Raw genomic sequence first — 104,145 nt, 5'->3', positions numbered from 1 at the left:
CAATGGTGTTGTGGGCACGTTGATGTTTTACAATGGTGTTGTGGGCACGTTGTTTTACAATGGTGTTGTGGGCACGTTGTTTTACAATGGTGTTGTGGGCCCGTTGATGTTCTACAATGGAGTTGTGGGCACGTTGATGTTCTACAATGGTGTTGTGGGCACGTTGATGTTTTACAATGGTGTTGTGGGCACGTTGTTTTACAATGGTGTTGTGGGCACGTTGTTCTACAATGGTGTTGTGGGCACGTTGATGTTCTACAATGGTGTTGTGGGCACGTTGTTTTACAATGGTGTTGTGGGCACGTCGATGTTTTACAATGGTGTTGTGGGCACGTTGTTTTACAATGGTGTTGTGGGCACGTTGATGTTCTACAATGGTGTTGTGGGCACGTTGTTTTACAATGGTGTTGTGGGCACGTTGATGTTCTACAATGGTGTTGTGGGCACGTTGATGTTTTACAATGGTGTTGTGGGCACGTTGTTTTACAATGGTGTTGTGGGCACGTTGTTTTACAATGGTGTTGTGGGCCCGTTGATGTTCTACAATGGAGTTGTGGGCACGTTGATGTTCTACAATGGTGTTGTGGGCACGTTGATGTTTTACAATGGTGTTGTGGGCACGTTGTTTTACAATGGTGTTGTGGGCACGTTGATGTTCTACAATGGTGTTGTGGGCACGTTGATGTTTTACAATGGTGTTGTGGGCACGTTGTTTTACAATAGTGTTGTGGGCACGTTGATGTTCTACAATGGTGTTGTGGGCACGTTGATGTTTTACAATGGTGTTGTGGGCACGTTGATGTTTTACAATGGTGTTGTGGGCATGTTGATGTTTTACAATGGTGTTGTGGGCACGTTGATGTTTTACAATGGTGTTGTGGGCACGTTGTTTTACAATAGTGTTGTGGGCACGTTGATGTTCTACAATGGTGTTGTGGGCACGTTGATGTTTTACAATGGTGTTGTGGGCACGTTGATGTTTTACAATGGTGTTGTGGGCATGTTGATGTTTTACAATGGTGTTGTGGGCACGTTGATGTTTTACAATGGTGTTGTGGGCACGTTGATGTTTTACAATGGTGTTGTGGGCACGTTGATGTTTTACAATAGTGTTGTGGGCACGTTGATGTTCTACAATAGTGTTGTGGGCACGTTGATGTTTTACAATGGTGTTGTGGGCACGTTGATGTTTTACAATGGTGTTGTGGGCACGTTGATGTTTTACAATGGTGTTGTGGGCACGTTGTTTTACAATAGTGTTGTGGGCACGTTGATGTTTTACAATGGTGTTGTGGGCACGTTGTTCTACAATGGTGTTGTGGGCACGTTGATGTTTTACAATGGTGTTGTGGGCACGTTGATGTTTTACAATAGTGTTGTGGGCATGTTGATGTTTTACAATGGTGTTGTGGGCACGTTGTTTTACAATGGTGTTGTGGGCACGTTGATGTTTTACAATGGTGTTGTGGGCACGTTGATGTTTTACAATGGTGTTGTGGGCACGTTGATGTTTTACAATGGTGTTGTGGGCACGTTGATGTTTTACAATGGTGTTGTGGGCACGTTGATGTTTTACACTGGTGTTGTGGGCACGTTGTTCTACAATGGTGTTGTGGGCACGTTGATGTTCTACAATGGTGTTGTGGGCACGTTGATGTTTTACAATGGTGTTGTGGGCACGTTGATGTTTTACAATGGTGTTGTGGGCACGTTGATGTTTTACAATGGTGTTGTGGGCACGTTGATGTTTTACAATGGTGTTGTGGGCACGTTGATGTTTTACAATGGTGTTGTGGGCACGTTGTTTTACAATAGTGTTGTGGGCACGTTGATGTTTTACAATGGTGTTGTGGGCACGTTGTTCTACAATGGTGTTGTGGGCACGTTGATGTTTTACAATGGTGTTGTGGGCACGTTGATGTTTTACAATAGTGTTGTGGGCATGTTGATGTTTTACAATGGTGTTGTGGGCACGTTGTTTTACAATGGTGTTGTGGGCACGTTGATGTTTTACAATGGTGTTGTGGGCACGTTGATGTTTTACAATGGTGTTGTGGGCACGTTGATGTTTTACAATGGTGTTGTGGGCACGTTGATGTTTTACAATGGTGTTGTGGGCACGTTGATGTTTTACAATGGTGTTGTGGGCACGTTGATGTTTTACAATAGTGTTGTGGGCACGTTGATGTTAGTGGAATATCATCGATCAGATCTTGCATAAGATACTAGACACGAGTACCTTTAAAACCTCTGTGCTCTATAGAATACTTGGAGTATACCTGGAGAGAGTTCCGGGGGTCAACGCCCCCGCTGCCCGGTCTTTGACCAGGCCTCATGGTGGATCAGGGCCTGATCAACCAGGCTGTTACTGTTGGCTGCACGTAAACCGACGTACAACCCACAGCCCGGCTGGTCAGGTACTGACTTTAGGTGCCTGTCCAGTGCCTTCTTGAAGACAGCCAGGGGTCTATCAGTAATCCCCCTTATGTATGCTGGGAGACAGTTGAACAGTCTTGGGTCCTTGACACTTACTGTGTTGTCTCTTATCGTGCTAGTGGCATTTATACGTGTACAGCTTAAGTCAAATTGAATTTTACATTTAAAACCTCCTTCTTAATAGTCCATATCTGGTTCTCAAGTAGTCTTTAGTAAGTTTATTTAGGTACAAGCACACAAATACAGTTATACAAATTATCACACATAGTAACATGTGCAATAAATCAGTTCCTTGATAATGTGAGAAATTACGAAAGCCATTGGAAGATCAATCTGTTTTCATGGTGGTTGTTTTTGAGTAGACTTCAGGATGTACATGTTTATAGAGGGGCCACAGATATATCAGATCACTTTTTAGTTGTAGCTACACTGAGAGTAAAAGGTAGATGGGATACAAGGAGAATAGAAGCATCAGGGAAGAGAGAGGTGAAGGTTTATAAACTAAAAGAGGAGGCAGTTAGGGCAAGATATAAACAGCTATTGGAGGATAGATGGGCTAATGAGAGCATAGGCAATGGGGTCGAAGAGGTATGGGGTAGGTTTAAAAATGTAGTGTTAGAGTGTTCAGCAGAAGTTTGTGGTTACAAGAAAGTGGGTGCGGGAGGGAAGAGGAGCGATTGGTGGAATGATGATGTAAAGAGAGTAGTGAGAGAGAAAAAGTTAGCATATGAGAAGTTTTTACAAAGTAGAAGTGATGCAAGGAGAGAAGAGTATATGGAGAAAAAGAGAGAGGTTAAGAGAGTGGTGAAGCAATGTGAAAAGAGAGCAAATGAGAGAGTGGGTGAGCTGTTATCAACAAATTTTGTTGAAAATAAGAAAAAGTTTTGGAGTGAGATTAACAAGTTAAGGAAGCCTAGAGAACAAATGAATTTGTCAGTTAAAAATAGGAGAGGAGAGTTATTAAATGGAGAGTTAGAGGTATTGGGAAGATGGAAGGAATATTTTGAGGAATTGTTAAATGTTGATGAAGATAGGGAAGCTGTGATTTCGTGTTTACCTGGAGTTTACCTGGAGAGAGTTCCGGGGGTCAACGCCCCCGCGGCCCGGTCTGTGACCAGGCCTCCTGGTGGATCAGAGCTTGATCAACCAGGCTTTTGCTGCTGGCTGCACGCAAACCAACGTACGAGCCACAGCTTGGCTGATCAGGAACTGACTTTAGGTGCTTGTCCAGTGCCAGCTTGAAGACTGCCAGGGGTCTGTTGGTAATCCCCCTTATGTGTGCTGGGAGGCAGTTGAACAGTCTCGGGCCCCTGACACCTTATTGTATGGTCTCTTAACGTGCTAGTGACACCCCTGCTTTTCATTGGGCAAGGAGGAATAACATCTTGTAGGAATGAGGAAGAGCCAGTTGTGAGTGTGGGGGAAGTTCGTGAGGCAGTAGGTAAAATGAAAGGGGGTAAGGCAGCCGGGATTGATGGGATAAAGATAGAAATGTTAAAAGCAGGTGGGGATATAGTTTTGGAGTGGTTGGTGCAATTAATTAATAAATGTATGGAAAAGGGTAAGGTACCCAGGGATTGGCAGAGAGCATGCATAGTTCTTTTGTATAAAAACAAAGGGGACAAAAGAGAGTGCAAAAATTATAGGGGGATAAGTCTGTTGAGTATACCTGGTAAAGTGTATGGTAGAGTCATTATTGAAAGAATTAAGAGTAAGACGGAGAATAGGATAGCAGATGAACAAGGAGGCTTTAGGAAAGGTAGGGGTGTGTGGACCAGGTGTTTACAGTGAAACATATAAGTGAACAGTATTTAGATAAGGCTAAAGAGGTTTTTGTGGCATTTATGGATTTGGAAAAGGCGTATGACAGGGTGGATAGGGGGGCAATGTGGCAGATGTTGCAGGTGTATGGTGTAGGAGGTAGGTTACTGAAAGCAGTGAAGAGTTTTTACGAGGATAGTGAGGCTCAAGTTAGAGTATGTAGGAAAGAGGGAGATTATTTCCCAGTAAAAGTAGGCCTTAGACAAGGATGTGTGATGTCACCGTGGTTGTTTAATATATTTACAGATGGGGTTGTAAGAGAAGTAAATGCGAGGGTCTTGGCAAGAGGCGTGGAGTTAAAAGATAAAGAATCACACATAAAGTGGGAGTTGTCACAGTTGCTCTTTGCTGATGACACTGCTCTTGGGAGATTCTGAAGAGAAGTTGCAGAGGTTGGTGGATGAATTTGGTAGTGTATGTAAAAGAAGAAAATTAAAAGTGAATACAGGAAAGAGTAAGGTTATGAGGATAACAAAAAGATTAGGTGATGAAAGATTGGATATCAGATTGGAGGGAGAGAGTATGGAGGAGGTGAATGTATTCAGATATTTGGGAGTGGACGTGTCAGCAGATGGGTCTATGAAAGATGAGGTGAATCATAGAATTGATGAGGGAAAAGGGTGAGTGGTGCCCTTAGGAGTCTGTGGAGACAAAGAACTTTGTCCTTGGAGGCAAAGAGGGGAATGTATGAGAGTATAGTTTTACCAACGCTCTTATATGGGTGTGAAGCATGGGTGATGAATGTTGCAGCGAGGAGAAGGCTGGAGGCAGTGGAGATGTCATGTCTGAGGGCAATGTGTGGTGTGAATATAATGCAGAGAATTCGTAGTTCGGAAGTTAGGAGGAGGTGCGGGATTACCAAAACTGTTGTCCAGAGGGCTGAGAAAGGGTTGTTGAGGTGGTTCGGACATGTAGAGAGAATGGAGCGAAACAGAATGACTTCAAGAGTGTATCAGTCTGTAGTGGAAGGAAGGCGGGGCAGGGGTCGGCCTAGGAAAGGTTGGAGGGAGGGGGTAAAGGAGGTTTTGTGTGTGAGGGGCTTGGACTTCCAGCAGGCATGCGTGAGCGTGTTTGATAGGAGTGAATGGAGACAAATGGTTTTTAATACTTGACGTGCTGTTGGAGTGTGAGCAAAGTAACATTTATGAAGGGGTTCAGGGAAACCGGCAGGCCGGACTTGAGTCCTGGAGATGGGAAGTACAGTGCCTGCACTCTGAAGGAGGGGTGTTAATGTTGCAGTTTAAAAACTGGAGTGTAAAGCACCCTTCTGGCAAGACAGTGATGGAGTGAATGATGGTGAAAGTTTTTCTTTTTCGGGCCACCCTGCCTTGGTGGGAATCGGCCAGTATGATAATAATAATAAAAATTACTTTGTATGATACTTTGTATAACTGTATGTGTACCTCTACCTAAATAAACTTATTTACTTGCTTGATATTATTATAATTATTATGATTATTATTATAGTGAGTCAAAGTTCCCGCGGTGTGACGTCATGCGCTCAACATACAACTCTGGGTAGCAGCTGGACGGTCACTACCTAGTGTTCATGTTACTAATATTTTCTCATTTAAACCACTCTAATTCCCCACTTTGATGGAACCCCAGTTTAGATATCATGTCAGTAAACGTTCTCAGTGGCGAGGTTTAACGTTTGGGTGGTGAGTTTAGGTGTAAATAATGGTGAGAGTTGAGGAAGGTGGAGGTGGGGCTGCGCGGTCCGTGTTGGAGTAAGAATGGACAACTGGCAATAGTGTTGGTGGAGGTGGTGGTGCAAAGTGTGGTGATTTACTCCTTTTTTACGTGGTGTGAGCTGGGAAAATGGCTTCCTCCGACTTCGTAACGGAGGTGGAGGTGCAGCCGGAGATCCAGGAGGTTGAAATAGAAGCCATACCGGTGGATATGCCCGTAGAATCGATAGAAACTTACGACGGGGAGCCTATCATAGCCCTCCAACAATTGCCCGAACCAGGACGGGAAGAAATTATTTTCCAAACCCAGGAGGAGGTTGTGGGGGAACAGGAAATTCCCTACGAAATCCCAGTGCCAGTGGACAATGACGTATGTGTGGAATCCTCGCCAGGACCGTCTAAAAAGCATAAAAAAGGACAGAAACGTAGACGGGAACTGGATGAGTTCACCACCATCGCCAGTGTGGGACAAAAGTGGGAGCAAAAGCAGGTGCAGATCAAGACTTTAGAGGGGGAATTCTCCGTCACCATGTGGTCTTCCGGTGTAGACGAAGGTAAGACTTAACAATCCCATCAGACACTGAGACTTGTTGAAGGAGTCAGCGGTGGCACAAGTCTCCTGTCTTAAGATTATCTTCTTTCTTGGCCGTCGGAGCCTTTGTCTTGCTGGGCAAAAGATCGATAAGGCCGTGTTGCTGGGGCAATAGTGGGCTGTTAGCCTCGAGTTTGTTATATTAGGTTGTGTTGTGGCTGGGGTTGGAGGGTTTGTTTTTGTTGTGGTGTCCGCCATGAAGGCCTGGGCGCAGCCATGTTAAATATGGCACCGAAATATGGCGGAGGACCAACAATGGCGGCCAGCCGCCATTTTCAGCCACAGGGGAGTGCTCGCTCTCGCTATTTTACACCATTTACCATGCATGCCTATACTCCTTTACCCCCGGGGTGACGTTTTCTCCCACCTGCTGGCCTATTTGTAATTTCTAGCCATTTATGGAGTTGAGAAACACGGAGGAAGACAATAGGAAGGATGATAGTGGAGGAGGAGGCAGGGAGGTCGACCTTGGATCTCGTCCAACGGTGCCACATCTATCATTATCTTCACTACATTACTTTCCCACGGTATATACATCTCTCCATGTGTATACATATATCATTACTATATACATATATTTGCATCATTAATTAAATCTTTATTTTGTGGATTACTCATCATGCATTATGATGTACAGGTAAATTTCCTCATTAATCCGTGCATTCAAAAGACCTTAAATGATTAACTCCATAACTAAGTTATATTTTTCCTTATTTATCCTCCTACCTAACCAAATTAACTCTTAAATGTTCCCAAACGAATTACTTTTATGTAATGGGTGATATTGAAAATAAATGATGAAAGTTCAGTGTTTGTTGATGTACTATTAAAAATTATCTTTTTTTAATAAATAGCTCTAACACTCAGCTACTGAGTGTTAAAGGTGGAATTTTGTTATTTTTTATTGATTCGTGTACAAAAAGATAATAGAAAATATAGAGATAATGAAATTTGTTTTCAGCGAATATTAATGAGATGGGTTCTATATTTCATTTTTTTTTTTTTTGGTATTTAAAAGTAAGTTTATGCAGGTACAATTACACAATCTTTGGTTGATTACAATTGTTTTACTTAGGATAGCACCCAAAAAAATCAATGACTTGTATCCATTAAGTTTATTTAGGTAGTTACACAAGTAGAGTTATTCCAGTTTTAGGTGATTACTATGATCATACAGAGTAACATGTATCAATTAGGTAGGATAAACCCCTTAAAATAAGTCTGTGACATTTCCATTGTTGTCCTTGTAATATTAATAGCAGCCTATCTAAAAGAGACAGTAGAAATCAGTCATGATTATAACTATAAAAATTAATAGAACTAAGTGAGTCAGCTGTGTGAAAATCAGTTGCAATAAAAAGAGGTGCAGTAAGACTAAGGTGAACTGAGTCATTTATGTGGAAATAAGCCATTTTGTCTGACTTTTTGGGGTTATCCTAGGTAATCTACACACATTGCCATGTATGATAATTTATGTAACTGTATTTTTTTGTGTACCTGTACCTAAATAAACTTGCATCAACATTAAATATAGAAAACCAGCTTAATAAGTTTTTCTAGGCACAGGTACACAAGTACTATAATCATACATAGTGTAAATTACGTAGAATAACCCATAAAAGTCTCTCTACTTTCATTCATTTGGTACTTTAAGCTCTCTTCCTGAGCAATCGATTAATTATTGCATTTTTTAGTGTTAAGATAGGCTTAAGTTTGCCCGAAGTGCTCTGCATACTAAGGGAGTTTCTGTGTGCACACCTAAATGTTACCTACCTCTGTACAAACATTATATCATGATTAAATAAAGAATCTTTAATGTTCAGACCTTGGCATTTTCATGCAATCTGTTCCACTCCTTTATTGCTGTATAATAAATGGTGTTTGAGGCCTGACCACCAACTGTAGGTACTACAAAATTGTATTGACTTTCCCCTAACACCATACTGGTTTTAGTTCCCAACCTTGATAAAATTTGCAGGTAAGATATTCTGGACACTACTTGTGAACAATATTACAGTGGAACCTTGGTTTTCGTCTTTAATTCATTCTGGAGAGTCTGATGAAAACCGAATTCGACGAAAACTGAAGCAATATTTCCCATAAGAAATAGTGCAAATCCAATTAATCCGTTTCAGACACCCAAAAATATTAACAAAAAATACATTTTATAGAGAATAACTCTAGTTTTACATACAGAAAACAATGAGAAATAAATATAAAGCACTAATGAAATGGATAAATGAACATTTAAATCACTTTTACCTTTATTGAAGACTTGCTGGTATATGGAAGACGGTGAGGAGGAGAGGTTATCTCTTCCACCATAACTACCACCCTCTACCCCCCATCTACCACCATCACTACCCCCTCTACCACCATCAGTACCACCATCACTACCCCCTCTACCACCATCCCTACCACCCTCTACCACCATCCCTACCACCCTCTACCACCATCCCTACCACCCTCTACCACCATCCCTACCACCCTCTACCACCATCACAACCACTACCACCCTCTACCACCATTGAATTCTGTCGTGTTTCTCGCTTTCTTTGGCCCCATGGTGGCTTATCTAGCAGTTGCGCTCAATAAACAATACAAAAAACAATGGATTATTACGAAATGTTTCATGTGAATGCACAAGGTAATGTTCACTTGACGAGAAACAAAGTCAAACTGACTTAGAACGCATGTGTGGGATGCTTTGTGTGCGTGCGGGCAGACTGACATGGCTGGTACGGCGGACGAAAACTGAGGTGATGAATGAAAACTGGGACAATATTTTGACAAAAAAAAAGTAATTGAAAACCGAATTCGACGAAAACCAGGGCAAATGAAAACCGAAGTTCCACTTTATATACATTTTGGTCCCTGAGTACCTGTTTAAAACTAGCTTGACCCAAACTATCTAAATATATTAGATGTTTTGTTATACTACAGGATATATATGCTGAGGGGTGTATTTCTCAGACTGTGCGTGTGTGTGTATGCGTGTGCGCGTGTGTGCGCGTGCATGCGTGTGTGTGTGTACTCGCCTATTTGTGGTTGCAGGGGTCGAGTCAGCTCCTGGCCCCGCCTCTTCACTGACAGTGTGTGTGTGTGTGTGTGTGTGTGTGTGTGTGTGTGTGTGTGTGTGTGTACTCACCTAGTTGTATTCACCTAGTTGAGGTTGCAGGGGTCGAGTCCAAGCTCCTGGCCCTGCCTCTTCACTGGTCGCCACTAGGTCACTCTCCCTAAACCATGAGCTTTATCGTACCTCTGCTTAAAGCTATGTATGGATCCTACCTCCACTACATCTCTTCCCAAACTATTCCACTTCCTGACTACTCTGTGGCTGAAGAAATACTTCCTAACATCCCTGTGATTCATCTGTGTCTTCAGCTTCCAACTGTGTCCCCTTGTTGCTGTGTCCAGTCTCTGGAACATCTTGTCTTTGTCCACCTTGTCAATTCCTCTCAGTATTTTGTAAGTCGTTATCATGTCCCCCCTCTCTCTCCTGTCCTCCAGTGTCGTCAGGTTGATTTCCCTTAACCTCTCCTTGTAGGACATACTTCTTAGCTCTGGGACTAGTCTTGTGACAAACCTTTGCACTTTTTCTAGTTTCTTTACATGCTTGGCTAGGTGTGGGTTCCAAACTGGTGCCGCATACTCCAATATGGGCCTAACGTACATGGTGTACAGGGTCCTGAACGACTCCTTATTAAGATGTCGGAATGCTGTTCTGAGGTTTGCCAGGCGCCCATATGCTGCAGCAGTTATTTGGTTGATGTGCGCTTCAGGAGATGTGCCTGGTGTTATACTCACCCCAAGATCTTTTTCCTTGAGTGAGGTTTGTAGTCTCTGGCCCCCTAGACTGTACTCCGTCTGCGGTCTCTTTGCCCTTCCCCAATCTTCATGACTTTGCACTTGGTGGGATTGAACTCCAGGAGCCAATTGCTGGACCAGGTCTGCAGCCTGTCCAGATCCCTTTGTAGTTCTGCCTGGTCTTCGATCGAGTGAATTCTTCTCAACTTCACGTCATCTGCAAACAGAGACACCTCAGAGTCTATTCCTTCCGTCATGTCGTTGTGTGTGTGTGTGTGTGTGTGTGTGTGTGTGTGTGTGTGTGTGTGTGTGTGTGTGTGTGTGTGTGTGTGTGTGTGTGTGTGTGTGTGTGTGTGTGTGTGTACACTCGCCTAATTGTACTTACCTAATTGTGGTTGCAGGGGTCGAGACTCGGCTCCTGGCCCTGCCTCTTCACTTATCACTACTAGGTCCTCTCTCTGCTTCCTGAGCTTTGTCATACCTTGTCTTAAAGCTATGTATGGTTCCTGCCTCCACTATGTCACTTGCTAGGTTTTCCACTTCCTGACTAATCTGTGACTGAAGAAATACAGTGGACCCTCGACCAACGGCTTCAGTCCGTTCCAGAGAGCTAGCCTTTAGTCAGATTAGCTGTTAGTCGAATTAGTTTTCCCCATAAGAAATAATGGAAATCCAATTAATCCGTTGCAGACAGCCAAAAGTGTTAAAAACAAAATAATTTTTTCTACATGAAATATACATTTCCCTACACAGAAAACAATGAGACATGCCCAATACATACATAAATAAATACTAAAATGACACTTACCTTTATTGAAAAGTATTGTTGAGTGATGAGACTTTTTTTCTTGAACACTGGGATTGTCACAGTGATACATGAGTAAAGGCTTCACTTGCAATCCCCACTAGCATTACAACAAAACATGAGAGTTAGCCTGTCTTTCATAGGTTTGTGTCCTGGGAGTGCCTTTTCCTCCTGAATAATGTAGGTCCTGTTTGGCATTTTCTTCCAGAACAGGACTGTTTCATCACAATTAAACACTTGTTGGGGTTGGAATTTTTCAGCTTCACCATGCCTTATCACACTGTGTATGATACTACAATTCTTAAATCTCTCAAACCAACCTTTGCTGGCCTTAAATTCACCAATATGAGCACTAGTTCCAGGCATTTTTTTCTGTTCACCTGGGTGTTAGTCGACTGGTTTGGGTTACTAGTCGACTGGTTTGGGTCGCATCCTTGGGGACAAGATTAAGAACCCTAATGGAAATAAGTTAGACAGTCCTCGATGATGCACTGACTTTCTTGGGTTATCCTGGGTGGCTAACTCTCTGGGGTTAATTGTTTCTCGGTATCCTCGATCAGCCACACCAACAACAGTCTCTCCACATCCTCAAGTAGTACAGCTGACCATGGTGCAGCAGCAGCTGAAGGTAGTGCAGCAGCAGCAGCTGACCGTGGTATGATAGTATTTCTCACCCTGTTTACCACAGGGTTAGCACTAGAAGCCTTCTTGGGGCCCATGGTGGCTTATTTAGCAGTTACAAGCACTAAATTCACTGGAATAATACAAAATATATCGCAGGTACATGTGGAATCGACCGCAACAGCTTGTAAACATTGGCACACTTAGTCTTGGAGTGGCTGGGCCCGCTCAGGCTGAGCTCCGGCCTCATGGACACGTTTAGGACGAAAGCTGTTGATGAGTTTTTCACCATGGGTAGAGTCAATATTTTTACGCCAAAGAGCGCTGTTAGATGAATTGGGCGTTAGTCGATGCCGCTGTTGGTCAGGGATCCACTGTACTTCCTAACATCCCTGGGACTTGTCTAAGTCTTCAGCTTCCAAGTGTGACCCCTTGTTTCTGTGTCCCCTCTCTGGAACAGCCTGTATCTGTCCACCTCATCTATTCCATGCAGTATCTTGTATGTCATTATCATGTCTCCCCTGACCCTTCTATCCTCCAGTGTTGTCAGTCCAATTTCCCTCAACCTTTCATCATAGGACATTCCCCTGAGCTCTGGAACTAGCCTTGTTGCAAACCTTTGTACTTTGTCTAACTTCTTGACGTGCTTGATCAGGTGTGGGTTCCAAACTGGTGCTGCATACTCCAGTTTGGGCCCGACGTACACAGTGTACAGTGTCTTGAACGATTCCTTATTAAGGTATCGGAACGCTATTCTCAGGTTTGCCAGGCGCCCATATGCTGCAGCAGTTATCTGGTTGATATGTGCCTCTGGAGATGTGCTTGGTGTTATGGTCACCCCAAGATCTTTCTCCTTGAGTGAGGTTTGCAGTCTTTGTCCACCTAGCCTATGCTCTGTCTGCGGTCTTCTTTGCCCTTCCCCAATCTTCATGACAATCTTTGGCAAAGTCATGACATAAATTTGTCAGCTAGGAAAGTACCAGTGACATAAATTTATTCCAAAATTCTAGGACCTCCAGAATGGTCTTGATTGGCCTGGTTAGACCTACACCATAAGAAACAAGGGTGCATTGTAGGTGTGCACAGTAATAATAATAATAATAATAATAATAATAATAATAATAATAATAATAATAATCTACAAGTACATGATACAGCTCATACAGACCTCGCTGACATCAGTGACATACTGTATAGATAGCCCCTTGTTATACAGAGCATTTTAGGAAAATCAGATTAATTTTGTCCCCAGGATGTGACCCACACCAGTTGGCTAACACCCAGGTGCCTATTTTACTGCTAGATGAACATTGACAGCAGGTGTCTTGAGTAAACATGCCCCAATGGTTCCACCTGTACTGGGGATCGAACCACAAACTTCAGTGTATGAGTTGAGTGCATTACCAACCGAGCACTGTACTTGCCTATTTGTAGTTGTAGGGGTCAGCTCACAGCTAGTGGCCCTGGCCAGTAAATACCATTTACATTAGTCATTGAGCAATAAATATAAGTGAAATATGATATGATAACAGATATACTGTAGTTATAAAACACATGATCTATAAAAATAATTAGGAAAAGCTGGAAAAAATCATTAAAAAAAAAACTGGCATCTTCATGTGGCAAGGACTCATGTTGCCATAACAGTGTCATGAATGCCTCATTCCAACCATAATTTCTTCATAAGAGCTAATCAGATCTCACTCATTTATTTCTTATTATATTTCTAAAATCAGGGAGAATTTTTTGGTAGGTAAAAAAATTTTTATTTATTTTTTTTTTTCAAAATTGCCAGCACTGAGAGCACATTAATTGTAGACCCTTTGGCAGGTTAAGAGTTAACAGTAGAGATGTCTTGCAGACTAGTGGCTTTTTCAACGCAATGCTTAGTACTAATAAAATAGTGTGGGGGGCTGTATCACTTGTAGCCGTTGAAAAACTACGGACTGTACACTATACCCAGACTTAATAATAATAATATAATACATGTACTATCTTTATTTCTACAAGTACATGTACAAGGTATACAGGCCTAGCTGACATCAATGACATATGTACTACTGTACTGTATTGAAAGCCGCTTGTTATGTAGAGCATTTCGGGCAAAATAAGTCAGTTTTGTTCCAGGATATGACCCACACCAGTCGACTAACTCCCAGGTACCCATTTTAAACTGATGGGTGAACAGGGACAGCAGGTGTCTTATGGAAACATGTCCCTAATGTTTTACAGCCTCACCAGAGGAGATTCGAACTCTGGACCTCAGTGTGTGAGCTGAGTGCGCTAGCAATCGATTCAATCGATTTTTTAGATGTTTTGTGCATACAGTAGTGTCAGAATTTTCAAGTAGCAATAAAATCGTGTTCTCTGAGGTTGTGTTGCAAGAGTGTCTAGAGAACTGAAAGCTCTTCCTAGGATCAAACTGGCCTGTTACCTGGCAATAGATATCTGAGAGTCAAGCAAATGTTGTGGCTTGTATCCTAGGGTGGAGGATGTTTATAGGACGTCAGTGAAAATTCAGATGACTATTCAGATGAGCTACCCCTCTGAGGTAGCTCATCTGAATAGTCATCCTTGTCTTCATCCTCATTACCTTCCATTCTTCACGTGGTATATGACACCTTTTGGTTTAGTACTTCCCTGTGACTAAAATACCATAATAATAATACTAATAATAGAAATTGGTATTGTTTGGTATTACTGTATTTTAAAAACTATTATTTTTGTGGAATAGATAGTTTTCTAGTTTGTCTTTCTGTCTTGAAGACTGACAGGTTAAATTAATACAGTTTTTGTAATTTTCAGATGATCTCAGTAATCCAGAGCCAGATCCAGACTATACAGAGTATATGGCTGGTTCTAACAAGAAGTTGGCGGGTATACCTGGAGTTGACCTCTCCGACCCTAAACAACTAGCAGAATTTGCCAAGATAAAGCCAAAGAAATCTAGCAGTGATGACATTGCTAGAACAATTGCCTGTCCACACAAGGTTTGTATAGTTTGTGTTAAATCGTAACCTTGTTCTAAATCTCAAAGATTCTGTGCTTTTTATGTATTGTAAATATACAACAACATATAACTTTTAGTAGGTTGGTAGACAGCAACCACCCAGGGAAGTACTACCGTCCTGCCAGATGACTGTGAAACAAAAACCTGTAACTGTTTTGCATGATGGTAGGATTGCTGGTTTCTTTTTCTGTCTCATAAACACGCTAAGATAACAGGGATATCTTGCTACTCCTACTTACACTTTGGTCACACTTCACAGACACGCACATGCATATATATATATACATACATCTAGGTTTTTCTCCTTTTTCTAAATAGCTCTTGTTCTTTTTTATTTCTTCTATTGTCCATGGGGAAGTGGAAAAGAATCTTTCCTCCGTAAGCCATGCGTGTCGTATGAGGCGACTAAAATGCCGGGAGCAATGGGCTAGTAACCCCTTCTCCTGTATACAATTACTAAAAAAGAGAAGAAGAAAAACTTTATAAAACTGGGTTGCTTAAATGTGCGTGGATGTAGTGCGGATGACAAGAAACAGATGATTGCTGATGTTATGAATGAAAAGAAGTTGGATGTCCTGGCCCTAAGCGAAACAAAGCTGAAGGGGGTAGGAGAGTTTCAGTGGGGGGAAATAAATGGGATTAAATCTGGAGTATCTGAGAGAGTTAGAGCAAAGGAAGGGGTAGCAGTAATGTTAAATGATCAGTTATGGAAGGAGAAAAGAGAATATGAATGTGTAAATTCAAGAATTATGTGGATTAAAGTAAAGGTTGGATGCGAGAAGTGGGTCATAATAAGCGTGTATGCACCTGGAGAAGAGAGGAATGCAGAGGAGAGAGAGAGATTTTGGGAGATGTTAAGTGAATGTATAGGAGCCTTTGAACCAAGTGAGAGAGTAATTGTGGTAGGGGACTTGAATGCTAAAGTAGGAGAAACTTTTAGAGAGGGTGTGGTAGGTAAGTTTGGGGTGCCAGGTGTAAATGATAATGGGAGCCCTTTGATTGAACTTTGTATAGAAAGGGGTTTAGTTATAGGTAATACATATTTTAAGAAAAAGAGGATAAATAAGTATACACGATATGATGTAGGGCGAAATGACAGTAGTTTGTTGGATTATGTATTGGTAGATAAAAGACTGTTGAGTAGACTTCAGGATGTACATGTTTATAGAGGGGCCACAGATATATCAGATCACTTTCTAGTTGTAGCTACACTGAGAGTAAAAGGTAGATGGGATACAAGGAGAATAGAAGCATCAGGGAAGAGAGAGGTGAAGGTTTATAAACTAAAAGAGGAGGCAGTTAGGGTAAGATATAAACAGCTATTGGAGGATAGATGGGCTAATGAGAGCATAGGCAATGGGGTCGAAGAGGTATGGGGTAGGTTTAAAAATGTAGTGTTAGAGTGTTCAGCAGAAGTTTGTGGTTACAGGAAAGTGGGTGCAGGAGGGAAGAGGAGCGATTGGTGGAATGATGATGTAAAGAGAGTAGTAAGGGAGAAAAAGTTAGCATATGAGAAGTTTTTACAAAGTAGAAGTGATGCAAGGAGGGAAGAGTATATGGAGAAAAAGAGAGAGGTTAAGAGAGTGGTGAAGCAATGTAAAAAGAGAGCAAATGAGAGAGTGGGTGAGATGTTATCAACAAATTTTGTTGAAAATAAGAAAAAGTTTTGGAGTGAGATTAACAAGTTAAGAAAGCCTAGAGAACAAATTGATTTGTCAGTTAAAAATAGGAGAGGAGAGTTATTAAATGGAGAGTTAGAGGTATTGGGAAGATGGAAGGAATATTTTGAGGAATTGTTAAATGTTGATGAAGATAGGGAAGCTGTGATTTCGTGTATAGGGCAAGGAGGAATAACATCTTGTAGGAGTGAGGAAGAGCCAGTTGTGAGTGTGGGGGAAGTTCGTGAGGCAGTAGGTAAAATGAAAGGGGGTAAGGCAGCCGGGATTGATGGGATAAAGATAGAAATGTTAAAAGCAGGTGGGGATATAGTTTTGGAGTGGTTGGTGCAATTATTTAATAAATGTATGGAAGAGGGTAAGGTACCTAGGGATTGGCAGAGAGCATGCATAGTTCCTTTGTATAAAGGCAAAGGGGATAAAAGAGAGTGCAAAAATTATAGGGGGATAAGTCTGTTGAGTGTACCTGGTAAAGTGTATGGTAGAGTTATAATTGAAAGAATTAAGAGTAAGACGGAGAATAGGATAGCAGATGAACAAGGAGGCTTTAGGAAAGGTAGGGGGTGTGTGGACCAGGTGTTTACAGTGAAACATATAAGTGAACAGTATTTAGATAAGGCTAAAGAGGTCTTTGTGGCATTTATGGATTTGGAAAAGGCGTATGACAGGGTGGATAGGGGGGCAATGTGGCAGATGTTGCAAGTGTATGGTGTAGGAGGTAGGTTACTGAAAGCAGTGAAGAGTTTTTACGAGGATAGTGAGGCTCAAGTTAGAGTATGTAGGAAAGAGGGAAATTTTTTCCCAGTAAAAGTAGGCCTTAGACAAGGATGTGTGATGTCACCGTGGTTGTTTAATATATTTATAGATGGGGTTGTAAGAGAAGTAAATGCGAGGGTCTTGGCAAGAGGCGTGGAGTTAAAAGATAAAGAATCACACACAAAGTGGGAGTTGTCACAGCTGCTCTTTGCTGATGACACTGTGCTCTTGGGAGAGTCTGAAGAGAAGTTGCAGAGATTGGTGGATGAATTTGGTAGGGTGTGCAAAAGAAGAAAATTAAAGGTGAATACAGGAAAGAGTAAGGTTATGAGGATAACAAAAAGATTAGGTGATGAAAGATTGAATATCAGATTGGAGGGAGAGAGTATGGAGGAGGTGAACGTATTCAGATATTTGGGAGTGGACGTGTCAGCGGATGGGTCTATGAAAGATGAGGTGAATCATAGAATTGATGAGGGAAAAAGAGTGAGTGGTGCACTTAGGAGTCTGTGGAGACAAAGAACTTTGTCCTTGGAGGCAAAGAGGGGAATGTATGAGAGTATAGTTTTACCAACGCTCTTATATGGGTGTGAAGCGTGGGTGATGAATGTTGCAGCGAGGAGAAGGCTGGAGGCAGTGGAGATGTCATGTCTGAGGGCAATGTGTGGTGTGAATATAATGCAGAGAATTCGTAGTTTGGAAGTTAGGAGGAGGTGCGGGATTACCAAAACTGTTGTCCAGAGGGCTGAGGAAGGGTTGTTGAGGTGGTTCGGACATGTAGAGAGAATGGAGCGAAACAGAATGACTTCAAGAGTGTATCAGTCTGTAGTGGAAGGAAGGCGGGGTAGGGGTCGGCCTAGGAAGGGTTGGAGGGAGGGGGTAAAGGAGGTTTTGTGTGCGAGGGGCTTGGACTTCCAGCAGGCATGCGTGAGCGTCTTTGATAGGAGTGAATGGAGACAAATGGTTTTTAATACTTGACGTGCTGTTGGAGTGTGAGCAAAGTAACATTTATGAAGGGATTCAGGGAAACCGGCAGGCCGGACTTGAGTTCTGGAGATGGGAAGTACAGTGCCTGCACTCTGAAGGAGGGGTGTTAATGTTGCAGTTTTAAAAACTGTAGTGTAAAGCACCCTTCTGGCAAGACAGTGATGGAGTGAATGATGGTGAAAGTTTTTCTTTTTCGGGCCACCCTGCCTTGGTGGGAATCGGCCGGTGTGATAATAAATAAAAAATATAACTTTTATGTGGTTTCTATTAGAACACTTTTTTAACTGGGGGATGCATGCACTCCCTGGGGTGAATTGAGCATTTGGTAAACAAATATTATATTAACTCCCAGAGCTGTCACTTCAAGTACACGTACTTGATACCCTTGTCATTTTCATTACTACTTACCACTCTTGTGAGCATAACCAAATACATTATAAGAACCACCTCAGCAGTCAGTATGACATGCGCCTGGCACTCAACCACTCTTTGTCTCTTCAAATTGCTCATGAGTAAAATGCAAAACTAGATGTCTCACTCAGCTGTTTATTTTTTCTGCTAAGACTAAGTAATTCCCATGTTTGTTAACTTCAGCCAAATGGAGAATTTATTTTTATTCATTTAATATGGTGTATTTTGGATGTTAATTTTTGTTTTCAATTAAAAATTTGATGAGATGGGGTGCTTGGGTTGGGATGAATTTGGTTTGAAGGTGTACAAGCTATTAAAAGATGGCTGAAGACCATTTATGTCATCTGTCCATCTGATAAAGCTACATGCTACTTTTTGCTACCAGTTGCCATGTAATATCCAGCTATGTACTTTTATCCTTATAGACTGCAACTTGTAAAGATCCCCTGCCTGTACTGACATAACACTGTAAATATTGTACTTGAAATATTCTATTTGGTATGTACGTCGATTTTTGGCTAGATCATTTTTCAGTTTGCCAGACATCCCACTAGCTGTGGCTCATCCACTGTGTAGGTAAGTGTAATGTCAGTAAAGTTCATTTGTTTATAATTTCTTATTGTAATAATGTATATAAATGTGTTTTTCTTCCACCAGGGTTGCAATAAGATGTTTCGTGACAACTCTGCCATGCGAAAACACTTACACACTCATGGCCCTAGGGTACACGTATGTGCAGAATGTGGTAAAGCTTTTGTCGAATCTTCGAAACTCAAAAGGCATCAGCTTGTTCACACTGGAGAAAAGCCTTTTCAAGTAAATACACTCATGGTAGTTTATGTGGTATATATCTCTTGAAACTTGTTTCATTGCTGAACAAGTGGGTTTAGTTTTAAATTTTCTCACTGACACAATTTTTATTTTTCAGTGTACGTTTGAGGGCTGTGGCAAGAGGTTTTCATTGGATTTCAATCTCCGAACTCATGTACGAATTCACACGGGAGATCGACCTTATGTTTGTCCATTTGATGGATGTAATAAGAAATTTGCTCAGAGTACCAACCTTAAATCACATATCCTCACTCATGCCAAAGCGAAGTAAGTTTTCCAGAGTGTTGTAAATTAAAAAATGTGAAAAGTGTAAACAATGTGTACCGTGTAATGCCAGTGAACTAGCAGATTATGCTCGAGTGTGTCTCACTTTATGCAGAAGATATGTTCCATGTCATGGAACAGTTATTCCAAATACTGTAATAAAAATCATTACCCTGTTTTGTGAAATGTACCAATTGAATATGGTGACTTTACTGTATAATACATATGGAATTACCAATAGAAATGGGAGTTTGCATAACTCAGTTGTATAATGTGAACCCAGAGGAAGCAAGGGAAGCCTGTATTGGGTGTTGGTAGCCAATGCTGTGATTAATTTTTTTGTAATCATTATCTAATGCATTTTAGTACTCCTATTTTGCATTACTTAAACTACCTTCTCAGTCTCCTCTGTGTCATTATCAAGAGAACAATGGGATTAGTATCAATATATTTGTTAATAGGACTTGAGTCCTGGAGGTGGAGAGTACATTGCCTGCACTTGGAAAGAGGGGTGGGAATGTTGTCATTTGAATTGAGATGTCTGTGCACTTTTGGCATAACAACTTTTGAATATGGTGATTGAATGTTTTTGGGTCACCCTGCCTTATCGGGAAATAGCTGTTGTGGTTAAAAAACTCTTAATTATATCATTGTACAGGTGGGCCCCACTTATATTGCAGATTAGATTCTGGGCTGCTGCTGTAAAATGAAAATCGCTGTAAAGTGAAACAGCCTTTTTTTCACTTTCATGTACCTCTCTCTCCTCCGCTCCAATGAGTACATGTTCAAGACTTGCAGGCGTTCCCAGTAGTTTAGGTGCTTTACTGGCTCAATGTAGGCCGTAAACGATCTCTGTATTTGTTCCAGCTCCGATATTTCTCCTGCCCTGAACGGGGCCGTCAACACTGAGCAATATTCTAAGTGAGGGAGCACTAGCGATTTGAAGAGTATCACCATTGGCATTGTTTCCCTTGTTTTTGAAAGTTCTCAATACCCACCCAGTCATTTTCCTGGCTGTCGTGATCTTTGTCTTGTTTAAAGACCATAACAAGACAAAGATCACGACAGCCAGGAAGATGACTGGGTGGGTATTGAGAACTTTCAAAACAAGGGAAACAATGCCGATGGTGACACTCTTCAAATCGCTAGTGCTCCCTCACTTAGAATATTGCTCAGTGCTGACAGCCCCATTCGGGGCAGGAGAAATATCGGAGCTGGAACAAATACAGAGATCGTTTACGGCTCACATTGAGCCAGTAAAGCACCTAAACTACTGGGAATGCCTGCAGGTCTTGAACATGTACTCATTGGAGTGGAGGAGAGAGAGGTACATGATAATATATACCTGGAAGGTACTTGAGGGCTTGGTCCCAAATCTGCACACTGCCATAACAACATACTGGAGTGAGAGATATGGGAGGAAGTGTAAAATATGTAAACCCAGCGAGGAGCAGGGGTGCGGTGGGGACAATAAGGGAACACTGTATCAACATCTGGGGTCCCAGACTTTTCAACATCTTACCAGAAGATATCAGAAACACTGCTGGAATAAGTGTTGAAGCCTTCAAGAGGAAACTAGACAAGTATCTTCACCAGGTGCCAGATCAACCAGGCTGTGATGGATATGTGGGGCAGCGGCCCTCCAGCAGCAACAGCCTGGTTGACCAGGCAAGCCTGGCCCGTGGCCGGGCTCAGAGAGTAGATATACTCTTGAAATTCTTCAAAGGTATATCAAAGGTACATAAAAAAGCCTGATAACATATTTACACTATCATATATTAAGTGAGCAAGGCCTAAAAAAAAAGCATATACAGCACACACATTACCTTAAAATATTTTTGTCCTTAGTTGATAGTGAGTGGTGAATATATTTATTGTAGGAAGTCTGAATAAGTGAATGGGTATAATTGAAAACTGCAGCATTAGTGGAATGCTATAAAGCATACCAGAGGTCCCCACTGTAAATCTTAGAAATCATTTAGACAGGGAATAGTTGTAATTTAGCTTGTTTTGCTTCTGACACACTAAGAGATGGACCCACACAACCTGGGAAGGCCTGGTCTGGAACAGCTCAACAGGGGTCTTGACAGAGGAAGCTGTCATCAGGTCAACTTCAGGTAGACCTGGGGACTCCATAGACTTGTCTTCCTCTCATATGTCACATTAGGAAGTTAGCAAAAAATCGCCATAGGACAGGACTAGCAGTGACTATGTGCACCCTGTGTATAGGAAGTGTCCAGGACTGCTATTTGCTAACAGTGTTATATACACTAGGTTCTCTCCTCTGAGCAATAAACATTGCTGTTTGCAAGGGGGGAAGGCAACAGTCTAGACCTTCCTTCACATCAGTGACTTACTAGAAAAGCTCCATATAAATAATGTGCCTTATTATTATTACTCTTATTCTACACAATTTATTTTTATAGTTTATAAAATATTTTCAACATAAATTGTGTACTGTGCTTTTAATTTACTGTTATTATTTTTTTATTAACACATCAGCTGTTTCCCACCAAAGCAGGATGGCCCAAAAAAAGAAAAACTTTCATCATCATTCACTCCATCACTGTCTTGCCAGAGGCATGCTTACACTACAGTTATAAAACTGCAACATTAACACCCCTCCCTCAGAGTGCTGGCACTGTACTTCCCATCTCCAAGAATCAGGTCTGGCCTGCCAGTTTCCCTGAATCCCTTCATAAATGTTACCTTCCTTACACTCCAACACGCTCACGCATGCTTGCTGGAAGTCCAAGCCCCTTGCACACAAAACCTCCTTTACCCACTCCCTCCAACTTTTCCTAGGCTGACCCCTATCCCGTCTTCCCTCCACTACAGATTTATACACTCTTGAAGTCATTCTATTTCGTTCCATCCTCTCTGTATGTCCAAACCATCTCGGTAACCCCTCCTCAGCCCTCTGGATAATAGTTTTAGTAATCCCACACTTCCTCCTAATCTCCAAACTAGATTTTATGCATTATATTCACACCACACATTGCCCTCAGACACGACATCTCCACTACCTCCAACCTTCTCCTTGTTGCAACCCTTGCAACCCATGCCTCACACCCATACAAGAGCATTGGTATAACATTCCCCTCTTTGCTTTTGTGGATAAATTTACTATTAATGTTTAATTATTACTATCATCATTATATGTATAAATTCAAATTCACTATCACAAACTATATTTTCAGGTGTATAACAACATTTGCACTCGTAACCCATCCCAAGTTTGAATACTATCTATACACCATATTATTATTAGTATTTCATTGACATTGCTGATTTTTTTTTTTGTGTGTTTATGATTACATCATTTATGATGCTTGGTGTCTTTGCTATTAATACTAAGTTCCTATATAGAATATAACTTCAAGAAAATATTTAACCTGATCTCTACTGAGTACAGTGGAACCTCAAAAATCGAACTGCTCCCAACACAACCAATTATGTAAGTGTATTTTTGTAAGTGCTTTTATAAGTGTATTTTTGAGGGTCTGAAATGGACTAATCTAATTTACATTATTCCTGATGGGAATAAATTCATTCGGTAAAGGCACTCGAACAGCCTTCTGGACCGAAGAAAGTTCGATATTTGAGGTTCCACTGTACGTTATTATCTAGACTGAATATTTTATAAACTTGAAAATTGTGTTTTGTTCAAATGCTGTGCATACTCTGGGCTTTGCAACAGTTACTGTACTCTTCAAAATCTGTTCAATATTTGTTCTACTGTAAATAATTTTTGTGTGTGAGCTTGTTAAAGTATTTCTTCACACTCGGGCCAAACACTTCATTGACCCACTCAGTGAAAATTTGCCTCGTGACCCATGCCTTATTGAGTGAGGCGAAACGAAGGGTTGTCAGTATTTGACATGCTGTTGTATTAGCAAGGTAATATCTATGAAGTGAGATAGGGAAAACTGTTATCTGGACTTGACCTCTGGACATGAGAAGTACAGTGTCTACACTTTGAAGGATGGGTAGGGATGTAATTTTTCAGAGGGCAATATATGATATCCTTACACTTCTAAAATAACAAAGAATGAGTGATGATTAATGTTGCCTTGTTTGGGTGACCCTGCATTGATGAGAAATGGCCAGTGTGTTATGAAAAATGGTTACATAGTGTGTTTCCTTTCTGCAGAAACAACATGCGAGCAGCTGCCAGTACAACCCCACAATATGAAGCCGAGTATAACTCAACCCAGCAGTACGTGCAGGTTGAGATGCCCTCACCAGACGACCAACAGTTTGTTATTTACACCAGCTAATTTCTGTGTAAAATTTATTGGTGTGCTCGAGAGACATTTAACTGGTAGTGCACAAGTGTATTTTCTATGCGAAGTGACTTTTTAAGATTCCGGTGGATTTAAACTTGTGTGAGACATTGTAAATGAACATTTTACAAATGAATGCAGTGATATGTTAACAAGTGCATTATAATGATTTTGTTTACTGTAAATTATATACATAAAACTTTAGTAAGGTAGTCCAATCAGTGTTTTGGAAACTACAGTACTAAATAAATACTGATGAATTTTTTTTGTAGTTTTAAGTTACTTTCACCAGAAAATATAAAATTATTATTCAAAAGTTACACACAATTATAGCGGAGCTGTATAAGTTTTGAAATGAAACTGAAACAGAGGAGGGGCAGAGGATCATGCTCGAGAGGGAAATGATATAGAGCAAACTTTAAGGTGTTGTCTGGGATGTCGACTAGATTCCCGAATCTACTCAGTAAGTGTGTATAGTTGTGTTACTAATGACAAATTAATATTTTTCTTTTGTGCCACTGCAATCTGTCAGCTGTTAATTTCAATTTTCACAAATTTTTATTTTTTTTTTGCTAAGCAGATTTTATATATTAATCATTTATATACAGTACACATATTTTATCATGGTGCAGCAGCAGCTGTATGGAGTGAGGCTGAGTATCTAGTGGAATGTTAGTTTTCTTTTTTTCACATATCTTTTATTGAAAGACACAAAAGAAAATCTTCTGAATGTAAAAAAAAAAAATCCATTGGAGTACTCTTATTTATCTAGATTAAAATTTTTCAGCAGAATACTGCACATGAAATGTTCAGTAGCACCAAGTTCAAATGATTATGTAAATAAAATGCCACATAAGATAAAATCTTAGACCATTTCACTAAATAAGCCTCTTCAAGACCACAACCAACATGCGATGCTTTTTTTGCTGCATTGTAAAACAGTGTTTGTAAAATACATTCTGTATGTGGTGTTGTATTTACATACAACATAGGAATTTTTATGTAGGTGAAGTATTTATTTAGATGATTTATTTATTTTTTACTATATTATGATTGTAGTTTGGAGTAGAGGTGGAGCTTTTGCACTATTAACTTTCAGGCATTTTTGTATTCTGAAAGAATATAAATTATATTTGTAACAGCTGGTTATTGATTATGGCTTGCAGCAAAGTCATTTTTTTTTTCAAGTGTACTGAAGGGGCCTCCCTCATATACAATGTTTATTTTCAGTGTTCCACATTTTTGTTGGCTTTCAATTTAGCCGTTGTCCCACCCACCGGTGACTATTGCCAGCAGGTGGAACATAATGAATGGTGGCTGAAATTGAAGCCAACAAAAACATAGAACACTGAAAAGGTGCTGTATATGTGGGTCCCTCCTGTACATAGTGAAGCTGCTAGCAGTCCTCGTAAGGTACTGCTCACTGGTTCTCTCTCTACCTCTGTTAGAGAAGCATAAACTGTTGAAAAATGTAGTACAAAAATTATTTTTTTTTAAGATATTTACATTTATATTGGGGAAGAATAAAACAGTAAAACTTTCAAATAGGTTTAGTTATCTTTCTTATTGCTAATTGGTATTAAAAACTGAAATTCAGGTGTGTTTAACCTGGGTAAAATGTGGTATAAAAAATTATTCTCTAATTTTGTTATAGTTATGTCCTTATGTCTTGAGAGTTTAAATAATGAGTGGAATTTTTCTTGAAAATATTTAGTGATGCAGGAAATAATTTATAGAGGGTAAACTTCAAGTATCTGGTGACTGGGAAAATAAGAAAAGATGCTATGTAAACAGCTCTTATTTCCATAGAAAACTAACTAGGTAACAAACATAGCAAGTTACTGAAAGCTAGGATCCCTTACACTATGTTCTGCAACACTTAACTTAGCAGCCTTGCATCCCATCCCCTTAAAAAAAATACCAGGTTTAGAAACTACAGAATGTTGTATGTTCACCACATAGGACTGTTAATTGTCCAGTATTTACTACCAAGAAGTATTGATTCGTGTACTTGCACAAGGTAAACATTCCTTGGTCTTGTCAGTTTGTTGATCTAACCTAAAATTATGTTCAGTTGAACCCTGAAATTTGTGAGTTTCCTAATTTATGGATACTTCAATTATCCATTTTACTGATGGGCCTACCATGAAAAACTTACATTAGTGCTTCTCAAACTTTCTAATATGGCAGATCATAAATTTTTCCGTTGTGCCAGCGTCCATTGTAGGTTGCCATCTTAGGTATATTAAAAATGCGATAAATTGCAAAAATATATTTTTAATAGAAAATACTAAAAGATATTACTGAAATTCAGTTATGGAAAACAAACAAATAATCTTTACTAATATTTATTAAATAAGCATATGATAGAGTGGATAGGGGAACAATGTGGCAGATGTTGCAAGTATATGGAATAGGTGGTAAGTTACTAAATGTTGTAAAGAGTTTTTATGAGGATAGTGAGGCTCAGGTTAGGGTGTGTAGAAGAGAGGGAGACTACTTCCTGGTAAAAGTAGGTCTTAGACAGGGATGTGTAATGTCATCATGGTTATTTAATATATTTATAGATGGGGTTGTAAAAGAAGTAAATGCTAGGGTGTTCAGGAGAGGGGTGGGATTAAATTATGGGGAATTAAATACAAAATGGGAATTGACACAGTTACTTTTTGCTGATGATACTGTGCTTATGGGAGATTCTAAAGAAAAATTGCAAAGGTTAGTGGATGAGTTTGGGAGTGTGTGTAAAGGTAGAAAGTTGAAAGTGAACATAGTAAAAAAGTAAGGTCATGATGAGGGTATCAAATGATTTAGATAAAGAAAAATTGGATATTAAATTGGGGAGGAGGAATGTTTTCAGATACTTGGGAGTTGACGTGTCGGCGGATGGATTTATGAAGGATGAGGTTAATCATAGAATTGATGAGGGAAAAAGGCGAGTGGTGCGTTGAGGTATATTTGGAGACAAAAAACATTATCTATGGAGGCAAAGAAGGGAATGTATGAAAGTATAGTAGTACCAACACTTATACGGGTGTGAAGCTTGGGTTGTGAATGCAGCAGCGAGGCGGCGGTTGGAGGTTGTGGAGGTGTCCTGTCTAAGGGCAATGTGTGGTGTAAATATTATGCAGAAAATTCGGAGTGTGGAAATTAGGAGGAGGTGTGGAGTTAATAAAAGTATTAGAGGGCTGAAGAGGGGTTGTTGAGGTGGTTTGGTCATTTAGAGAGAATGGATCAAAGTAGAATGACATGGAGAGCGTATAAATCTGTAGGGGAAGGAAGGCGGGGTAGGGGTCGTCCTCGAAAAGGTTGGAAGGAAGAGGTAAGGGAGGTTTTGTGGGCGAGGGGCTTGGACTTCCAGCAGGCATGCATGAGCGTGTTTGATAAGAGTGAATGGAGACAAATGGTATTTGGAACCTGACAATCTGTTGGAGTGTGAGCAGGGTAATATTTAGTGAAGGGATTCAGGGAAACCGGTTAGTTTTATATAGCCGGACTTGAGTCCTGGAAATGGGAAGTACAATGCTTGCACTTTGAAGGAGGGGTTTGGGATATTAGCAGTTTGGAGGGATATGTTGTGTATCTTTGTAGGTACATGCTTCTAAACTGTTGTATTCTGAACACCTGCAAAAACAGTGATTAAGTGTGAGTGAGGTGAAGGTGTTGAATGATGATTAAAGTATTTTCTTTTTGGGGATTTTCCTTCTTTTTGGGTCACTTTGCCTCGGTGGGAGATGGCCGACTTAAAAAAAAAAAAAATTACAGCTTACTGTTATTAGTGCAACAGGTGAGCCTGCTTCCTATTTACCAGCTTATCAAACAGTGACCCCATTGAGATAAGTGACACTAACACGCGAGATCAGATGTACATACTGTTCCTGTACTGGTCTTAATGACATTCATGGTTGAGAAAGGTACTGTATTGAGGAAAATGGGGGGGGGGGAAGCTTTCGGAGAATTTTCAGCAAGTTCAGGATATTCTGCTTTTACTTTAATCCAAAAGGAATTGTTATAATCAAAACTAAGCAAAAAAACCCAGCAGGGTAATCAAAAAGGAAGCAAGTGATGCTACAGCTTCAAAACTCCGTCTTCAATCCTTCGTCAGCAGCCAGCTCCAGTAATTTTTCTTCCACAGTAAATGGGTTTTCTATCCATCTAGTTACTTTCCATGTATCATCTACTGGAAAGTAGAACTTAGAATGCTTAGCTAAATTTGCTGGGTGTTTAGAGATGTTGCATCAAAGTCTTCTGCATTGGCAATGGTTGCTGCAGATTTGTGAAACTTATTAAAACAAACAATACATGTGACACTTCACATATATTGTTTACGGTTAAAACTTGATTTTACTGACGTACCCTAATTTAGTACCCAGTAATGTAAAATGGATTGGCAGTCACGTTAATGTACTCGTTAATTTTACGGTACATTAAGATAAGCCGTGTAAGTGTAAGCCAATTTCTAAGTGCTTCTTACATACACCAAGTCAAACACACAAACATCTTTTTATAGTTGGATAAAAGTCAAATAGATTTGGGTATCATGATTCAAAAAAGTTACATTTTTACACAATTTATCAGAATTTAAACTTATTATAATTTGAGCTGTATAACCCTTGCAGTTTAGTTTATTATTATTATGTATAATAATTATAATTTGAAATAAATAGTACATTAATTCATTGTTACAATGATTATTTTGTATTTTAATTTTAAATTAATACTTACATTCTCAGATTTGATAGCAGGCAGATGCATACATAACACAGGTCACAGGCTCATCTGGTGGAAGAATCTGTGTATACCTATCCAGAAAATTCTGCTTTCGAGGTCTGTTGGCCACATGTGACTGGAGCTTGTCCAAGTGTCTCATTTTCATGTTTATGCTGTAGTGTGACCCAAATATCTCCATGATCTTGAATTCACTTGGAAATATGTGAGCTTTGGCACTGTGACATATCAGCATTATTCTTCCAAAAATGGGCTATTTTCTTTCCTGTATACCAGTGACACTGCTAACCAGGTATTGGTGCTTTAGACAGTGGTCCATGGACCACTTTCAGAAGCTCTGGCCTAGATTATTTGAATGTTTTTTCATGATGCAAGTTTTTTATTTTACTTTTATGCACAACCCCTAAACTGAAAGCAAACCATAGCATTTTGTTCAAAATGTGGTTGCAGGGGTTGAATCACAGCTCCTTATGGCATGAAGGCACCTCCATTGAGGGGACAACAAAAAACTGCTCTTAAATCTTCAGGATTGTTTTTTTTTTTTTTTTTTTTGCATATTTTATTGGGAAGCACTAAACCCATAGAGGTTATATGACACCCGGGAGAGGAGGCAATGAGATCCGATTCAACTAACAAGAGGACAAGCCCACTGGAGCAACAGCCTTTCACTGGCATCAAGATACCTCCCTCGAGCTTATCTCTTTTTCAAAGAATTACTTTGTGCAATACTTGGTATGTACATGGAAAGATGCATTATAAAAGTATGTATGAAGAAATTTATACTTAATAGCCAGATATTAGAATAGTTTAAATTTAGCACTGTTATGACTGTAATAATAATAATAGTTTAAATAAATTTTTTTTTTTTTTTTTTTTTTTTAAACAAGTCGGCCGTCTCCCACCGAGGCAGGGTGACCCAAAAAAGAAAGAAAATCCCCAAAAAGAAAATACTTTCATCATCATTCAACACTTTCACCACACTCGCACATTATCACTGTTTTTGCAGAGGTGCTCAGAATACAACAGTCTAGAAGCATACACATATAAAGATACACAACATATCCCTCCAAACTGCCAATATCCCAAACCCCTCCTTTAAAGTGCAGGCATTGTACTTCCCATTTCCAGGACTCAAGTCCGACTATATGAAAATAACCGGTTTCCCTGAATCCCTTCACTAAATATTACCCTGCTCACACTCCAACAGATCGTCAGGTCCCAAGTACCATTCGTCTCCATTCACTCCTATCTAACACGCTCACGCACGCTTGCTGGAAGTCCAAGCCCCTTACCCACAAAACCTCCTTTACCCCCTCTCTCCAACCCTTTCGAGGACGACCCCTACCCCACCTTCCTTCCCCTATAGATTTATATGCTTTCCATGTCATTCTACTGTGATCCATTCTCTCTAAATGACCAAACCACCTCAACAACCCCTCTTCTGCCCTCTGACTAATACTTTTATTAACTCCACACCTTCTCCTAATTTCCACACTCCGAATTTTCTGCATAATATTTACACCACACATTGCCCTTAAACAGGACATCTCCGCTGCCTCCAACCGTCTCCTCGCTGCTGCATTTACCACCCAAGCTTCACACCCATATAAGAGTGTTGGTACTACTATACTTTCATACATTCCCTTCTTTGCCTCCATAGATAACGTTTTTTGACTCCACATATACCTCAACGCACCACTCACCTTTTTTCCCTCATCAATTCTATGATTAACCTCATCCTTCATAAATCCATCCGCCGACACGTCAACTCCCAAGTATCTGAAAACATTCACTTCTTCCATACTCCTCCTCCCCAATTTGATATCCAATTTTTCTTTATCTAAATCATTTGACACCCTCATCACCTTACTCTTTTCTATGTTCACTTTCAACTTTCTACCTTTACACACATTCCCAAACTCATCCACTAACCTTTGCAATTTTTCTTTAGAATCTCCCATAAGCACAGTATCATCAGCAAAAAGTAACTGTGTCAATTCCCATTTTGAATTTGATTCCCCATAATTTAATCCCACCCCTCTCCCAAACACCCTAGCATTTACTTCCTTTACAACCCCATCTATAAATATATTAAACAACCATGGTGACATTACACATCCCTGTCTAAGACCTACTTTTACCGGGAAGTAGTCTCCCTCTCTTCTACACACCCTAACCTGAGCCTCACTATCCTCATAAAAACTCTTTACAGCATTTAATAACTTACCACCTATTCCATATACTTGCAACATCTGCCACATTGCTCCTCTATCCACTCTATCATATGCCTTTTCTAAATCCATAAATGCAATAAAAACTTCCCTATCTTTATCTAAATACTGTTCACATATATGCTTCAATGTAAACACCTGATCTACACATCCCCTACCCACTCTAAAACCTCCTTGCTCATCCGCAATCCTACATTCTGTCTTACCTCTAATTCTTTCAATTATAACCCTACCGTACACTTTTCCTGGTATACTCAGTAAGCTTATTCCTCTATAATTTTTACAGTCTCTTTTGTCCCCTTTCCCTTTATATAAAGGGACTATACATGCTCTCTGCCAATCCCTAGGTACCTTCCCCTCTTTCATACATTTATTAAACAAAAGTACCAACCACTCCAACACTATATCCCCCCCTGCTTTTAACATTTCTGTCATGATCCCATCAGTTCCAGCTGCTTTACCCCCTTTCATTTTACGTAATGCCTCACGTACCTCCCCCACACTTACATTCTGCTCTTCTTCACTCCTAAAAGATGGTATACCTCCCTGACCAGTGCATGAAATTACTGCCTCTGTTTCTTCCTTAACATTTAAAAGTTCCTCAAAATATTCTCGCCATCTTCCCAATACCTCCATCTCCCCATCTACTAACTCCCCTACTCTGTTTTTAACTGACAAATCCATATTTTCCCTAGGCTTTCTTAACTTGTTTAACTCACTCCAAAATTTTTTCTTATTTTCATTAAAATTTCTTGACAGTGCCTCTCCCACTCTATCATCTGCTCTCCTTTTGCACTCTCTCACCACTCTCTTTACCTTTCTTTTACTCTCCATATACTCTGCTCTTCTTATAACACTTCTGCTTTGTAAAAACCTCTCATAAGCTACCTTTTTCTCTTTTATCACACCCTTTACTTCATCATTCCACCAATCACTCCTCTTTCCTCCTGCCCCCACCCTCCTATAACCACAAACTTCTGCCCCACATTCTAATACTGCATTTTTAAAACTATTCCAACCCTCTTCAACCCCCCCACTACTCATCTTTGCACTAGCCCACCTTTCTGCCAATAGTCGCTTATATCTCACCCGAACTTCCTCCTCCCTTAGTTTATACACTTTCACCTCCCTCTTACTTGTTGTTGCCACCTTCCTCTTTTCCCATCTACCTCTTACTCTAACTGTAGCTACAACTAAATAATGATCCGATATATCAGTTGCCCCTCTATAAACATGTACATCCTGGAGCCTACCCATCAACCTTTTATCCACCAATACATAATCTAATAAACTACTTTCATTACGTGCTACATCATACCTTGTATATTTATTTATCCTCTTTTTCATAAAATATGTATTACTTATTACCAAATTTCTTTCTACACATAGCTCAATTAAAGGCTCCCCATTTACATTTACCCCTGGCACCCCAAATTTACCTACTACTCCCTCCATAACATTTTTACCCACTTTAGCATTAAAATCCCCAACCACCATTACTCTCACACTTGATTCAAAACTCCCCACGCATTCACTCAACATTTCCCAAAATCTCTCTCTCTCCTCTACACTTCTCTCTTCTCCAGGTGCATACACGCTTATTATAACCCACTTTTCACATCCAATCTTTATTTTACTCCACATAATCCTTGAATTAATACATTTATAGTCCCTCTTTTCCTGCCATAGCTTATCCTTCAACATTATTGCTACTCCTTCTTTAGCTCTAACTCTATTTGAAACCCCTGACCTAATCCCATTTATTCCTCTCCACTGAAACTCTCCCACCCCCTTCAGCTTTGTTTCACTTAAAGCCAGGACATCCAGCTTCTTCTCATTCATAACATCCACAATCATCTCTTTCTTATCATCTGCACAACATCCACGCACATTCAGACTTCCCACTTTGACAATTTTCTTCTTCTTATTCTTTTTAGTAATCTTTACAGGAAAAGGGGTTACTAGCCCATTGTTCCCGGCATTTTAGTTGACTTTTACAACACGCATGGCTTACGGAGGAAAGATTCTTATTCCACTTCCCCATGGATATAAAAGGAAAATTAATAAGACCAAGAACTATTAAGATAAAATCAAAGAAAACTCAGATGAGTGTGTATAAATAAATGTGTACATGTATGTGTAGTGTGACCTAAGTGTAAGTAGAAGTAGCAAGACATGCCTGTAATCTTGCATATTTATGAGACAGACAAAAGACATCAGCAATCCTACCATCATGTAAAACAATCACAGGCTTCGTTTTACACTCACTTGGCAGGACGGTAGTACCTCCCTGGGTGGTTGCTGTCTACCAACCTACTACACTTAAATAAATAAATACCTTTTATAATATAGAACTTGATATTCTGCACATTAGGTACAAAAATAGCCATTCTTGACAATGTGAAAGAATGTACTATATTCCTCAACAGGGGCCCCAATCTCCTTTCTAAAAGAACAATAAGCATACATGTGAAAAGTTTAACTTATTCAGGTGAGTTTGAAGTCCTGAATGACCCATGCAGGTTTAGCTTTATAAATATACACAATAAAATGTCGTAAAAGAGAAGGAATTTAAAAATAATTCACAAAACATGCTAATTTTTATTAATATATAATTCCACCTGAAACCTACTGGTATGTCATAAAAAAAAATTTGTATTATTTTAATAAAGAGTTCATAACTCCATTAACAATCCTTAAAGAAAATCTAAGATCACTCCTGTGTGGGGTTCATCACTTGAGCAACGACCACTTGAGCTGCTCTCGGGCTGACTGCAACACCTGTGTAAGAAATACATGACAATTAAATTTTCCTTTGTATATGCATTACTTCAATGGCTTTATAAATATTTAATGTTTTCATAACTATGCTGTAATTATTCGGTAAAAAAAATCTGAAAATTGATAAGCAATGAAAACTCAAACTACCAAAACAATTGGCTAGTAAGAAAAGCTGTAAGAGCATCAGTAACTAAATTTATAGCAGAAAATTGCAAAAACAAAGCAAGCCACTAAGCATACACCAATACTGCAAACCAGACTACGTCACCTTTTAATATGCACACTGCAAAAGTGTTAATTTATCATCTTGTTGTACACAAAATAAAAGCTATCTTTAAACTGTTAGTCATTGCTGATTTCTGCAACTTTGGTACATGTACCTCTAGACTCACCTGTGAGAAACAAATCAAGCTGGTTAGATAAAAGTGAACTTATACTATGATGAGCTGAAAATGAGTACAGTGGAACCTCGATTTTTGTGATTAATCTGTTAGAAAAGTATGATGAAAACCGAATCGTAGAAAACTGAAGCAATATTTCCCATAAGAAATAATGTAAATCCAATTAATCTGTTCCAGAAGACACCCAAAAATATTAACAAAAAATACATTTTGTAGAGACTAACTATAGTTTTACATACAGAAAACAATGAGAAATGAATATAAATGATTAATAAAATGGATAAATGAACATTTAACATCACTTTTACCTTTACTGACGACTCTTGTTGGTGTATGGAAGACGGCAAGGAGGGAAGAGAGAGGAGGAGAGGTTATTGTTTGGAAGGGGAATCCCTGTCCATAAGGAATTCAGGTATCAAGGGCCTATCCAGGGTTACTTCCCTTCTTTGTCTTTTACTGGCACTAGGACCAGCTTGAGTCACTGGACCCGTCGCACAAAAAAATCTGTCCAGAGAAGTTTGTTTTTGGCGTCTCTTTAAGATTTGCCTAAAATGGGACAACACACTGTCACTGAACATGTTGCAAACATGGCTTGCAACAGTTTTGTTAGGGTGATATTTCTCCACAAAACACTGCAACTCATTCCACTTTGTACACATGTCCTTAATCACTGAAGAAGGCACATTCTCCCCTCTCTCTTTCTCCTCCTCTGAAGTAATTTCCTCAGCTGTGGTCTGTTGCTGTTCCAGTTGAAGGTCTTGCAGCTCTTCAGTGGTTAGCTCTTCCCTGTGGTCATCCACCAACTCTTCCACATCCTGGCCACTCACATCCAACCCCATGGACTTCCCCAAAGACACAGTAGATTCCACAACAGACGTAAGGCCGTCAGGGTCAGCCTCAAACCCTTCAAAATCCTTCTCAAGGACACATTCTGGCCACAGTTTTCTCCAAGCAGAGTTCATCGTCCTGGAAGTCACTCCCTACTAAGCCTTAACTATAAGGCTTATGCAATTGAGGATATTGAAGTGATTCCTCCAGGACTATCTTAGGGTCAATTCAGTGTCCGAGGTCACTTCAAAGCACCTTTGAAACAGTGCTTTGGTGTAGAGTTTTTTGAAATTTGAAATGACGTACTGGTCCATGGGCTGGACAAGAGTGGTATTAGGGGGAAAGAACTTCACTGTGGTGAAACTAAACTCCTCCAACAATTGGTCTTCCAAGTCTGGAGGATGAGCAGGAGCATTGTCCATTACCAGGAGGCACTTGAGTGGCAATTGATTTTCCAGGAGGTATTTCTTCACACTCGGGCCAAATACTTCATTGACCCACTCGATGAAAATTTGCCTCGTGACCCATGCCTTATTGTCAGCCTTCCACATCACACACAATTTACTCTTGATGACATTGTTTTTCTTGAACACTTGGGGATTTTCAGAGTGATGCACCAGTAAAGGCTTCACTTTGAAATCCCCATTAGCATTACCACAGAACAAGAGTTAGCCTATCCTTCATGGGCTTGTGTCTTGGCAATGCCTTTTCCTCCTGCGTCAAGTAGGTCCTCTTTGACATTTTCTTCCAAAAAAGGCTTGTTTCGTCACAGCTGAAGACTCACTGGGGAGGAATCCCTCAGCCTCTATGTACTCCTTGAATTCATCAACAAATTCTTCAGCCCCATGTTTGTCTGAACCTGCAGCCTCACCATGTCTTACCACACTGTGTATGCCAGTTCGCTTCTTGAATTTGTCAAACCAGCCTCTGCTGGTTTTAAATTCACTAATAGCAGCACTCATTCCAGGCATTTTCTTTGCGAGATCCGCATGCAACTGCCTTGCCTTTTCGCAAATTATCACCTCCAAAACACTATCTCCTGCTAACCGTTTTTTGTTGATCCACACCAACAACAACTTCTCAATATCTTCAACTGTTTGCGATCTCTGTTTTGTTAGCACATTTACCCCTTTCGCAACATCAGCTTCCTTGATTTCTTGTTTCTTCACCAGGATGGAATTGATCATTGATGTGGACTTCCCGTACATCCTGGCGAGATCGGCCATGCGTACGTCACTTTCGTACTTTGCTACGAGTTCGTTCTTGAATTCTATTGTTTTTCTCGCCTTCTTTATCAAAGAGCTGGCACTCGGAACTTTCTTTAGCCCCATGGTGGCTTATTTAGCAATTGCACTCAATAAACAAGCAGATGAACACTCGGGGTGATGCTCACTCAATGAGAAACAAAGGCAGGCTGAGTCACGAATGCATGGGATGCTTTGTGTGGGTGCTCGATTCCGGGAAATGAATGGCTGAGTCACACGGGAAGGTGGATGAGTTTGGTACAGACCATTTTCAACTGTACGAAAACCGAGTGGATGTACGAAAACTGGGACAAAATTTTGACGAAAAAAGTTGTTGAAAACCAAATCATACAAAAACTAGGGCATACATAAAATGAGGTTTGACTGTATTTTTTACATTAGTAAATATACTGGGCAAAAATTCAAGTACAATATGAGCTAAGTTATTAATGTTCAGCCTCTCCTCACTTAAGGACGGAGATAGGGACCTAAGACCCCGTCGGTAATGAATTCGTCACTCAACGAGGAGCATAGTATAATCATAGTAGGTTTGTGTCAACCACCTTTGATATTGTTTTAATGCCACCTTCACACCATTTATAACATTTCTGGTATATTTTTAAATGTTTATACAGCAGTGTACTGTATATTTTAATAAACAGAATTGAGGAAATCAGCTGTAATATATATTATTTAGGTATAAATACTGGTCAGAGCCCATTGTAAGTCCGAGGTGTCGGTAAACAAGTACGTCGCTAAGTGAGGAGAGGCTGTACACTACATTCACATCAAAAAAGATCCAAGTTAGATGATGCATGGTAAGACTCATTATTTGGAACCTACTGCTTATTCTAAACCCTGACATTTACACCAGTAATTCCATTGGCACTAACATTTTTTACATTAAAACTATTAGTTACTCTTGTAAATACATGTTAAATAGTATAACCCAACTATGATGACATGATCTACTGCCAAATGTTAAATCTACCCAAACCACTGGATAAATTCTGCACTTCCATGATGATCCCACTGCCTCGACTATTCCAAGATTAAACCACTAAGCATCTCCAGGTCAGTGTGCTGTACTTACTATGTAAAATGGGGACACTGAGTGGAAATGTGATGTGAGGTTTTCCCAAAACTATGCAGTATTAAAGCCTTCCACGAACATGCCTTAATTAATTACAGTGAAGGGATCTTGGTCAAAGGAACTGGAATCTTCTTTCCTTTCCTTGGATTAAATCTGACTGCCTCCCATTCCCTATTCCCAAGGTGCTATATGACTCCTACAGGTTTAGCAATCCCTCTTGAAACATAAATATTCAGTATTAGAGTACAAATTCAAAATTAGCATAAGACCTGTGATACTTAAAGTACAAGTGCAAAACTGAATGAAAACTGAGGAATAAAACCAATCACCTTAAAGATCTACCTGAGGGGACTTGTGTTGTTAAAATTTTACATAATTGCAGAACAAGAACAATGCTAACTGTACTCTTCATTATTACATAAGAGGGAGTTCTTCAACAGTAAGAGATGCCATAACAATTATATCAATCAACACTATGGTTTAAAAGAAAATTATAAAGTAAACAAGTAATTTTCAATAATGTTAAAAATAATAACACTATTGTACATCAATGGACTTTTTAAAACTGATAATAATATAGTAATACTTTTATCAGTAAAATTACCTTAGATTTAAGGAAGGCTCTAAACTCATAGGGGGGTTATATAAACATCACTTGGGGAATGGGAAGATATTGGGATTTGATTCAAGGAACAGGAGGACAAGGCCAATTCCTTGAATCAAAAATCCCTCGCCAGGATTAAGGAACCTCCTGAAGGGGGATTAACTTGCATAAGTTTAAGAGACACTCATGCAGTCAGTATACTGGTTTAGAAAGACACGTAAGCAAACACTATAACATATTTATTAGAAAACGTTTCGGTCCTGGACCGAAACGTTTTCTAATAAATATGTTATAGTGTTTGCTTACGTGTCTTTCTAAACCAACTTGTCGGTATTTATTACCAAGGTTTATACCAGTCAGTATACTGCACTGTATGGTTCAAAGTGTAAAGTTTAAAATGATGTATCTGCAGTATGTATTAAAAGTGTCACATATGAAGTACACAAGCATGTGCAACTTGTCAACAGAAAGTCTATCATAAGTCAACATATAAATTTATACCAATATGTCTGAGCTACAACTCAAAATTTTTCTGCTTTTCCAATATTTTGATATTTTTTTTATTTTTTTTTTCAACATATAGATACGTGGTTTTAGTAAAAAAATATGAGTACCACATAGTAATTTTTTTTTTTTTACAGTACAAATGTGCAAAAACTAATTAACAAAATAATATTTATGTATATACCAAAAAGCATTTAGTGAGTACAGTACAGTAAAACCTCTCATTAACAGACTAATAAGGGGAAGGGGGTGTATGGTATGGCCAATTGTCCGCAACTCCTGAATTATGAAATTATTATTTTATGAGCGTCCGGTTGTCTTTGAAGTAGTGGACAGGTTGCAATATGAGTACTGCAACCTGTAGTACTATAGTAATGTACTGGACAGTAATTTTATAGAACTCAATGTAATTTACAGTAATTTTACTTACCTTTTTGTAGTGGAGAGATGAAGTATAAATGTCTGGGCTGTTTTCATATTCTTTCTAAGATCAACTGTTGAACCTTTATGACTAGCATCTATACTAAAGAGCACAGTCTGCAAATTTGTCCTTGATTCTATGGATATGAGACACTGTTTCTTAACACCATATTCCTCACATACCCATGCCAATGAGATGTCATACTCAGCCTTCTTCAATAATTTAAATTTCTTCTTAACACTGAAACCACACATTTCTTCTTGGTGCCACTATTTGCTTTAAAAATTATTGTTAATTGCACTTTATTGAATATGTTAATAAAGTCACACAAAATGCTCTAAATCCAGGGAAAATTAGAGACTGAATAATGAGTGTATATGTGAGAACAAACAATAAACTGGCAAGGGTGACCTATGGCTCAGTAAGCAATGAAAATGAACAGGTCCTGGACATAGCTGCTTTAGCCTGTATTGGACAAACATTGAAGTTAGCAGACTTGGCCCTATACTTCAGAAGACAACTGGACACTATTGCTACTGACAAAATGCAGAATTATGGAATTTTGTCCATTTTATCCAATATAATTCATGTGTTGGTCCAGCCACTTTTTGGTCTGATATTGCCAAAATGCATTGAGAGGTTTTACTGTGACACAGTTACTATTTGCTGATGATGCTGTGCTTATGGGAGAATCTTAAGAAAAATTGCAAAGGTTAGTGGATGAATTTGGGAGTGTGTGAAGGTAGAAAGTTGAAAGTGAACACAGAAAAGAGTAAGGTGATGAGGGTATCAAATGATTTAGATAAAGAAAAATTGGATATCAAATTGGGGAGGAGGAGTATGGAAGAAGTGAATGTTTTTAGCTATTTGGGAGTTGACGTGTCAGCGGATGGATTTATGAAGGATGAGGTTAATCATAGAATTGATGAAGGAAAAAAGGTGAGTGGTGCTTTGAGGTATATGTGGAGGCAAAAAATGTTATCTATGGAGGCAAAGAAGGGAATGTATGAAAGTATAGTAGTACCAACACTCTTATTTGGGTGTGAAGCTTGGGTTGTAAATGCTGCAGCGAGGAGGCGGTTGGAGGCAGTGGAGATGTCCTGTCTAAGGGCAATGTGTGGTGTAAATATTATGCAGAAAATTCGGAGTGTGGAAATTAGGAGAAGGTGTGGAGTTAATAAAAGTATTAGTCAGAGGGCAGAAGAGGGTTTGTTGAGGTGATTTGGTCACTTAGAGAGAATGGATCAAAGTAGAATGACATGGAGAGCGTATAAATCTGTAGGGGAAGGAAGGCGGGGTAGGGGTCGTCCTCGAAAAGGTTGGAGGGAGGGGGTAAAGGAAGTGTTGTGGGCGAGGGGTTTGGACTTCCAGCGTGTGTGAGCATGTTAGATAGGAGTGAATGGAGACGAATGGTACTTGGGACCTGACGAGCTGTTGGAGAGTGAGCAGGGTAATATTTAGTGAAGGGATTCAGGGAAACCGGTTATTTTATATAACCGGACTCGAGTCCTGGAAATGGGAAGTACAATGCCTGCACTCTAAAGGAGGGGTTTGGGATATTGGCGGTTTGGAAGGGTATATTGTGTATTTTTATACGTATATACTTCTAAACTGTTGTATTCTGGGCACCTCTGCAAAAACAGTGATTATGTGTGAGTGAGGTGAAAGTGTTGAATGATGATGAAAGTGTTTTCTTTTTGGGGATTTTCTTTCTTTTTGGGTCACCCTGCCTCGGTGGGAGACGGCTGACTTGTTGAGAGAAAAAAAAAATAAGGAAAAAATGCAATCAACATATTTATCCATTTAAAATACCTCCCTATTGGTTATAAGGGGCACACTTATCATACACAAAAGAAAAGTTTATTAATTAACTTCAGTTTTTAAAAAGTTACAGTGAACAGTCTCACAGTCACAGGTAAATTTTGTCTTGGCTCACATACTGAGTGTCTATGGTTTGATCCCCTGCCGGGTGGAAACATTGGGCATGTTTCCTTATGCCTGCTGTCCCTGTTCACCTGGCAGTAAGTAGGTACCTGGGTGTTAGCTGACTGTTGTGGGTGGCATCCTGGGGTGGTGATAGTATACCTTACATAGGGCCAAGCTTTGAAATGAGCTGAAGCAAGATAAAAGCTCTTAGCCTGTTTAAAAAAAAAAAAAAAAAAAAAAAAAATGCAGGTTACTTATGTTCTGTCCCAAAGTCACAGACAACTCTTCAAGTATATAATTTGATGTATGAGATTAATGTTTGCATCAAATAATATCTATATTACAAACCCCTTTCCCCAGGTTTTGAATGATAATCTCTTGCTTGAAAAGTGAAAGGTACTATATATAAAATAAGTAGCTTTCTTCTCCATGGGGAAGTGGAACAGAATTCTTCCTCTGTAAGCCATGCGTGTCGTAAGAGGCGACTAAAATGCTGGGAGCAAGGGTCTAGTAACCCCTTTTCCTGTATATATTACTAAATTTGAAAGGAGAAACTTTAATTTTTCCTTATGGGCCACCCCCACCTTGTTGGGATACGGCTGGTACGTTGAAAGAAAGAAAGAAAGAAGTAGCTTTCTCTCTTCTTTATTAACCACAAAAAATGACGCTTCATATTTGATTCGATTTATTTTGTATTACACCATAATGTCATCCTTTCTAAGCATTTATGGGGCCTAGCATCATCAAAATGTTAGTTTTACATATTCTCCTAAAGAGGTGTATTATACCTTAGTTTTCAAATCATTATTAATCAGCTTCATTATGTGCACTGATACTGACTTGTAGATGTGAAATGGCAAATGGCACGAACTGTAAAAGAATGTGGATGGAAAAAATAACAGAACTCAAATCATAACCCGATGGTAATATGGTACTGTAATGTATAGTAGGACCAAATTCTGGATTCAAATTGCAAATTTTTTGAAGATTGAGACACTTGTGCAACATATGGGAATCTTTATTCATCATTGATGGACTGAACACATCGACTCCAGGCTGAGGGACTGATTACCTCAAACTCCTCCTCTCCTTACACCTTTCTACTTTGTATTGGACTGATGAAGCCACTGTGTGGCAAAACGTTTCCTGAATAAAGATTCCCATATGTTGCACAAGTGTCTCAATCTTCAACTTGTCGGTTTTTCAAACCAATCATTGCAAATTTTTTGGTCTAGTTTTGTTCACATTGTGCTCTTGCTGTACAATCACACTTCACAAGACACACTACATTCCACATTTTGTTTACAAAGCTTTTACATTCACTTATTATACATACTCTGGCTGTCAGTGGTAGTGCTTAAAAAACACAATGGCAAAAAATAAAATAAACCGAGTTCAGTGATATGAGGATAATCATTTTTTAACCCTTTGACTGTTTACGCCGTATAAATACGTCTTACGCGCCACTGTTTCTGACGTATATATACTCATTATTATTATAATCAAGGGGGAAGCATACTCAATAGTTGTAGCGGCTTCAAATCAAGCGGGAGAAAGCTGGTAGGCCCACATGTGAGAGAATGGGTCTGTGTGGTCAGTGTGCACCACATAAAAAAAATCCTGCAGCACACAGTGCGTAATGAGAAAAAAAAATGATCGTTTTTTTTGGATTAAAACACCAACTTTGAGGTGTATTTTCGTACAGTATTTATCGTTGCATTTGCGGTTTCATGGTCTTAGGTGATAAAATGGAAAACATATTACAGAAATAGAGATGATTTTCATTACTTTGACGATGAAAACGACCTTGAAACTGAGCTCAAAGTAGCGGAAATGTTCGATTTTTACCAATGTTCAGGAGTAAACAAATCACACCACACGTCCAATACACGTCAACTGGGGAGTCTTTCACTAGTGCACTGATATTTATACCATTTTTACAATAATGCAGTAGTCTGCATAACAGTAAATTTTGTATTTTTTTGTATGAATAAAAAATCAAAATAGAAAGCAATAATAATATAAGAGGGGCCTAGAGATGTGACTAATGAACAGAGGATGTGTTATTTTAGTGCCAAGAATGTCTACCTTGTTTATTCTGGACCCTATTTTGAAATTGGCATCTTTTTTAGTTTGCGTGAAATTGGCCAAGTTGCCAATTTCTGACCACAATATTGGGTAGTTCAAATTGGTAAATGGGCAGTTTCTTGTACTCAGCTGATAGATAAAATGGAGTTCTAAAGAAATAGCTGAGTTTGGTCAACTGGAACAACGGAATTGGCTGAAAATAGGGCTCAAAGTCGGCAAAATCGCAGATACGCATATGTCGCCGAGACCGCTAACTTCGCGGGAGCGTAATTCCGTGAGTTTTCGATCAAATTTCGAACTTTTGGTGTCATTACCATCGGGAAAAGATTCTCTATCATTTCATAAGAAAAAATTATTTTTTTTTTTTTTCAAAAATTTATCGACATAGAATGACAGTTTCAGAAAGGGGCCTGCGACAGTAAAAGGGTTAATACTCTATGTCACCTACAGAGTATCCGGATAGTTGCCAAGGATCTCACTGGATGTTGTGATAAAACTAACTGTGCATACTGTACATATATGTTAGCTGAGGTCTCAATACAACACAACTAGTTCCAGTACTGTAAGAATAGCATATGAATCTTTTGCTTCTCAATACATTATAGTTTAATACCAGGACTGAATAAAGCATGCTTTATTTTGTAAAATAAATTAATGGTATTTTATGATGCAGTCTGTTAAATTTAGAATGCAATCAATACCTTTTGAAATACAACTCCTGTATACTTAATTACAGTACAATATTACACATTTTCTTGACACTATTATTTAATGCTACACTTTCCAGTCATGAATAATATTTCATTTAAGTATGAGAGCTGTTATCATATCCATGAACTTGAAATTATTCGGCATCAGACATTACTAATATTAATTAAATACATCTGTTCAACTATGAAATAATTCCTGTCCTACTGTACTTATGATAAAATCCTTAGTACTAAGTAATCTGTAAGCCAATAATGTTAAGTTGGCCCATAATGCCTAGGCATAATATAGGCTCTCTTTGCATTGCAACCCACTATTGTAAATATAAAATCTCAATTTACTGTTTGCAAAGACAAAATAAATAAATCAATAAATATGCCAGTATTAGAATGATTTTAATAACTATTATTAACACACATTGCAATTGTGCAATTTTTTTACATTCAATATCAGAATATCAGTGGAGTGCATAGCATGAAGCATGAATTACCAGAGCTTTGGTAAGATGGGAAAGGAAGAAGGAGGGGTAAGGTTGGAAATATAGGTAAAGGGTGGGTGGGGGTAGGGGAGGTGGGACAATAAAGATAAGTGGCCTAACTGCTTTGGAGCATTTTAATACAGAGTGAGTGTGTGTGTGAGTGTGTGTGTGTGTGTGTGTGTGTGTGTGTGTGTGTGTGTGTGTGTGTGTGTGTGTGTGTGTGTGTGTGTGTGTGTGTGTGTGTGTGTGTGTGTGTGTGTGTGTACTCACCTATTTGTACTCACCTATTTGTGGTTGCAGGGGTCGAGTCACAGCTCCTGGCCCCGCCTCTTCGCTGATTGCTACTAGGTCCTCTCTCTCCCTGCCCCATGAGCTCTATCATACCTCGCCTTAAAACTATGTATGGTTCCTGCCTCCACCACATCACTTTCTAGGCTATTCCATGGCCTGACTACTCTATGACTGAAGAAATACTTCCTAACATCCCTTTGATTCATCTGAGTCTTCAACTTCCAATTGTGACCTCTTGTGTCTGTGTCCCATCTCTGGAACATCCCGTCTTTGTCCACCTCGTCTATTCCGCGCAGTATTTTATATGTCGTTATCATGTCTCCCCTGACCCTCCTGGCCTCCAGTGTCGTCAGGCCGATTTCCCTCAACCTTTCTTCATAGGACAATCCCCGTAGCTCTGGGACTAGTCTTGTTGCAAACCTTTGCACTTTCTCTAATTTCTTGACGTGCTTGACTAGGTGTGGATTCCAAACTGGTGCTGCATACTCCAGTATGGGCCTGACGTAGATGGTGTACAGAGTCTTAAACGAATCCTTACTGAGGTATCGGAACGCTATCCGTAGGTTTGCCAGGCGCCCGTATGCTGCAGCAGTTATCTGATTGATGTGCGCCTCAGGAGATATGCTCGGTGTTATACTCACCCCCAGATCTTTTTCCTTTAGTGAGGTTTGCAGTCTTTGGCCATCTAAACTATATTGTGTCTGCGGTCTTCTTTGCCCTTCCCCAATCTTCATGACTTTGCATTTGGCAGGGTTAAATTCTAGGAGCCAGTTGCTGGACCAGGCTTGTAGCCTGTCCAGATCTCTTTGTAGTCCTGCCTGATCCTCGTCCGATTCGATTCTTCTCATTAACTTCACATCGTCTGCAAACAAGGACACTTCTGAGTCTATCCCTTCCGTTATGTCGTTCACGTATACCAAGAACAGCACAGGTCCTAGGACTGACCCCTGTGGAACCCCGCTTGTCACAGGCGCCCACTCTGACACCTCGTCGCGTACCATGACTCGTTGTTTCCTCCCTGTCAGATATTCTCTGATCCATTGCAGTGCCTTTCCTGTTATGTGTGCCTGGTCCTCTAGCTTTTGCAGTAACCTCTTGTGAGGAACTGTGTCGAAAGCCTTCTTGCAGTCCAAAAATACGCAGTCGATCCACCCCTCTCTCTCTTGTCTTACTTCTGTCACCTTGTCATAAAACTCTAGTAGGTTTGTGACACAGGATTTTCCTTCCCTGAAACCGTGCTGGTTGTCAATTATACACTTGTTTCTTTCCAGGTGCCCCACCACTCTCCTCCTGATGATCTTCTCCATGACCTTGCATACTATACACGTTAGAGATACAGGTCTGTAGTTTAGTGCCTCATGTCTGTCTCCCTTTTTAAAAATTGGGACTACATTTGCCATTTTCCATACCTCAGGGAGTTGCCCAGTTTCAAATGATGTGTTGAAGATCTTTGTTAATGGCTCACACAATATCTCTGCTCCCTCTTTAAGGACCCATGGAGAGATGTTGTCTGGTCCCACCGCCTTTGAGGTGTCAAGTTCGCATAGCAGCTTCTTCACCTCCTCCTTGGTTATATGTACCTCATCCAGCACTTGCTGGTGTGCCCCCCTGTTCTGATTTCTTGGAGTCCTACTGGTTTCCACTGTAAATACCTCTTTAAATCTTGTGTTGAGCTCCTGACATACCTCTCGGTCGTTTCTTGTGAATTCCCCATCACCCTTCCTCAGTCTGATTACCTGGTCCTTGACTGTTGTTTTCCTCCTGATGTGGCTGTACAACAGCTTCGGGTCAGTCTTTACTTTTGATGCTATGTCATTTTCATATTGTCTCTGAGCCTCCCTTCTTATCTGTGCATATTCGTTTCTGGCTCTTCGGCTGATTTCTTTATTTTCCTGAGTTCTCTGTCTTCTGTACCTTTTCCATTCTCTATTACACCTAGTTTTTGCCTCCCTACACCTTTGGGTGAACCAAGGACTCGTTCTGTTCTTCCCATTATTTCTGTTTCCCTTGGGAACAAACCTCTCCTCTGCCTCCTTGCATTTTGTTGCTACATAGTCCATCATTTCTTGTACTGGTTTTCCTGTCAGTTCCCTCTCCCACTGAATGTCTTGAAGGAAGTTCCTCATGCCTGAGTAGTTCCCCCTTTTGTAGTTTGGTTTTTCCCAGCCTATTCCTGCTACTCTCTCCACTTGGAGCTCAACTATGTAGTCGAAGCACAGAACCACATGATCACTAGCTCCCAGGGGCCTTTCATACATGATACCCTCGATGTCCGAACTACTCATGGTGAATACAAGGTCCAACCTTGCTGGTTCATCCTCTCCTCTCTCTCTGGTAGTGTCTCTAACATGTTGATGCATGAGGTTCTCCAGTACCACATCCATCATCTTGGCTCTCCATGTTTCGGGACCCCCATGGGGCTCCAGGTTTTCCCAGTCAATCTCCTTGTGATTGAAATCACCCATAACTAGTAACTTTGCTCCCCCCATGTGTGCTCTCCTGGCCACCTCGGCTAGTGTGTTGATCATTGCTCTGTTGCTCTCATCGTATTCTTCTCTTGGCCTCCTGCAGTTCTGTGGTGGGTTGTACATTACTGCAATTATCACCTTATGTCCCTCAGACTGGATTGTTCCTACTAAGTAGTCCCTTTCGCCCATGCCATCCATTCCTTCCATTTTCTCAAAACCCCACTGGTTTTTAATGAGCAGTGCAACTCCTCCTCCCCCTCTCCTCCCTCTGTCTTTCCTGAAGATTTGATATCCGGATGGAAAGATTGAATCTGTTATTATTCTGGTGAGTTTTGTTTCTGTGAGTGCTATTATGTCTGGGGATGTCTCTTTGATTCTTTCGTGCCACTCCTCATACTTGTTTGTTATTCCATCTGCATTTGTATACCACACCTTCAACTTCTTTTCTAAGACTGTAGTCTGGGAAGTATATTGGGGTTGGGGAAGTGGGAGACCTGGTAAGGAACTATGGGTTGTTGCTGTGGGGGTGAAGTTTGTAATGTAGTGTGTGTGTGTGTGTGTGTGTGTGTGTGTGTGTGTGTGTGTGTGTGTGTGTGTGTGTGTGTGTGTGTGTGTGTGTGTGTGTGTGTGTGTGTGTGTGTGTGTGTGTGGAGTACATACAGACTAATGAAATTTGATGGAATTATTAGACTTAACCCACTTGAAGTGACTGCAAAGAATTATACTGAGACACCTCTGCAATATTCTGTATGTAGCTTCTCTCTCTATAACATGCCTTCAATAAAATGTCAAGAGACTCCAACTCTTGAAGGAACAATATTCATTAGTAAAAAGATATCAAAAAGGGGCCATTTACAACATTTTCTTCATTTGTTCAGTTGAATCATTGTGTGGAAACTGAAATCAAAGTACTGTACCACACTAACAGAGTGCAAAAGAAAGGGGAAAAAAGTGAAGCTGGGTACTAATGGTTGACTCTATGGGTGTGTGCTGGGCTTACATGTAAAGGACTGCTAATTCATTTTTCGAAGCTCCTTTCTGGAATATGGATATAATAAACCAGAGGTCAATAGTTACAGCTGTATATACATCACAACCTGGGCATGTCAGATTTATAAAAATAAGAATTTCTTTATTTCAATCCAGATAGAGAAAACATTTGTTACAAATTTATTTGTTTAACAGTGAAGGTAGAAATGTTAAAGATTTACCAAAGAAGGTAAATTCCTGGATTATTAGAGAGGATAAGTGACAGATTATGTAACCATAATTACTGTATATTCTAGGTAGTAGGTTGGTAGACAGCAACCATCCAGGGAGGTACTACTGTCCTGCCCAGCAAGTGTAAAACAAAAGCCTGTAATTGTTTTAGATGATGGTAGGATTGCTGGTGTCCTTTTTTTCTGTCTCATGAACATGCAAGATTTCAGGTACATCTTGCTATTTCTACTTATACTTAGGTCACACTACACATACATGTACAAGCATATATATACACACCCCTCTGGGTTTTCTTCTATTTTCTTTCTAGTTCTTGTTTGTTAGGTATTTTATACCATTTCAATGTTAGTTCTTGTTTATTTCCTCTTATCTCCATGGGGAAGTGGGACAGAATTCTTCCTCCGTAAGCCATGCGTATTGTAAGAGGCGACTAAAATGCCGGGGGCAAGGGGCTAGTAACCCCTTCTCTTGTATAAATTACTAAATTTAAAAAGAGAAACTTTCATTTTTCCTTTTGGGCCACCCTGCCTTGGTGGGATACGGCTGGTTTGTTGAAAAAAAAAAATATATATAGAGGAAGATCTGAAGGTTAGCAGGTGCTCTATGGAAACTGTGATGATACTGTAGAGGTGTGGCAGTCTTCTGAAAGTCAGACTATACACTGTACATAAGTGCAAGCTGATGTACTAAGTTGTGATACTTGTACTGCTCACTTAAGAGAAAGCACAAGTGGCAACAGGGTTCCAAGAACTGTGTAGACTATAGATGAAGAAAGGAATAACAATATAAAGTGCAGTACATAAAGATACTAAGTGAGAGGTTGGAAAATCAAGGTGGGAGTTCTCAAAAGTTGATAAGGGATTAGTATAATAAAAATGCTATAAACACAAGCAGTAAGGAAGCTGGGCAAGGAGCATGACAGAGAGAGGATTCATCAGCAGAGAAAGGTGTAAAGTAGGGAGACAATTTAAAACAGTGAGTGTGTGTGCATGAATGCATGCATGTGCTCACGAGTGTGCGTGTGCATGCATGCGTGTGCACACGAGTGTGTGCATGCTCACCTAATTGTGGTTGCAGGGGTTGAGTCAAAGCTCCTGGCCCCATGTGTGTGTGTGTGTGCGCACATATGCATGTGCACGCAGCACCCAAAGAAAGGAATGAAGTGGAAGACAACATAAAAGAGAGTGAAATTCACCAAGACACACTGTGCACCTACTCTCGCATTTCACTGAGAAGAGCATGAAACTCAACTGTGTTTATCAAATTGCTTTTTAAAACTACCTTACATAGTGTACACCACAAACACCAATTATGAAAAATCTCAACCATCAAACCCAATGAACTCGCCACTCCTTCACTTACCGCACCCGTCGTGGTCTCGAGTTTCTGCCGCACTTGCTGAACCAACAAATTAATACCACCATTAATAGGTAATCTTTTCTTGTATAACCCATCAATATATAGCAGATGGAGTAGCTTTTCAAGCATACAGTAGAAAAAATATTCTGGCAGTATTTAAGCCATTACATCAAGCCCTCCATCACTTGCAAAATTAACATTTACAAAGTGGCAAATTCCAAATCTTACCTTGATAATCTGCAAAAGGAGCCACAAACAAAATTGATATCTAATAGGGGTGCATGTATGTAATTTATATATACAATATACATATTTTTTTTTAACACAATGGCCATCTCCCACCAAGGTAGGGTGACCCAAAAAAGAAGAAATTTTTTTACCATCATTCACTCCATCACTGTCTTGCCAGAGGGGAACCAATACCATAGTTCAAAACTCCAAATATCCCCACCCCTCCTTCAGAGTGTAGGCACTGTACTTTCCACCTCCAGGACTCAAGTCCAGCTAACCGGTTTCCCTGAATCCCCTCATAAATGATACTTTGCTCACACTCCAACAGCACATCATGAAAAGCACCTGCCTCCACTCACTCCTAACATGCTCACACATGCTAGCTAGATGTCTAAGCCCTTTGCACTCAAAACCTCCTTTACCCCCCTCTCTCCAACTTTTCCTAGGACAACCCCTATTAACAACAAAATGTCTTGATAGTTTGCCTAACTTTCTACAACTCCAGCAGCACTGCAATATTTTTTTTTAACACATTGGCCTTCTCCCACCCAGGCAGAGTGACCCCCCCAAAAAAAAGAAAAAACTTTCATCATTATTCAACACTTTCACCATCACTCATACATAATCACTGTCTTTGCAGAGGCGCTCAGATACGACAGTTTAGATGTCCCTCCAAACTGCCAATATCCCAAACTCTATGTGATTCTTACACTCAGGAAACCATGACAATATGTTAAAAACTTGGTTTACACTACATGCTGTGGTTAAAGACTTGTACATGATGAAATTAAGATGACAAGATGAAATTAAGACACGTGCAACATCTGGGTATCTTTATTGTAGACGCTTCGCCATTCAGTGGCTTTAGCAATACAAATTCTAGGACATAATTTGAAGACAGCAGAACTATATATGACCTACTTCCACTGGGGAATCCCGCCTACCAGTGACTATGCCCTCGTCTACTACACGTCCCCACAACTACGGTGCTCTTGACACTAACTCCAAGGATGAGAGGCTGATTACCTCATCTTCTGTATATAGTTCTACTGTCTTCAAATTATGTTCTAGAATTCATATTGATAAAGCCACTGGATGGCGAAACATCTGCAATAAAGATACCCAGAGGTTAGAGACTTGCTGAAGCACTCTGGACATTACTTGGAGTGAACAAGGTCCCAGGACCAAAACATATCCATAATAAAATATCTTACATGATGATACACAAGTCTTGAACCACAAAATGCAACAAGTCCTAGATATAGAAGTTACACTTTCAGTTACTTAAATATTAAATAACGTCTACCTGTATGCATATTACATGCAATACCTCTGCACAACTGCAATACCTCTGCACAACTATTAATAAAATGCTAAAAGCTTAGGTGAAAGGATATCTCCTGATAGGTGCGAGTAATATAATAACAGTTCCTGGTAATGTTAGCCTCCTCCAATTATAACAACACTGCAATATGTACGTACTTGATATTAACACACAATGTAGCATGGCAAGATGCCTTTTCCTTGTAGTGTATCTTAAACATAAAATATTTACAAATGATAGGTTAGCAGAGTGAATATCTACTACTCCTTTATTGAGAAATGAAAGGGAAGAAGTAAAAACATGAATTTTAATGGAAATATGGCTACAGAGCAAATGTTATAGTTCTGCATACAAAAGCATTAGAATACTGCACATGTGAAAGGCCAATATACTCAACAGATAGATTGGATACTTAAGTTCTGAATGACCAAACACCCATTAAATGATCCAGAATAAAAATATAAATGCAGAGCATGTGGATTTTCTTTTCTTTATTCCAAGATACTTATACAAGGGCTGCTTGATAAGGTGAAGGATAAAGATGAGCTTTGTGATGAAATGGAATATAGTCGACTCTACAAAATTTGCTGGGGTTATGTTTCTAAAGGAGCCGTAAAACTAATACTCAGCATAACCAAGGACTATCCATGCATACAATTACAGTAAATGTCATCCAGTTTCACAAAAACTATGTACCTTGTGCTAATAAACTGCAGTATTATTATCATTATTTTTTTTAGCATGCTGGCCGTCTCCCACTGAGGCAGGGTGACCCAAGAAAGAAAGACTTTCACCATCATTCACACATAATCACTGTCTTTCAGAGGTGCTCAGATATGACAGTTCAGATGTCCCTCCAAAGAGCAAATATTATTATTATTATTATTAAAAGCTACAAATGCAAAATTGTATATTTGTGTGACTTCGAGAGTGTATAAATCTGTAGTGAAGGGAAGGCGGGGTAAGGGTCGGCCCAGGAAAGGTTGGAGGAAGGGGGTTAAAGGAGGTTTTTTGTGCGAGGAGCTTTGACTTCCAGCAGCCATGTGTGAACATGTTAGATAGGAGCGAATGGAGACAAATGGTTTTTAGGATGTGACGTGTTGTAGGAGTGTGAGCAAGGTAGCACTTATGAAGGGATTCAGGGAAGCCAGCAGGCGGACTTCAGTCCTGGAGACGGGAAGTACAGTGTCTGCACTCTGAAGGAGGGGTGTTAATGTTGCAGTTTTATAACTTTAGTGTAAGTGCACCTCTGGCAAGACAGTGATGGAGTGAATGACGATGAAAGTTTTCTTTTTCGGGGCACCCTGCCTTGGTGGGAGAAGGCCGATGTATCAATAAAAAAAATAAACTGCTTTTTTTTTTGTTTGTTTGTTTTGTTTCAGATATATTTCTGTTACATCCCTCTTATTAAGTTACTGATCACATGTGAATGAAATCTTATGGTTACTTTTCACCTAATAGGTCAGGAGCCAGCATGAAAAATAGGCACTATCAGAACAACACTGAATAAAACGGAAACTATTTGCACGTTGGTTACCAGTAAATATTCTGGATATAGTGGCAGTACCAAGAGGAGGGGCACTTGAGCCCTCTTATAATCTCCATCAGCCCCAAAGGATGGAGGGGTGTTAATGTTGCAGTTTAAAAACTGTAGTGTAAAGCACCCTTCTGGCAAGACAGTGATGGAGTGAATGATGGTGAAAGTTTTTCTTTTTCGGGCCACCCTGCCTTGGTGGGAATCGGCCGGTGTGATAATAATAAAAAATTATTCCATGGGGAAGTGGAACAGAATCCTCCCTCCGTAAGTGGCGACTAAAATGCCGGAAGCAAGGGGTTAGTAACCCCCCTTCTCCTATATAAATTACTAAATATAAAAGAAGAAAAACTTTTGTTTATTCTTTTTTGGATCACCCTGCCTTGGTGGGATGTGGCCAATTTATTGAAAGAAGAAGAAACAAAAATCAAATGGCAAAGCATGTGTTAAAATCCCCAGGTTGATGGTTTTATAGGTTAATTTGTACTCATTTAAGAAAAACACAGGCATAAAATGCCCATTTACCAAAATATTAACTACACTGCTGGTTATAATCTACTGCTGGAATAATTGACTATCACAAAAAAACAAAATCCTAGATTGCACTTCCATAAGTGTGACTAAAAACTTTTTAAAAAAAATACTGCTATTTTTATTGCTGCCTAAGATACACTAAATAAAACCAGGGCACTTGCTCTGCAAATGCAACAAGACAAGTGTCCCTTAGCTCCCCTTTCCCTTTTCAATGAGTCACCCTGTAAGTCCTTCTTACATAGGAATTCTGGAGTCCCCTTACCCTGTGGATGCACATAACCCAGAAATAAGGAAGTCCATGATTTTGTAGGAGCAACTGTAAATTGTACAGCACACAATACAATGATAGTTGGTAATTAATACAAAGGAAAGTATTTGTTGAAAAAACAAGAGTATGTATACATGAAAAAAAAAAGTGTGTATTCTAATAAAGATTAAACCACCAACATTATATCTGTACATAGGAAAAATGTTGCATATGTGTACTGTACCAACTATTACTATTAACCCTTAAATTGTCCAAACGTAGAGCTACGTCCACGTGCATAGCTCTTCAATTGTAGATCTACGTTTTATTTTACATACTTACAACCTTGGCACGATAAGCCTGTGTTGCCTAGACACGAGTGAATGAGTCTGTGCACTCACTGTGCGGAGTATGACAAAATTCGGGGATGCCGGGAAAAGTGTGCTCTTCATTTTAAACAAAAAACAATTTTTTTCCCCCAAAATATTCAGAGCGGTACGCACATGAACGGTGATCTACCTTTGGACAGTTTAAGGGTTAAGTACTGTAGTATTACATGAATGTACTGAGCTAAGTATCAGCATGTGTGTAATGAGCTAAGTATTAGCATGTACATAATGAACTAAGTACATATTAGCATGTATATAATGAACTAAGTACGTATTAGCATGTATATAATGAGCTAAGTATTAGCATGTATATAATGAGCAAAATATTAGCATGTACATAATGAGCTAAGTATTAACATGTATATAACAGTAACAGTAACAGCCTGGTTGATCAGGTTCTGATCCACCAGGAGGCCTGGTCACAGACCGGGCCGTGGGGGCATTGACCCCCGGAACTCTCTCCAGGTAATCCTCCAGGTAATCCAGTATTAGCATGTATATAATGGGCTAAGTATTAGCATGTATATAATGAGCTAAGTACAGTGGACCCCCGCATAACGATGGCATCACATAGCGATTTTTCCGCATACCGCTTACTTTTATCGCAAAATTTTTGCCGCGCATACCGATTAAAAACCCGCTCACCGATTTTCGTCCGAGACGCGTCCAATGTGCCCTCACATGTGCCGCCCGTCCCATTGTTTACCAACCAGCCTCCGCAGTAACATCCAAGCATACACTCGGAATATTTCGTATTATTACAGTGTTTTCGGTGCTGTTTCTGGAAAATAAGTGACCATGGGCCCCAAGAAAGCTTCTAGTGCCAACCCTGTGGTAAAAAGGGTGAGAATTAGTATGGAAATTAAGAAAGATTTTGAAGGGTTTGGGGCTAACCCTGAGAAGCCTATGCCAGTTGTGGAATCCATTGTGCCTACTTCAAAGATTAAGGAAATGTGTGCACAGTGGGTTGAACTGCAAACCTTTATAGATGAAAATCACCCTGACACAGCTGTTGCAAGCCGTGCTGGTGACTATTTCAATGACAATGTTGTGGCCCATTTTAGACAAATCGTAAAGGAACGGGAGGTACAGAGCTCTATGGACAGATTTGTTGTGCGACAGAGGTCCAGTGACTCTCAAGCTGGTCCTAGTGGCATTAAAAGAAGAAGGGAAGTAACCCCGGAAAAGGACTTGCTACCTCAAGTCGTAATGGAAGGGGATTCCCCTTCTAAACAGTAAGAAGATAATGCTCTCCCCTCCTCCCATCCCATCAATCATCACCAGATCTTCAATAAAAGTAAGTGTCATGTAATTGTGCATGCCTTTTTCAGTTTGTGTGTAATAAAATTAACATTTCATGTGGTAAAAAAAAAATTTTTTCATACTTTTGGGCGTCTTGCACGGATTAATTTTATTTCCATTATTTCTTATGGGGAAAATTCATTCGCATAACGATTATTTCGCATAACAATTATCCCTCTTGCACGGATTAAAATCGTTAACCGGGGGTCCACTGTATTAGCAAGTATAATAATGAGCTAATATTAGCATGTATGTAATGAGCTAATAATTAGCATGTATATAATGAGCTAAGTATTAACATGTATGTAATGAGCTAAGTATTAGCATGTATGTAATGAGCTAATTACTAGCGTGTATATAATATATTAACTCTTAGCAGGTGCTTTCATTTTCCACAAGACGTCCACACTAGGTAAGATGTTACATATGCTATACCAACAACTGACAGATGCCTCCATTAATCATCAATGATGTCATACTAGCTTTCAACTAAGAATTAGCTAATACACTGCTTTAATATGACATCAAATGATTACTGTGAACACTGACACAAATGAAAATTATGAAGGTGGAACTCAAGTGACCTTTTTAGAAGCGTCGAGGCTAAAGTCTTCAAGCAAACTGCTTAACTACTCAAAATAATTTCGAAAAAATTGTTAAAAAAAAAAAAAACTATGAAACAAGTATTACAAAGTGAAACCCAAAGACTGAAAAAGTAACTGTCAGAATATACAAAATACTTCTAGTTAACAAAGATGAAGTATTCACAGAAAGAAATTGCTACCAAGTATTTCTGACTGAAGTCGAGAGGAAGAAAGCTTTGGCATGATTACGATAGATAAGAAAAAGCTCCAGTAAATGTATGAAAAACACAACAATTGAACAGAGGACGAGCATAGACAAAATGAATGTCTGAACAGTACACAAAATGCAGACGCTAATTTATATATGGAAATATCGTATACAATAGAAAACAACCTTTGTTAGATTTGATAAAGTCTTTACAGATAATTTAAGTCAAATATTGTCTACTCCCCCCCCCCCCCAAAAAAAAAGAGAGAATAAAAGTACGAATACCATGGCTGGCACTGCCCATAACTAACTCATAAATTAGTGATAAACCTTTAGAAAACATTTTAGGTCTTACTGAAACATTATCAAGCTGTAAATGAAACTTCCAGCTTTCTTCTCATTTCTCTCTCATTCAAACTGATCATGCCTCAAGATGAACCAAAACATTGTCTAAAACTTTGTCTCCAATCGGTGGGTTAACTGTGAATTGTCTACTTCCTACTCTGGTTTTCTATATAGTATACAATGTAAAATATTTCCAAGTCTCTCTCCTTAAATATTATCCAAGTTCCATATTAAAAAAATACAAATTGGATTTTCAATTTGATCTGAAAACATAAAGTAATGTTAGGAGTGATCTAGCAGATTTATTACCCTGGAAATGCATCCTAACTATTTTCTGAATTACTATGTTATTAAGCTCTTCAAACATAAATGAAAAAAACACTAAACACATATCTGCCAACAACCCTTTTCTAGTGGGGAAATTAAAACATTTCTCTACAATATTGTAATTTAAGTTATTTTTTTTTTTTTTTTTTTTTTTTTAAAAAAGTCGGCCGTATCCCACCGAGGCAGGGTGACCCAAAAAAGAAAGAAAATCCCCAAAAAGAAAATACTTTCATCATCATTCAACACTTTCACCACACTCGCACATTATCACTGTTTTTGCAGAGGTGCTCAGAATACAACAGTCTAGAAGCATACACATATAAAGATACACAACATATCCCTCCAAACTGCCAATATCCCAAAACCCCTCCTTTAAAGTGCAGGCATTGTACTTCCCATTTCCAGGACTCAAGTCCGACTATATGAAAATAACCGGTTTCCCTGAATCCCTTCACTAAATATTACCCTGCTCACACTCCAACAGATCGTCAGGTCCCAAGTACCATTCGTCTCCATTCACTCCTATCTAACACGCTCACGCACGCTTGCTGGAAGTCCAAGCCCCTTACCCACAAAACCTCCTTTACCCCCTCTCTCCAACCCTTTCGAGGACGACCCCTACCCCGCCTTCCTTCCCCTATAGATTTATATGCTTTCCATGTCATTCTACTTTGATCCATTCTCTCTAAATGACCAAACCACCTCAACAACCCCTCTTCTGCCCTCTGACTAATACTTTTATTAACTCCACACCTTCTCCTAATTTCCACACTCCGAATTTTCTGCATAATATTTACACCACACATTGCCCTTAAACAGGACATCTCCACTGCCTCCAACCGTCTCCTCGCTGCTGCATTTACCACCCAAGCTTCACACCCATATAAGAGTGTTGGTACTACTATACTTTCATACATTCCCTTCTTTGCCTCCATAGATAACGTTTTTTGACTCCACATATACCTCAACGCACCACTCACCTTTTTTCCCTCAGTTATTATTTAAAATAATAAGCAAAAAAATTTCATTTTCTAAATACAGTGGAACCTCTACTTGCGAGTTTAATCCGTTCCATGACCTTGCTCGCAACTGGATTTGCTCATTTGCAGAATCAATTTTCCTCATTTAAATTAATTGAAATGCAATTAATCCGTTCCAGTGGAATTCTGTTCTTCAATAATTTCGCTAATATCAACTCTACAGCTTATTTATCTCATTTCATCTAATATGACATAATAAACAATATAAATAACATAGAAACCTGATATATACTCTAAAATGACTAAAATATGTCATTCATGTAGTGGTATGGGCGGTGTCGGCGGTGGACGAGAGCTTGTCTGGAGACCGGGCAAAGTACTTCATGAATAATTTCGCTAATATCAGATGCAGATGCAGATCAGAATGCAGATGTAATATATACAGACTTTGCAAAAGCCTTCGACAAGTGTGACCATGGCGTAATAGCGCACAAAATGCGTGCTAAAGGAATAACAGGAAAAGTCGGTCGATGGATCTATAATTTCCTCACTAACAGAACACAGAGAGTAGTCGTCAACAGAGTAAAGTCCGAGGCAGCTACGGTGAAAAGCTCTGTTCCACAAGGCACAGTACTCGCTCCCATCTTGTTCCTCATCCTCATATCCGACATAGACAAGGATGTCAGCCACAGCACCGTGTCTTCCTTTGCAGATGACACCCGAATCTGCATGACAGTGTCTTCCATTGCAGACACTGCAAAGCTCCAGGCGGACATCAACCAAATCTTTCAGTGGGCTGCAGAAAACAATATGAAGTTCAACGATGAGAAATTTCAATTACTCAGATATGGTAAACATGAGGAAATTAAATCTTCATCAGAGTACAAAACAAATTCTGGCCACAAAATAGAGCGAAACACCAACGTCAAAGACCTGGGAGTGATCATGTCGGAGGATCTCACCTTCAAGGACCATAACATTGTATCAATCGCATCTGCTAGAAAAATGACAGGATGGATAATGAGAACCTTCAAAACTAGGGAGGCCAAGCCCATGATGACACTCTTCAGGTCACTTGTTCTATCTAGGCTGGAATATTGCTGCACACTAACAGCACCTTTCAAGGCAGGTGAAATTGCCGACCTAGAAAATGTACAGAGAACTTTCACGGCGCGCATAACGGAGATAAAACACCTCAATTATTGGGAGCGCTTAAGGTTCCTAAACCTGTATACCCTGGAATGCAGGAGGGAGAGATACATGATTATATACACCTGGAAAATCCTAGAGGGACTAGTACCGAACTTGCACACGAAAATCACTCACTACGAAAGCAAAAGACTTGGCAGACGATGCACCATCCCCCCAATGAAAAGCAGGGGTGTCACTAGCACGTTAAGAGACCATACAATAAGTGTCAGGGGCCCGAGACTGTTCAACTGCCTCCCAGCACACATAAGGGGGATTACCAACAGACCCCTGGCAGTCTTCAAGCTGGCACTGGACAAGCACCTAAAGTCAGTTCCGGATCAGCAGGGCTGTGGCTCGTACGTTGGTTTGCGTGCAGCCAGCAGCAACAGCCTGGTTGATCAGGCTCTGATCCACCAGGAGGCCTGGTCACAGACCGGGCCGCGGGGGCGTTGACCCCCGGAACTCTCTCCAGGTAAACTCCAGGTATACGGCTTATTTATCTATCGCAGTTCATCTAGTATGGCATAACAAACAACATGAATAACATAGAAACAAGATATATACTCTAGAATGAATAAAATATGTCATTCATATAGTGGTATGGGCGGTGTCGGCGGTGGACGAGAGTTTGTCTGGACACCAGGCAAAATTCTTCATGAATAATTTAGCTAATATCATCTATATGGCTTATTTATATATCACAATTCATCTAATATGACATAACAGACAATATAAATAACATAGAAACACGATATATACTCTAGAATGAATAAAATATGTCATTATGTAACAGGTGGAGGCGGCCACAACCGCTCCCTCTTTGTTGTGGTAAACAATGCCATCTTGTGACGGTCTTTTGAAGCCGTCTATTATTATAATTATTATATATATAATTATTATATTATATGGTGCAATTATTTAATAAATGTATGGAAGAGGGTAAGGTACCTAGGGATTGGCAGAGAGCATGCATAGTTCCTTTGTATAAAGGCAAAGGGGATAAAAGAGAGTGCAAAAATTGTAGGGGGATAAGTCTGTTGAGTATACCTGGTAAAGTGTATGGTAGAGTTATAATTGAAAGAATTAAGAGTAAGACGGAGAATAGGATAGCAGATGAACAAGGAGGCTTTAGGAAAGGTAGGGGATGTGTGGACCAGGTGTTTACAGTGAAACATATAAGTGAACAGTATTTAGATAAGGCTAAAGAGGTTTTTGTGGCATTTATGGATTTGGAAAAGGCATATGACAGGGTGGATAGGGGGGCAATGTGGCAGATGTTGCAAGTGTATGGTGTAGGAGGTAGGTTACTGAAAGCAGTGAAGAGTTTTTACGAGGATAGTGAGGCTCAAGTTAGAGTATGTAGGAAAGAGGGAAATTTTTTCCCAGTAAAAGTAGGCCTTAGACAAGGATGTGTGATGTCACCGTGGTTGTTTAATATATTTATAGATGGGGTTGTAAGAGAAGTAAATGCGAGGGTCTTGGCAAGAGGCATGGAGTTAAAAGATAAAGAATCACACACAAAGTGGGAGTTGTCACAGCTGCTCTTTGCTGATGACACTGTGCTCTTGGGAGATTCTGAAGAGAAGTTGCAGAGATTGGTGGATGAATTTGGTAGGGTGTGCAAAAGAAGAAAATTAAAGGTGAATACAGGAAAGAGTAAGGTTATGAGGATAACAAAAAGATTAGGTGATGAAAGATTGGATATCAGATTGGAGGGAGAGAGTATGGAGGAGGTGAACGTATTCAGATATTTGGGAGTGGACGTGTCAGCGGATGGGTCTATGAAAGATGAGGTGAATCATAGAATTGATGAGGGAAAAAGAGTGAGTGGTGCACTTAGGAGTCTGTGGAGACAAAGAACTTTGTCCTTGGAGGCAAAGAGGGGAATGTATGAGAGTATAGTTTTACCAACGCTCTTATATGGGTGTGAAGCGTGGGTGATGAATGTTGCAGCGAGGAGAAGGCTGGAGGCAGTGGAGATGTCATGTCTGAGGGCAATGTGTGGTGTGAATATAATGCAGAGAATTCGTAGTTTGGAAGTTAGGAGGAGGTGCGGGATTACCAAAACTGTTGTCCAGAGGGCTGAGGAAGGGTTGTTGAGGTGGTTCGGACATGTAGAGAGAATGGAGCGAAACAGAATGACTTCAAGAGTGTATCAGCCTGTAGTGGAAGGAAGGCGGGGTAGGGGTCGGCCTAGGAAAGGTTGGAGGGAGGGGGTAAAGGAGGTTTTGTGTGCGAGGGGCTTGGACTTCCAGCAGGCATGCATGAGCATGTTTGATAGGAGTGAATGGAGACAAATGGTTTTTAATACTTGACGTGCTGTTGGAGTGTGAGCAAAGTAACATTTATGAAGGGATTCAGGGAAACCGGCAAGCCGGACTTGAGTCCTGGAGATGGGAAGTACAGTGCCTGCACTCTGAAGGAGGGGTGTTAATGTTGCAGTTTAAAAACTGTAGTGTAAAGCACCCTTCTGGCAAGACAGTGATGGAGTGAATGATGGTGAAAGTTTTTCTTTTTCGGGCCACCCTGCCTTGGTGGGAATCGGCCAGTGTGATAATAATAATAATAAAAAACGTAGTACATTATTATTATATATTTTTTTATTTTTATTCAACAAGTCGGCCGTCTCCCACCGAGGCAGGGTGACCCAAAAAAAGAAAGAAAATCCCCAAAAAGAAAATACTTTAATCATCATTCAACACTTTCACCTCACTCACACATAATCACTGTTTTTGCAGAGGTGCTCAAAACACAACAGTTTATGTACGTATAAAGATACAAAACATATCCCTCCAAACTGCTAAGATTATTATATATGTATTATTATTATACATATTATATTATTATTACTAGGTAGATGTCGTTTGAATAGGTAGATGTCGTTTGGATAAGGACCTGCCTCGTATGGGCCAGTAGGCCTTCTGCAGTGTTCCTACATTTTTATGTTCTTATGTTCTTATATTATTATTATTATTATTATTACACCTACCATCCGACTTACAACCGAGTTCGGTTCCGAGAAACCGGTCGTAAGTCGAAATGGACGTAAGTCGAACTTTACTACTGAATATCAACATCACATTTTTGTAATGACTTTATTTTATTGTTTTATTTTGGTATTTCATGTTTTACTTTACGTTTTATGCTGTTAGTACTGTATTTTATACTGTAAGGCTTAGGATAAACACTGTGTACAACACAAATAGATGTTTATTTCCCAGAAATTTGGGAAAAAAAAAAAACACGGTCGTAAGTCGAGCAGGTCGTAAGTCGGATGGTAGGTGTATATGTATTGTTATTATTCATATTATTATTATACATATTATTATTATTATTATCGTTATTATTATTATATAAATTATTTGTAATTTTTATTCACACAAAAAATATAAGAATTACTGTTATTCCTTATTGCAATAATTGTATAAATATGTCAACCCATTCACGACTGCATATTGGAATGGACAGTGACGTCATTTGTTTACACTGAAACAGCCAAGCAATGGACCATTTCTCCAAGGTTGAGCTCAATTTCAAGGGACTTTTCGTCATGAAAGCAATCAAAATCATATCTATTTCTGTAATACATGTATATCTTCCATTCTATCAAATGAGACCAAAATAACGAGAATACAACCATAAAAACCATACAAAAATACCACTAAGGGGTGGCTAATTACTGAGAACTGAGCTCCATTATTTATGCCTAGATTTCTTTCATTATTATTATTATTATTATTATTATTATATAAATAATTTGTAATTTTTATTCACACAAAAATATAAGATTTACTGTGACGTCATTTGTTTACACTGAAACAGCCAAGCAATGGACTATTTCTCCTAGGTTGAGCTCTATTTCAAGGTACTTTTCGTCATGAAAGCAATCAAAATCATATCTATTTCTGTAATACATGTATATCTTCCATTCTATCAAATGTGACCCAAAAAACGAGTATACAACCATAAAAACCATTCGAAATTACCACTAAGAGGTGTCTAATTGCTGAGAAGTGAACTCCATTATTTATGCTTAGATTTCTTTCATTTTTGGTGTACATTAAGAAGCATCTTTCCATCATACATTGCCCAAGTTTCAATAAGATAGTCCAACAAATAAATGAGATACAGTTCCCGTGATCAAGAGCAAGAGTCCCTCACCAGGGTCAAGGAACCTGCCTTGAGGTCTACTGCTTGTGGAAATTTTGCTCATGTATGGAAGCAGAAAATTGACCCATCGACTGCTCGTATTTGGAAAAACTCGCACGTGGACACGCTCACAAGTAGAGGTTCCACTGTACTGTATATACATACAATAAAGCTAGGTAGTAGGTTGGTAGACAGCAATCGCCCAGGGAGGCACTACCGTCCTGCCAAGTGAGTGTAAAACGAAAGCCTGTAATTGTTTTATATGATGGTAGGATTGCTGGTGTCTTTTGTCTGTCTCATAAACATGTAAGATTTCAGGTGTGTCTTGCTACTTCTACTTACACTTAGGTCACACTACACATACATGTACAAGCATATATATACACACTCCTCTGAGTTTTCTTCTATTTTCTTTCTAGTTCTAGTTTATTTCCCCTTATCTCCATGGGGAAGTGGAACAGAATTCTTCCTCCGTAAGCCATGCGTGTTGTAAGAGGCGACTAAAATGCCGGGAGCAAGGGGCTAGTAACCCCTTCTCCCGTATAAATTACTAAATTTAAAAAGAGAAACTTTTGTTTTTCTTTTTGGGCCACCCCGCCTCGGTGGGATACGGCCGGTGTGAAAGAAGAAGACATACAATAAAGCTAGGTAGTAGGTTGGTAGACAGCAATCGCCCAGGGAGGTACTACCGTCCTGCCAAGTGAGTGTAAAACAAAAGCCTGTCTGTCTCATAAACATGCAAGGTTTCAGGTACGTCTTGCTACTTCTACTTACACTTAGGTCACACTACACATACATGTACAAGCATATATATACACACCCCTCTGGGTTTTCTTCTATTTTCTTATTAGTTCTTGTTCTTGTTTATTTCCTCTTATCTCCATGGGGAAGTGGAACAGAATTCTTCCTCCGTAAGCTATGCGTGTTGTAAGAGGCGACTAAAATGCCAGGACCAAGGGGCTAGTAACCCCTTCTCCTGTATATATTACTAAATTTAAAAGGAGAAATTTTCATTTTTTCTTTTGGGCCACCCCACCTCAGTGGGATACGATTGGTATGTTGAAAGAAAGAAAGATGATGATAAGGATAAGTAAAGTAGCCAGTGGTGGGCACGGCTAACTGAAAATTTAGCTTCGCTAACCACTAATCCAATAACTAAAAAATTAGCCCTGCTAACACTAAACAGTTAAACGGCCAAGAAAATTAGTGGAAGCTAATGCTAAATGCTAACTTTTTCACATGAATTCAGATTTAGTTTAGTTTTTTGTCTTTTACTTCTAAGACTTTTAGAACAGACCTGGAGAGCTTCCTAATAAGATATAAGGTTTTAACGAGACAAGATTGCTCCAAAATAAGGAAAACTCTGATAAAAAAGTGAAATTTTGTTAATTTTTAGGCTAAAGGAAAGGCCAGTGTTGCAAATAGTACTCACCTTTAACAATCGAGTATAAATACCAGTGTTGTAAAGTAACAAAGTAAAACTACTTGAGTACTGTACTTCAGTAACTTGTTTTAGTATTTACTTTTTAAGAAGTACTGAAACTGCTCACTACTTTTACTTAAGTACTGAAGTCTGCTATTACTTTTACTTCAATACAATCCGATAACAATATGTTACTCGCTGCAGACTCCTCAATAACACCCTCAGGCAAAACAGAAGCATCTCCCCTGTTAACCCTTTGAGGGTTTTCGTCGTACTAGTACGTTTTACGCATAGGGGTTTTTGACGTACTAGTACGCATAAATTCTAGCGGCCTCAAATCTAGTGGGAGAAAGCTGGTAGGCCTTCATATGAAAGAATGGGTCTATGTGGTCAGTGTGCACAGTCTAAAAAAAATCCTGCAGCACACAGTGCATAATGAGAAAAAAAAAACTTTGACCATTTTTTTGGAATAAATCAGCGACTTTGCAGTGTATTTTCGTATGGTATTTATTGTTGTATTCTAGTTTTCTTGGTCTCATTTTATAGAATGGAAGACATATTACAGAAATTGAGATGATTTTGGCTGGTTTTGCAAAGAAAGGTGCCTTGAAATTGAGCTCAAAGTAGCAGAAATGTTCGATTTTTACCAAACTTCAAAAGTAAACAAATCATGCCAAGCGTGCAATACACGTCAACTGGTGAGTCTAATATTCTTTCACAAGTGCACCAATAATATTTATACCATTTTTTACACTAATGCAGTAGTCTGCATAACAGTAAATCTTATATTTTTTGTGAGAATAAAAATTCAAAATGGAAAGCAAAAGAATATAAGAGGGGCCTTGAGACGTGACTAATGACTAGAGGAAATGACATTTTAGTGCCAGGAATGTCTTTCTTGTTTATTCTGGACCCTATTCGGAAATTGGCATCTTTTGAAATTTGTGTGAAATTGGCAAAATTGCTAAATTCTGACCACTGTACTGGATAGTTGAATTTCATAAATGGGTGGTTTCTTGCACCCATTCGATAGAAAAAATGGAGTTCTAGCGAAATATTCATGTTTTTTGTCGACTAGTACAGCGAAATTGGCCGAAAATGGGGCTCAAAGAGGGCAAAATCGCCGATGCGTAAACATCGCCGAGACCGCTATCTTTGCGAGAGCATAATTTCGTAAGTTTTCTATCAAATTTCAAACTTTTGGTGTCTTTATGATCGGGAAAAGATTCTCTATCTTTTCATAAGAGAAAATAATTTTTTTTTTTTTAAATTTGGCCGACCCTGAGAACGAGTTTCGGAGAGGGCCTGTTGACCCTCAAAGGGTTAATAATGATAAGCGACTACACATCCCGGTTACAGCTTGCACTGTAAGACTATAACGATGCTGCTCAGATGCTGCTGCTGCTGCACTGACAAGTCACGTTTACACGTAGTCAGCCAATAGCATGCCTGACTGACTGTTGGAGAAATGCCCACAACAGACAGGGACAAACACGTGCGCCATTGAAAAGGCATTGCTTTCTGACTACTAGCAACCAACAACGTATGAAATTTTTTTTTAGCGGACTCAAAGTTAGCAGAACTTTATTTAGAGGAAGCTAATTGGTCCGCTAATGGTTTCCAAGGTAAGCAGAAATGCTAATCCACTAAACAAAAAGTCAGTTCTGCTAATTAGTGGTTAGCAGAACTGTGCCCACCACAGTTGAGAATTTAGAGAAATATTTCAGTAAATTTCCTCAAGAAAGCACTTCCATCCAATTTATAAATGACCTAACATTCTGGAGAGGGAACTGCAAAGATATGGTCTAGCTTGGAAAATTGCCATAATGGTCCAGAATGGGTTGAGATGACCTCAAGATTTTCACCCTAAAGTATGGATTTTTTTCTTTTTTAATTGCACAATCCATAGTACTGTGACTTTAATTAATTTTTTCTATGTAAATTATAAAATAAGCAAAAGAGCTATTTAGCTTCATACTCTAATGCCATAATAAGTTGTATTATTCAAGCATTAATATATGGTCAAACCTAAGCAATGAGAAAATTATTGATAACTACTGATGGTGGAGAAAAAAAATTAGGATAATTAGGAGCAAAATAATGTAGACAAAAGTAATGGTTGCATCATTCAGCAGTAAACCCAAGGAACCAGCCAGCCATGCTTGACTTACATGGAAGAAAGAGAGCAGAAGGAGAAGTTTTAGGGAGCACCCATTAGTAAGTGGACCAGCTAGAAAACAAGGAATTACAACAATAATTTGACAACGATAAAATGAGGATGAGAGGTTTGTTATGGTTTGTCCCTTAAGTATTGCTGCAAACAATAATTTTCTTTTTACCTTATCAGTCATTTCCCACCAAAGTAGGGTGGCTCAAAGAAGTTTACACATTCACTACCACTCATTCAATAGTTTTCTTGCCATCTCATTTCAGATGACCAAGTGAACTCATTACATAATCTACCACTCCAATAACATTATAAAGCACATATCTGTCTACCAGTTAAAAAATCTGCATTTACACTGTAAATGCAGATGACATATTTACTACAATGCACATATACTGCTACTAATGTGAAATTTCATTTCAGATGAGAACTGTTATGCATTTAAGTGAGAATGTGTGCATGTGTATGTATGTACAGTGGTCCCTCGTTTTTCGTAATTAATCCGTTCCTGGAGCCGTTACTATAAACGAAATTTACGATTTGCGAATCAATTTTCCCCATAAGAAATAATGTAAATACAATTAATCCGTTCCTGACACCCAGAAGTATTAAAACAAAAAAAAATTTTACATGAAATATACATATAGTACATAAACAATACAATGGAAAATGATGAATGAAACATTAACAGCATAACACTTACCTTTATTGGAGTTTCTTCTTAGTGTATGGGAGACTGGAGGAGGAGAGAGATTGGATTGTTTACAGTTTGGAAGGGGAAACCCCTTCCAGCAACACCTCAGGTACCAATTGCTTCTCTGGGGTTGCTTCTCTTCTCTGTTTCTTAATGCCACTAGGACCACCTTGAGAGTCACTCTAGTCCTGTCCTGCAAAGTAACTGTGGAGGGAGCTCTGTTTCTGGCGTCTCTTTAACACTTCCCTAAAATGGCCCAAGACTTTGTCACTGTACATATTTCTCACCTTCTTTACCACAGGCTTGGCACTAGGAGCTTTCTTTGGAGCCATGGTAGCTTATTTAGTAACTGCAAGCACTAAAATGAGTGGAATATTATGAAATATTTCATAGGAGCACTTGAGGGGACCTTCACTCACTGGTAAACAATGCCAGACTGGCTGGGTAGGGAGGCCGCCCTGGCTCACACCGTGCGTACGCGTCCCGGACGAACTACTATTCACGAGTCAACCTATGAAAAGCGAGTCCATGTTTATGCGAAAATACCCCTATGATTGGCGAAATTTATGATTGCTGAGAACTACGGAAAGCGAGGGACCACTGTACATGTATGTGTCCATGGAGAAGTGGAAAAGAATTCTTCCTCCATAATACATGCGTGTCACAAGAGCAAGGGAGCAAGAGCCAGTAACCCCTTCTCCTGTATAAATTACTAAATGTAAAAGGAAAAAAACTGTACCTTTTCTTTTTAGGTCACCCTGCCTCAGTGGGATACAGCTTGTGCATTGAAAAAAAGAAATGTATGTATGTATGCATGACACTTTTCACATGAATGTGATTAGGTTATACAAAATAATGCAGGTACTGTAATTTATGATACAAATAGTCACACTCCAGCTGATTGTGTTTGTATAATTTACTAAGCTCAGATAAAATCATGAGCAAAAAATGGGATGCTTACTGCATTATCTAAAAAAAAAAAAAAAAAAAAAAAAAAAATACACACAATCACCATTGCTCTTTCAATAACTGCACTGTCAGAAATGTACAGACATCACAAATCCAATGACCATCTGAACTGAGACATCCCCATCTATTTCTGACATTCAGAAAACAAATCAGGTGTATAATCTTGTAATTTAGTAGTGTAATCAATAAACCCAAAACACAGTGTAATATAATAAGTATTAGAGAAGAAAGCAATGCTATCATAAGAAGACAATACATAAAGGCATGAATACTATATAGCAACATGGCTCAAACAAAATGCAGAGAAGCACAGTGCTTTAAGAGACAAATATATATTCAGTATGTACTTATATATTATTAAACTAATGCACAAGAAAAAAAAATACAGTGACCAACATAGGATATCTGCAGGTTTCAGGCCAAAAATAATTAGTCTGTTATTTATGGCTTAATTACATATTTGTTATGTAAGTTTTATGAAAAAAAGACATTTCTAAATACAATAAATAAGCAGGAAAACTACATTATTCAATATTCTGCCCAAGATAATTTACAGCTACAAAACCTTCGAAGCCTGTTTCTTCAGCCACTTTTAAATGAAGCAATAAAGAACAACACTAAACTAGCCAACTAACCTGAGTTACTGTCTGATCGTTGAATGGACTCTCTTCCATCCTCAGAGAAACTCGTTGAGTTACTACTTGAGGATCTGTCTCCAGTGGAACACTGCATAAGGAAAAATGCAATTTATTTATGTCTAAATTACTTACATATTATGATCCATATTTTTAACATCCTGGACATGATCCAACAAAGGAAACATAGTCCCTAGCTGTCCTTCCAAAAGTACAAGAAAATCATTAATCAAATATTCCATCGAACTGCAACATCTCCACCAATCCTTAAACCAATGAATGCATGGTATCATTAATGTAAAGATGGAAAACAATGAAGCAGTTGTTGTAAGGATTCAAATATGGTACAAGGAGGCTTCATTCATATTTCAAATGCTCAAATGACACTGTCAAAACAAGAAATTACTCCATTATTAAAATAAAATAAGAAACTGTTGTACATGTCTATCATGAAGTTATGAGGTAGTATTATCGAACATTCACTAACCCTCCATCACAAATCTCATCCAATGCTAGCATGATGATATCAAGGTTGTCCAACAAAGTGCGCTTCTCCACATTTTTCCTCAGTATTGCTGACACAGCATCGTAGAGACAACTCAAAACAGATACAAGAATCAGCTGAAAAAGTAAATGTTGTTTATTATAAAGCTGAATATTCAAACAATTCTCTTAATATTCCAAGATGTACTGAAATGTTCAAGTGTTTTTAAAAGAATTTGTACAAACCTACCTCGTTCTCATGTGACAACCCCATAACATAAAAGAAGAGATCAACATTAGAACGGTAAACGCATGTTAACCGATCCAGCATAATGACCTCGGCATTGGCTCGGTGTGTCTTCTGAAACAAGTTCTTCTCAAACTTTTTTTCTTCCTTCACTGTTGGGAAAACACTTGGATCATAGTACTTGGCCAGGAGACGGTTACCATCATTGTCAAGAATGGCAATGCCTTTGATCACATATAAAGTTGGCTCCTGAAGAAAATATGGATGACATCAATGAAAGAGAAATGTGAACATACAATTTGGAAAAAATTAAAAAAAAATCAAAATTAAAAAAAAAAAAAAAAAAAAAATTCTTTTGAAACTTAAGGTTGACATAAATACATAATTTACACAAACAATCAGGCTTTTAACCTGAATAAATTCTTTGTCTTAGAATGCTCATTGTTCAAGTGGTTGTACCTTTGGCTTACATATGAAAGACTCAGGTTTGAACCAGTTGTCCCCATTCACCTAGCAGTAAATAGGTATCAACTGTTGTGGTTGTATCCTAGGGAACAGGACCAAAGGAACCTGACAGAAATAAACCGCACTTCCTGGCATTCTTGGGTTACCTCAGGTTAATAACCTTCCAGGTTAACATTCTGAGGTCGTCAAAATAATCTGAAACCTTCGTCCTTCTACATGCCACCTCACCCAGGGTTTGACCGTGGGTCCTTATGGTTGTAAGCCATCTTTGTTAACGATGTTCATACATACAACTAGCAATGTATAAACCTCAGAAAAATTTATATACACACTTTACATGCATATATTGTTAGGTAAGACACATATGCAACAGTTAGACAACTTTATTCCGAAACGTTTCGCCTACACAGTAGGCTTCTTCAGTCGAATACAGAAAGTAGGCAGGAACAGTAGAGATGTGAAGACGATGTAATCAGTCCATCACCCTTAAAGTCGTAGAATTTGAGGTTGTCAGTCCCTCGGCCTGGAGAAGTTCAGTTCCATAGTCAGGAACTATCTGAAGATCAAGCGACAGTGCGGAGACTTAAATACTGTCAGAAGGAGAGGTGCAGGGTAGTAGTAGTAGTAGTAGTAGTAGTAGTAGTAGTAGTAGTAGTAGTAGTAGTAGTGAGAGGCAACTGAGAGGTCATGTCCCTCTCAGATCCAACCCTTCTCACTTGAAAAGCTTGTCCAAGGTGTTTTCTGTACCAAGATGCCACGTGTTGCAGTGTCTGACAAGATGAACATCAAAATGGTATACAATACCGACAGGTTGTTAGGTAAGACACATATGCAACAGTTAGACAACTTTATTCCGAAACGTTTCGCCTACACAGTAGGCTTCTTCAGTCGAATACAGAAAGTAGGCAGGAACAGTAGAGATGTGAAGACGATGTAATCAGTCCATCACCCTTAAAGTCGTAGAATTTGAGGTTGTCAGTCCCTCGGCCTGGAGAAGTTCAGTTCCATAGTCAGGAACTATCTGAAGATCAAGCGACAGTGCGGAGACTTAAATACTGTCAGAAGGAGAGGTGCAGGGTAGTAGTAGTAGTAGTAGTAGTAGTAGTAGTAGTAGTAGTAGTAGTAGTAGTAGTGAGAGGCAACTGAGAGGTCATGTCCCTCTCAGATCCAACCCTTCTCACTTGAAAAGCTTGTCCAAGGTGTTTTCTGTACCAAGATGCCACGTGTTGCAGTGTCTGACAAGATGAACATCAAAATGGTATACAATACCGACAGGTTGTTAGGTAAGACACATATGCAACAGTTAGACAACTTTATTCCGAAACGTTTCGCCTACACAGTAGGCTTCTTCAGTCGAATACAGAAAGTAGGCAGGAACAGTAGAGATGTGAAGACGATGTAATCAGTCCATCACCCTTAAAGTCGTAGAATTTGAGGTTGTCAGTCCCTCGGCCTGGAGAAGTTCAGTTCCATAGTCAGGAACTATCTGAAGATCAAGCGACAGTGCGGAGACTTAAATACTGTCAGAAGGAGAGGTGCAGGGTAGTAGTAGTAGTAGTAGTAGTAGTAGTAGTAGTAGTAGTAGTAGTGAGAGGCAACTGAGAGGTCATGTCCCTCTCAGATCCAACCCTTCTCACTTGAAAAGCTTGTCCAAGGTGTTTTCTGTACCAAGATGCCACGTGTTGCAGTGTCTGACAAGATGAACATCAAAATGGTATACAATACCGACAGGTTGTTAGGTAAGACACATATGCAACAGTTAGACAACTTTATTCCGAAACGTTTCGCCTACACAGTAGGCTTCTTCAGTCGAATACAGAAAGTAGGCAGGAACAGTAGAGATGTGAAGACGATGTAATCAGTCCATCACCCTTAAAGTCGTAGAATTTGAGGTTGTCAGTCCCTCGGCCTGGAGAAGTTCAGTTCCATAGTCAGGAACTATCTGAAGATCAAGCGACAGTGCGGAGACTTAAATACTGTCAGAAGGAGAGGTGCAGGGTAGTAGTAGTAGTAGTAGTAGTAGTAGTAGTAGTAGTAGTAGTAGTAGTGAGAGGCAACTGAGAGGTCATGTCCCTCTCAGATCCAACCCTTCTCACTTGAAAAGCTTGTCCAAGGTGTTTTCTGTACCAAGATGCCACGTGTTGCAGTGTCTGACAAGATGAACATCAAAATGTTATACAATACCGACAGGTTGTTAGGTAAGACACATATGCAACAGTTAGACAACTTTATTCCGAAACGTTTCGCCTACACAGTAGGCTTCTTCAGTCGAATACAGAAAGTAGGCAGGAACAGTAGAGATGTGAAGACGATGTAATCAGTCCATCACCCTTAAAGTCGTAGAATTTGAGGTTGTCAGTCCCTCGGCCTGGAGAAGTTCAGTTCCATAGTAAGGGTGATGGACTGATTACATCGTCTTCACATCTCTACTGTTCCTGCCTACTTTCTGTATTACTGTTGCATGTGTGTCTTAACCTAAACCTTGGGTGTACACCGATTTGATGTTCATCTTGTCGTAACACTACAACGTAATATCTTGTACAAAGCAAGAACAACTTTCAAGTAGAAGGGTTGGATCTGAGGACATACCTTCTCAGGTTGCCTCTCTGCTACTGCACTACTACTGCTACCTGCACCTCGCTGCGACAGTATTTGAAGTCTCCGCCTGTCGCTACGATCAATTCCGACTTAATGGGCAGACTGCTCAGGCCGATGACTGCCTGCAAAGGTTCTGCGACTAAGAGGTGATGAACTGCCATCGTCTTCACGTCTACTGTTCTCGCTACAATGTCGAGAGCCTTGCTGTGAAGCAAAGCGTTCGAGGTGCAAGCATCTGTATTCAATATGAACCTTACCCCTTGGCAACCTGTCGTGATACCATTTGCCGACTGTGTGCTTATCGGGAACACTGGCATGCTGTGAATTACAGTTCTTTCAAGAGAAGGAGGGTTGGACTACTACTACTACTACTACTACTACCCTGCACCTCTCCTTCTGACAGTATTTAAGTCTCCGCACTGTCGCTTGATCTTCAGATAGTTCCTGACTATGGAACTGAACTTCTCCAGGCCGAGGGACTGACAACCTCAAATTCTACGACTTTAAGGGTGATGGACTGATTACATCGTCTTCACATCTCTACTGTTCCTGCCTACTTTCTGTATTCGACTGAAGAAGCCTACTGTGTAGGCGAAACGTTTCGGAATAAAGTTGTCTAACTGTTGCATATGTGTCTTACCTAACAACCTGTCGGTATTGTATACCATTTTGATGTTCATCTTGTCAGACACTGCAACACGTGGCATCTTGGTACAGAAAACACCTTGGACAAGCTTTTCAAGTGAGAAGGGTTGGATCTGAGAGGGACATGACCTCTCAGTTGCCTCTCACTACTACTACTACTACTACTACTACTACTACTACTACTACTACTACCCTGCACCTCTCCTTCTGACAGTATTTAAGTCTCCGCACTGTCGCTTGATCTTCAGATAGTTCCTGACTATGGAACTGAACTTCTCCAGGCCGAGGGACTGACAACCTCAAATTCTACGACTTTAAGGGTGATGGACTGATTACATCGTCTTCACATCTCTACTGTTCCTGCCTACTTTCTGTATTCGACTGAAGAAGCCTACTGTGTAGGCGAAACGTTTCGGAATAAAGTTGTCTAACTGTTGCATATGTGTCTTACCTAACAACCTGTCGGTATTGTATACCATTTTGATGTTCATCTTGTCAGACACTGCAACACGTGGCATCTTGGTACAGAAAACACCTTGGACAAGCTTTTCAAGTGAGAAGGGTTGGATCTGAGAGGGACATGACCTCTCAGTTGCCTCTCACTACTACCTCTCACTACTACTCACTACTACTACTACTACTACTACTACTACTACTACCCTGCACCTCTCCTTCTGACAGTATTTAAGTCTCCGCACTGTCGCTTGATCTTCAGATAGTTCCTGACTATGGAACTGAACTTCTCCAGGCCGAGGGACTGACAACCTCAAATTCTACGACTTTAAGGGTGATGGACTGATTACATCGTCTTCACATCTCTACTGTTCCTGCCTACTTTCTGTATTCGACTGAAGAAGCCTACTGTGTAGGCGAAACGTTTCGGAATAAAGTTGTCTAACTGTTGCATATGTGTCTTACCTAACAACCTGTCGGTATTGTATACCATTTTGATGTTCATCTTGTCAGACACTGCAACACGTGGCATCTTGGTACAGAAAACACCTTGGACAAGCTTTTCAAGTGAGAAGGGTTGGATCTGAGAGGGACATGACCTCTCAGTTGCCTCTCACTACTACTACTACTACTACTACTACTACTACTACTACTACTACTACTACCCTGCACCTCTCCTTCTGACAGTATTTAAGTCTCCGCACTGTCGCTTGATCTTCAGATAGTTCCTGACTATGGAACTGAACTTCTCCAGGCCGAGGGACTGACAACCTCAAATTCTACGACTTTAAGGGTGATGGACTGATTACATCGTCTTCACATCTCTACTGTTCCTGCCTACTTTCTGTATTCGACTGAAGAAGCCTACTGTGTAGGCGAAACGTTTCGGAATAAAGTTGTCTAACTGTTGCATATGTGTCTTACCTAACAACCTGTCGGTATTGTATACCATTTTGATGTTCATCTTGTCAGACACTGCAACACGTGGCATCTTGGTACAGAAAACACCTTGGACAAGCTTTTCAAGTGAGAAGGGTTGGATCTGAGAGGGACATGACCTCTCAGTTGCCTCTCACTACTGCCTACTCACTACTACTACTACTACTACTACTACTACTACTACCCTGCACCTCTCCTTCTGACAGTATTTAAGTCTCCGCACTGTCGCTTGATCTTCAGATAGTTCCTGACTATGGAACTGAACTTCTCCAGGCCGAGGGACTGACAACCTCAAATTCTACGACTTTAAGGGTGATGGACTGATTACATCGTCTTCACATCTCTACTGTTCCTGCCTACTTTCTGTATTCGACTGAAGAAGCCTACTGTGTAGGCGAAACGTTTCGGAATAAAGTTGTCTAACTGTTGCATATGTGTCTTACCTAACAACCTGTCGGTATTGTATACCATTTTGATGTTCATCTTGTCAGACACTGCAACACGTGGCATCTTGGTACAGAAAACACCTTGGACAAGCTTTTCAAGTGAGAAGGGTTGGATCTGAGAGGGACATGACCTCTCAGTTGCCTCTCACTACTACTACTACTACTACTACTACTACTACTACTACCCTGCACCTCTCCTTCTGACAGTATTTAAGTCTCCGCACTGTCGCTTGATCTTCAGATAGTTCCTGACTATGGAACTGAACTTCTCCAGGCCGAGGGACTGACAACCTCAAATTCTACGACTTTAAGGGTGATGGACTGATTACATCGTCTTCACATCTCTACTGTTCCTGCCTACTTTCTGTATTCGACTGAAGAAGCCTACTGTGTAGGCGAAACGTTTCGGAATAAAGTTGTCTAACTGTTGCATATGTGTCTTACCTAACAACCTGTCGGTATTGTATACCATTTTGATGTTCATCTTGTCAGACACTGCAACACGTGGCATCTTGGTACAGAAAACACCTTGGACAAGCTTTTCAAGTGAGAAGGGTTGGATCTGAGAGGGACATGACCTCTCAGTTGCCTCTCACTACTACTACTACTACTACTACTACTACTACTACTACCCTGCACCTCTCCTTCTGACAGTATTTAAGTCTCCGCACTGTCGCTTGATCTTCAGATAGTTCCTGACTATGGAACTGAACTTCTCCAGGCCGAGGGACTGACAACCTCAAATTCTACGACTTTAAGGGTGATGGACTGATTACATCGTCTTCACATCTCTACTGTTCCTGCCTACTTTCTGTATTCGACTGAAGAAGCCTACTGTGTAGGCGAAACGTTTCGGAATAAAGTTGTCTAACTGTTGCATATGTGTCTTACCTAACAACCTGTCGGTATTGTATACCATTTTGATGTTCAACATGCATATATTCATGAGCATACATAAATACATTGCATATATACATTATATACTTACATTGCATACATATAACACATACATAGCATACATATAACACATACATAGCATACATACAAACACACACATTATATAATACATACATTACATACACACACACATTACATGAATATATATACGCACGCATTAAATACATACATACATAAATTTCACAAAATCTCGGGGAAGTGGTACACCAGTTGCGGGGTCACACTGGTTAGCAGAATGAGAAATCATGCTTGATCCAAGGCAGTGGAGGTGAATTACAATTCCTTTTATCCAGAACACTTCACCGGCATCAAGGACCCCAATGGAAAACAAGTCACTTTGGCTTGTTTATGGATTATCCTACGTAATGTACACATGCTGCAATGTATGACAATTTATGTAACTGTATTTATGTGTACCTGTACCTGAATAAATTTACACCTCCTTGAAGGACATACAGGAAAATATAAAATTAAATTCCTTACCAGCAGACCAGACATGTTTACGTTTCAGGTGACAGCTATGTGGCTTAGAACAGTCTCGTGTAATAATGAAAATAATGCATTAGAAAAAGAATAAAACCATAATAAGATGTAGGAGTCAATATAATCTATTACTATGCTTTAATAAATTTTAAAATATTCTTGATTTTTATAGAAAAAAATTATTTTTTCGTATATCACATAAATAAAGAAATTACATAATTCGGAAATAAGTTTAACCTCCTGACACGTATCTTAGGTAATATATCTTTTAATATTAAGTGTCTCAATTCTTCAAATATTGAGTTATAATAATATTTATAATCCAGAGCAATAACATTAAAAACTAAAATTAAGAATATTTTCAAAATATCATAAACATTATTTTTTTAATCGTTCATAGTATGCATAGCATTTTTATAAATTCCTCGACTACTACATCATGAGATTTATGAATAATTAAGTTAGATGTGTTGTTATGGAAGTTATAATTAAAAGTTGAGAAGTGTGACTTGTGATGGTTGAGGTGCAGCTCCTGGTTCAGTGGTAGTTCCATTAGCTCAGGGGACTGGTAGACAGAATCCATACACAGCTTAAAGAAGAGGTATGACAAGGTTCACGTAGCCAGGAGATAATAATAACTTATTTCTACAAGTACATGATGCAGCTTAGTGGAGTAGCGGTTAGTGAAGAGGCGGGGCCAGGAGCCGAGACTCAACCCCTCCCTTCAACCCCACAGGTGAGCAAAACTGAGGGACCCAGTGGAAATATAAACATATGCAGTATAATGTGATCCTTTATTGACAACGTTTCGCCCACACAGTGAGCTTTTTCAAGTCACAAACAGATCTACCTGGGTGGAAGGTACGAGAGTATTTATAGTCAGGTTGAGAATGCTGCATCTGATGATCTACCGAGTGAGGTTAGAGTCTAAAATCTTGGGTAGCTTGGAAGAGAGAGATTGGATAAATATATGAGTAGACCTTCTGCAGTGTTCCTCCATTCCTATGTTCTTATGTGGGATAGCGATGAAGAAGTTTCTTGGCAAGTGGTTCAGCTGTTATAGAAACCGTTATTCTAGAGATAAACGATGATTCCAGGATTCTTCGGTATTGAGTGTTGTCCTCTGGCGATAAGTCTTGAGTTTCTGTAGTTGATTAAATGGTTGTGTGAATTACGGTGTTGTACACAGGTTCGATCTTGGGAGTGGAAATTAAGTCATGTAAAGCACTAAACCCATGTGGGTCATGCAGCGCAAGAGGTGATGGAGGCTCGATCCTCCGTCAGGTGAACGTGGAAACATGAGGTGTGCGTCTTCCGAACTTACCTAGCAGTAAGTAGGGTACCTGGGTGTTAGTCAACTTTTGTGGTTTGCATCCCAAGGAGGAGCTTTGCTTTTTGGCTGGTGAATGGCTCTTGATCCAGGGAATTTGAACTACCTTACCTTTCTTTGGCTTGCATCTGACTAGCTGCCAATACTCTGGCACTCCTCATTAATGTACTACTAATAACTAAGTTATACTGGGTTACTAAGTCTCTCGGGTTAATTAACAATCTCAATAAATTGTTGGTGGTTTATACAGTGGAACCTCAAATTTCGAATGTATCGCTTATCGAACTTTTCGAAAATCGAACGCTTTTTTCAAACCAACTTTGTCCCTATTATCAAACTCGCCCCTATTTTCGAACCGCCAGGTACCGGACCTGTCCGGCAGCCCGCTCTGTCTGTGTCCCCGTGCAGGCACTGTGAGCCAGTCTGGTTTTGTTGATGCTTGAGTGAACACTAACCTGATTATTTCATTGTGTTTAGTGCTTGTGGGACTGTGAAATAAGCTACCATGGGCCCAAAGAAACTTGAGCGTGGTACCCCTGTGGTAAAGAAAGTGAGAAACACCATAGATGTGAAGAAGGAAATAATACAGAAGTATGAGAATGGTGTGAGTTGTTAGGTAAGACACATATGCAACAGTTAGACAACTTTATTCCGAAACGTTTCGCCTACACAGTAGGCTTCTTCAGTCGAATACAGAAAGTAGGCAGGAACAGTAGAGATGTGAAGACGATGTAATCAGTCCATCACCCTTAAAGTCGTAGAATTGGGGTTGTCAGTCCCTCGGCCTGGAGAAGTTCAGTTCCATAGTCAAGAACTATCTGAAGATCAAGCGACAGTGCGGAGACTTAAATACTGTCGGAAGGAGAGGTGCAGGGTAGTAGTAGTGGTAGTAGTGAGAGGCAACTGAGAGGTCATGTCCCTCTCAGATCCAACCCTTCTCACTTGAAAAGCTTGTCCAAGGTGTTTTCTGTACCAAGATGCCACGTGTTGCAGTGTCTGACAAGATGAACATCAAAATGGTATACAATACCGACAGGTTGTTAGGTAAGACACATATGCAACAGTTAGACAACTTTATTCCGAAACGTTTCGCCTACACAGTAGGCTTCTTCAGTCGAATACAGAAAGTAGGCAGGAACAGTAGAGATGTGAAGACGATGTAATCAGTCCATCACCCTTAAAGTCGTAGAATTGGGGTTGTCAGTCCCTCGGCCTGGAGAAGTTCAGTTCCATAGTCAAGAACTATCTGAAGATCAAGCGACAGTGCGGAGACTTAAATACTGTCGGAAGGAGAGGTGCAGGGTAGTAGTAGTGGTAGTAGTGAGAGGCAACTGAGAGGTCATGTCCCTCTCAGATCCAACCCTTCTCACTTGAAAAGCTTGTCCAAGGTGTTTTCTGTACCAAGATGCCACGTGTTGCAGTGTCTGACAAGATGAACATCAAAATGGTATACAATACCGACAGGTTGTTAGGTAAGACACATATGCAACAGTTAGACAACTTTATTCCGAAACGTTTCGCCTACACAGTAGGCTTCTTCAGTCGAATACAGAAAGTAGGCAGGAACAGTAGAGATGTGAAGACGATGTAATCAGTCCATCACCCTTAAAGTCGTAGAATTGGGGTTGTCAGTCCCTCGGCCTGGAGAAGTTCAGTTCCATAGTCAAGAACTATCTGAAGATCAAGCGACAGTGCGGAGACTTAAATACTGTCGGAAGGAGAGGTGCAGGGTAGTAGTAGTGGTAGTAGTGAGAGGCAACTGAGAGGTCATGTCCCTCTCAGATCCAACCCTTCTCACTTGAAAAGCTTGTCCAAGGTGTTTTCTGTACCAAGATGCCACGTGTTGCAGTGTCTGACAAGATGAACATCAAAATGGTATACAATACCGACAGGTTGTTAGGTAAGACACATATGCAACAGTTAGACAACTTTATTCCAAAACGTTTCGCCTACACAGTAGGCTTCTTCAGTCGAATACAGAAAGTAGGCAGGAACAGTAGAGATGTGAAGACGATGTAATCAGTCCATCACCCTTAAAGTCGTAGAATTGGGGTTGTCAGTCCCTCGGCCTGGAGAAGTTCAGTTCCATAGTCAAGAACTATCTGAAGATCAAGCGACAGTGCGGAGACTTAAATACTGTCGGAAGGAGAGGTGCAGGGTAGTAGTAGTGGTAGTAGTGAGAGGCAACTGAGAGGTCATGTCCCTCTCAGATCCAACCCTTCTCACTTGAAAAGCTTGTCCAAGGTGTTTTCTGTTCTGTACTGAACTTCTCCAGGCCGAGGGACTGACAACCCCAATTCTACGACTTTAAGGGTGATGGACTGATTACATCGTCTTCACATCTCTACTGTTCCTGCCTACTTTCTGTATTCGACTGAAGAAGCCTACTGTGTAGGCGAAACGTTTCGGAATAAAGTTGTCTAACTGTTGCATATGTGTCTTACCTAACAACCTGTCGGTATTGTATACCATTTTGATGTTCATCTTGTCAGACACTGCAACACGTGGCATCTTGGTACAGAAAACACCTTGGACAAGCTTTTCAAGTGAGAAGGGTTGGATCTGAGAGGGACATGACCTCTCAGTTGCCTCTCACTACTACCACTACTACTACCCTGCACCTCTCCTTCCGACAGTATTTAAGTCTCCGCACTGTCGCTTGATCTTCAGATAGTTCTTGACTATGGAACTGAACTTCTCCAGGCCGAGGGACTGACAACCCCAATTCTACGACTTTAAGGGTGATGGACTGATTACATCGTCTTCACATCTCTACTGTTCCTGCCTACTTTCTGTATTCGACTGAAGAAGCCTACTGTGTAGGCGAAACGTTTCGGAATAAAGTTGTCTAACTGTTGCATATGTGTCTTACCTAACAACCTGTCGGTATTGTATACCATTTTGATGTTCATCTTGTCAGACACTGCAACACGTGGCATCTTGGTACAGAAAACACCTTGGACAAGCTTTTCAAGTGAGAAGGGTTGGATCTGAGAGGGACATGACCTCTCAGTTGCCTCTCACTACTACCACTACTACTACCCTGCACCTCTCCTTCCGACAGTATTTAAGTCTCCGCACTGTCGCTTGATCTTCAGATAGTTCTTGACTATGGAACTGAACTTCTCCAGGCCGAGGGACTGACAACCCCAATTCTACGACTTTAAGGGTGATGGACTGATTACATCGTCTTCACATCTCTACTGTTCCTGCCTACTTTCTGTATTCGACTGAAGAAGCCTACTGTGTAGGCGAAACGTTTCGGAATAAAGTTGTCTAACTGTTGCATATGTGTCTTACCTAACAACCTGTCGGTATTGTATACCATTTTGATGTTCATCTTGTCAGACACTGCAACACGTGGCATCTTGGTACAGAAAACACCTTGGACAAGCTTTTCAAGTGAGAAGGGTTGGATCTGAGAGGGACATGACCTCTCAGTTGCCTCTCACTACTACCACTACTACTACCCTGCACCTCTCCTTCCGACAGTATTTAAGTCTCCGCACTGTCGCTTGATCTTCAGATAGTTCTTGACTATGGAACTGAACTTCTCCAGGCCGAGGGACTGACAACCCCAATTCTACGACTTTAAGGGTGATGGACTGATTACATCGTCTTCACATCTCTACTGTTCCTGCCTACTTTCTGTATTCGACTGAAGAAGCCTACTGTGTAGGCGAAACGTTTCGGAATAAAGTTGTCTAACTGTTGCATATGTGTCTTACCTAACAACCTGTCGGTATTGTATACCATTTTGATGTTCATGGTGTGAGTTGTTGAGCTTGCCAGGATGTACAGAGGACTGTAGACAGTTATTTTGTGAGACAGAAACAGACGACTGTAGACAGTTATTTAGTGAGATGGGTTCAGTGACTCTCAAGCTGATAGTAGTGGCATTAAAATACAGAGAAGGGAAGTAACCCCAGAGAGGGCTATGTTACCTAAAGTCCTCATGGAGGGGTATTCTGCTTCCAAACACTAACCCCAACTCCCTCTCTCCCTATCTTCCAGATGCCATCACCAATATTCAATAAAGGTAAGTAAAAATATTATTTTATATGTTTATTTAAATTTATTAATACATAATTGAACACTATATTTGTTGTGTGTATGAAAAACTATAATTAATCTTTATAAAATGTATTTTTTTTTGTGAATATTTTTGGGATTCTGGAACGGATTAATTGTATTTCCATTATTTCTTATGGGAAATATTGTTTCGCTTTTCAGACTTTTTGAATTTAGAACTAGCTCCTGGAACGGATTTAGTTCGGTATTTGAGGTTCCACTGTATATTTTTATATAAAACATATAAATTCACAAAGCCTAAATATAACTTATAGAGACAAACTCAGGAGATTAATTGATCTGTCTCTATGTGGGTATTATTGAGCATTGACAAGTATTTGTTACACCTTAGTTATTCAGAACTTATATCAATAAAATAATGGTTTAAAACATTAATATTAAATTTAAGGGAAACTCTAAACCTGTTTGTGTTATTGAGAGCTTTTAAACACATTATAAGGTTAACCTAACATTATTAGGTACACCACAATATACATAATTTTTTTTATTAAGCCCAAGTTCAATTCTTCACATTGTGGGGCTTCTCTGATTTATCTGATCTTAAACAGAGTATAATACATACGTGTGTGTATATATATATAATATGTATATATATATATATATATATATATATATATATATATATATATATATATATACAGTGGACCCCCGCATAACGATTACCTCCGAATGCGACCAATTATGTAAGTGTATTTATGTAAGTGCGTTTGTATGTGTATGTTTCGGGGTCTGAAATGGACTAATCTACTTCACAATATTCCTTATGGGAACAAATTCGGTCAGTACTGGCACCTGAACATACTTCTGGAGTGAAAAAATATCGTTAACCGGGGGTCCACTGTAATATATATATATATATATACAGTGGACCCCCGGTTAACGATATTTTTTCACTCCAGAAGTATGTTCAGGTGCCAGTACTGACCGAATTTGTTCCCATAAGGAATATTGTGAAGTAGATTAGTCCATTTCAGACCCCCAAACATACAGGTACAAACGCACTTACATAAATACACTTACATAATTGGTCGCATTCGGAGGTAATCGTTATGCGGGGGTCCACTGTATATGTATATGTATATATATATATATATATATATATATATATATATATATATATATATATATATATATATATATATATATAAATATATATATATATATATATATATATATGCAAAACAACCACTGGGGGAGTAGAATAATAGCTCTAGGCTTTTCGTGTTGCAGTCAACACATCATCAGGAGCTTCCAGAAATGCAGAAAAGAGGAGGGGTTCTAGCAAATAACGTTCCCAGAGGCGGTCCTCTGGGAACGTTATTTGCTAGAACCCCTCCTCTTTTCTGCAATTTTGCAAGCTCCTGATGATGTGCTGATTGCAACACAAAAGGCCTAGTATTATTCTACTCCTCCCCCCCCCGGGGGTTGTTTTGCATCTTGTATAGCTTGGTTTGAGATATTTGCATTATATATATATATATATATATATATATATATATATATATATATATATATATATATATATATATATATATATATATATATATATATATATGTCGTGCCGAATAGGTAGAACTTGCGATCTTGGCTTAAATATCAATGTTCATCTTGCCATATAGGACAAGTGAAAATTTGTGTATGCAATAATTTCGCCAAAATCATTCTGAACCTAACGAAAAAAATATATTTCACTGTGTTTGTTTAGTATTAAATTATTGTAAACAAATCTAAAATATATTTAGTTGGGTTGGGCTAAAATAAATTGCGCTTGTTATAATAAGGTTAGGTAAGTTTTCTAAGTTCCTTTTGGTGCAAAATTATAAATTTTTACATCAACATTAATGAAAAAAATATATCTTTAAACGTATAAGAAAAAATTTTAGAAAGGACTTAATTTTAAATGAGTTCTTGCTAATTGACCAGTTTTACATATTTGGCACGACATATATATATATATATATATATACAGTGTAACCTCAAATATCGAACTTAATCCATTCCAGGAGCTAGTTCTAAATATGAAAAGTCTGAAAAGCGAAGCAATATTTCCCATAAGAAATACGTAATGGAAATACGTACAATTAATCCGTTCCAGAAACCCAAAAATATTCACAAAAAAATACATTTTATAGAGATTAATTATAGTTTTACATACACACAACAAATATAGTGTTCAATTATGTATTAATAAATTTAAATAAACATATAAAATAACATTTTATTTACTTTTATTGAAGACTGGTGATGGCATTTGGAAGATAGGGAGGAGAGAGGGAGTTGGGGTTAGTGTTTGGAAGGAGAATCCCCCTCCATGAGGACTTCAGGTATCAAAGCCTTCTCCGGGGTTACTTCCCTTCTCTGTCTTTTAATGCCACTAGGACCAGCTTGAGAGTCACTGGACCCCTGTCTCACAAAATAACTGTCCACAGTCCTCTGTTTCTGGTGCCTCTAAGATTTCCCTAAAATGGGACATGGTTCTGTCACTGAACTTGTTGCAAAGATGGCTTGTTTCAGCTTGCTCAGGGTGGTACTTCTCCACAAACATTTGGGCATCATTCCACTTCTGCATTATTTCCTTCTTCGCATCTATGGTGTTTCTCATTTACTTTACTACAGGGGTACCACTAGCAAGTTTCATTGCTCCCATTGTAGCTTATTTCACAGTCCCACGAGCACTAAACACAATGAAATAGTCGTAAAATGTTTGAATGAGAGCGCAGGTTAGTGTTCACTCAAGCAACAATAAAACCAGACTGGCTCACGGTGCCTGCATGGGGATGCAGACAGAGCGGGCTGCTGGACAGGTCCGGTACCCAGTGGTTCGAAAATAGGAGCGAGTTCGATAATAGGGACAAAGTTGGTTCGAAAAAGGGGTTCTATTTTCGAAGAGTTCAATAAGCGATACGTTCGAAATTTGAGGTTCCACTGTGTATATATATTGGGAGATGACTTGCTGTCAGAGTAAGAACAGGCCAACACGTTTGAAGTGATTCAGGGCAAACCAGTTATCCGGACTTGAATTCTCAAGATGGGAAGTACAATGTCTTTTTTTTTTGTTTTTTGTAATTCTGAGTTAAAAAAAATCGGGTACCTATTTTATGTACCCCTACAGGGATACCTGATGACCACCTTCCAGTATAGTATAGGCTTTATACCTAGCGAACTATTACGTATATATATTTAAGGACCTTCAATGAAATAAGTTCCTTTGTTCAAATTCATTGGGTTATCCTAGGTTTAGGTAAGGCTTGTCAGGAAACAGAGCAAGTGTTTCCTGGCACGTTAAATAACAACTGAACAAGTATATATGACCATAACGTCTATGTGCCCTCAGACACATTGTAGAAATTTAAACATCTCTTTACAAAACCACTTTCCTAAATAAAAGTTCTTATGGTATTTCTTAATTAACAGCTGTATTAAATCTTAAAAAAAATTTCACGTGACCAAAAATATCACATTTTACCTGGATGAATAAGAAAAAATTTTCTTTACACCATTTTAATACAAAATTAAAAAAGAACAGCAAAATAATAACAGATTAACAAATACACAATTTAAGATATGTACACAAGTGTACAAAGACAAACAATAACAATATGACATTATTAAAGTAAGGCATAAAGCTCACGAGGGGTCAAGGTAATTATTCAAGAAGAAAAACTCTATATAAATATTTTTGTGACGGTTGTTTAAAAGCTTAAAATCATGGTTCTATGTAGTCAAACACAACTATTAGACTGCACCGGCATGTGGGTAGGTCATGGGCGAGTAACTGGGTATTTGTGAATAGACGGGTACATAAATTGTGGGTGGGCAAGTTTGTAAATTGTGCACGGGTGAGAGTGGGCGAGGCTATGTATTTGTTTCAGTGGGTGGGATGGACATCCACTGGTGTGGGCGGCTACGCCCTCAGACTAGAGAGCAGCTTCGCCCTCAGACTAGAGAGCAGCTTCGCCCTCAGACTAGAGAGCAGCCTTGCCCTCAGACTAGAGAGCAACCCCGCCCTTAAGTTTGGCATCCCAAAACACACTGTTGTACAGGTTAAATTTACTCTGCTTACCTTGAAGAGTTTTAGAATAGTGATTTTTTCACTGTCGAAAACGTCTGTTACTGTGATCAAGAATAACCACAAAGAGCTTTAATTTGTACGATTGTCACTTTTAGTGCTGGGAACATGAAGTTATTTGTAGGCCATTTTCTCTAAATGGAAAAAAAAATATCAATTTTTTTTCCATGTAAGAGGAAATAGTTATAATATATATATATATATATATATATATATATATATATATATATATATATATATATATATATATACAGTGGACCCCCGCTTAACGATCACCTCCAAATGCGACCAATTATGTAAGTATATTTATGTGAGTGCGTTTGTGCGTGTATGTTTGGGGGTCTGAAATGGACTAATCTACTTCACAATATTCCTTATGGGAAAAAATTCGGTCAGTACTGGCACCTGAACATACTACTGGAATGAAAAAAGTTCGTTAACCGGGGGTCCACTGTATATATATATATATATATATATATATATATATATCTGTTCACATTTAAGCCGCCTTGTCAACATTTGAAAATACAAAAACAAAATTAGGGAGGCAAAACTGATAGGGAATGACTTTTTTTGTCGAGAAAATCTGGTTACAATAACATGCGTTTTGCTATTTATAAAGGATAGAGCTCTCACAATTCAACGCTGAATAGTTCCCATGAGTTTAGCGCTTTATATAAATAGTGTTAGCTACTCCATATTATTTCCTCGGTATCCTTCGCTTGCCTGTATTTCAATAGGATCAGTAATGATCACAGGGATGTTCTCGGATGGGTATCCCTTGGGTGGTCCATAATCGGCCTCAGCAGGACCGTAGGCTGGTTCAATAGGTCCATAGGCGGGTTCAGGAGACTTGTAGACGTCATGTTCTGGGTACTTAGGAGCATGGTTATACTCCCAGTAATGCTCCCCATAGCCGTCATACGTGTCCGACCATTTCACCTGCAAACGTGACAAGCTCAAGTTAAAACCTCGGACTTTCAGAAGATATTTTTTCTAATACAACCAGGATAGTTCAACATATCCAAAATGTGATTTATTTCCACTGAAGTCCTTTCACAGGATGTGACCCACAGCTAGTGGGTAAGTACCTATTTACTGTTTGCTGAGCGTGGGAAGCAACTGTAAGACACACACATACACACACATATACAAATTCATACACACACACACACACACACACACACAGGAAAAAAACAACCGTTAAGGACCAGGTAATCAGGCTAAGGAAGGAAGGAGGAGAGACAACAAGAAATGACCGTGAAGTATGTGAGGAACTCAACAAGAGATTCAAAGAAGTGTTCACAGAGGAGACAGAAGGGGCTCCAGAAAGACGGAGAGGTGGGGTACACCACCATGTGCTGGACACAGTACACACAACCGAGGAAGAAGTGAAGAGGCTTCTGAGTGAGCTAGATACCTCAAAGGCAATGGGGCCAGATAACATCTCTCCATGGGTCCTGAGAGAGGGAGCAGAGGCACTATGTGTACCCCTAACAACAATATTCAATACATCTATCGAAACAGGGAAATTGCCTGAGGCATGGAAGACAGCAAATGTGGTCCCAATCTTTAAAAAAGGAGACAGACATGAAGCACTAAACTACAGACCAGTGTCACTGACATGTATAGCATGCAAAATCATGGAAAAGATTGTCAGGAGAAGAATGGTGGAACATCTAGAAAGGAATGATCTCATCACCAGCAGCCAACATGGTTTCAGAGATGGGAAATCCTGTGTCACAAACCTACTGGAGTTCTATGACATGGTGACAGCAGTAAGACAAGAGAGAGAGGGGTGGGTGGATTGCATTTTCTTGGACTGCAAGAAGGCTTTTGACACAGTACCACACAAGAGATTAGTGCAAAAACTGGAGGACCAAGCAGGGATAACAGGGAAGGCACTGCAATGGATCAGGGAATACTTGTCAGGAAGACAGCAGCGAGTAATGGTACGTGGCGAGGTGTCAGAGTGGGCACCTGTGACCAGCGGGGTCCCACAGGGGTCAGTCCTAGGACCAGTGCTGTTTTTGGTATTTGTGAACGACATGACGGAAGGAATAAACTCCGAGGTGTCCCTGTTTGCAGATGACGTGAAGTTGATGAGAAGAGTTCATTCGATCGAAGACCAGGCAGAACTACAAAGGGATCTGGACAGGCTGCAGACCTGGTCCAGCAACTGGCTCCTGGAGTTCAATCCCACCAAGTGCAAAGTCATGAGGATTGGGGAAGGGCAAAGAAGACCGCAGACGGAGTACAGTCTAGGGGGCCAGAGACTACAAACATCACTCAAGGAAAAAGATCTTGGGGTGAGTATAACACCAGGCACATCTCCTGAAGCGCACATCAACCAAATAATTGCCGCAGCATATGGGCGCCTGGCAAACCTCAGAACAGCATTCCGACATCTTAATAAGGAATCGTTCAGGACCCTGTACACCGTGTACGTTAGGCCCATATTAGAGTATGCGGCACCAGTTTGGAACGCACACCTAGCCAAGCATGTAAAGAAACTAGAGAAAGTGCAAAGGTTTGCAGCAAGACTAGTCCCAGAGTTAAGAGGTATGTCCTATGAGGAGATAAGATAAGATAAGATAAGATTTCGTTCGGATTTTTAACCCCGGAGGGTTAGCCACCCAGGATAACCCAAGAAAGTCAGTGCGTCATCGAGGACTGTCTAACTTATTTCCATTGGGGTCCTTAATCTTGTCCCCCAGGATGCGACCCACACCAGTCGACTAACACCCAGGTACCTATTTGCTGCTAGGTGAACAGGACAACAGGTGTAAGGAAACGTGTCAAATGTTTCCACCCGCCGGGAATCGAACCCGGGCCCTCCGTGTGTGAAGTGGGAGCTTTAGCCACCAGACCACCGGGTCACCAACCAATTGTGCCACGGAGGGAAATCGACCTGACGACACTGGAGGACAGGAGAGATAGGGGGGACATGATAACGACTTACAAAATACTGAGAGGAATTGACAAGGTGGACAAAGACAGGATGTTCCAGAGACTGGACACAGCAACACGGGGACACAGTTGGAAGCTGAAGACACAGATGAATCAAAGGGATGTTAGGAAGTATTTCTTCAGCCACAGAGTAGTCAGTAAGTGGAATAGTTTGGGAAGCGATGTTGTGGAGGCAGGATCCATACATAGCTTTAAGCAGAGGTACGATAAAGCTCATGGTTCAGGGAGAGTGACCTAGTAGAGACCAGTGAAGAGGCGGGGCCAGGAGCTTGGACTCGACCCCTGCAACCTCAACTAGGTGAGTACAACTAGGTGAGTACACAAACACACACACACACACACACACATAAACACACACACACACACACACACACACACACACACACACACACACACACACACACACACACACACACACACATACACAAACTCATACACACACACTCATACACACACACACTCATACACACACACACACACACACTCATACACACACACACTCATATACACTCATACACATACACACGCACACACACACACACACACACAGGAGCTTGGACTCGTCTATAATAAATTCAAGAAATCAAGGATATACAGTAAATACCGTGAGGTGTGTATCTATTTTATGCATTAAAGTACTGTAAACTGGTGACACGAAGCCTTAACGACCTTCTTGTAGAAGACAGACTGTTGAGCCAATTAACCAAAAAATAAAAATATAGTCTTTTAATTTAGATGTGAAGGTTGCCCTTACCCTGGTGCGGAAACGATGGTCCTTGGCTTGCTCAAAGCGAGAGATGAAGTGGTGAGGGTTGCCTCTGTTCCAGCCGAACTCATACTCCTTATGCCCGGGCACGTTCACGTACTCGAAGAACCCTTCAGGTTGCTTGTACCCTCCTTGAGGATACCCCTGGGCACTGCCCATCACACACAACAGTACCGCAACAACCTGCAAATGAAGTTAGTTTAAACGTTAATAAGGTGTTAAAAATGCCACAAATTCGACATGAGTAAATATGGATGTGTTGTTTAATCAAAGAATATTTTATATATAAATGCGACAAAATATTCTCTATCAAGCTCAGTTTCTGTCATGTATTATTTGCAGGAAAAAAACATGGAGGAGTATTATAACAGCTTACCACTAAGGCTGTCTTCATGATGGTAACACAAAAGATACTCCAATATACTAAGTAGAGCAGAAGTAAACTGAAGCAACAATACTTTCTCTCTACTCCAATACAACTGAAATTTTACACTCAAGTTTCTCGCATTTATACTTGGTCTTGCGAAAGTTGCCAAGTTCCACAACGTAACGAAAATTTCTTTAACTTTTATTTTTGCAGTCCGTTTTTTATATCGTATCATCTAGATTTATAATAATTTTTATATTTATTTATTGCATTACAATGAAACCTGACACAATAAACCCCTGGAGAACACAAAGAAGGTTCAATATTCACACCAGAAAGTGTGAAAGTGTATTCTGAACTTTCTCCAGGAGGGCTATGTGGAACGGAGAGTCACGTGTTCCAATTACCTAATTATAGTTTTCTCCATAAAACTCTAAGATTATAAAGGTATCCCAGAAGTTTTATTTCTTTATAGATGAAGTTTTTGGCCTCCAGCCATGATTAAATTATAATTCCCGCCATAACTCTTGTTATTTACACCCATTCATATTTTTCAGTCCAGCTTAAATAATCTTAAAGCAATCAGCTTACGCTATTATTATTTAATAAGAGCATATTGTTTCATAAAAAATATGTATACATTCAATAAATAGGTCACTTTAGCTTGAAGTAAATAATTAGTTATAAAAATGTGTTTAATTTCAAAATTTTTGAGGCAGGCAAAACAAATATTGGAACAGAACCAGCTACTTATTTTAATCTTATATCTTGCTGCTGATTTTGAAATATGAGAGCAAAAATGGCTTTGACTTTTTTGGGATTACACGAGGTAAAACTCCAGGTTAAATCTACATAAACTGTCATTGTAGGTCTTTAATAACAATGATGTGATCATTCCAACGATTGTATTACAATAATAGTCTGTCCATAGTACCGTAGCTCGATCTCTAGCGCACTCAGTTCACACATTGAGGTCCGTGGTTCGATCCTCAGTACGGGTGGAAACATGTGGACGTGTTTCCTTAAGACACCTGCTGTCCATGTTAACCTAGCAGTAAAATAGGTACCTGGGTGTTAGTAGACTGGTGTGGGTCACATTCTGAGACAAAATTTACCTAATTTGCCCGAAATGTTCTACATAACAAGGGGCTTTCTATATAGTAGTATGTCATTGATGTCAGTTAGACCTGTATACCTTGTACATGTAATTATAGAAATAAAGATTATATATTATAATATATATATATATATATATATATATATATATATATATATATATATATATATATATATATATATATATATATATATATATATCTGTGTGTCCTGCCGAATATGTAAAACTGGTCAATTAGCAAGAACTCATTTAATATTAAGTCCTTTCTGAAATTTTCTCTTATACGTTTAAGGATACATTTTTTTCATTAATGTTAATGTAATTTTTTTTTAATTTTGCACCAAACGAATGTTAGAAAACTTACCTAACCCTATTATATCAAGAGCAATTTATTTTAACCTAACCCAACTAAATATATTTTAAATACGTTTACAATAATTTAATACTAAACAAACACAATCAAATATATTTTTTTCGTTAGGTTCAGAATGATTTTGGCGAAATTATTGCATACACAAATTTTCACTTGTCCTATATGGCAAGATGAGCGTTGCTATTTAAGCCAAGATCGCAAGTTCTGCCTATCTGACACATTATATATATATATGTATATATATATATATATATATATATATATATATATATATATATATATATATATATATATATATATATATATATATATATATATATATATATATATATATATATATATATATAATGTTATACGTTGATGAGATACAACGGGTTTAGTCAAATGGAAATTCAGCAGTCATATACCTACTGTACATCACTTGACATCAGAAATATTAAATATTTATTACCCAACATCTGCCCCTGACATTACATAAGAGGTGATGTAAGGTTGTACGTCGAGTATATATGTAGTAGTATGTAGTAGTATCTTATTACTGGCATTATGTCCACTTTCATTTTTTGGTTAGTAAAGCTTATATGTAGATTTTTGGAACGAGATTTATTATTATTATTATTATTATTATTATTATTATTATTATTATTATTATTATTATTATTATTATTATTATTATTATTATTATTATGTCATGTTTATGAAGCACTCAGATGAAAACATAGTTGAGATTACCACAGAGTTTCATAATATGCCATCTGTAAATTCTTGGCTATATTTATTCAAAGTTTATTCTCTATAAGGATTACAATGCGGGGTTTACAGATTTTGGTTATTGTGTGGTTTACATATATAAAATACTAATTACTTTAAGAACCTTGAGATATTGTATACTTTTTGAAAGCAGCTCACGGCTTATTCAGCTTTCTTTTTTTTCTCTCTCTCTGTTCACCATTTTGTAAATTTAAGCTTTCTCTCTGTTGATGCTGACGGCGACATTTTCTCGGAGTTGTGTGGATTGCTAATGTTTAAAAAAATTTGTTTGTGTTAAATCGTGTTAATTGTTGTGTACACGCTCGTGTGCACATGCTCGTGTGCGCGCTCATGTATACTCGAGTGTGTATATACACTTAATGTACACACGCTTATGGACGTATTTGCACTTTTTCTACCAACTCAAGACAAAAAACCGCATAGCCAAGAAAATAATTGCAAAACACGCACACAACTCTCTATACACGCGTATAATTGTTAATAAATACAAATGCATTTAAACACTCGGATTTACACACACACATAGAGTCATAAAGTTGTCAGGCAGTGGAATAGAATAGAAAGTGATGTAGTGGAGGTGGGAACCATACATAGTTTTAAGGCGAGGTTTGATAAAGCTCATGGAGCAGGGAGAGGGAGGACCTAGTAGCAACCAGTGAAGAGGCGGGGCCAGGAGCTAAGACTCGACTCCTGCAACCACAATTAGGTGAGTACGCACACACACACAAGTATAGAAGTATCATGCCCGAAGAGAGAGAGATTTTGAGCTGCGTATTTTCGAAGTAGTTAGCTACCAAATCATAATGGGTCTCACGACCACCATTATATTCACCAATCACTATCCTCATTATTATCGCCAACACTATCACCACAGTTACCCCCAACACCACAGTCGCTACTAGAAAAGAATTTATTCGATTTATTAATCTCGGTGAGCTAATTACCCAGGATAATCCAACAAAGCCAGGCAGTGTGGTTTATTTACGTTGGTATTCCATAACATTTGAATAACACCTATTCATTGCTAGCTAAACAGGGACGGGAATAACTATGAATCTAATGCTGCCCAGGATGCCACCCGCAATGTTAGTTAATAGGTTTTTAAATCCTATCTACTTCACGAGGGTTATTAGTGGTGCACGTAAGCTTTTTACCACCATATTAGAATACATCTTGAGATTAAACTCTCAGCATATACGAGTATACACTGAGATCAATACACTTCTCTGTGTATATATCCCATAACAGTCAACGCCCAGCAGGTACCTAGCTACCGCTAGCTAAACAGGGTCAACAGGAATAAAGAGAATCACCCATATATCTCGCTCTGCCCAGGTTGCCAACCACAACCCTTAATGGATACCCAGATAAATATTTACACTTAAGTGAACAGGTTCAGCAGGTGGAAGATTTACTCATGCTTCTCCCCTGGGACTCGAACTATGATACTTTCTCTTATAATAATAATAATAATAATAATAATAATAATAATAATAATAATAATAATAATAATAATAATTATTATTATTATTTCTACATGTACATGGTATACAGTCGTAGCTGACATCAATGACATAATACTATATAGAAAGCCCCTCGTTATGCAGAACATTTCGTACAAATTAGGTCAATTTTGTCCCCAGGATGCGACCTACACCGGTTGGCTAACACCCAGGTACCCATTTTACTGATAGGTGACCAGAGATAGCAGGTGCCTTAAGGAAACACGACCTAATGTTTTCACCCGTACCGGGGATCGAACACTGGACGTCAGTTTGTGAGCTGAGCGCACTACCAATCCAGCTACTGAACACTTTACCGCTAAATTACGAGTAACCAGCTACAGAGCCTTTAAACAATAAAATGAGTGTGGGCAAACTGTGTTTACCTATACTGTTTGTGTAATATGTAAACACATAATTACTCAACGCCGCCTCTCCCTCACCAACATCCTCATCACACCAACCTCCTCCCTCACCAAGTTTCCCATCCAGGGGCAGTACTTCTACGTCATAACTTTCTTTAAGTTTAACATTGTGCTGTGAAAGCCTGACTTACTGCTCTTTCTGCCAGAGAGAGAGAGAGAGAGAGAGAGAGAGAGAGAGAGAGAGAGAGAGAGAGAGAGAGAGAGAGAGAGAGAGAGAGAGAGAGAGAGACAGAGACAGAGAGAGAGAGAGAGAGAGAGAGAGAGAGAGAGACAGACAGACAGACAGACAGACAGACAGACAGACAGAACATATATACTAACCTTTGTCGGCACTGGCTAGATACCTGGCCGAGTGGAGAAGGTACTACTTACCTTGATGCGCTACTCCTAATTAATAAATGAAAGGCTTCCCTGTATAACACAGACATAAATTTGAAATAGTGTTGTAATGGTATTATTAGCAATTCTCCTCCATGCACGAATCGTATTTTTAACACTTCCCTTCCTCTCCGAGCTTCCCTCTCCGCATTTCTACACAAACAGTTATAACATCATAGAGATACGATAAAGCTCGTGGATCAGGATGAGAGTAAACCTAGTAGTGACCAGCGAAAAAACGGGGCCAGGAGCTGCCAGTCGAACCCTGCAACCACAAATAGGTGAGTACAGAATAACAAACCAATTAGGCTCGTGTGAAAATCACACCGTTGTCCAAATCAGTCCGGTTCCACCAAACATTTTCTCTCTCAAGACTCAGAAGCTGGTGATATCAAGAGCAATTATTGTGAAGTTTCTAGTGATCATTATATCTTGTCAGCTTTCTTAAGAGTGCTGTGTTGTGATGGAGAAGTTAGTTGCCTCTTATGTCTAGTTTTTTCATGGGAAGAGAGAAAAATAAATCCTTTATTTCTTTGTACAATAGAATGTGTAGTTTACTTGTAGAAAACAGCTACCTTGCATGAGCATTTCGGGGGGGGGGGAGTGATTTTTCAATTAAAATTAATAATGTTTTCTGCTTCGCAAAAGACTTGTGTTTTGAGAAGAGTATTTGTGATACTGGAATGAAGTCGGTGTTGTAGTATGGATATTTTATTAAGGACAAGCTCGGTTACTAGCCTTTTTTTTTTTTAAGCGTGAAGTTCTTTAATAAAATATCCAGACAGCTGTAGCGTCCACTTAATAAAATATCTATACTTCTGTATTCTTGACTGCTGGTGTACAGGTTACACTCACCTTAATAATCCCTTTGTATTAGATGGGCTTTAATAAACTCCATTAACCAATCAACCATCCATATACTATTATGGCTATACTCTCATCCAAAAAAAAAAAAAAAAAAAATACAGTAAAAAATAGAAACTGATTTCGTAGAAAATGTTGCAATATGATTCGGTTCTTCATGACCCGCTAACCAGACTGAGAGTCGAAGACCTAAATGATTTTTTTATGAGCGAGAAAGAATTTGGTAGACTCAGACCTATCTGATATTATCCTGACACCAAATGACTTCGAAAAGGCAATAAATGACATGCTAATGCACTCTGCCCCAGGCTCAGACTCATGGAACTCCTTGTTCATCAATAACTGCAAGAAACCCCTTTCATGTAGAGGAGCATGGACACAGGGGTCGTCCCACAGCTGCTAAAAACAACAGACATAGCCTCACTCCGCAAAGGGGGCAGTAAAGCAATAACAGTGAACTATAGACCGACAGCGCTAACATCCCACATAAAAATCTTGGAAAGGGTTCTAAGAAGCAAGATCGCCACTCATCTAGATACCCATCAGTTACACAACCCAGGGCAACATGGGTTTAGAGTAGGTCGCTCCTGTTGGCCCCAACTACTGGACCACTATGACAAGGTCCTGGGTGCTCTAGAAGACAAAACGCAGATGTAGTATTCACAGACTTTGCAGAAGCCTTTGACAAGTGTGACCATGATGTAATAACGCACAAAGTGCGCGATAAAGGAATAACATTAAAAGTTGGAAGATAGATCTATAATTTCCTAACAAACAGAGCACAAAGAGTAGTAGTAAACAGAGTAAAGTCTGAGGCAGCTACTGTGAAAAGCTCTGTTCCACAAGGCACAGTACTCGCTCCCATCCTGTTCCTCATCCTCATATCTGACATAGACAGAGATATAAGCCACAGCACAGTGTCTTCCTTTGAAGATGACACCCGAATTTGCGTGGCAGTGTCTTCCATTGAAGACGCTGCAAGACTCCAGGCGGACATCAACCAAATCTTTAAATGGGCCGCAGAAAACAGTATGAAGTTCAATGATGAGAAAATTCAATTACTCCGATATGGAAAACGTGAGTAAATTAAAACTATATCGGAGTATAAAACAAATTCCAACTACACAATAGAGTGAAAAACTAATGTAAAAGACCTGGGAGTGATAATGTCAAAGGATCTCACTTTCAAAGACCACAACATTGTATCAATCGTATATGCTAGAAAAATGACAGGATGCATAATGAGAACCTTCAAAACTAGGGATGCCAAACCTATGATGACACCCTTCAGGTAGCTTGTTCTGTGTAGGCTGGAATATTGCTGCACACTAACAGCACCTTTCAAGGCAGGTAAAATTGCTAACCTATAAAATGTACAGAAAACCTTCACGGCACGCATAACTGCGATAAAACACCTCAGTTACTGGGAAAGCTTGAAGGTCCTCCACCGGTACTCCCTAGAGCGCAGCCGGGAGAGATACTTGATTATATACACTTGAAAAATCCTAGAGGGATTAGTATCAAACTTGCACTCGAAAATCACTCCCTATGAAAGCAAGACTCGGCAGACGATGCAACATCCCTCCATTGAAAAGCAGGGGTACTACTAGCACGATAAGAGACAACACATTAAGTGTCAGGGGCCCAAGACTGTTCAACTGCCTCCCAACATACATACGAGGGATTACCAACAGGCCCCTTGCTGTCTTCAAGAAGGCGCTGGACAGGCACCTAAAGTCGGGTTGCATGGGGCCAACAGTAACAGCCTGGTTGATCAAGCCTTGATCCACCATGAGGCCTGGTCACAGACCGGGCCACGGAGGCGTTGACCGCTGAAACCCTCTCCACGTATGATCCAAACTTGGAGTCATTGGGACAGTTTATAATCAACCAGGCTGTGCTGCATTGTGTGTTGTCAGAATCAACAGTTAGTCTGATCAGGACATCAACTAGGAGGCCTAGGTTGGCATGGGGGGATTTTGACCCCCGATACTGGCAACAGGTAGCAATATAAATAATTTTTTCACCAATAGTTCCAGAAATTTACCAATCTATTACACATATAAGTCTGAATGGGCATAATAATAATAATAATAATAATAATAATAATACTAATAATAATAATAATAATAATAATAATAATAATAATAATAATAATAATAATAATAATAATACACAAATAAGCCATACTGCTAGGCTTACCTTGCTTATATGATACCCCTAAATATGTTTTCTTTATCTTGTAAATAACTCATTTACAATGTTAATTGCACCTTTCCCAAGACCATGACCTGGAGTGCTTGAGCTGACCTATAAGAAAATGCAACAGACCCTTAAACCTGTTTTGAAAGTAATCACAGAGAAATTTAAAGGCTTGAAGATAACTTTTTCATGTTGGTCAAATGTGGTTGAACTAGTGTAACCTAGTGACAGATAATGAATTTTATGTACAATTTAAGTAGAAGGATTCGAAAACCAGTGAGATTATTATTTTGTTAAGATTTTTTCTTCCATTAAGGTTTTAATTTATAACTTGAGAACTCTTTATCCAGCTGGTTTTAATTTTTTTAGCCATAGTGAACTGTAACTAGGGAAAAGTTCGTGCAACTGTTAGTTTTAAGTCAGGTTAGATCGGTCATGAAACAAGACAAGTGTTTCCTGACGAGAGTCTTAGTTATATGATGGCCCACAGCTGGAGCTTTTGGTCATCTGACCGAGATCTTCCACCGGCTTACCACTCGTAGGGAGCTTTCACTCCGTACGAAAGCAAAAGACTCGGCAGACAGTGAAACATCCCACCAGTGGAAAGTAGGGGTGCCATGAGTACACTTAAGATATAACATAAGTGTCAGGGGCCCAAGACTGTTCAGCTGCTTTCCAGCATATATAAGGAGGATTACGAATAGACCCCTGGCTGGAGACAGACGAATCAATCAATTCCTTTGCTAGCTTCCGCACTGGACAGACGTACCTGCTCCCGGTTGGCTGTATGCTTTGCTTGCATCTGATTGGCTGCATGCTTTGCTTGCTCCTGATTGGCTGCCTTGCGATCCACTTGCTGGAAGAAGCTTTTGGTGTGTTTGTTAAGGAAAAATAGCATTGATTTTCTTGTTTTAAGAAGACATTGCCTGATTGGTTGATTTCTGGAGACTCTTCATCTTGGCTCCAGGACTTGGTGCGTCGCTGGCTGCCTGCCCCAGGGCAGACCGTTGGCCTCTGCACTCTTGCAGCTGGGTGAAGTCTTCCCACCTCAACCTGTTGGATGTAACCTGCTGATATTATTCAAGAGCATCACGACCACACCTCTGCACTCTGTGTATGTGTAATCCTTGCATACCGACATCCTCTTACTCATGTTCGGATGTGAAGGCATCTCTGAGAATTAGACAGCTTTTCTTTAAACCAATATCTTTTTTTTGTGTGACACGGGTTTAGCTCTCTGTTGTGCCGTAATCTCCTCAGAGGCCAGTCAAGCCCTCTTCATTGAGGTGGTTAAAGATCCCCACACAGTGGATCGGCTTGACTACATCGCTCTGGAGACACCAGCACCTTTCTCTCCTCTAAAATTTTTTTTTTTTTTTCTGGATCGGCTGGACCTGCTCCTGCGTCGGTGGGAGTATTCGTCTGGTCCGGTGCCCGTGGCTGCATTCCTTGTAATTAACGCACGGGAAGCCTCATCTTGGCAGGTACACTTACAACACAAACATGACCTGTCAGAATTACGCACTTGATGCCCCTTAGACGCCACTCACGATTCAAGCAGCATATCCACCTGTGCTGTTGTCATCATGGCAACTGCACAGAGACCCAGTTTTCCGACAATGGCCTTGATGTTAAAGTACTCAAAAGCTGACAAGGATACGATTGACTATGCCTCTACCTTTTTCAACATTACCCAGGCCCGAATGATAAACATCTTCAAGACTCATACCGGATGTAAGGTTAATCTTGATCCTGTCAATTATGACCTATGTACAAGTAAGGAAGTCCGAGAAAAGCTCTTTCAGGCAGGTTTTGCTATCGATTGGGCTCCTGATCATAAGGCCAGGAGTACAGTTGTGGCAAAATTTGTTGACTCATCCCTGCTAAACGAATACACTCAGAACAAAGACGACTTGATGACAGACATTTCATCTCAAAATCAAGTCACAGTTGAGGAACTTTTCCATCCTGAACGTTCTAATATCCTTAAGATCAGATGTTCGACTCCAGATGAGGCTGATAAATTGTTCAAACATGGTGTTCGAGCTAACTACTTTCTTATTCCTACTTCATTGTTTCTACCTAACTATGTCGCTATTCATCAGTGCTACAAATGCCTTGAGTTTGGCCATTTAAAGAATACTTATGACAAGCAACAGCTGTGTTCTAAGTGTTCTTCTCCAAGCCACACATGGCAAAAATGTTCCAACCCTCCAAAATGTTTGCACTGGAGTTTACCTGGAGTTTACCTGGAGAGTTCCGGGGGTCAACGCCCCCGCGGCCCGGTCTGTGACCAGGCCTCCTGGTGGATCAGCACCTGATCAACCAGGCTGTTGCTGCTGGCTGCACGCAAACCAACGTACGAGCCACAGCCCGGCTGATCAGGAACTGACTTTAGGTGCTTGTCCAGTGCCAGCTTGAAGACTGCCAGGGGTCTGTTGGTAATCCCCCTTATGTGTGCTGGGAGGCAGTTGAACAGTCTCGGGCCCCTGACACTTATTGTATGGTCTCTTAACGTGCTAGTGACACCCCTGCTTTTCATTGGGGGGATGGTGCATCGTCTGCCAAGTCTTTTGCTTTCGTAGTGAGTGATTTTCGTGTGCAAGTTCGGTACTAGTCCCTCTAGGATTTTCCAGGTGTATATAATCATGTATCTCTCCCTCCTGCGTTCCAGGGAATACAGGTTTAGGAACCTCAAGCGCTCCCAGTAATTGAGGTGTTTTATCTCCGTTATGCGCGCCGTGAAAGTTTTCTGTACATTTTCTAGGTCGGCACTTCTCTCAGGCACATTCTGCTACTTCTTTCAACTGCCCTACTCGTAAGGAATATGTTTCTTCCTTACGGAAAGACCAACCTCTGAACCTCCCAAACCCAGTCTTGACTCCATGCTCACAAACACAGACATCATTCTCATCCACTTACCAACCAAACTCTTATGTTCCTCCTGCTACCACTTCTACAACTTATCCTTCCTATGCTGCTGCTGCACAAACAAACCTTCCCTCGGCCTCTTCATCCTCAAAACAATCTAATATCCTTGAGACCATAGTGCTCACTGCTGTATACTGTCATAAAGCATTTAAAAGCGCCAACTATCCAACAAGCCAACAACTTTGACCCCATCATTTTCCCTCCTGATTTCTTTCTTCCTAAGGATGAACTTTTTCCCAACTCCTCTCTCTCCACTCCAGAAACTCCTCTTCAATCTTCTACTCAGGCAGCCCCTTCTCCTTCCACCCATATGCCAAAATCTTTTCCTTCTAATCCTTCCACCAGTTCTGGCTCCAACACCAAACGATCTCAACCTCATTCTTCCTCTACTCGTCCTTCACGTTCTCCTACTCTCAAGTCTCGACCACAACAGTATACCAACTCTCCAGGATTCGACAAATGTCTGAACAGAGTTCAGCACTTAATGAATCAACCCTCCCCCTCGCCCTCTCCCTCTAGCCCCAACTCATCCTCTCCTCTTAACACTACATCTAGTCCCACCTCCTACTCCAGGCCCCTCTCGTCTTCCCCTTCACGTTCTCGATCCGGAAACCGTAAAACAACCGACCAAATATAGTTCAGGTGCTGGTACACACATGATGGGTTAGCACGAAAAACATAGGAAAGACTTACAATTCCGACCTTCAAGTAACCCCAACCATGGCCCTTAAGGTTATTCAATTTAACATAAGAGCTTATAACGCAAACAAATACATTCTTGCTGACCTCGTTGAATCAGAACAACCAGACGTGTTGTTATTAAACAGCACGTGTGTACATGATGATCAACGTGTCAGACACTTTGGATATACAGCCCGTCAATCTCCTGCTGAACACTGGAATGGCGTAGCTATTCTTGTTAAAAGTACAATTAAACACGAGTTCTTATCCCTTCCATTTACATATTCTCACAGCATGGCTGTGAAAATTTACACGATACACGGACCCATCATCCTGTACACGACATATACCAGACCCCATCAAAACATTAACATTCATGATTTAACCATTCTTTTTAATCATACACATCTCCCTGTATACCTACTTGCCGACCTAAATGCCAAACACACAGACTTCCATGACAACTCCACAAATTTGCGTGGAAGGCAACTTCATACCCTTGTAACACAGAAACATCTCATACACCTCGGACCTTACTTCCCAACAGTCTATACACACAATGGCCAAGGCACCCCTGATAAAATTTTTACAAACAGAGCTAGTAATCGCTTACATCACTACACAACACCAGGACCGCTCTCTGGATCTGACCACATTCCTATCATTTTCCATATTTCCTCAAATCCTATACTCATTCCAGTTCGCCCCTCTCCAGCTTATTCTCAGGCGGACTGGGATCTGTTCAAACAACGCCTAAACACTCTTGATCTCACACACAACTATGACAATAGACCAGTATCAGACATAGACACACAAATTCAACGCATTCAACAATCAATTACCCAAACTGCTACAGAGGTTGTCCCAATGACACACCACAAAGTACGTTACTCTTTTCGCCCATCAGAAAGAACTAAAAGATTACTCACATGTTACAGACACCGTTTCCTAGCAAACCAAAACAGACTCAATATCATCAGATGGGACCTCACTATTTTACGTACACATATCATCCATAGCCTAGACGATGACCACGCCCGACATTGGCAATCAGTTATAAACACTACAGATGTACAGCGTACAAGAGATCCCAAAGCATTCTGGTCATCCATTCGGAAACTTACAGGCACTCCTCGATCCACAACCTTTAGACACATAAACAGCAACAACAGACAGATCTCTGACCCTGCTGAAGCGGTACATATTTTCAAAGACATATGGGAAAACATCTTCCACCCACATCCACCAGACCAAGCTGTCATAGCACACACATTAGACATAGAGAGATGGGTATCCAACCATGAAGATTTAACCAATCCTGATCCAATCATAAACCTAAACACCCTATCTTCCACACATCCTCTAAACTCTCCTTTTACTGTAAATGATGTTCACTCCTTACTAACACACCTTCCAAAAAAAGCTCCAGGTGCTTCAGGTCTGTCACATTCAGTCCTTCGTCACCTTCCACTTTCTGTTGCTTCTGCTATCACTGACCTCTTTAATGCCTCTCTTGCATATGGCTATTTCTCCCCATTCTTTAAATCTGCAACTGCATGTCTCATACCAAAACCTGGGAAAGACTTGACTGACCCCAAGAACTATAGACCAATTAGCCTCCTTGAAATTTTGGGTAAGACCTTTGAACGACTTGTAAATATGCGACTCAGGACTCATCTAGAGACACATAACTTGCTTACTGAAAGACAATTCGGTTTCCGACAACAACGATCTACCCAAGACGTTTTGAATATAATCCTGAACTATGTACGTATCAATAAAGCCCAGAACTGTACCTCCGCCCTTGTCGCCAAAGATGTAGAGAAAGCTTTTGACACTGTTTGGCATGAAGGATTAAAATACAAACTTTGCACATCCTTTGACTTAACTATAAATATGATGAAATTATTATGTCACTTTTTAGATGGCCGAACGATGCGTATACGGTTCAGAGATCATTATTCGGACTATTTCACATTAAAAGCGGGTGTACCCCAAGGCTCTGTCCTGTCTCCCACCCTATATATACTTTACACGAATGATTTACCTGAACCTCTTTACCCAAACACACTTACCCTTTCTTACGCAGACGACATCACTCAACTCACAACACATGAAAACTTTCGTTTCCTTGCACGCAGAACACAAAGAGAGGTCGACAGGATTACCGCCTGGGAATTATTATGGCGCATCAAAACCAACCCAAATAAGCCAAAAATCTCTTACTTCCATAGAATGCGTGATGTCCCCACTCCTGTCGAACTCAAAACAAGCACCTCCCGTACCCCCATCCCACGCTCCTCGACAGTTGTCCTTGGTGTTACCCTCGACCACACACTGAACCTAAAATCTCACATTACTGCAAAGACCACACTAGCGGGAACTGCACTCTCAAGGTTATATAAGCTGCGAGGAGCCAGTCCCAAGACAAAACTACATCTTTACAAAGCACTCATTCGTCCTCTACTCTCTTACTTTCCACTCGCTCTGACGTTAATCGCCAAGACAAACGCACTAAAATTTCAACGTATCCAGAATCGTGCATTACGTTGGGTGTTGGGAGTGAGGTGGGACGAATTTGCCACCAGTGAATCTCTCCACCTCACGACAAACACACCAGCTTTGAACGTATACTGGAAGACACTTAGTGACAAACAACTTGACAGACTTGAAACATATCATGACTACTGGACTACATACTCTCAGACGTCCTTACAATGATGTAAATATTTTTCAATCGTTGAATGATCCGGCACCTCCACCACAATACACATAAATTAACTGACTTTTGCTTAAAAATTCAAATAACTTAAAAGTGCCATTGCCGTATAGCTGTGTCTGCGCGTTTTTAGGGCTGAAGTGCTTGCGATGTGCGTTTGCGTCGCCTTTGCGGCAACGTGTCCCTGAACCATATCCAGTCATTGCAAGTTGATATGCTTCCAGTCGGTTGCAGTCAGCACCCGCAGTCCCTGTTGTCTTTTATGTCGTCTTCG

At 39.8% G+C, this 104,145-nt stretch overlaps 3 protein-coding genes across 7 annotated transcripts; 1 reads left to right on the top strand and 2 right to left on the bottom strand.

The window, feature by feature from the left end:
- Nucleotides 1-5,976: 5,976 nt before the first annotated feature.
- On the top strand, nucleotides 5,977-24,790 carry LOC128698109 (transcriptional repressor protein YY1). The gene is made up of 5 exons (XM_070097551.1): nucleotides 5,977-6,502; nucleotides 14,579-14,763; nucleotides 19,271-19,429; nucleotides 19,542-19,711; nucleotides 23,862-24,790. Exons 1-5 carry the CDS (start codon nucleotides 6,079-6,081, stop codon nucleotides 23,986-23,988), a joined length of 1,065 nt encoding a protein of 354 aa, XP_069953652.1. The 5' UTR covers nucleotides 5,977-6,078; the 3' UTR covers nucleotides 23,989-24,790.
- Nucleotides 24,791-33,537: 8,747 nt separating this feature from the next.
- Nucleotides 33,538-76,465, bottom strand: zetaCOP (COPI coat complex subunit zeta). 5 transcript variants are annotated; one of them, XM_053790224.2, is made up of 6 exons: nucleotides 76,315-76,465; nucleotides 69,332-69,577; nucleotides 69,086-69,219; nucleotides 68,599-68,689; nucleotides 49,369-49,404; nucleotides 33,538-33,731 (listed from the first exon to the last, which is right to left on the bottom strand). In XM_053790224.2, exons 1-6 carry the CDS (start codon nucleotides 76,327-76,329, stop codon nucleotides 33,684-33,686), a joined length of 570 nt encoding a protein of 189 aa, XP_053646199.1. In that variant the 5' UTR covers nucleotides 76,330-76,465; the 3' UTR covers nucleotides 33,538-33,683. The 5 variants fall into 5 exon arrangements, with proteins under 5 accessions (XP_053646199.1, XP_053646196.1, XP_053646200.1 ...); XM_053790221.2 differs by having other exon boundaries at nucleotides 76,255-76,344; XM_053790225.2 differs by lacking the exon at nucleotides 49,369-49,404.
- Nucleotides 76,466-86,276: 9,811 nt separating this feature from the next.
- Nucleotides 86,277-90,043, bottom strand: LOC128698110 (uncharacterized). Its single transcript, XM_053790228.2, has 3 exons — nucleotides 89,918-90,043; nucleotides 89,530-89,724; nucleotides 86,277-86,747 (listed from the first exon to the last, which is right to left on the bottom strand). The coding sequence occupies exons 1-3, from the start codon at nucleotides 89,933-89,935 to the stop codon at nucleotides 86,496-86,498; spliced, it is 465 nt and encodes a 154-aa protein (XP_053646203.1). The 5' UTR covers nucleotides 89,936-90,043; the 3' UTR covers nucleotides 86,277-86,495.
- Nucleotides 90,044-104,145: the final 14,102 nt, after the last annotated feature.

Source organism: Cherax quadricarinatus, chromosome 58, assembly GCF_038502225.1.
Source record: "Cherax quadricarinatus isolate ZL_2023a chromosome 58, ASM3850222v1, whole genome shotgun sequence".
Taxonomy (NCBI): Eukaryota; Metazoa; Arthropoda; class Malacostraca; order Decapoda; family Parastacidae; genus Cherax; species Cherax quadricarinatus.
The sequence above is the reverse complement of the archived record's forward strand: the minus strand, read 5'-3'. Positions and strand labels throughout refer to the sequence as shown.

Coding starts and splice junctions, on each gene's coding strand:
- LOC128698109 (XM_070097551.1), top strand. CDS start 6,079: ATGGCTTCCTCCGACTTCGTAACGGAGGTGGAGGTGCAGCCGGAGATC. Junction 14,764..19,270: donor CAATTGCCTGTCCACACAAG/GTTTGTATAGTT, acceptor TTCTTCCACCAG/GGTTGCAATAAGATGTTTCG. Junction 19,430..19,541: donor CTGGAGAAAAGCCTTTTCAA/GTAAATACACTC, acceptor TTTATTTTTCAG/TGTACGTTTGAGGGCTGTGG.
- zetaCOP (XM_053790221.2), bottom strand. CDS start 76,329: ATGTCTGGTCTGCTGGTAAGGAATTTAATTTTATATTTTCCTGTATGT. Junction 69,578..76,254: donor GGAGGTGTAAATTTATTCAG/GTACAGGTACAC, acceptor TATTTTCTTCAG/GAGCCAACTTTATATGTGAT. Junction 69,220..69,331: donor GGTTGTCACATGAGAACGAG/GTAGGTTTGTAC, acceptor TTACTTTTTCAG/CTGATTCTTGTATCTGTTTT.
- LOC128698110 (XM_053790228.2), bottom strand. Junction 86,748..89,529: donor ACCATCGTTTCCGCACCAGG/GTAAGGGCAACC, acceptor TCACGTTTGCAG/GTGAAATGGTCGGACACGTA.